Genomic DNA, 144179 nt, shown 5'->3' on the forward strand with positions numbered 1-144179 from the left:
GAGAGGTGGAGTATGCCCGACTGATGCATCAGGAGGTACAGAACTGGATCCAGGATCCAAGGCTCCACTTGTGGATGATGGCAGAGAAACGGGAACCATATCTGATGAGGCCAGTAAGGAGCAGTGAGGATGAGCTTGCAACCCAGTGACTTTGCTTTCTGAAGTACCTTGGGGATCAGAGGAAAAGGTGGAAAGGCATAAAGTAGTCCTGGAGGCCAGTCGTGATCAAGTGCATCCCTGGGTGACTGTCCCTAGTGGGGGGAACTAAGGCGAAATAGCTGCTGCATTTGTTGTTGAGTGGCATGGCAAAAAGATCACAGCATGGCTGGCCCCATTTGTGAGAAATCACATCCACAACTACTTGCTTCAGGGATCATTCATGAGTCTGCTATCACACTGAATTTCCCGGGAATGTGCACTGCAATCAGAAAATGTTGGGAAGACATCGCCCATTGCCATACTCGAAGGGCCTCCCGACACAAGGGGTAAGATCTGGTCCCGCCTTGTTTGTTTATGTACCATACCACTGACATATTGTCTGTCTGAATTGCAATAGTTCTGGTAGGTAGAGAGTCTTGAAGTGCTTGCAACGCCAGAAGCACCGCTCTCATCTCTGGAACACTGATGTGCAAGTGCTACTCTTGTGGCTGCCACATTCCTTGGACAGTCTGTCCTAGATAATGCCACCCCACCCTATCTGGGAGGTGTCTGTGGCCACTGTGGCTACTGGATGGGGGTCTAGAAAGGGTCTGCCCAGTCACCTGGAATGAGACAAGTCACCATACTAAGTCCTTTTTGCAGGATTCTGTGATCGAGATCATATGTGACATTGGTAAATCCTGGAACGACCGTTGAGCGAAAAGAGTTCTGTAGAATTCTCATGTGGAAGCAAGCCATAGGGACTAGAGTAATTGCTACAGCCATTGAGCCCAAGACTTTCAACACCTCTCTTGCCTGAACTCTCCTTTTTCAGGAGGAATGAAATTTGCTGACGAATGGTTGACACCGTGTCTTGAGGCAGCTTTGCTATCATGGCTCTTGTATCTATATCTAAGTCTGCCCCTATAAAGTTAATACACTGACAAGGCAACAAGGCAGACTTTTCGTAGTTTATGGTGATGCCTAGCTAGGAACAAGTTTGAATTGTGTAGTCCCATGCTTTGATCAGTTGATGCTCGGTGGTAGCAGTGAGGAGCCAGTCTAGATATGGAAACACCTGGAATCCTAGACGTCTCAGGTGAGCTGTGAATACTCTGGGGGCTGTGGTGAGACCAAAGGGCAAGCTCTGCACTGATAATGACTAGCTCCCAGCTGGAAGCATAGGAATCTCATGGATTGCCTCTCCAGTTTTATGTGGTAGTACGCATTCTGGAGATCGATGGAGCACATCCAATTGTCCTGACCCAAAAAGGGAAGAATGGACTGCAGTGTTACCATCCGCAACTTCGCTTTTTTTTACTGATTTGTTTAGCTTGCTGAGATCCAAGATGGGTCTCCAGTCCCGTCTTTTTTGGAACTAAAAAGAACCTTGAGTAAGTTCCAGATTCGATTTTGTCTGTGGGGACTTCTTGGATGGCTCTTTTTTCTAGCAACCTTTGTACTTCTAGGTTTGCTTGATCCCAAAGACTGGGTGGAACGTCTGGGATTGACGGTTTTGTTTTTGAGGCGGGTAACTGGTTAAAGGGAATTTTGTAACCCATGGATATTACTGATAGTACCCCTGCATCTTTCGTAATAGTTTGCCAGGCTGTTGGGTACAATGATACTCTGCCCCCAACTGCCTCCAGAGGCGGACAGTTGGGCCTCCCTTCAGGAGTGCTGGAAGGGCCTAGCAGAGAAAGTATCTCTGTCACCCTGCTGTTGCGCGCACCCCCCCTGCCACTAGGCCGGCGTCTTCCGTCACTGTTTCCCCCTCTGCCCCTGGGGGAAAATTCTCCATGTGTGTCAGGCGAAAATCCCTGGGATTTTCAAAACCACATTTTCCCACACTTCTGACCTTTAGGGTAGGGTCTAAATGGAGTGGAAAAACAGACTCCCACGGCAGAGAGAGTCTTTCCATCCTTTTCACACCTGGTGAGAGTCTCTTTTCCCTGAGGCCCAAACAAGGATGAGCCATCAAAAGGGGTATTGGTAAAGGAGGACTTGAAGGATTCTGCAAATTGACAAAGACGCATCCAGGAGTGTATCCGCAAAGCAACTCCGGTACCTGCTGCCCTACTCGCTTCATTTGCCACATAAGAAATGAGCCTCATGGAGGAGTTAACCACTGAAGTCAAGGTTGCAAGCTGGGAAGCCGCCCTGTTCGCAACTCCCTTAGCTGTAGGATATCTCCCAACTCTTTTAGGAGACCCCTCTGAAGTCACGTGAAGTGTGACAAATAATTCAGTGATGTGAGTGTAAAGGACGCTGAAGAGAACATATGCTTCCCATACCTGTCCATCATATTGGACTCCTTGTTCGGCAGATGGACAGATGATGTTTCCACAAGTTCTTTTTAGTGGCTGCTGCTACCAGCATAGCATCAACAGGAACCCCTTTGGAAAGAAAAGACTTGTCTTTGGGGGCAGTTATAAATTTATTTGGTCTTCGCGGAAGCAGTTCCATGGTCTTCCACCTCACTACAGACAAAAGTGGGTCAAAAGCTGGAGACACCCAAGAGGTGGAGGGTCGGGAATCAAATGCGTCCAGGTAGACCGACTTGTCCTCAAAAGGAGCTAGGGACTTCCAGCCACCCCTCTAAGGATTTCCAAAATGTCCAAAAAGGAGGCATCCTCATAGGGGGACCATGTGGACCCTTCCGATTCATCCAAGTCTGTGTCTAAAGTGATGGACTCAGGGGAGTCCAAATCGTTCCCTCTTACATTTTTGTTCTTCTGAGGGACGTCCTCCGAATGTTTAGGGGAGGTTTCAGAAGAGGTGGGGTCACCCAATGGGGCGTCCTGGGGCATAGGTTCCCTACGCTTGGATGGAGGAGGAGGGTCAAAGGCAGGCACAGGCACTGAGGGAGAAGGAGCCAATGGAGCTGAGGGTGGAGCTGTCTCAGGGGACAGCACACTCATCACCTCAAAGGCACCATGGTCCCGAGCTGAAGGAGCATCCGGCTCCAAAGAGCCTGGAGATCTCCTGCAAACAGAGAGACGGGCCCAGAAGCTGATGTGGGAGCCGAGCTCACCTGTGTCATAGCTCTAAGAGGGAGAGCGGGGTTGGGCAAGGGTCCGATGCCACTTCCCCCCTTGGAGCAGACGAGAGAGCTTCGGTGCCCAGATCCCTCGATGGACTGAGGCGTCGAGAAAATTGGAGCGGGAGTCGGAACCAATAAAGGAAAAGTAACCAGAGCCAATGGTTCCACCACCACGACGTCCATGCACTCTGGCTCCAAGCTCAAGACAGTCGAAGGAGGAACCAGTACAGAAGGTGGATGGGCCAAAGGAGCCAATTCCTTATGCAGCGGCTGGGCTCATTAGCAATTTGGCAAGTGCCTCTGACTTGAAAAGTCTATTAACCACTCTCCCCACATCATGGTCCGAAAGCCTGGAGGACTGAGAGGAGGACTGGTGAATGCAGATTGCAACAATGGAGACTGTGGAGCAGAGCTCACCGGCTCCAAAAAGGGAGACCTGGTTCTTTTATGGGCCTGGACTGGCTCCAAAGTTACTGATGGAGTTGCCAGAGACACAGCTTTGTTGGAGCCGACATTGGGAACTGACTGAGCCAAAGATTTGACAGCAGATTTGGGTTGCTCCGAAATCGGAACCATTGAGGATGGTTTAGGAGATTTGTCAGACTCTTTTGCTGGCTGAGGAACCAGAGATGAAGGATCCTGAGGGTTCTTCAAAAGCCAACGCAGAATTAGTTTATTTTTTTTCTCCTGCAGGACTCTAGAACTGAAAGCATGACACAGAGCATGAGTCCTGCAGGTGAACAGCCCCTAAACAGTATACACAATTCGTGTGCCTGTCCATAAGGGACATTTTTTGGCAGCACGAGTCGCACTTCTTAAAGCCAGAGGATTCTGACTCTCTAGACATGCTGGACAACTAGAAAGACACAGACAGCAAAAATAAGGTTGTAATGGCTAGCAATACACAACTACAAATACTACCAACAAACAAGGATAGCTTTTTTTTTTTTTTTTTTTTTTTTTTTTTTTTAGGAAAAAGAAGAAGTGGGACAGCCTCTAAGTAAAATGGCGACTCACCCAATAGGAGAGCCTCTAACTTAAATGGCTACTCCAACAGATACAGATGTGAGGAAAGAAGAAACAAACCCTCTAAATTAAATAGGCTCAAGGGGAAAGCAAGGCCTAAGAAAATGGCGGCCAAAAACAACCAAGAAACAACAGCAGAGTGCAGGCACAAATAAATGCAATTACAGTATAAAATGAGCATTTTAAAAAGGAATGAACGCCAGAAAATGAGTGTTTAGGCTAAAATAGCAACAAGCAACAAGAAAAACCAAAAAATGGTACTTAAACACTCCAAAGTCTCTCCTTTTGTCTCTCTGGCATTGTAGGTCTCTGCAGGACACCTGGGCAGGATCTGCTGAGCTTATACAAATACAAAAACCGCACAAATGCGGTTTTTACATCAGAAAGATTAAAGAGATAGAAATTAGAGCAAAATGGCCAATAAAATAAGAAGTTATGTACTCACCATAACATTCCATGTGAGTTGTTCCATCTCGCCTTCATTCTTCACTGATGGGTTCGGAGACGATCCATCAGCTCCAACACGGCCATTAGCATAGCTCAAGGTTTACCAGTAGCTCGAGACCAAGCCCCTTATCCCATGATGCACTGCTAGAATTACCTCAGATCTTGTTTGCTGCATGTACCATATCCCTGAAAGAGAACTACTCTCCCATGAGCAAAGAAGGATTGAATAAGCAGGATGAGACCAGCCTCTAGATCAACTATCAGCCAGGTGGGGGATGGAGGGAGGGACGTAAGAATGAAGGCGAGATGGAACAACTCACATGGAACGTTATGGTGAGTGCATAACTTCTTACTGTAAAGTTGTTCAATCTCGACGTTCATTCTTCACTGGTGGGTAGTGTCCCTAGCTTCCTCAATCCCGGGTGGCTCATGGGAGTAAATTCTTCAGGACCGCAGACCCAAAAGAAGCCCTGTCCCTGGAGGCCTTATCAACTTTGCAATGAGTGATGCATGTATGAGCTTTAGACTAAGTGGCTGCAGCACAAATGTTATCAAGGGGCAATTTGGCTTGAAATGCAGACGACTTAGAAACTGCTCTGGTAGAATGAGTTTTAATCTTGTGTAGTAAGGGCATATTAGCAGCTGAATAAACAAAAGTGATACAATCAGATAGCCATTTAAAAAGCATTGGTTTAGCCACTGGTCTACCTTTTCTGGCTTCAGAGAAAGACACAGCTGGTCTGATTTTCTAACATCTTTTGTTCTGTCCAAATAATATCAGAGCTGCCTGTGAACGTCAAGTTTGTGCAGCATGTACTCTAATTTATTGGAATGGTTAGGGAATAAGACTGGCAATTCAATGACTTGGTTGATATTGGATTCTGAACAAACTTTGGGTAAAAAAGAGGGGTTTGTCCTAAGAGATACTCTATCAGCATGAAAAATCAAATAAGGAGGGCTGATAGATAAGGCTTGAAGTTCTGACACACTGCGGGCAGAAGTAATAGCCACCAGAAATATGGTTTTCCATGATAAAAATTTAAGATCACAAGATGATGCTGGTTGAAATGGGGGAAGAATTATGCGAGACAGCATAAAGTTTAGATTCCAAGGACAATAAGGAGTTTTCACTGGAGGCCTCATGTGGAAACTTTGAGAAAAGCCTTGGACAACTTGTGGGACATTATGTTTAGCCCATCCAGTGTGAGATGAAAGTTAGATATAGCAGCCAACTGGACCCGAACTGTAGCAGCTGCAGCTCCTTTACTAAAAATCATAGTCAAGAATTCTAAAATGGACGTCAAAGGGGCTTGATAAGGATCAATGTTCTGCTTAGAAGCCCATATGGAAAATCTCTTCCACTTACCAAGATACAGTCTTCTGGTGGATGGCTTATGGGACGACAAGAGGATCTGTCTTGTCTTATCAAAAAGATCATGAAGCCTGGCTATGAGGGGAACTGGAGCAGCCAAGCTGTGAGCTTCAGTGACTGCAATGAAGGATGGAGGTCCCCTAACGGATGTGTCAGGTCTGGAACTGGGTCCAGAATCCATGGATCCTCCAATAGATGATGATGAAGAAATGGGAACTACATCTGCCGAGGCCAATGAGGGGCTATGAGGATGATAGTCCTTCCCAGCAACATTGCTTTCTGTAGACGTCTGGGTATTAGAGGGAATGCATAGAGGAGACCTGGGGGCCAATCATGTACGAGTGCATCTCTCGGGGGTTCTCCCGGAGGGGGAATCAGGGCAAAGTAGCTTCTGCATTTCGTGTTGACGTGACTGGCAAAAAGATTGCAACAAGACTGGCCCCATTCGCAGAAAATCCTGAAAGCAACCTCTTGTTTGAGGGACCACTCATGTGGCAACAAAATTGCCCTGCTCAGTTTGTCTATCACATTGGATCTCCCCAGGATGTGTGTTGCCAACAGAAGGTGCTGGGAGGAGACAGCCCACTGCCAAACTCTGAGGGCTTTTTGGCAAAGGGGGTAAGACTTGGTTCCGCCTTGCTTGTTCAAGTACCAGACTACCGACATGTTGTCTGTCTGAATTGCAGTCGTCCCTAGAGGAAGAGTCCTGAAAGTACTGCAACGCCAGTACTGCTCTCATCTCCAGAACATTGATATGCACGTGTGACTCTTGATCTGTCCATGTGCCTTGGGCAGTCATTCCCTGAAAATGCACCCCCCATCAGGGAAGCGTCCGTGGTCACAGGGGGTAGAACAAAGGGACGTCCTACAGTAACATGAAGAAACGTCAACCACCACTGGAGATCTCTCTTGCAAGAGTTTGTAATCAAAATCATATGACTCACTGGAAGTTCCTGAACCATTGGGTGGACAGCAGCCATTGAAGAATCCGCATATGCATCCTTGCTAATGGTATGGCCAAGATCTCTGCAGCCATCAAACCTAATACTTTTAAGACTCCTGCGGCTGGTGCTCTGTCCTTCGATACTAATGAACTGACATGCTGGTGAAGAAGAAAGACCCTCTCGATTGGTAGTCGTAGAGTGGTGGTTGAGGTGTCTAACTCTGCCCCTATAAAGACAATAAGCTGCGATGGCGACAAGGCAGATTTTTCTGAGTTGATTGTAATGCCTAAGTGATGGCAGAGTGTATGCCCTTGCCTGAATCAGATGATGCCTGGTGGTGGAGGTAAGGAGCCAATTGTCTAAGTACGGAAACACTTGGAATCCTAGATGCCTCAGATGAGCCATGACCACTGCCATACATTTGGTTAACACTCCGGGGGCTGTAGTGAGACCAAAGGCAGGGCTTGAAATTGATGATTGGCTCCCAGCTGGAAATGCAGATGATCTCTGGATGGCCTGGCCATTTTTATGTGGTAGTACGCATCCTTGAGATCTATTGAGCACATCCAATTGTCTCTCCCTAAAAAGGGAAGTATAGACTGTAGCGTGACCATCTGGAACTTCTCTTTCTTTACAAATTGGTTGAGTCTGCTGAGGTCCAAAATAAGTCTCCAGTCCCCTGTTTTCTTTGGAACCAAAAAGAATCTTGAGTAAGTTCCGGATCCTATTTGGTCTGCTGGGACTGGCTGGATGACTCTTTCTAGCAACTTGTGGACCTCTATAGTTGCCTGTTCCCTGTAACTGGGTGGAACATCTGGGATTCTCCTTGGGGGCATGGGTGGGGTGAAGAACGGTATGAAATACCCTCTGGAAATAATACTTTGTACCCAGCTGTCGTTTGTTATGTCTTGCCAGGCATCTGTGTACAAAGATAAATGACCCCCGACTGCCTCCAGAGCAGGACAGTCAGGTCTCCCTTCAGGAGCGCTTATAGGGTTGACCAGAGAAGTGATCTCTGTCACCCCAGTGTTGCAGACCCCCTCTGCCACGACGGTGATGTCTTCCATTGTTATCCCCCTTCTCTGCCCCTAGAGGGGGGTTGACCACGTGTGTCCTGAAAGGCTCCTTGGGCTTTTCGGAACCACATTTTCCCTCCTCGTTGGCCTTTGGGGTAAGGCCGAGTAGGGGTGGAAAAACGGACTCCGACGGCAGACAGAGTCTTTCCCTCCTGCTTACACCTGGTGAGAGTTTCCCTCACTTTGGGCCCAAGGAGAGATGAGCCATCAAAAGGGTTGCTGACAAATGAAGACTTAAAGGGCTCTGTGAAGGAACACAAGCACATCCAGGAATGTCATCTCAGAGCAACTCCTGTACCCCGCTGCCCTACTCAGCTGCATATATGAGATTCATGGATGAGTTCACGATGGAATTTAGGGTAGCAAGCTGGATGGCAACTTTGTTGGAAGCCCCTGCAGCTACAGTACCCTGAAGAGCATCTCCCAACTCCTTAAAGAGATCTCTTTGCAGTCTAGTGAAGTGGGTCAAATAGTTCAGGGATCAGAGTGTAAAAGTCGCTGAACTAAACATGCGTTTCCCATATCGATCCATGATCTTGGACTCTCTGATGGATCGACGAGGAAGTCTCAGACATTTCCTTCTTGGTGGCCGGCACCACCATGGCATCAACAGGGACTCCCTTGGACAAAACGTCTTTATCTACGGGGGCAGAAATGAACTTGTTAGGCCTCCGAAGGACAGGTTCCATGGACTCCGGTGACTCCCACGCCCTTCGAGTGACCAGCTGCATGAGCTCACCGAAGAGCGGAGACACCCAAGAGGTGGAAGGTTGAGACCAGAAAGCTTTCAGGAGAACTGACTCATCCTCAGTAGGGCTTTTGGACTGACAATCACCCCTCTGCCTAAGGATCTCTAGTATCTCCGCAAAGGAGATATCTTCAGAGGGCGATTGTGGGGACCTTTCTGACTCATCCAAGTCAGTGTCAGATGTCAAACACTCCTGTAGGGAGTCCAAGTGTCTCCTCTTACACAATCTCTTCCTGGGGTCCTCCTCAATGGGAGCCTCTGGGGAGGTCTCGGAAGAGCAAAGGGTGCCCTGAGGGGCTACCGGAGGCTCTGGGTCTCTACGCTTGGCCTGGACAATGGAGGCAGAAGTGGACGCAGGCACTTTGGGGGAAGAAGAGGCCAGACCTGGTGTTGAGGATGTCTTTGGGGACAAGGCTCTCCTCATGGCTTCGAAAGCATCACAGCTCCAATGAGAAGGAGTTGACGGACCCGAGGGAACCGCCATCCCCTCCCACATGGAGGCCGTGGGATCCGAGCCGGAGGTAGGAGCCAAGCTCATCCAAGCTGATGCCCTGAGAGGAAGAGTCGGCACCAAGTCAGTGCGACTATCCTCCCTGGACCCGGACAGGAGGTGTCAGCCCCTAGAGTCCCCAGTCGGCGCCGAGGACATCAGAGTACATGGAACCAATGACACCGGAGCAGGTCTCAGCTCCAAAGGCTCCACAATCAGCAGGTCGCCCCCCCTGGCTCCGAAGATCCAGTATGGCTCGGAGAAGGAGCAGTCAAATCTGGGACGGTGGTCTTCAGTTCTGATGTTGGGGTCAGATCCAACAACAATTTGGCAAGGCCTGGTGCCCGTAAGAGCTTCTGCACCAATTGGTCCATATCCAAATCCGAGAGGCTGACAAAAGATCTAGAGGAGTGCACCAAAGGTGCAGATTGGAGGAGTGGAGATACAGGTCTCTCAGAGACCGGCTCCAAAACTGTGGGCCGGCTCCGAGGGCTGTAGAGCCGAAGTCCCGGAATCCTCCACTTTCTTAGACTTTTTCGAGTCTTTAGATGCCTTGGAGTCGGTTGAGAATTTTGAAGATTTGGAGGACTTGCTGGCCCCATCCTGGTCAGTCAAAGCTTCAGCAAAAGGATGCTTCAACAAACCTCGATCCACAAGCTTCCTTTTCCTCTCTAAAAGAACCCTTGAAGAAAAGGAATGGCAAATGCTGCAAGACTCCTGCAAGTGCACCGCACCCAAACAATACAGGCACTGAACGTGCCTATCAGTAAGAGACATCTTTTACCCGCAGTCTGGACATTTTTGAATCCAGACTTTGGGTGCTTGTCTTTTTCCTCAGACATATTAATAAGGAGCTATGCTTAACTATATAAGCAATACACAGACTATACATTCTAATGCAGCCTAGAAGTTATAACTATCCTAAGGCTCAAGATAACACTTCTAAATAACAAACACACTAACAATGGCCCAGGAAAAAGAGGCCAGCTCTACTTAATATGTAACAGCACACTATCTACACTATGAAAAATATAACGCACATTATTTTTATATATATATATATATATATATATATATATATATATATATATATATATATATACACACAGATGCAAAACTATGGAAATAGAAGAAAACACACACACTGAATAACTAGGCCCAACACGAGGCCGCTACTACTACTACTACTACTACTTTTGACTTTTCCCGGTTAGGGGTCGCCACAGTGGATCATCAGTCCGCTCATGATTGGCAGTGTAGTTTTACTGTGTCGAGTTGCCAGCCTGGCGCCCAACCTTCCACAGAAGGCACACCCACATGCACACACTCACACCTAGGGCCAATTTAGAGTGTCCAGTCCACCTACCGCATGCCTTTGGGATGTGGGAGGAAACTGGAGCATCCGGAGAAAACCCACGCGACCATAGGGAGGACATGCAGACTCCACACAGAAGGCACCCCAGCCGAGAATCGAACTGGAGAACCTCTTGCTGTGAGGTGGCAACGCTAACCACTGCACCACCGTGGCCGCCAATTATGCTAAACAATCAAGCACCAAGGGAATAGGTCTAAAGAGAGAAGTACAGGAGCTTAATATACAACTAATCTATCTATAAATGGAAAAGAAGTATTGAGAAAACTTGTGAAAAGCAATTTTTATATCAAAAAAGGCTCAAGCGAACTGGAACCACTGAGATCCGTGTCGCGGCAAACTAGATCTGAGGTAATTCTAGCAGTGCATCATGGCATAAGGGGCTTGGTCTCAAGCTACTGGTAAACCTTGAGCTTTGCTAACGGCCGCAGTGAAGAATGAAAGGCGAGATTGAACAACTTCACATCTACAGTTTCTGGGTAGAAACCACTCCTCCAAGGACAGGTAGGCTGTTCAGAGCTCCCCAGTCTCACTGGTGAACACAGAAACTTCCTTTTTGCCCAAGTAAGGTATGGCCAACAGAAGCTTAAACACAGTCCAGGTATCTGAAACTGGACTTTTCTAGCTTAGTAAGGTGGGAAAGCAGCAAGATGTATTTTATTTTTTCAGGAAGACAGTAGAAACAAGTGGAAAAACACTTCTACAGTGCAGTAATGGCTGTCGCATGAGTGAGAAGCAAGAAACAATTAAAAAAATATAATTTACAACAAAAACGACTTTTTTTTAAAGTGCAGGCACAAATAAATGCGATTACATCATTCTACTCAGCTGGCAAATAAATACACAAATGCATAATGTGTGTGTGTAAATATTACACAGATTGTTTTTCACAAAATGACCACAATCTACATATGATGAAAACACCACCATTCTTACTCACTCAGTTATCCCTGATTTTGTCTTATATTTTTGCACTGTCCTTCATAAAATGTTTGATTTTTTCTAGCAAACTACTAAGGATTACAATCATAGGTTCATAGGTAGGTACTAGGCTATCGGCCCAAGGGCCTACATAAGCCTAGCCAACAAGGTTCCCTGGCTTATGCCACCCAAGAAAGTTATTTTCCTGTGCCACTGTCGAGCAGAGACACAGAAGTGATCCCCGGGATGTATTTCCTATCCACTCATCAAGATTTTTCTTGAAGAGTGCTACTGAAGAACTTTGCTTGACATAGATGGGTAGCCTGTTCCAGAGTATGAGAAGTCTCTGGGACAGGAATCTATCCCTCCAGCATGTCCTGTTTATTGTGGTGACAAGGTTTAGGTCCCTAGAGCGTGTAGCTCGGAGGGATTAGGATTTCTTTAGGTGTAGCATTGTCCAGCAGCTTTGGATTTTACATAGCTTTATATGTTAGGCAGAGATCAGCTCGGAATAGGCGATATGCTACTGAGTAAAGCTGGAGTTTTTTGAGGTGGTCAGTGTAGGGCATTTGTTTGAGGCCAGTAATCCTCTTTGTGAGGTACTTCTGTGGCCTTCCCAGCTGCTGCAGATGTCTTGTGAGGTACATTCCAAAAGGGGAGTTGTACTCTATAATGGGTCTAATGAGTGTCGAGTAGAGGGGAACAATGACCTCTTTTTCCTGGATGAGAACCCTTTTATGATGAGGTGTGCCACGTAGAAGGACTTCCTGACTACTGTGGCGATGTGACTATCAAAGGAGAGACTGCTGTCCACCTGGGTCCCAAGGTTTCTTATCATGCATTTGGTGTTAAGTAGATTGCTGCCTATGTGGTAGTTCATGGGTACAGAGTTTTTACCAATGGGGATGGCACTGCACTTTTTGGCATTGAGCTTGAGGCCATGGCTCTGACACCAGGCATCTGTCTCAGGGAGGCCCTTCTGTAGGATGTCCACATAATTTGGGGACTTGACTATGGCTCCTAGTTTGCAGTCATCTGCGAACTTCATTAGCCAGAGGCCTTCTGTGTTAGACTGCACTTCAGAGAAGTAGATACCAAACAGGAGAGGTCCCAGGATGGAACCCTGTGGTACTCCACTTGTTGCTGCTTTGAGGTCAAATTTGGAGTCTGCAGCTTTTACAGTGTGGGTTCTGTCAGTGAGCCAGTTGGCAACCCATCTTGTGACGTAGGGATTTATACCTAGTTTAGTGAGTTTAGCTATAACTCCAGAATGGGGGATGGTGTCAAAAGCCTTGGCAAGCTCAAGATAGGCTGTGTGAACCACCATACGCTCATCTACGGCTTTGGTGACTGCCTCAAAGAAGTCGATCAGGTTCAGGAGGCATGATCTGCCTTTCACAAACCCGAACTGGGTGGGATCCAGAGTTTGGAGGTTACCAATGTCTTTGTTTATGAGTTCCACGATGATACGTTCCATGGCCTTGCAGACCAGGCTTGTCAGGCTAATAGGTCGATAGTTCCCCGGATCAGTGGTGGCTCCCTCTTTGTGGAGTGGGATAACTGTTAATGTGCGCCATTCAATGGGCACAAGGCCTGATGCGAGGCTATTATTGAACATGGTGCTTAAGTGGGGAGCCAGTTCGTTCTTAAATTCATGTAAAACGCAGCCTGGGATCATTCAATAATGCTAGACATTAACGCTTTGTACTTTTATTTAAGTTTGTTTACCAATACCAGGGTAGTACACTGATCACAACTAGCTTTTTGCAAGCATAGCCTGGGAGAAGAAATTCACTAAATAAATAAAATTAAATAATCAAGCTTTCAAACCTAAATAAATAAATAAATGGATAAGATAAAAATGCTAAATAATTGATTCAGAAAAACTAAGTAATAGTGGAAGGTACAAAGTCCAGCAGACAACTGAAATAATGGCAGAACATTAACAACTGTGGAGAAAAAAAGTGAATTAATTTTACTTGTAAATACAGGAGGTAAGCGGCAGGTGAGAATACTTTTTTCAGAAAATGCATGTGGGTGCAAAATCTGTTCTGTTAATTTTAAGTCAATTAGCAATATTTTAAAACTGTGATTTTGAGCATCTGACTAGTGTTAGTTGACAGGTATACTTCCATAAGAATGTTACCCTGTCTACATACCTCTCAACCTCTTGGAGCAAGCCATAAATAAAAGTGTTACAAAGGTGCAAAAATTGGGAAAAATTTTAAATATTGTTCTTACAAACTTAGGAAGTTGATACAACAACAGGTTTTGCATTAGCATGACTTTTCTGAAGCTATGGAGTCTGAAACTCAAACGTGTCATTTTCTGACTTTAATATTTAATGATTTACTCCTAATTTACCAGAAAACTACAATTTTATGAAAAACAGACCAACAATATGAGGAAAAAACGTACAGTTGAGAGGTATCATAGGAAGTTACTAGGCTAATGGCCCGAGGGGCTTAACCACGTTCTTACCATTATTTCCAAGATCAGCACCTGTTGCCCCTGTCCAAGAGGTACACAGGTGGAGCCTCCGGGGTGAATTTACAGTCACCCATCCAATCATGTCACCCCTGGTACAAGGGTTGCCACCTTTTCAATTGCCCAAAGTGGGCCATTTTTTGTAGAAACGTCAGATTTTGCAGGGCAAAACATACCCACAGCCAGTACAAAGGGAAAGAACGTCACTTTTTTATCTAAATAAAAAGTTATTCTTGTAGCATTATAGTTGCTTATTCTGTTTCTTATAACATTTAGGTGTTTCAGATGCAAAATAAATGTTTTATGCAACTACTAAAGAAAATATAGGATTTTTTTTGTCCTAAAATCTCAGGAAATTTGCCATTTTTTTTTCAATTTATTTGCAGGACACAACTGCCGAAAGTGGGACAGTCCCTCGCAAAGTGGGACATGTGGTATGGTAACCCTACCTGTACTCCGCATTCTACAAACAATACAAACAGTCCCAGTTTCATTTTCTCACATTACGCCACTTAAATCAACTATTAAACCGATCTTAATGAACGGTGCAAACGTCTTCAGCAGCGATTCAAGGCTCTGACGGACTGCCATGACTCATCCCCAACGCCATTATAGCTTAGGAAGCAAAGATGCCACTTGTAAACCCCCTCCCCCACCGCATTTCGGAGGCAGCCTGCTCTCACCCCTCCCACTTTAACACAGTTTTAAACATTAACCCACCCACTCAAGGGATAGAGAATACAGGATAACTAAAAGGCTTGAGCTGGTGTGCGTATAACCCATGTGGTTAGAAGGAGCACTTGCTTTGGATCAAGTGCATCTCGCTTGGAAAACTAAAACCTAAGACAGCAAGTGTGAGCGTGCACTCCGCAGACCGGAGCTCGATGCCTGCAGCCCCGGACGGGTGATCTTGCAGGACGTCCCATCCCACTGACAGTACCTTGGAATTCCTACTAGCAGTCCTCCCACATTCCCGAGTGTGTTAATCTGTCTGCATTACAGCCAGCTCCCACGGAGACTTGCAGGACATTCAACCAAGCAGCACGACTGCAGCGTTCCAGCGTGGTGGATAGCTGTTCAAATCCGGTGCGGACAAGAAGTTTCCTAGGATCTTAAAACGCCCTTTTCTTGAAAGACTACATCAAGAGCATCTGTTTTGACTAAACTACAGCAAGTGAAAAGAGCGATGTTCAGAAAGCAGAAGACGATTTATTTAAGGTCCATGTGGAAAAAAGGTAATTAATTTAGGTCATTGAAGAAAAAAAGCAATGTTTTAACTTTCTTTGCCCTTGTTTCTTTGGTTTGCTTTCCTGAAGTGCACCGACCAGCTGAGTATAAACGATTTATGTAGTAGTGGTGCTTAAATCAATCATCTGTTTATGCAGAGTTTTGCACTGGATGTCCAGGAAAGGGAAATTTAGTGCTATGAAGGAAGAGTTTATTTAAAAAAGTCTGAGAATTAAATTAGAGCCAGATGAGAGATTGTGCGTCTCTCTGTAACTTAATGATTGCTAAATGTCACAACTTCAGCCATGGTGGGCATATACATAGTTTATGGTGCAATCCGGGATATTCTGTGCTAGGCACACATTGCACAGATAGGATTGTAGCATTTAAGTCGCCACCTCTCCCCTACTAACGTCCCCGGGGGGCGTCATTCAAGGTGACAGACTAGTAGTATCTGCATATTACATTTCAGTGGTTCTCGAAGCATATTATGGAAACGGGTGCGTTGGTTTTTAAAACACCTGCTTTAGTCTGTTTGCGCTTGGTAACGTTAGATGGCAAATATTCACGCTAAACATTTCATAAACATAAAATAGCTACGAAGTTGACCGTACTGGGGAACAGATTTTGATAGTCGGCGTTTCCAGTTCCCATTTGCCTTTTTCTTAATTTTTTTATATGGGGTGGGGTGGGGGTTACCGCTTCTCCCTTTCGAAGTACAGAAAACATGCCAGAATAGCCAATATCCTGAGATTTTACAGCAGGAAATATTCTGAAATTCCCATCTAATTGTTGCACAGAAGTTACAATTATGTATCATTCATGTCTTGATACATAATCAGCTAAAAATGTGCAACAGCCAGACTTTGCTTTGGCAGTAAAGTGCAGTACTGCGGGCAATGCTCATAGCTATGGTTTGAACCTCACAATTGGATCATTCAATACAAATGTCCCCCTGTGGCTATTTGAAATGTACCTGCTCCAAGGTGCTCTATTACTTTTATATCCAGATTGAAACAAAAAATGCAGAGCTGGAGAAGGTGGCAGGCACCTTTAAATTACATTTTCTTACCATGTAGCAGAGAGGGGCTGCGCTCAGGTACAGTCATAGGTAGCAAACGAGCACAGGAGTGAAGTCACAGATATGACAGAAGAACAGAGTAGTGTGTGCAGCATATAACGGAAAAGCCAATACAGTGACCCCACTCCTCAAATGCTAACTTTCTGGCATCTGGAATTCCCACACTTCTTTGCTTAAGAAGTTTTGACAAAGGTCAACATAATGGGGGGGGGGGGGGTAAAGGTGCAAAACCAGGGACAAATTTTAAATATTGAAATTAGAATTGCTGGAAATAACATGATGTGCATTACCACACATTTTCTCAAAGATATGGCGTGACACTCAAATGTCAGTCATTTAATGACTTCAAGCAATTATTTGGTAGAAAACCAGTTATGAGTAGCAGACCAATATTATTAGAAAAAAATTTGGACATTCAGCAAATTTCTGGACAGTCGCCAAGTACTGTACTTTAGCATTCCCAAAATAAATAACATTAATATTAATAAAGGCTCTTGCGCCATTAGCCTGATATGTACTGGGTTCCCTAGGCTCATAAGTGATTACTATGCAACAAGCCTAGGCAATAATACTGAGGATATGACAATATTATATCTTAATTTCCCAGATATATGATGTGGATCAAGGTAGTGGATCTTTGGGGTTGGAGCCCTGAGTCATTTTACAGACTGCCTCTGTCCATAAGGGCCATGGGCAGAACCCTGGGAGTGAATTTACAACTCCCCTTCCATTTATCCAGACAAAAAATGGCAGAAGCCATGGTGGTGCGGTGGTAGCGCCGTCACCTCACAATAAGAGGTTCTCCCGTTAGATTCTCGGCTGGAGCGCCTTCTGTGTGGAGTCTACATGGCATCCCCGCAGTTGCAAAGACATGCGTGAATGGGCGTGCCTTTGTTGAAGGTTGGGTGTCGGGCTGGCACCTTGGCACCATAAAAATCATCTGCCAATCATTAGCGGACCGGAGTTCCGCTGTGGTGACCCCTAACCGGGAAAAGCCGAAAGAAAACAACATAATGTTTGCTGCACACTCTTTGCAGTTCATAGATTGCCACCATCCTTGCAGTGCAGGGGACCTTTGAAAAGCCTAGCTCATACTCTCTGTTCGCCCAACACTGACTGCAGTTTTTTTGTTCTATCGCTTCTGGATGAAGTCTTTGTTTCCTGCAAAGGGACACCATGAATCATGTACGTAATTATTCTACACATAACCAGTAAAGCACATTTAGTTCTTATATACTTACATGTTTTATTTTCCAGGGTTATGTATTTTACACTCTTATTTATTTTTATTTTATAATAATATTTTATTTTACAGCACTATATATTTTATAGTGTTGTATACACAATCAAACACAAATTGCATAATGTAATCTGATATCAGTCATTCCAAACAGACAATGACCCGTGTTACTCCCCAGAAAGAGTCCATGCTTGTTAACCACACCCAGGGCTGGGGGTGTTATACTGATGAATATAAATGTTGGCTCATGAAGTTACTGCATCACATCTGTGTTTTAATGTCCATATGACCTTTTTACACCTTTGCCTTGGTAGGCTGTTATCTGAGTAACCAAAAAATAAATACAAACATTATGCCTGCAAAACTGTAGCATGTCAATGTGGAAGGTATTTTTTTTTCTCAAACACCTTTATTGAATTATCACTTGTGACATAGGCAAATTTGCATTCATATAAAAGTAATCAAACTGTATTAATATAAACATTATAGTTCACATATTTACAAAAATTATTCAATTCCTGTCCTTTTTTTTTAAACAGGAAACATCTTTATTTAGCCATCACTTACTACATAGGCAATAATACATTTATATAAAAGAAAACAAATCACACCAACACAATCCTAGTTGCAAACATTTTACATCACAGACCATACTGACACATTCCCAGTTGCAAACATTATGCATCACTTATAATCTACCCAGTCTTTCTCACTCAAACATTGCATAGCTCATTTAAGTTCTGCTGCCTTTTAGTCCTCATTCTTCCCTTGTATGCATTGTTCCCACAATTCACATTTTTTTCCTATGTAGTTTGCTCCTACCCTTTTCTAAAGATATCAATTCCAGTTGCTTTATCTCTATAACTATATTTACTACTTTCAGTATAGTTGGTTTAGATTGTGATTTCCATTTTCTAGTAACTGCTTTTTAGGCAGTCACCGCTATCGGACACATCATGGCCTTACCACATCTAGGCAGTTCCAATTCTGTATCATAGCTCAGAAAAATCCTCTCCCTCGTCAGAACAACCTGCCCACACAGCATTTCTGACAGTGCATCCCACAGGGTGCCCCTAAAGTGTGCCAATCCACCACACTCCCAGAAAACATGTTCCCAATTACCTCTTTCTTCCCCATCACACCTCAAACATTTACTGTCTGCCTGAGAAAAAATTCTCTGGAGTGTACTTGGAGTGTAAAAATATGTATGTAAACATTTCTAGGCAAAAATCCTAAATCATCTAGATTTTGTTGCATATTTGGGAGGCAGACATGCATATATCCTCCCATTGTTTCTTTGTGAATTTTTATCCGGTCTCTCTTCCCAATTCTTTCTTACTTCCTCTGATTGACTCTTGTAGTTATTATGCAATGTTTTATATGCTCTACTAATTATTCATTTTTTAATGGCAGCTTCTGTTCTAGATTCTATTAAAAACTCTACCAGTGCTGGTCTTTCATTTAGGACCCCCCCTATTTATGGTGGGAGGTATTCTTGTAACAATTTGGATGGGGTGGGTTCAGGAATCATTTTCTGACACAATCAGTGTATACAGCAGACAGGATTCCTTTGCCTGTGGTTTTTCTGACCCCTGGTAATGAGAAGTTGGAAATCTGCCAGGACCAAAAACACTTCTTCTTTCGTCTTTTTCCCAGTTATGGGTCGCCACAGTGGATCACCTGTCCGCTCATGATTGGCAGTGGAGTTTTACGGTGTTGAGTTGCCAGCCCGGCGCCCAACCTTCCACAGAAGGCACACACACTCACACCTAGGGCCAATTTAGTGTGTCCAGTCCACCTACAGCATGTCTTGGAGTACCTGGAGGAAACCCACACAACCACAGGGAGGACATGCAGACTCCGCACAGACTGTGCAGTTTTGAACCAGCAATGTGGATATTGTGTTGAAATTTTGGGTCTATATAAGTTTTATAACTTCAAATATCATATGATCGACACCATATGGTCAAAGTTATAAAACTTTGAATATGTATAAAAAATATATATAAAAAAAATTACCCGAGACTTGGGGGCAAGCCCCCCTGCAGCCCCCACACCCCCGCTCTTTAAATATACCAACTCCGAGAACGCACTTCAGTGCAGTAAAGGGAAATCCTCCCTTTATCACATTATAGTGCGGTCTCTGAGTTGGTATATTTAAAGAGTGGGGGTGCAGGGGGGCTTGCCCCCTTCTTACAACCTTAGTTTTTTATTTCCTCGCTTTATTTTTTTATGTATTCGAAGTTTTATAATTTCGACCATATGGTGTAGATCATATGGCATTCGAAGTTATAAAGCTTCGATTATATATTATACACCCGAAAATTTACATCTAGGTCTAACTAGCTCCAGAAATACTTAAAAATGCCGGTTCCATAGCTGTCAACTGTCCAGCTTTTTACAGAATGTCCAGATTGAATTCATTAAATAATGACAGATTTTGAGTTTCATATGTCATGTCCATCAAAAAATGCATGCTAACACAAATCTTATTTTAACAACTTTTTAAGTTTGTAAGTGCAAGATTTAAAATCCATCCCTATTTCTGGGCCTTTGTTCAGCTTTCTTGTGCCAAGAGGTTGAGAGGTATAGATGGAGCCAGAAACAGTTTGGTAATTGTCTAGGATGACCCAGACTTCCTGGCACTGTCTAACTCATTCCCTCCAGGGGAGCTCTGGAAGTTTGCACTGCATCATTTTCCAATGAGCGGAGCTTAAGCTATTCAATAAAACCAAACTATGTCCTCACATTTCAAACAAATGTTCATATCTCTGGAACCACAGTGGTTACTAAACCTTAATTATTTTTGTATCATGGACTTAGATTTGTATGTATTGTTTAATTGTCTAACTGGAGCTTTTCTCCTCAGGTCTCCACTGGAAATGGGTTTCTTGCCCAGCTGGACTAACCCGGTTAACAAATGTCAATAAATAAAGAAATGTAAAATTCTTCAGCACAAACTAATTTTATAGTGGCAAAATTCTCTAGATTCTAGGTCTTAAACTGAATGTTATAAATTACAGTAAATACAGTAGCTATTAGATTTACAATATTTTGTAAACAACTTAGAATATGTTAACCACTCAAGTTACACACACACTGCAATAGTTTGTTCATCCAGTTGAGAGCTTTCATATGAGACTAAGCAGTTCTGTTTGTGCTACTTGGTTGTTGAGGTATTTAGAGAAACATGGCATTTACAATCAATATAAATAAATACAATATGAACAGCAATTATCATTGCAGCTGTGTTTGCCATTGTGCTTATCAGGCCTTAAGATGCACTGCTTTATTACTTTGCATGTAGCATGTTTTTGGAATTATTAATGCAAATATGAGCAAGCAGTATTTGATGCCTAAAGTAAGTTGTAACTGTAGAAACACCTAGAGGCATCACTGTGTAATGAGTTCACCTTTTGGTGTGTTCTCACAATCATAACTTAAGTTTTAAAAGTACTGTGAATTAGTTTTCATATGTTGAACCAGTTGCTCAGGAGAGCAGGTCTTCCTGTACTTGTTGCTGTATGCTGATCTGCAGACTACGTAATGTGCACGAAGTATAACTGGAAGGGAGGGGTGGACTGTTGGAAGTGTGTTTATGAAAATGGAGAAAAGTAAGAGGGGCAGACTGGGTCTTGTGGAACCCATTTAAGTAGGGGAGCAATGGTGAAGAAGGTGGAACCTAATTTCACCATGAAGGTTTGGTTCAGTAGGAAGTTGTGAAACCAGTGCCATGCTTTGCTGCTGGTGCCACAGGCCAGTAAAAGTCATCAGGTAGAATGCTTTAGTTGTTGTCTTTCAGCTTTTCCCGGTTAGGGGTCGCCACAGCGGAACTCCGGTCTGCTAATGATTGGCAGTAGATTTTCACAAATGCCGAGGTGCCAGCTCGACGTTCAACCTTCAGCGAAGGCACGCCCATGTATGCATGTCTTTCAAACGCCCACCCAACCGTGGGGAGGACATGCAGACTCCACACAGAAGGCACTCCCCGCATTCTAGCCGAGAATCGAACGGGAGACCCTCTTGCTGTGAGGCAACAACGCTACCGCTGCACCACCATGGATAGGTAGAATGCTTTAGTAAAGTTCCTAAAAACTGCTCCTAAAATCTGGACATTGACCACTGGTATTAATGTGGCATCTGCTAGGGTCCATAGGGCTGTGGCTGGCCCTGAAACCACTTTGGTTTCTAGGGAGGCATACACAGGCTCAGTAGAATTTGATAGTTGAGTGTGGGCATGTTTTTCTATCAATTTGCCAGTGGCTGGGAGTATGGAGAATGGCCTGAAATCCAAGGAGGGTTTGGGACTGCTTGTTTTTGAAATCTATTGAATTATGGCCTCCTTTTCAGTTCTTAGTGGTGGTAGCATATATAGTTTGACAGTAATAGGTGGGCTAGCTGTCCTTGCAGGCCATTCTAAGCTTAGCCAATTTCCCAGTTAGTCTGTGGTTTTGATATTCATGGAACTATTTGATTTTTGGAAATACAAATGTCCTGGCTGAACCAGAGGTCATCACTGTGTTGCAGGAGCAGGATAACATGCTGTGAGTATGTCTTAATAAACTAAGGATGTAGATTCTGTTAAAGATTCATTTTCTTTAGACTTAGCTGCTTTACAATTACAATACGGGATGAGTATTATCAGAGGTATGATGGACTGAACAAGAATGTCGTGGCAAAGTTGCAAGTGAGGGGAATTTATTAAATCCACTAAGAAAGGCTTTGTGGGTATGTGTGCTGCTGGTAAGGCAGGAGTTATTATGGAGAGTGTTAGTGATTGTATTTCTACCCTGAATATGGTAAATACACAGCAATAAATAAACCTGTTTGCAGAATTTTTATTTTTCATTTAAGTTGTAAGGTTTGTCGATTTTAGGCTGCAGTTATCTTTTGTATCTTATACTTTAGATTTCCTAGGTGTACGGATGTTTCTTTGGATTATGATGACTGTTTGCTTCCACACTTTCTAGGATTCATCTCTGATTTGTAGTAGAACTTAAATATCTTTAATCAGATATTTAATATGGAATGATTTAAGGGGGTCTAGTTATAAATGAGAATTTCTCTAGTGTTCTGGCCAAATGTCCCTAGTCATTGTGAATGCCACCTTAGGCTACAGAACAGGGTAAAATAAAAAAATACAACTATCCCTGTTATGATAACTGCATTATCTGATTTGATCTGGGAGTGTTCAGTAATAAACAAAAGGAGACAGAAATAAATAATATAAAGATGAGAACTTCTAATATTACACATTCGTATAAATCTTGGCTTTGTATCAGTGTATTTCCTTGCAGGCCATTCTGGACAGATGTGGGCTTGGTCTCAGTGACTGACAAGTTACTGTTTGGGGGACATGCATGACTGACAGCCATGCAGATGCAGCATTAATATTCATTGTCCAGTTATACTTTACCAGTTTCCTTAATGTAGTGCGATCTCAGTGTTGGTGTATTAAATTTGCTGGGGGGGGGGGGCAAGGTAAAAAATATTTGCAAGCTGCCTGCTCCCCTACACCTCCCATTAATTAAATGTAGCAACTCCAAGATAGCACTTCCTTGAGGAAAAGGATAAACTACAGATAGACAATGAATATTCATGCCACCATGGGTATGAATATTACTTAAGTTTATCATTGGATGGTGGGCAGGGTTTAGGCGAGACTTGCTACAGCGCATCCTGCAAGATACGACACTAATACAAAGCCTAAATATTGGCTTAAACTTAAAAGACTTGCTTGAAAAATATCAATTGTTCTAAAGCTGTACATATGTTCAGTTAAGTGTCAGTCATTCAGTCTAGATTGTGTTTGGACTTTGCAAATATACAAAAATAAAGTTGGCAAGAGTGTAAGACAGTCAGTAGTACATCTAGTTAATGCACAAAATATAGGTATAACATTAATACATAGTTAGAATATTACAGCTTGAACTGCAAACAGCTTTGCATGGAGAGCTTGCAGGTACCATCAAACGTAATCAATGATGGTTAGTCAATTAAATTATATTTCAGAACTACGGCAAGTTTAAATAGATGCAAAAACATATAATTCAGTTTTGAGCCATTTTCTGTTTAAACTATGTGATAGTAAGTCCTTCTATAACTTGTAAGATTGTATTTTATGTGCATTAGCTACAGTTTATACAAAAATGAAAGCAACTGGTTGATGGCAACAGATTAAGAGAAGTGTTACGAGTGGTCCAGGCTAACACCAAATGAATATAACTAAAGCCAACTATATAATTTTTGTACATACTTTACTAGTTTCTCTTGCTAAGAACATTGTTTTGTGAAATTGCCTGTTCCAGAAATATTTATCTTTTATAGACTATCAAGATGTCTTTAGGTTACTGTAACATTATTCAAATGTTTGAGTTTTATTATTTTTACCTAGCTGCTTGAACTTTAAATTGTTTGTTTAATGACCCCCCCCCCCCCGCCACACACACCATTGCAGCATTTCTCTCTGAGCCTTCACTGAAAAAAAGCAACACCAGACTGACTTTTCAGTAAACAAAAGCAAATATATAATAAATAAATGCTTGTTAAGATTACAGGTGTTTTCTTAGCTAGTGGCATAAAAGCATGAACATTTGTATTAGTATTTTAGGTGTTTTTAAGTTGTTTTCCAAATAGATGTAGATTGCGCTTTTTCTTAATATTTTGTGGAGGTTTCCTCACTGTGCAGTTTCTTGTTTTTATCATCACAACATATCACAATGCACTGGTTAGATCTGTACAAGAAGAATCACACTTGTCTTTATGGATTCCCAAAAGTGCTGCAGAATGTAGTTTTAGTGCCAGGTGAATGTACTGTTACTTTTAAGAAATAGTTACCGGCTGCATGCATGGGTCATGAAAGTCCAGTGAGTACATACGACTTGCACAGTGCCTGCAGAAATTGTGTGGCAATATTCTGGTGTCTCTGTCTTAGCCAAGTTGTTTTTAGTGCTTTAGACTGCAGCTCCTTCCACGTTGTAAAAGGCTAGGAAGAGCCCCCCCCCCCAGCAAGGCTGGGTTATTTCTTTTCTCCCTGTCACACTTCTAAGATCAAATGCCTATTCAGAATGATTAGTGAACAGTTTAGCATGGGACCAAGCTATCATGATGCCTCAAGTAAAGGACAGCTGTAATCGGTGCATAAAAAGAACGGGGGCTGGGTGAGGGGGTACTTAAGTACCCAATCATTTTTGTCATTCCATTTTCACTGCACACAATGTAACCATTAAACTAACCGCCGCTGAACATCTCTAGCTCACTTGCTTCTCCTTTCTATTAATGGAAAACCACTTGTCACAGCCTTCACAGTTTATAGATCCTGGTTTTGTGACCTTGTGTGTCACATCATGTAGTATCCATCATATATGTATCAGTAAAGGGGGCAGTGTTAAGAACTTGGCATATCTGCTGGCTCTACCAGATTTGTGTGTAATCATAAATCATTGCAAAGTTGACAACATAAACAAGGCTTTAAACTAATAACACATTTAGAACTTTTTTAAATGGTATGACACTAAACATTGCACTGGCTGAAACAGATTTGACCATCGTGTGTATTTCCTTATTACACAAGCTATTTGTTATTTATATTTATAACTGCCAAGTGCTGGTTCTCTATGGTTTACAGAGAACACGAGTGTTGTATTACAGAACTGTGGTAGTTCAGGAATGTGGTTTATATTACAAGTAAAATTATTTGTATAAATGAACAGAAAAATAGAAATACCAACAGAGGTGAATGTCATGTTGGTATAATTTGAAACATATGACATGCCAAATACAGTTTGATAGCAGAATGGTATTTTGCACCACCGCCACCATAAATTTACAAAATGTAGTAAGGTCTTAAGAATTGTGTAAATTTCCCACAATCACTGTCCCTCCAGTCTACATGTTGCTGTGCGCATTCCTTCCACTTTAAAGTTATTGAACTGTTCTCCATCTGCTCTGTTATTGATTTGTAGCAATAAAATAAAAAAAAGGCAAACAGCTGTATTCTGGCGTCTGTTGAAGGTGTAAGGAGTTCCAGCAGCAAGAGACACATACTGCAGTCAATCTTGTTCTTTTATTCTGTTTGGTTCCATTGTTTTCCCCACAGATATTCTGCAATAGCTCCTTAGCAATGTTTCTCCTTCTAATGGCTCCATGTTTCAAAGTGACGAATTACAGCAATAATAACTGTACCAATGGGAAGCAGGTCTCACTGGTGTACCATCATGTCCCATGATTTGTTTCTGTTCTTCCTTGGCATGGTTTGATCACCAGGACCTGGCTCCCCCCCCCCCCCGGCATCATTTTAACTCAATAATCTAGAAAGATTTATTTATTTATTTCAGTTTGATTACCGGGGAGGTCCACTGGGCTTTGGGGCCTGTTTTCAGTGGGGGCCCGGGGAGAAAAGCTCCACAAAAATAACAAACAATATTGATTACAAAAGAGTTAGACAAAAATATAACAATAGATGAAACAGGATTTTACAAGCAGCCTACAATAGAAAAGTCTAATGGCAAAATAGTAAAATTAACATTTTTAGTTAGGTTTCAGCACAGAAAGAAAATAATTGAAGTAAAATATTTTAGGTTAGAGAAAGCAGGAGGTAATAACTTGAGCTAGGAATATAGGAGAGAAGAGGAGAAAAAGAAGGCCAGCCTAGAGTGACTTAGCAGTTGATTCATCCAGTAAGAAATGTAAAAGTGGCCTATATAGCTAGTATTTAGGAGAGACTAAAAGAGTTTAGTAGAGAATGGAAGTTAGCCTGGGGAGAAGGAGGAGGATGGTTTGAAAGGAGTAGGTTGAAGAGTGCAGTTGCAAATTCTATTTAGATAGAGGTGGGAATGAAGTAATGTTTTGAAGTTGTTTAGGATGTGGCAGGATCTAACAGAGGTGGTAGGGCATTCCATTTTTTAGCAAGGGTGAAGGATAAAAGCATATGGCCAGCTGGGCGCTTGGGTTTTTGTACAGTGATCAAGTTTTGATGAGAAGATCTAGGGGGGCTATAGGGTAGAAGAATGTTGGAAAGAGCAGGACAGCTAGTTGGATGGAACAGTAGTTTATGGGCTATGGTGAGTTGGAAAAAGGTCAGTTGATTGGGGAGTTTAAGCCAATTTAGAGAGTGGAGGGGAGAGCGGTGATGAGTGATGGACTTGGCATTAGTAGCAAATTTGGATATTTTGTTATAGCATTGTTCCAATTTGGAGGAGAGACAGGATGATAGGTCAGTGAGCAGAGGAGCGCCATAAAGTAGAGAGGGAAGGAGATAGTGGAGGCAAGGGTTAGCCTAGTGGAAGGAGACAAAGTGGTTATTTCTGTACAATAAGCCCAGTTTTGTGTGTGTGGTTTTTTTTATGTTTTGCTGGATATGATGATTGAATTTCAGCTGGTCATCAATTAATATACCGAGAAGTTTGGTGGAGGTTACTATTTCGATAGTGGAGTTGGAAAGGCTGGTAATATGAAAGGAGTTTTTGTCTAGTGGTGAGGATTTGGAGGGTGGGAAGAGGAGGATCTTAGTTTTGTTGGCATTAAGGGAGAGGTGATTTTGGAACATCCAGTTTTCGGTGGTAGAAAATGCAGTTTGGGTTAGGGCTTGGAGTTCAGTTTGATTAGTGGCATGGCAGATGAGGGTGGAATCATCAGCGTATTGAACAAGTGTGGTGTTGGGGATGGCTTTATGGAAGTCATTAATAAAGATATTGAATGGTAATGGGCCAAGAATGGAGCCTTGAGGTACTCCGGTAGGTGAAGGAAGGAAGGTAGATGTAGATAGGCCCCATTTCACAGCTTGGGATCTGTTTGAGAGGTAGCTAGTGAACCAGGAAAGAGCCTTTTGGCTAAGGTTAAGGCTGGAGAGATGGTTTAGGAGGAGGGAGTGGGAGATGGTGTCAAAAGCTTTAGCTAGATCTAGTAGAACAGTTGAGACTACATTACCAGAGTCACGTGCAGAGCTCACAGAATGAAGGAAAGAGAGAAGGGCAGTGGTGGTACTGTGTCCAGGGCGAAAGCCGTGTTGGGTGGGGGAGTAGTTGATGTTCAGTAAGGAAAGGCAGGAGTTGAAGGCTATATACACTTTGAGAATTTTGGAAATAGGGGAGAGGATAGCAATGGGACGAAAATTAGAGACATTACAGTTCTTACCACCTTTGTGAAGTGGATGAATGAAAGCAGAACGTCAGAGTTTGGGTACATAGGATTCAAGCAGAGACCTGTTTATTAGGATGCTGATAGGTATGGCAATGGAGTCAGAAGCTATTTTTATGAAGGAGGAAGGGATGTTATCAGGAGCATTTGAGCAAGGTTTGAGTTTATAGAAAAGTTTCCTTGTTAGGTAGGTAGGAACAGGTTTGAGTTCAAAAATGGGGGGGGGGTGGCAAGGGAGAGTAAGATTAATGTGGGTGGGAGGTTTTTTATTAAAAGTCTTGGTTAGGTCAGTAATGGAAGAAGTGAAGAAGGAATTGAAAAGTGAGGCAATTTCAGGGTCAGATTTGCTGGTATCAGGGCAGGGGTTGTTTTTAGTACCAGGTGTAAGGAGGGAGTTAGTGGAGTTCCAGAATTGTTTTGGATTTCTGGTATGGTTTTCTTGTAATTTGATGTAGTAGGACTTTTTATCTCTAATGACTAGTTTTTTGGCCAGGTTTCTCAGTTGTTTAAACTGAAGGTAAATATCAGGCAGTTTGTGTTTGAGGTAAGCTTTCCAGGATTTGTCTTTTTGGTGCATAATCTTTTTTGTGTCTTTCGAGAGCCAAGGGGTGGGTTTAGATTTAATTCTTTCTCTTCTCATAGGAGCTTGGGAGTTAAGGATATTTAAGAATGTAGAATTAAAATATTCAACGGCTTCGTCTAGTGGCAGTGTTTTTAGGGAGTTCCAATTAGTTAGCCTAAGGGAGCTAGAGAAATCGTCTTGGTTAAAGTTGGTTAGGTTGCATGTTTGAATGAAATGATGAGAGTGAGGAGAAGTGGGAGTGGCCAATGAGTGAGGAGAAGTGGGAGTGGCTCGAATAGAGAAGGCGGGGAGGTGGTCTCCTAAATGGTCAGGAATAACACCAGATGAAGTGATTTTGTTAGGATGGGACACACGTATCCAGTCAAGTATGGTGCCAGGGGGGTTTGTTTTTATTAGGTCTGGTAATGGAGTTAGTAAGTTGAGTGAAGTTGAATAGATTGATGGTAAGGGAGGAATTAGGATTATTGATATTTCCCCAGTCAATGTTTACATCTCCCAGAATAAAGATTTCTAGTTTAATGTTAGAGGATGACCAGGCGAGGATATCTTCCAAAGTATTTACATTATTACCAGGAGGAATATAGAGGGAAATAATGCAGATGCTTTTGTGGATGTTCATTTGTAGTATGCCAATGACTAGTTCTGCATTATTGAAAGATGGGATGGAGTTAGGGTATGGGGTTATAGTGAGGAGGATAGAGTAGATTAAGGCAACTACTCCTCCTCTTTTATTAATGTGGTCAGATCGGAGGGAATGAAATCCAGGAGGAAGGAATTCAGAGTCTTTGATGTGAGGTTTAAGCCAGGTTTCAGAGATGGCTAGTATGTCTGGACAGTTTTGGGTGAGCCAAGCATGAAAGTGTGTGATTTTATTTTTTAAGCTTTGGGCGTTAAAGGTGAGGAATTTGAGATTTTTCTTAATGTGTATATTATTGGAGGAGGGCGGATTTTTTGGAGAGAAATTTGTAGGAGGGTTTGTGGAAGAGAAGGTAGGACCTGGATTGGAGTGAATATCACCAGCTAAATGAAGGAGAGTATAATGGGGGGTAAGTTTATTTGGTTTGTAGTTTGCTAGGTAATAATGGTAGGGATTTACTTTAAATCTATAGGTGTTATAAGATCTTTAAGAAAAAGCTCATGCAGGCAAGTTAAGTTACTAAGATTACAGTGTATGAAACACTGGTAGGCAAGTTAAGTTACTAAGATTACAGTGTATGAAACACTGGTGTGGTAAAGTCAACACCATTAAACATTTACTAACCACAAACCCTGGCAACCCCCTTCCTATACCCTTGGTTCTCTAAATATACTAACTCTGAGATTACTGTAGCTTGGGAGTGTTATCTCCACAAATGATACTACACTATGCAGTAAACTGTGATCTCTTTAAAAGGAGTTTACTAAATCCCAGTGTTAGCAAGCCAACTTCAGTTCAGCCCATGTATTCCCCCTTTTTAGATATACGAATACACAGACATTTGTTGGGTAGATTTTTGATGAGTCCTAGACTGTCAATCACAATCCAGCGAAACCAGACTTAAAATTTTGAGGAGCTTTAATGAGTGGGGGGGGGGGGGTCAAGTCCAACTTCCCCCACTCCTGGAGGTTGATTTCAATGGATTAAGCTCGACAATACTGGACTCGATGGAACCGGTCGACAAAAAACACAATGCACCCAACAATGTATGTGTGTACATATACACACACATACACACCTATATATATATATGGGTCTAGTTTGAGATCATATGGTCAGAGTTTTGAAATGTGGAAAATACAACAAAACAAACTTTTTTGGGGGGGGGCAAGCCCCCCTGCACCCCCACATCCCCTGTCGATTATATATACCAACTCTGAGACCCACTAAAGTGGGAAAAGGGGCAAATTCCCCAATCCCCATTGTACCGTGATCTCACTAAAAACTGTAGTTCTGCACTGGCCAATGTTCAACATTTCAGAATGTCAATCATATGATTGAGACCATATGACTGATGTTCTGAAATATATACCCGCTCACACACACCTATTATATATTCGTTTGTCATTTTAGAAAAGTTGTACTGTTGCTCAAATGTCCTTAATAGCAAATAGTTTCATCACAGAGCTGAAACACTTCACGAATTTAACAGATCTGGATGGTTCTGGAAGAAATCTTCCAGCTAGCAAATGCTTAGAACATTCTGTGCCTGCACTTGTGACAACAAAGTGTCTCTTGTGTATATTCTGGTTCTTGCTGAACTGAAGTCATCTTTTTAATTCATTGTGGAACTGGCTCTGTTACCCTCTCTCGCCTTGTGAACACTACCCGGGGGGCATTTTAGGCAAGAAAATTGTTGGGAATACAGTGTTTATATTTAAAGTAGCAACTGGATAAAGGTGTGTGATATGAGACTAAGTAGGATGCCGGCTTTATCAGTTTCTCCTTCAGACTGTGCAGGAAACCATATACTTGATTTATATGGTGTTACAGATTGAAGGTATCAGCATTTTCAGGCTGTAAACATATAAACGGCCATCTGACTCTTGCAAATTTAAAGGAGCAGTGCACTGAGACCTTGGTGCGCACAGGCTGTGAGGAGAAGTGCACCGAGACCTTGGTGCACACAGGCTGTGAGGAGCAGTGCACTGAGACCTTGGTGCGCACAGGCTGTGAGAAGTGCACTGAGACCTTGCTGCGCACAGGCTGTGAGGAGAAGCGCACTGAGACCTTACTGCGCACAGGCTGTGAGAAGAAGTACACTGAGACCTTGGTGCGCACAGGCTGTGAGGAGAAGTGCACTGAGACCTTGGTGCGCACAGGCTGTGAGGAGAAGTGCACTGAGACCTTGGTGCGCACAGGCTGTGAGGAGCAGCGCACTGAGACCTTGGTGTGCACAGGCTGTGAGGAGAAGTGCACTGAGACCTTGGTGCACACAGGCTGTGAGGAGCAGTGCACTGAGACCTTGCTGCGCACAGACTATGAGGAGCAGCGCACTGAGACCTTGATGTGCACAGGCTGTGAGGAGCAGCGCACTGAGACCTTGGTGCGCACAGGCTGTGAGAAGCAGCGCACTGAGACCTTGGTGCGCACAGACTGTGAGGAGCAGCGCACTGAGACCTTGATGTGCACAGGCTACTCCAGCTCTGGGTAACAGAAACTTAGCAGTTTTAGTCTTGAATTTGATTTTATTATTTAATAGAGGATGGAGGATTTGAAAGGATAATGTTTTGTTTTCCAGTACCGTTTCCTTTAGCTGTAACATTATTTTCTGTGTTTGATTGCTTTTGCGTCAAGGTTTTTGTCCCATAGTCAATCCAAATTGTAACCAAGTATCATTCAAACAGTGAAAGACAAAGTTTGTAGACAAAAGGTGCAGCAGGTACTTAATATACACTGTGATCCACCCCTCCCCTGCCCCTTGTAACAGCCATATTTTTCATTTGCCGGTGGAAGGGTTCCTTCATGGTAGGACTAGAATACAGCAGATTTCTCTTTCCTTCCTTCATGGTTCATAGGTTCATACTAGGCTATCTGCCCTAGGGCATTTATAAGCCTAGCCAGAATGTGTTTGGCTTTCGCCACCCATTTTAAATTTATTTTGCTATGCCCTTTTTCGAGGTTAGTATACTGTGCCTCTGTCTAACAGTGACACAGAAGTGATACCCGGGGTAAACCTACGATCTCCCATCCACTCATCAAGATTCCTCTTGGAGAGAGTCAATGAGGGACTCTGCCTAACCTGGACTGGGATTTTATTCCAGAGTGAAGGGAGCCTAGGATGGGAATATGGCAGCCTTCTCCTTCCTTCATGGTAGGATGGAAATATGGCAGCCTTCTCCTTCCTTCATGGTAGGATGGGAATATGGCAGCCTTCTCCTTCCTTGATGATAGGATGGGAATATAGCAGCTTACTCCTTCATGGTAGGATGGGAATGTGGCAGCATTCTCCTTCCTTCATGATAGGACTGGAATATAGCAACATTCCCCTGTTGCCACACTTGGTAACGGCTGAGATGGAGTGAAGTAGGCAGGCAAGACTTGTGACCCGTGCAAGTTCCTTTTCTCCCTTGACAAATTCCCGAATTCCCTAGTGACATAACTGGATGTGCAGAGTCATTGTCAAGCTTTATTTGTGCAGGTAAAGTTAGCTGTTCAGGTGGAATAAGACATCAGTAGGCTGACCTTTTCAAAGCTTTGGCTTCCTCAGCATGTTGTACTTGTCATTTTCTCAACTTTTAGCCAACCTCGGTCTCTCCAAAACTCTCATCTGATGAGAGTGTGGAGGGGTGTAATAACGCATATTTCTAACATGCCATGATTGGTCGTATACTTTTTAAGTTTATTTAAAACAAATAAATGTTGTTTAAATTCATCTCCCGGCCAGAACAGTGACATAGAGGGATAAAGCCACGACTCATCATCAGCCTCCTTTTTCCCATTTTCTTTATGGGGTCAGGGAATCATGTCAACTGTCCTCATCTCTCACGATTCAATGCCACACTCCTGCCCTCTTCAACACTCATGCCTGACTCTTGCAGATCTTCTTTCACACAAACCATTCACCTCTTTGCTGGACGCCCTTCTTTCCGCTTACCTTCTTCCTGTCTGTCCCAAATATTCTTCATCAGATTGCCTTCTGCTTTTCTGCACGTGTCCAATCCACTGTAATCTGCTCTCTGATTTTTTTTTTTTCTGCAATTGGAGCTACTTTGGCTTCTGCTCTTATGACCTCATTTCTTCATCTGTCCCACGGAGTGCATAGCATCATCCTTCTCAGGCAATTCATTTCCATCACCTCTAGCTTCTTCATCTGTTCCATCTTTACTGCCCAGGTTTCTGTACCATACAGTAGAACTGGTCATACCACACGGTCTTCTACACCTTACATTTCAGCTTCTTTTGCATTCTTCTCTCATAGAGTACACCTGACATACTGTGCCAGATGACTGTAGCCCCTCTGATTCTAGCTTTGACCTCTTCATTCAGACTTTTCTTCTCCTCAAACACCCCTCCCAGATACTTGAAGCTATTTACCTGTTCCACTATCTTCCCTTCTAGCTCAGTTCTCAGTGTCTTCTGATTTCCCTAGTTTGCTGGGATTACCACTGTTTTATTGGTGCTTATTTTCATCCCATGTGCCTTCAATTTTGCATTCCATTCTTCTATAATTTGCTGGAGTTCTTGCTCAGAGTCTGCCTTTAATGCCACATCATCTGCATACAGCAACTTTGTTGATTTGTCCCAACCGAACTGTTAATGTAGTCCATCATCAGTATGAACAGCAGTGGGCTCAGAGCTAAAAGCTGGTGTAAACCCACTCCCACTAGGAACCCCTCTGTGAGAATGAACACTGTGCATACTCTAGTCATTGGGTCCTTGTACATAGCCTGCACTAATTCTACCAATGTTTCTGGGACTTTGAACCACCAAAGTACTACCCAAATCAGCTTTCTTGGGACCTTGTCATATGCTTTCTCCAAGTCTAGGAATGCCCAGTTGGACTCTTTCCTCATCTCTAGCTTCTTCTCAAGTATCTGTCACACTGCAAACATCAGGTCAGTTGTGCTGCATCCTGATCTGAATCTGAACTGCTCAGCTCCCATCTTACATTCTACTACTCTGCTTATCCGTTTATCAATCACCCTCTCTAGAACTTTTATGCAAGGTTATACAAGTTTGATTCTTCTGTGCTGCCCACAGTTGTGGATGTCCCCTTTGTTCTTGTACACTGGCACAAGTATGCTTATTCTCCAGTCATCTGGGATACTCCTTTCTCTCCACACTGCTGTGAGCACCCTCAGGAGCCATTTCTCCCTTATCTCACCCAGCATCTTTATCATATCTGCTGTGACCTAATCTGAGCCTGCTGCTTTCCCCGACTTCATTTTCCTTAGTGCTAATGCAGGGATAAAGCCCTGACTAGGGTGCAGGTAACCTGGGGTCAGTTAGCTGCTTGAATGCCTAAGGCACTGCTGGGGAAGGATGAGCCCATCCTGGGAAGAGTGTGTCCACTTATACGCATCTCATGGTTGATCCCGGGTGGATCATAGGAGATTACTAGGCTATGTACCCAGGGGTCATTTTAACCCAATGTAATACCGTAGAGGCACTAGTCAATACCAAAGATTGCATTTAGTGATGAGTGCCCATGTCCAAGAGGGTTGTGGGTGCTATCCCAAATGATATCCCTTGAATTAATTAAGTTGTTATCAAAGGCAAGGATCAATTCTTGTACCTTGTGCACGGAAGGCGAACACCTTAACCGTTATGTAGAGAACAGCATGGTCCCAAGGAGGAAATGGTGAGGGCATTGGCATCGCCACTCAGAAGAGAGATGATACTCTGACCCTGCCCCTGGATAGTCAACAAATGCATCGGGTACAGAGGGAAAAGGTTATGGTATAACAAAATGTCCCTGGTAGCAATATGACACTGTCCAGCATCTTTGAACTCCTCTGATACGTACCAGCCCATGGGAGGCTAAGACTGATCTGCGTGATAAACAAGGACAGAGGTTGGTGGCAGTTAACGGTCAGCTGTGGAGAAACAAAAAAAGAAGTTATGTACTCATTGTAACATTCCAAGTTGGTAGTCCATCTCACCCTTCATTTTTACATATGGGTTCGGAGCCGATCCTCGGCTCTGACTCGGACGATTTACAAGCTGGAAGACCTCTGGTTGGCTCGTGGCTAAGCAGGTAGCCCATGGTGTGCACCAATACAATCCCCAGATCTTGTTTGCTGCTCACTAGAACAACCATAAAAACAACCTAAAGGGTCTCCAACCAAGGACAACCAAATTATTACTTCCAGATCTTCCAGGATGGGGGCAGGAGGGTAGGTTAGTAAAGATGCAGGGTGAGATGGGCTACCAACATGGAATGTTATGGTGAGTACATAACTTCTTTATGTTAGGTAGTCTGATCTCACCTTCATTTTTACATATGGGGCAGCGTCCCTAGCGCCTTATTCTTGGGCGGCTCATTGGAAAATACTCTTGAGCACCGTGGAGCCAAAGGATGCTCTACCCCTGGATGCCAAATCCAATTTGTAATGTGTAATAAAAGTGTGAGGGGTAGCCCACATAGCTGCTGCACAAATATTATCAAGTGGTACCCTGGCTTGAAAGGCTGCAGAGGTAGACAGCGACCTGGAAGAATGAGCCTTGATTCTGCAGGGTAAAGGTTTGCCCTCCAAGCTACAGACAAAGGCTGTACAACTGGAAATCCAATTAGACAGTGTCACTTTAGAAACTGGTAAGCCCAATCTGGAGTCAGAAAAGGAAATTAATAATTGGTCTGATTTCCTGAAAACCTTAGTCCGCTGTAGATAAAAACATAGTTGTCTGTGAACGTCTAGCTGATGAAAACGGTACTCAGCTGCATTACAGTGGTTAGGGAAGAAAACTGGGAGTTCTATCGATTGGTTTAAGGTAGCTTTAGAACAAATTTTGGGGACAAAGGAAGGATTAGTACGCAGTGACACCCTGTCTTTGTGAAAAATCAAATTTGGTGGCTTAATAGACAAGGCCTGTAGCTCTGATACCCGTCTAGCTGATGGGATAGCTACCAAAAACAAGGTCTTCCAAGACAAAAATTTCAGAGAAGATGAGTGGGAAGGTTCAAAGAGGGAAGATGTCAATTTGGCAACACAAAATTTAAATCCCAAGAAGCCACTGGTTCTTGCAGAGGTGGTCTCAATAGAGTGGTCCCTTTCAAAAAGGTCTTGCATAGCTTATGAGACATTAAATTGGTATCTGGAAAACCTAAGTGAAAATGAGAAATTGCCGCCAATTGGACTCTGATAGTGGCAGTGGCAGATCCTTGCTGAAAAAGCTCAGAAAGAAAATCCAGAATCACAGGGATAGCAGTGTATGGGTCTACATTCATTCTCTGTGCCCAAATAGAAAATCTTTTCCATTTACTGCCTTATAGCCTCCTAGTTGAAGGTTTATGGGAGGAGCATAAGAATATGTGATACTGAGGATGATGCATCATGAAGCCTGACTATGGATGGAACTGGAGCAGCCACGCTGTCAATTTGAGGGTGTGGATTGAGGGGTGTAGTGAACCCGACATGTGAGTCAATAGATCTGGAGCGGAGTCCAGAATCCAAGGATCGTCCAGAAGGAGAGGCTCGAGGAAGGGGAACCAGACCTGACGAGGCCAGTAAGGAGCAATGAGGATCAACTTGCTTCCCAGCCGACTGGCTTTCTGAATCACTTTGGAAATGAGAGGAATTGGAGGAAAGGCATGCAGAAGTCCCATGGGCCAATCGTGAGCCAGAACGTCTCTGTGAGTATCCCCCGGAGGGGGAATGAGGGAAAAATAGCTGCTGCATTTGGTATCGACTGGGCTGGCAAAAAGGTCGCAGCAAGGCTGTCCCCATTTCCGGAAAATCTGATCCATAGTTTCCCGTTTCAGAGACCACTCGTGAGGCATTAGGATTGCCCGGCTGAGCTTGTTGGCTATCACACTGGTCATCCCTGAAATGTGCATTGCAACCAGGAAGCGCTGGGAAGAAATCGCCCATTCCCAAACTCGCATGGCCTCTCGTCAGAGTGGGTAAGATCTGGTACTGCCCTGTTTGTGGATATACCAAACCACCGACATGTTGTCTGATTGTATCGCAATTGTCCCTATAGGAAGAAGGTCTTGAAGTGCTTGCAATGCCAGAAGCACCACCCTCATCTCCAGAACATTGATATGCAGATGAGCCTCGTGTTCTTGCCATATGCCTTGGACAGTCCTGCTGAGATAATGCCCCCCCCACCCAATCTGGGAGGCATCCATGGTCACAGTGGCAACGGGTTCGGCCGGAACACAGGGGGTACCCGTGTTCAGTTGATTGGGAGCCATCCACCAAAGAAGGTCATTTTTGCATGATTCCATCAGGAGGATAGGATGACTCAGTGGGAGATAATGGAAGGACCATTGGGAAGACAGAAGCCACTGGAGAATTCTCATGTGCAACCTGGCTAATGGTACTAATAGCACTGTGGAAGCCATAGCCCGAGGAGCTGTGGAAGCCATAGCCCGAGGAGCTGAAGAACCCACTGTGCTTTGACTTTTCACAATGGAAGAAAATGTTGATCTTGGGAGATTAAGTTCTGTGCCCTTTTGGCAGGGAGATGAGCTGTCATGCTCACTGTGGCTACCTCTGTGCCTATAAAAACCACAGATTGAGAAGGCAATAATGCAGATTTTTTCCAATTTATGGAGATCCCTAACTGAGCACAAAGTTGAATCGTGGCGTCCCTGTTTTGGAGGAGTAGATGCCTGGTGGGGGTGGTCAGGAGCCAGTCGTCCAAATACGGAAACATCTGGAATTCCTGATGTCTCAGGTGAGCTGTCACTACTGCCATGCATTTGGTGAACACCCTGGGGGCTGTGGTGAGACCAAAGGGCAGAATGCGAAACTGATAGTGACTGGCTCCCAGCCGAAAGCATAGATGGCTTCTGGGCACTTTGTCCATTTTCATGTGGTAGTAAGCGTCTTGAAGATCCAGAGAGCACATCCAAAAGTCTAACAACGGGAGTATAGACTGCAGTGTTACCATCCAAAACTTGTCCTTCACTGATTCGTTCAATCTGCTGAGGTCCAATATTGGCCTCCAATCTCCGGTTCGTTTTGGAACTAAAAAGAACCTGGAGTAAGTTCCGGATCCTGTCTGGTCTGCTGGGACGGGCTGGATGGCTCTTTTAAGAGCAACTTGTTGATCTCCACAGTTGCCTGATCCCTGTGATTGGGTGGTACATCTGGGATCCTTTTGGGAACAAACAGTGATATGGAAAAGGGTATGATATAGCCTCTGGTAACAACTCTTTCTACCCACTTCCCACTTGTCTTGGGTGATATTTAGCCAGGCTTCTTGGTACAAAAAAATGCGACCCCCAACCGGCCCCAGAGAAATGCAGTCGGGCTCAACATCAGGAGCGCTGATAAGACCATCCTCAAAAGGAATCACGACCTTGTTGGTACTGCGGACTGCCCCTGCCTCTAGGGCGACATCTGCAGTTTCCTCCTCTGAAGGAGGATTCACCCTGTGTGTCAGGAAAGACCCTCTGGGACTTCTTGAATCACATTTTACCGTGCTTTTGACTCTTTGGGTATGGTCTGGAAGGGACAGTAAAACGCACTCCCATGGCAGAAAGCATCTTTCCTTCTTGCTCACACTGAGCGAGTGTATCCTTCATCTTGGAACCAAACAATGAGGAACCATCAAATGGGGTGTTGGTGAAAGTAGACTTGAACGGTTTCACAAAATTACATAAACGCATCCAGGAGTGACGCCTCAAGGCAACTCCGGAACCCGCTGGTCTACTCACTCCATCCACAGCATACGAGATAAGTCGCATGGAATAGTTAACCACAGAATTTAAAGTGGACAACTGAGTAGAAATCTTGTCAGGAACTCCCTCAGTACACGCACCTTGTATGGAATCTCTCAACTCCTTGAGGAGATCCCTCTGCAACCTCGTGAAGTGTGTGAGATAGTTCAGCGATTGAAGGGTAAAGGCCGCTGAACTAAAAATACGCTTTCCAAATCTGTCCATTTGTCGAGACTCCTTGTTTGCTGGATGAGCAGATGAAGAAGTCTCCGCCAACTCCTTCGTGGCCGCTGCCACCACCATGGCATCTATGGGAGTGCCCTTGGACAAGAACTCTTTACCAGGAGGGGCAGACAAGAACTTGTTCAGTCTCCTGGGGACTGGCTCCACAGTGTCAGGAGTATCCCACACCTTTTGACTAACTCCATCAGTTCATCAAAAGGTGGAGACACCCAAGAGGCAGAAGGTTGAGACCCGAAAGCCTTCAGGTACACAGACTCCTCATCAGAAAGGTTAACAGTGGGCCAGTCGCACCTCTGCCTAAGGATTTCTAAAATGTCCACAAAGGAGACATCAGAGGATGACTTGGGGGACCCTTCCAACTCCTCGAGGTCAGTGTCCGATGTCAAAGACTCATCCTGGGAGTCAACATGTTTCCTCTTACATAACCTCTTCCGGGGAGGCTCCTCGGAAGAGTGGGGGGCCACCAGCTGATGGCTTCTGAGGCTGTGGGTCTCTGCTGTCTCCAGAGAGAGAGTAGGGGCTGAGACTGAAGTGGGTGCTCTCGGGGAAGAGTGCTGGTGCCACTGGTAGGGGCTGGAGAATGAGACAGCATGCTCCTCATCATCTCAAACGCTGACCTCTCCAGCTCCAAAGACCTTCCCTGCTCCGAAGAGATGGGGGTCGGCGCTGGAGCCAGAGCTGTCAGCTCTGAGATAGATGCAGGGTCTGAGCTCACCCTGGCCAAAGCACCGAGAGGAAGGCTCGGAACCGAAGATCAGTGCCGACAGGAGAGCTTCGGCCCCTGGACACGACGGATGGCACAGAGCGTGTCAGAGCTGAACCCGGCTCCAAGGCAGCAACAAAGTGAGCTGGAGCCAGCATTTCCTCCACTGGCACCAAGAACTCCGGCTCTGAAAGGCCAGTATGGCTCAAAGGAGGAATAGCAGACAAGGGCAAAGCTGGGCCAAGTGGCTCCGGAGCCGACTGGGTCGGAGCCAACAATAATTTTGGTAAGGCAGATGACTTCAGGAGTCTCAGCACTACCCTCTCCACATCTTCTTCTGAGAGGCTCTTGGAAGACATAGTAGGAGATCTTGACCTGGGAGGCACTGGAGACTTAATTGTTATGGAAACCGGTAGGGAGCTTACAGACTGGCTCCGAGTAGCAGAGTCAACTGCTGTATCAATAAGTTCAGAGATCGGCTCCGAAACACCTGTAACCAACTCTGACATCATCATGATGCTCTCCTTCGGCTCCGAAGGCTGAGGAATCGAGGAGGCAGATTTGGACGGAAGGCCTTTTTGTGGATGATTTCCCAGACTTAGAGGAAGCCGAAGAACTGGATAGTGCTTCCTCAAAGCATGGTTTCAATAGACCCTCGAGTATGAGTTTGTTCTTTCTCTCCTGTAACACTCCAGGAGAGAAAGCATGGCAGAACAAACACGACTCCTATAAGTGGATGGCCCCTAGGCAGTAGACACAGCTACTGTGGCCATCCATTAAGGACATCTTTTGGGAGCATTTCATGCACTTTTTGAACCCCAAGGATTTATGCTCCTTACTTTCCTTAGACATTATTACACACACAAAACCCAGATAGAAAGAGAGAAAAAGGAGGAGGACTAGGTCCTCTAACTAAAATGGGCCTAGCCCTGAGGAGTTACACGAGGACTAGGTCCTCTAACTTAAACAAGCCCAGCCCAGTGTAGAGAAAACTACGTCTTCTAAAGGAGTTACATGAGGACTAGGTTCTCCAACTTAAACGGGCCTAGCCCGGTGTAGAGAAAGCTTCTAATTTAAACACACCAGAAAGGAAAGCCCACTCACACAAGAAAAACCGTAAATGACACAATAAATTTCTATATTTCTAATAACAGGCAGTATACTAGGGAGGATGCAATCCTAGTAAATTCACAAGCGGATCCCCGCCAAAAACAAACAATCTCAATGTAGCAGAAAATTAACTGCCAACGGTGACCAAAAAAGGTCAGAATAACAATAGACAAGACAACAGGAGCCCCTGTTGACTAAGAGTGGAAAACCGCCAAAAATTAATACTCTACCTAATAATCAAAAAATGCGCAATGGCGCCTAAAACTAACTGGCGCAGAGGATACCAATAACCACTAGTAAACTAAGGTGCACTCAAAAAGGGCAAGCAATACAACTGCCTAATATATTAGCAACACTAAATATACCATAAAAGTTCTAATAAAGCATTGAAATATGATATTGAATATAAAGAATTTGAAAAACTTAGCCAGAGCCAAGAGAAGCACAACTGAACTCGTCGATGATGCAAACGAGATCTGGGGATTGTACTGGTGCACCATGGGATACCTGCTTAGCCACAAGCCAACCAGAAGTCCTCCAGCCTGTAAATCGGCTGAGTCGGAGCCGAGGATCGGCTCCGAACCCATATGTAAAAATGAAGGTGAGATCGGACTACCTAACATCACAAAATTCACTCCACCAGTAAGTTGCCCTTTTCAAGTCTGATTTCATTACTATGCTGCCTGATTTTCAATTCTTATACTTGTATTTTATTATATTTTGTTTGCAGTCTTTGAATGACATGAATATGTCATTTACTTGTACAGGTCAATCTGTGTCTTCTTGTTGAAAGTCTAACATTTGCTATTTGCTTCTTGGGTATTTCATACTGATTGCCTGCCTTATAGGTGTCTAGTACATTTAACTGACATTTGTTAAACAGGTTAGAGAGTTAAGCCAGGTGCCCTTTCAGTCACATCCCAAGACATATGGTAAAGCCAAGGAGTTACACAAGTAAACACAGAAAAAGTATAAAATTTGCAACAGGTTTCAGCATTAAATAGAGTAATACAGAAGGGTTTTTATGTCAGACAAGATGGATGTCATATAGTACAGAATAATTTTGTATGAAGCAATTTAAGGACAGGAAGAAGTGCGACTGTCATGTCTGTAACATTGGGCAGTTGTAGGCAATCACTGAAATACAACAGGGGTCACTGAAGCAACTTTTATAGAAGACTAGGATTATATTGTCTTTGATTCAGAAAACGGGTGTACATTTCACTTTCATCAAGGCGACCTTTCAGTTTTCTTCTGAAGTTTTTCACATTCTAAAGTACTTATGTTCTTTTGGTAGAATATTCCTGTTGTCTGGAATGATCCTAAAGAAAGATTTTTCATCTTTATTTTAACTTCAAGGGGGTCAAATTAATAGTTTTCTTTAAAGAATCCTAATTTGGATTCTATTTTTAGTTTATTTAAAAGAGGGAGGACAGCAAGTACAGTAATTTATTAAGGAGTCCAAATGTTAGCAAACTGAGCACAAATGCAGTTGAGTGCTGTTGTAAATTCTCAACACTAACTAGGCCAGCTGGAGCCCTTGGAAGTCCAGAGACTGGTGTGCCCTTAACCCAAAATTGAGGACCAAGGGGGTGTCCAGTTATTAACACGCGCGCGCACACACAGATACTAGTTACATACTTAAAGAGTCACAACAACAATAACCATGGCTTTTAAAGAATGTCTGTACTGCAGTCTGGTCACTCTTCTTAGTGTGTGCCGGGGCAGGTGCCTCTCCCCTCCATCCTTGCTAGAGTACTGTAAATCTTATTTGGTATCTACTGTAAACTGTGCTGATGATCCCAACAAGAGTTTCATTAGCATGGTGTATGCAGACAAAGTTGTATATGTGAACCTTTGCAAAGTTCCTTGTATGGAAACGAAACAGGAGCACAGCATTGGCGTGTGCTGAGTACAGTGTGGCCTTAAAGACAGTTTCATAACTAACTGCAGAAAGAATGATTATGATTGCATAACTTCAACATTCATAGTACTGGTGTTTACTATTATAAATGATGTAATTTCAGGCTAGCACTTTGAAAGGCCAGGTGGGGCAGGAACCATGATTCATTAAAACCATAGCTAACCTGCCTTGCTTTCTGTTACATTCATCTCCATTGAATGACTACATTTTTAACTAATAAAACAGTTCTATTTAGAATAGTTGCTTAGCAAAAACTTGTTTAATTACTCACTATGCATTTCAATAATGTGCTCATCGGATTATCAGAATTTCAAACATGATTTAAAAATACTACAAAAATTTTAGCTAAGAGTGTTGTGTTTTGTTTTGGCACAGGATTTCATTCCCATGTTGCTCTTACTAAAAAGCAACCCTAATCAGAGATGGCAAGAAAGTTGTAACAGTTTTCACTCCTGCTGGTGTGCAATATGATATACAGCTTTCTTGTACATCACATTCCTTACAGTGCAAAAACCAACACCAGCTACAGGCGCACACACTGTCCTTGTCTGCTACAGTCCTCAGTAGCCAGAGTGGGTATCTAAAAGGGCCTGTCATTCTTCTTTCTAATGTAGTCAAGCAAGGTATTATACTGCCTGTTAAGGCAGGTCTTGATAATTGGATGGGTATACAAATTTACACTGGGGCTATTAATACTCATAAGGGATGTCAAGAGCTTTAACGTATGGCCACCTAAAGGTATGTATGGCTACTCCTCTTATGGACTCTGTGAATACTTGCCTAGTATTATTCCTATGATTAATGGGTAGAAGGCGCTGTCGGTCAAACCTGATCCACATTCACGACAGAGCTACAGAATAGTATCGTCAAGAGTATCGTTACATTCATGATAGAGTTACAGAAGAATATTGTCAGAGTATTATTAAGTTATAAGACAAAGTTAGATTTAGACAGGCTTGAAGGTATTGAAGATCTGTAGTCTCTAATTAGCAGTGTTAGTAAGAAGGACATTTTGCCCCATGTAGACCTCTGTAAATGTTGTGAACATATGGTGTATGTTTTAATAATAATGAAAAATAAATGCTGAACCCAAAGATCTTGGCAAACCTGCATAATGAAATGTTGTAAACGACACAGCAAACTCAAACTGTTAAGTGGTGTAGCCAAATTGTCACAATGAAAACCTAAAACCTGATGAAAAACTTCATTCTACCATTCTGCACTACAGCAGCAACAGAGATCTTTAATGGCAGGTGACGCTGTTGGCAGCCACACCGACTTATCACTTATTAGGCTTGATAAGGAAAGGGGATTACATTGATTTCTTCCATGTGCCAAGATTTCTGACAGTACAAGGGCCCTAAGGACCCCATCTCCTGAAAAACATGACTGCAGCAAGGTAGTGGTCCATCTCTGAGTGAATGACTTGAGATGTGAAACCCTGAGGGACATGCAAACATGCATGTTTAGATAGTAGCCCTAAGTGGAATATTTCCTTCACCTCAGATGATGTCTAGATACTAATATCAGATCATTGGTCTCAATAATTGGTTAAATAGTTGCTACCATTTCAGGAGGATCCAGTATCTTGTCAGGATGAGACAAAATGCTTAACAGTATGACCTATACCTCTCATTACAAGGTTTCCATATACAAACAAATGCCTTTGCTGCCCCCTAACGCCTAGTTTAAGCAGAGTCCAGTTGATGGACATTCTAGTGTAACTAACATATTGGTCACAAAATCAGATGACTAAGGTGGCTTGCAATGCCAGACATCTAAACAATACATTACTTTCCAGAAATTAATGGTGTTAGATTTGTGGTACAGGGATCTTATGGTTGTGATACCCAGGGCATTGTTTATGCCCTAAAGTGTCCCTGCCACATGTTTTACATAAGGGAAAGTAAAAGACCTTTTAAGGTCAGACTTTTAGAGCATGTACAGGATAATATTAATGGTAGACAAAGTTCCATAGCTGAATATTATACAATTCTCATAAAAGTGAAGTAGAAGGTTTGCAAGGAACAATTTTAGAACAAGTTAATGTTGACCAGTATGGTGATGTCTAGATAAAAAACAAATTGCTGTATAAAGAATCTATATACATATTGAAATATAACACCTTGGTTCCTAATGGGGTTAAATTTAGAGTGTAATTGGAGGTTTCTTATTTGATTAGTTAATTATGTAATCAGTCATTTTAGGTAGGGCATTTAAGGCAGATGAGTATTAATATTTTACTCCTTGAAGGCTTTGTTAGCAGAGACATTACAGAAAATAAAATATTCTTCTTTGGATACTTGCTGGTTGTTTTTTTTTCATCCTGGTTTATCTTGGTTGGAGTGGTCATGCTGCACCTAAACAATACATTACTTGACCTTGAGGCACTCCCACGTTTGGAAAGCATCCGTGTCTGTAAAGTCACAGAGGCTGGGTTGAAATGTACTCAGAGCACTCCCTCTGTAGCCGGGTTTTGTGCTTTATATGTCTTCAAACCTGATGGCAGCTGCTGAAGGCTCCATATTTATGATGTCGTCCATAAGGGTGGCCTTACGACCAATCCAGGTAGAGATCATCAGTCTTAAAAGCCTCCTCTACAAAGAAAGGAACATAAGAACTAATTGCAAACTATCATAACAAGAATCTTCTTAGAATTGACCCCTACCAGTCTGGCTCTGTGAAGAATAGGTACTGTCTACTGAATCTGGTAAACGTCTTTGAAAGGGTTCTGGATGCTGTAGACAGTGACCATGCTATTTTGCCACACAGCTTAACTTGACCTGTCCAAGTCCTTTAGAACCATTCTCTGTATTGGCATCATATAGAAACTAAATGCAATGAAATATCAACCTATATGGGGTAAGACAGAAAGTGAACTGGCTGGAAGACAGAACCCATACACTACAAGTTGCAGGAGCTTAATCAGAATATATGAAAGTGAGCAACAGTCTCTCAGGGCTCAGTGCTGGTAAATTTCTGTTTTGGCCTTTATTTCTCAGATTTCCAAGCAAATAGCCAAGATGTCTGGCCAACAACGTCTGCAGATGATTGCAAACTGTGGGGGTTATTGGTAACCCCCCCCCCCCATGTGAACTCTCCCTCAAACTCGTTGTACTAAACATTGGTTCACACTAAAAGCTAAAAAAGTGTAGGGTTATCACTTGTGGAAGACCCCCCCCCCAAATCATACCCTATAGACACTCCCGTCACAAAACAACATAGTAGTCAGAAAACTAGGAACTTGGGTTACTTATTCACTGTCTTTTGACCTTTGACCACCATGTCACAGTGGTCGTCAGTAAATCCTTTTATTCATTACACAATTTCAAAAGAAGTATCTTCAAGGTCTTCAAAGGTAGTCACACCCATTATATTAATTAGTGATCAGACCAATGTTGAGTACAATGCCCCCTTTAGGATGTACTTCACTAAACACCTGAAACAATTAGAAAGACCCCAAAGATTCCTAACCAAAATAGTACAGGCGTCCCTTAGCTGTCAAGAGAAGCTGGAAGGTCTATCCCTTGAGTTAATTTGAGAGTAAAAATATCATTCACAAATAAATTAAAGGTTGTGTTGCTAAATGCTACAAGTTTAATCAGAAACTGCACTCTCTGGAAGCACTCCTCTCCCTGGAGGATGTTAATGTCTATGCAATCACAGAAACTTAGTTCAGGGCCGCAAAGAGTACCCTGACCTTGTAAGGCTATAATGATTCCACACTTGGCTGCAAAATAAAGGTGTGAGAACCAGAGGAGGAGTATCTGTCTTCATCAAAGGTATATACACCTCTAGACAGGTTAGACAGGAAAACGCAATGGAGTTACTCCAGGTTCAACTAACTGTGGGCAAGACCCCCTTCAAGTCATCGTTAGCTGTAGACCTGCTTCAGTGAACCAAGATACCCATGCTGTTTATTTGGACCTACTTGAGCCAATCAAATTACAACCAAACACTCGAGTCATGGGGATTTTAATTATCCCTCCACTGATTGGGAAACATGTACGAGTACCAGCATTCTCGCACAAAGGTTCCTGGACTTTAACACTAATACTCTGGAACAAATAGTATGCAGCCCCACAAGGGGCTCAATTATCATTGACCTGGTTTTCACTAACATGGGTGACTGTTGCACCACCACAAGTACAAGATCCTCACTGATTAAATCTGATCAGAAATCAGTCACAATTGAAGTAGCTATAACACCTGAACCCCTTTTAGATGAAGTCAGGCTACAAAATTTCACCAAAGCTAATTATATCCTCTAAAGGGATGGCATAAATAATTACCAAGCACCTGTTCCCACAGATGGCATTGACACCTATACTAAGGTATACACAAATGCCCTGTACAATCATTTATACAAATGCACTGACACAGCTATACCTGATAGGATCAAAACAAGATCCTTAAGAAAAAAAAAAACAGCCTCTCTGGTGAACATCTAGCATTAAGTTATACAACAAGAGGAAAAAGTTGCTATCTAAGAATAAAAGAAAAATCCCAGCACTGGAGAAAAACCCTCCTCTGCTTGAACAAACAAATAAGACAACTTGTAAAATCCTATAACAGCAACTTAAAAAAAATTAGCAACCATAGCTAAGGATAACCTAAGACATTTTTCAGCTATATCTGTAACCTAAAAGGTAGGACCCAGACATGTGCTGAACTAGCTTGTGGCTGGCAACACACACACTTATCCTGCGAAAATAGCTAACCTATTAGCTGACCGGTTTGGCAAATATTTCACCCATCCCCTCCAAACATTTCACAAAGCATTCCCTCTATATTTCTCCAACCTTGCATCTCCAAAGGCAAGTCATTAATGCTCTCTCCAAGGCCAAAAACACAGCCTCTATGGGACCAGATAACATCCCAGGTTGAGTTTTAAATGGTCTAAAAACATGAGTTAGCAAATCCATTAGGTACTCTCTCTTCTCTTCATCCACAGCCTGAGTATTGGTTATGTCTCTGGTGAATGGAAAACAGCAACCATCATCCCCCTTCATAAAGGGGGTATGGCAACAGACCCTGGGAACTACAGACCCATACACTTAACCAGTCTTATCTGTATGGCCATGGAAAAAGTCATCATGAACCTTATAAATAAAGATATGGGTGATCTCCAAACCCTTGATTAGACACAGTTTGGTTTTGTCAAAGGCAGTTCATCCCTGTTAAACCTGGTGGACTTTTTTAAATATGTCAGCAGAGCCTTAGATGAAGGCAAAACTGTGCATACAGCCTACCTTGACTTAGCCAAGGCCTTTGACATAAACCGGGTATCATTCATAAACTCTCCTAGTTGAATATCAACCCTTATGTTGTCAAGTGGGTAACTAACTGGCTCACTGACAGATCACACTCAGTCAGAGTTGTGGACTTTACCTCAACCAGTAGACCTTTCACCAGTGAGGTTCCACAGGGGTCAGTGCTGAGCTCCTATTGTTTGGAATATACTTCTCAGATCATCAGGCCAAAACAATGGGTCTGTGGCTGACCGAGTTTGCTAACGAATGCAAATTAGGTGCAATCACTGAATCCACAAACAATGTCAATATACTTCAAGTGGGACTTAAACAAGAAGTTATGTACTCACCATAATGTTCGATGTATGTAGTCCATCTCGCCTCACATTCTTACCCGTGGTTTCGGAGCCGAATATCGGCTCCGACTTGGCCAACTTTTTTAGCTCGAAGTCTTCTATTGGCTGGGCTAAGCAAGTATCCCATGGTGCACTGCTCCATATCCCTAGATCTAGTTTGCTGCAATACTCATTCATACCCCATGCATACACAACATCCAGGTAAAAAGAATAAGCTAAAGTAAAGGGAACTCTGTAGACAGAAACCTAACCTCAAGATCCTCCAAGAAGGGGGAAGTTGGGAGGGTAAGTTAGAATGTGAGGCGAGATAGACTACGTACATCGAACGTTATGGTGAGTACATAACTTCTTGATGTTATGTAGTCCTATCTCGCCTACATTCTTACCCGTGGGACAGCGTCCCTAGCGCCTACATCCTGGGTGGCTCATAGGAAAATACTCTAGTACTGTGGACCCAAAGGACGACCTGCCCCTAGATACCACGTCCAATTTGTAATGAGAAACAAATGTGTGAGGAGAAGCCCAAGTAGCTGCAGCACATATATCATCCATTGACAATCTGGCTTGATAGGCTGTAGATGTAGAAACAGCCCGAGTAGAGTGAGCCTTGACCGGAAACGTCAGATCTTTTCCTCCTGCGTGGTAGGCGAAAGAGATGCAACTAGATATCCATCTGGATAGGGTGATTTTAGAGACAGAGGACCCAATTTTGTTTTCCGAAAAGGAGACAAATAGTTGATCAGACTTCCAGATATCTTTTGTTCTGTGCAGATAGAAACGTAACTGTCTGTGTACATCCAATTGATGAAATTTAAATTCTGCCTTGTTTGAAAAATGAGGAATGAATACACGCAACTCAATAGATTGATTAAGATTAGATACGGAAGCCACTTTAGGAAGGAAAGAAGGGTTTGGTCTAAGAGAAACCCTGTCCTTATGGAAGATTAAGTATGGAGGTTTGATGGAAAAGGCTTGAATTTCTGAAACTCGCCTTGCTGAAGGGATTGCTGTTAAGAAGGCTGTTTTCCAGGTCAAGAATTTCAAGTCACAGGTAGCTGCAGGCTCGAAAGGTGGTGAAGTAAGGGCTTGTAGAACAAAATTGAGATCCCAGGGCATGATAGGTTCTGAGACCGGAGGACAGAGTAACAGAGTACCATTTAGGAAACCCTTGCAGAGTCTATGAGCCATGAGATTAGGCTCATTAGCAACATGAAAAGTAGAGATCGCTGCCAATTGAACTTTTATAGTAGCTGATGCAGAACCCTGATGGAAAAACAGACAAAAACTCCAAGACTGAAGCAATTGGAGCTGTGTAAGGATCAATTCCTTGGGTATGCGCCCAAATAGAAAACCTCTTCCATTTGCTAGAATAAATCTTCCTAGTAGATGGCTTATGAGAGGAAGATAAAATGTGAACCACTTCCGGTGAAAAATTATGAAGCCTAACTAACGATGGAAATGGAGTAGCCAGGCTGTCAACTGGAGGGTCATCAGAGAGGGGTGGAACTGTCCCATGTGTGTCAGTAAATCTGGTTGAGGGTCCAGAATCCAAGGAGTGTCCACAATGTATGATTGGAGAAAGGGGAACCAAACTTGACGAGGCCAGTGTGGAGCAATCAGAATCATTCTGCTTCCCAAGGATTGCGCTTTCTGAATCACGTTTGACAGCAAGGGAAAGCATAAAGCAGACCGGAGGGCCAATCGTGAAATAGAGCATCCCTCGGTGACTTCCCCTGTGTGGGGGGGGGGGGTCAGCGTGAAGTAGCTGCTGCATTTGGCATTGAGGGGGCTGGCAAAAAGGTCGCAGCGAGGCTGATACCATCTGCTGAAGATTCATTCTGCAACTAGACGATTCAGGGGCCACTTGTAAGGCATCAGAATAGCTTTGCTTAGCCTGTCCGCAATCACATTTGATTCCCCAGAATGTGCATTGCCACCAGAAACCGTTGGGAAGATACTGCCCACTGCCACACTCGCATGGCCTCTCTGCACAGGGGGTAAGACCTGGTTCCCCCTTGCTTGTTTAGATACCACACTACTGACATGTTGTCTGAGTGTATTCCAATCGTCCCTAGAGGTAGAAAGCTCTGAAGTGTCTGCAATGCAAGTAGCACTGCTCTCATCTCTAGGATGTTGATATGCAGATGTATCTTGTGATCTTGCCACGTGCCTTGGACTGTCCTGCCGAGATAATGCCCCCCACCCCATCTGGGAGGCATCCATGGTCACTGTGGCAACCGGGATGGGTGGAATGAAGGGCCTTCCCATGTCCAAATTGTTGGTGCAAAGCCACCAACTGAGATCCCATTTGCATCTGTCCGTGAGCAAAATGGGGTGAGAAAGTGGAAATGTTTGGAGAGACCATTGAACAAAGAGGAGCCATTGAAGAAGTCTCATGTGCAATATCGCTAGTGGGACCAACGTAATTGTTGCTGCCATGGTCCCCAGGAGTTGAAGAACCCATCTCGCCTTCGCTTTCTTCAGGGGCATCACGGTGTGTATCTGTTGTTGTAAGACTCTGATCCTTTCCTGCGGTAAAAATGCTCACATTCGAGTGGTGTCTAATTCTGCGCCTATAAAGGTGACACGCTGCAAGGGCAACAAAGCAGATTTTTCCCAATTTAGTGTCATGCCCAACTGTTGACAGAGTGATGGTAGCATCCCTGATTTGGACTAGTTGATGCCTGGTGGGGGTGGTAAGGAGCCAGTCGTCCAGATACGGAAACACTTGGAATCCCTGATGTCTCAAGTGAGCAGTTACCACCGCCATACACTTGGTGAACACCCTGGGGGCTGTGGTGAGACCAAAAGGCAGGGCTCGAAACTGGAAATGAATGGCTCCCAGCCGGAAGCATAGGTGACTCCTGGATGCCCTGTCCATTTTGACATGGTAGTAAGCATCCTTGAGGTCGATGGAGCACATCCATACCTCTTCTCCCAACAATGGGAGAATCGATTGTAGTGTGACCATACAGAACTTGGACTTCTGTACATAGTTCTTCGGTTGGCTGAGATCTAATATGGGTCTCGGGTCCCGTTCTTTTCGGCACCAAAACGAATCTTGAGTAAGTCCCTAATCTGATTTGGTCTGAGGGGACATGCTGGATGGCTCCTTTTCTTAGCAGCTTTGAAACCTCTGAGGCTTCTTGATCCCTTTGACTGGGTGAAACATCTGCGATTTTTCTGATTGAAGGGGGGTCTGACGTAAACGGAATGAGATAACCTCTGGAAAGTATTCGTAGTACCCATCGGTCCTGGGTGATGCTTTTCTAGGCTTCTGGATATAACGAAATTCGACCCCTGACTGGCTCTGGATAAGCACAGCCAGGCTACTCCCTCAGGAACGAGAGTAGGGAGAGCCGCGAAAGGAATTGCAGTCTCACGAATTGCGGGGGCCCCCTCTGCCTCTAGGGTGGCGTCTCCCTGAATAACCTCCCCCTCCTCTGCCACTGGAGGGGGACTTGTCTTGTGCGGCAGGAAAAAAACCTCTGATGTTTTGAACCACATCTTCCCACCCTGCTGGGCCTTGGGGTAAGGGAAAAATGGACCCCTATGGCAGACAGGGTCTTTCCTTCTTGCTCACACCTGGTGAGGGTGCCTTTCATTTTGGTTCCGAACAAAGAACCATCAAAGGGGGCATCAGTGAAGGAAGACTTGAAGGCCTCTGGAGTGACAAAGGTGTAGCCAGTCTTGCCATCTAAGGGCGAGCCCTGAGCTTGCTGCCCTACTCGCTCCATCGCCTGCATACGAAATGAGCCGCATGGAGGAGTTCACAATGGAATTGAGGGTAGACACCTGGGCTTTAACCGTCTGGGCCACCGCCTCAGGGACGTTACCTGCAAGAGTATCTCCTAACTCCTTGAGGAGATCTCTCTGGAGCCGAGTGAAATGAGACATAGTTCAGCGACCGTAAGGTAAAGGTGGCTGATAAGAGGGTACACTTCCCGTACCCGTCCATGGTCCAAGACTCCTTGTTAGGAGGATGGACAGAGGAAGAGGTCTCTGCTACTTCCTTCTGAGTGGCCGCCGCCACCACCATGGCATCTACAGGGACTCCTTTGGACAGAAACTCCTTACCCTGGGGAGCAGAAAGAAACTTGTTGGGATGCCTGGGTATGGGCTCTACAGAATCAGGGTTTTCCCACACCCTCCGACAAATCAAATCTAGCAGCTCGAAGGGTGGGGACACCCAGGAGGTGGAGGGCTAAGCACCAAAGGCCTTAAGGAATACAGACTCCTCCTCGGAGGGGGCTTTGGACGGCCAGTCACCTCTGTTTCAGTATCTCCAGGATGTCAGAGAAGGAAACATCATCAGAGGATGACTTGGGGGACCCCTCTGATTCCTCAAGGTCAGTATCAGAGGTGAGAGACTCATCCTGGGAGTCTATGTGCTTTCTCTTGCACGTTTTCTTTCTAGGGGGCTCCTCAGGCACAAACTCTGAAGGGCCCTCAGAAAGTTGGGGACCACTCGTGGGGGTATCCCTAGGCCTTGGTGCTCTGCTGTCCATGGATAGATGGTGATCAGAGGCTCTCACCGGAGTGGTGGGGGACAAAGTGACAGACCTGCCAGATGTAGCTGACGATCTGGCCAGCGCAGTCCGCATGGCCTCGAAGGCATGCCCCCCTCCAAGTCTGAGGACTGGCCAGCCTCGGAGACCATGACGGGAGTCGGAGTTCCCCGAGCTGAGGCACCGGGAGGGAGACTCGGAACTGAAATATGTCCCGAAATGTCCCCCTCGGGCCCGATTGAAGAATCTCGAGGACGGAGCCGACTGGGTCGGAGCCGATGTCGGTACCGATAGGGCTGGAGGGGCCATCGGAACTGGCCTAGGAACATCACATGGAGTGGAACACTCCAGCTCCGAAGATAGAGATGCGCTTGGAGGAGGAATGATCGAAGAAGGGGTCGGGATGGGCGCCGGAGCCGAAAACAATTTCGCCAAAACCAGTGACTGGAGGAGCCTCTGGACCACCCTATCAACATCCACATCTGAAAGGGTCCTGGAGGATTTGGAGGACAGGGAGGGAGATCGAGATCTCCTCTCAGGAGAAACTGGTCTAAGACTGGGCGATCGGCTCCGAAGAGGTTCTAATGTAATTGGAGCCGACGCTGGTTCCATCAACACAGACAGTTCCTGCGGCCCCGAGGACAGTGGAGCCGAGGAGGTCGATGCAAGTTTTGTGATTTTCTCCGGAGGCTCCAATGAAGTTGACGGAGCTGGAGATCTTTTTTTAGACTTGGATGACTTAGACTTAGCACTGGGAGAAGAATCCAAGGCATTTTTGAAAGAGGGTTTCAAGAGTCCCTTTAAGATCAGCTTATTCTTTCTCTCTTGGAGCACTCTGGGACTGAACACATGGCAAAAGCTGCAGGACTCCTGCAGATGAATGGCTCCCAGGCAATAGACACAAATAGAATGCCCATCGGTGATGGACATTTTGTACCCGCATTTAGAGCACTTTTTGAAACCCGAAGGTTTGTGGTCCTTGGAATCCTTGGACATTTCTCAACAACAAACACCAACAACGCAACCCAAGAAACAGTCTAACAAGAAACTCACAGACGCGCAACACCACAAAAAACATGGGAACAAGTTATGAACTGTAACAGTACACACAGTGGGGAACATACTCCGAGACAAACCAGGTCAAAAACCTCTAACTAAAATGGTTAATGACCACAAAATAAGGGAACAGATACCAAACCTCTAACTAAAATGGTTTAGCGCGAACAGACAGGACAAAAGGACTAGGTCCTCTAACTGAAATGGGCCTAGGCAGAGGGAAAAGTTAGCGGGATACCACAAACACAAGCACACTACCAGAAACGTAAAACACTAAAAGACAATAGCTATGAAAATAGCTTTTCATTTATGAAACAATTTTTTCTCAGACAAGAAAAAGGTACTTCGCCACAGCCAAGAGCGAGACCATGTCCGAGCTACACGAGCGGCAAACGAGATCTGGGAATATGGAGCAGTGCACCATGGGATGCCTGCTTAGCCCAGCCAATAGAAGACTTCGAACTAAAAAAGTTGGCTGAGTCGGAGCAGATATTCGGCTCCGAACCCACGAGTAAGAATGTAGGCGAGACAGGACTACATAACATCTACTGATTGGTGCCACAGCCATGGACTCAAACTCTCTGCGAAAAAAAGCATCATCTCCTTCGGTAAAAACGATATCCCTGCAGACCATCATGCAAATAAAACCCTAAGGATCAACTCGGTACTGAGAAAATTGGGAGTGCAAGTAGACTGTAGCCTACACTTTGACCACCATGTATCTACTGTGGTAAGGAAGGCATTCTACATCGCACACCTCATTAGCAAAGACATTGCCTCATGAGCGAAAGAGGTTATAACACCCCTGTACTCGACTCTCATCAGGTCAATAATTGAGTACAATGTATCTACTGTGATAAGGAAGGCATTCTACATCGCGCACCTCATTAGCAAAGGCATTGCCTCATGAGCGAAAGAGGTTATAACACCCCTGTACTCGACTCTCATCAGGTCAATAAGTGAGTACAATGCTGTCTTTGGTTTGTACCTTACCAGGCACCTGCAGCAACTTGGGAGACCTCAGAGATTTCTAACCAAGAAAATTCAGGGTCTCCAACACATCATACATTGACAGACTGAAGTCATTGTCACTGTACTCAGTCGCATACAGACTGCTTAGAGGAGACTTGTGCCTGGCCTACAGAGCAATCTTTGATCCAGATGTAATGGAAATGCTGTACGTCAGCAAGTCAAATGGTACAAGGGTCCTGGGACCTTAACCTGGCCTATGACATAAATAGGACCTGCTGGAGAGACCACTCCTCTGGAATAGGCTACCAGTTCACATCAAACAAAGCCCCTCTATGACCCTGTTTAAGCGTAACCTGGATGATTGGATGGGAAAGCGCAAATTCCTGCCAGGGATTTCACCTATGACCTTCCTAGACATAGGCAGTCATTGCTAACTAAGATCTCAAGTAAAAATAAAAGACAGTGAAGGAACAGGTTAATAACTCAGAGCTTCCTAAACCTCTGCAGCAAACTTCCCCTGCATGTTAAGCAGTGGGAGTTGCTATCCTTATTTAAAAATTTGACTGAGTAGGAATTTACAAATGTACTCTGGGATTAGCTGGTATGGCCTTCCTGGAGAATGGAGATGTGGCCTGAGGGAGGATACTGGCAAGAAGTAAATGGCCATAAGCCTAAATGGACTTGGAATAGCTATGAAATCCATGAATTCTGTAGAGGGCCAAGCTCTACAATCCCTTCCGTGTCCCTTCTTAGTAATTATTCTTATTCATAGGTAGGTACTAGGCTACTGGCCCTAGGGCCTATACAAGCCTAGCCAAAGAGGTACCCTGGCTTCCGCCACCCAAGAAAATTATTTTCCTGTGCCCCTGTCAAGCAAAACCACAGAAGTGATCGCTGGGAATTTCCTATTACCCATCCAATCATCAAGATTTTTCTTTGAAGAGTGCTAATGAGGAGCTCTGTTTGACATAGATAGGTAGTCTGTTCCACAGTATGGGAAGTCTCTGGGACAGGAATCTATCCCTCCAGCATGTTCTGTTTATTGTGGTGGCAAGGTTTAGATCCCTAGAGCGTGTAGCTCAGAGGGATTGGGATTTTTTTTTTTTTTTTTTTAAGTGGAGCATGTCCAACAGCTCTGGGTTTGACATAGCTTTGTATGTTAGGCAGAGATCGCCCCTGAGTAGGCAATATGCGACAAGAGTAAAGCTGGAGTTTTTTGAGTCGGTCTGCATAAGGCATCTCTGAGGCCAGTAATCCTCTTTGTGAGGTATTTTTGCAGACTTTCCAGTTGTTGTAGATGTCTTGTGAGGTACATACCAAAAGGGGCGTTGTACTCTATAATGGGTCTAATGAGTGATGAGTAGAGGGGAACAATGACCTCTTTTTCTGGATGAGAAACCTTTTGTGATGAGGTGTGCCACGTAGAGGGATTTCCTGACCACTATGGCGAAGTGATTATCAAAGGAGAGCCTACTGTCCACCTGTGTCCCAAGGTCTCGTCACACTTTCGGTGTTAAGTAGACTACCGCCTATGCGGTAGTTCATGGGTACAGAGTTTTTACCAAAGGGGATGACAATACACTTTTTGGCATTGAGCTTGAGACCATGGCTTTGACGCCAGGCATCTGTCTCAGAGAGGCCCTTTTGTAGGATGTCCATATCATTAGGAGTTTCGATTATGGCTCCTAGTTTGCAGTCATCTGCAAATTTAGTTAGCCAAAGACCTTCTGTGTTAGCCTGTACTTCAGAGAAGTAGATACCAAACAGGAGAGGACCCAGGACTGAACCCTGTGGTACTCCATTTGTCACTGGTCTGAAGTCTGATATGGAGTCTGCTACTTTCAAAGTGTGGGCTCTGTCAGTAAGCCAGTTGGCGAGATCTAGATAGGCCGTGTGAACCACCTTATCATCATCTATGGCTTTGGTGACTGCTTCAAAGAAGTCTTATCAGGTTTAGGAGACATAATCTGCCTTTTACAAACCCGAACTGTGTGGGGTCCAGAGTTTGGAGATCTCCAATGTCTTTGTTTATGAGTTCCATGATGATACGTTCCATGACCTTGCAAGACCAGGCTCATCGGGCTAATGGGGTGGTAGTTCCCAGGGTCTGTTGTCCCCCCCCCCCTTTGTGGAGTGGGATAACAGTCACGGTGCACCATTCAATGGGCACAAAGCATGAGGTGAGGCTATGATTGAACATGGTACTTAGGTGGGGTGCCAGTTCATTCTGTAGTTCGTGTAAAAGGCAGCCTGGGATGTTGTCTGGTTCCCATGGATGCTGTGTTCTTGGCTTTGGAGAGTGATGTTTTTACCTGTGCAGCCGTGATTACAGGAACTTTGCATTCTTCCGGTATAAAGATGGGCCCTTTAGGGGGTGAGGGGGGGGGGGTAAAGTTAGCACTGAATCTGCCAGGATGTTGGCAATATCAGTTGGTTCTGTATATTTAGTGTGATTGTGCTGTAACTCAGAGCAGATCTGAGTGTTGCCATTGAGATTCTTTGACATAGCTATAGAATGCTTTGCGGTTGACTTTAGAATCAGTGGCGATTTTGTTTTCATAACTAGCTTTGGAGGATTTTTTGAGGGATCTCAGCTTCTTACTGAGGCTGTCCAGGGAGTTCCTCCAATCATGGGATGTTACTCTTTTTTGCAACAGTTTCTTTCTTTTGTTACAGAGTTTATGGCAGAAGCCCACCAGATTGGCTTCCTTTTTTGGAGGATAGCATCTTGGTTCTGTTAGGGATAGCACGATCCATGCACTCGTAAGTGCTTATAAAGTGCATTTGTGTAGGATTCAGCTGTCGTACCTCTGTTGTCCATCTGCATGGGTGTCGTGAAGTTTGCCACTTCTATCTTAAGAAGCGTGAAGTTGGCTTTCCAAGATGACATGGCCTCAGAGTGCACTGCAACAGTTTTTATAGGACTAAGAACACTATACTCAATTCTGAGGTTGTGTGACCTTCGAAAGAATAATTTAATGGATTGGGGTTAAGGGCCGTACCTGTCTGCAAAACAAACACTTGATGCGAGTCCTGTTTTTCACGTCTTCTGCATTTTTTAAACAAAAACCCAAACTGGTCCACCAAGTAGTGAATATACAAGGAAAACTACACTAAGCTGAGAATAAAAACCAAATTAAAGAAGTTGTAGAGTATTTAAAATAGAAAGCAATAAGTTCTATAAATATAATAATTATATCTAACAATCCAGATTCAGCTTCGGGTAGGTTCATGATAGATACAAATTTCTCCATGATGCTTTTCAGTCCATTATTTTTTGTTTTTCCTCTTGAACTTGAGAGACAATTTGTATGCTTTTACTTTGTTATACAGGAACAAATCCTGCTGGAGGATCTTACAGATAAGTGCCCAGAGTTGTAGAGAATTTTACCAAAGCATGTGGTGTTATAAACAACAATGTATTACTTTTACTTGTAAACTCCAATCAAAGATTTAAAGATGATGTGCAATGTGGCAAAATGGAATTTTTGTTTGTTTGCAGGTGTTTGTAAAAAGCACCTTGTACCCCCAACCTAATGTCATCAACACGCTAGATGTGATGACAGAGGTAGAGGGAGCAAGCAAGCAGTGCAAGGAAACATTGTTTTTTCTGTGTGGGAATAACTCTTTGTAATAAAAGAATTTGTTGGTGGTTTATTCCAATTCTGCTCTAGGATCAGCTACACAGCAATGGCTGTGGTGAAGATGACTTTTCGGTAAGTCATACTTTCTGCTGTACATGATGCACTGATACCAAGAGAAAGCAAATGCTACTAGCAATATTAGTATCAAAACTAAGAACAAAAATAGTTGCCTGTCATGAGGGACTTGAATAGCTCTAAGTTTCAAGATGAAAATCTGATTATAGTCCAAGAAATGAAAATCTAAAATAAACGTGGTCAGTAGTTTTTTTTTTTTTTGGTTGAGAGTACAGAATTTAGTTTTAGTTATTTTAAAATTCAGTACCGTTTCTAGTGTCATTTATTTATATTATTTGTCTAATCAGATCAAGGGTAGAATTTCTCATGGGAGAAATCCCAGAGTTGTGGATAACTTGTAAAAAATAAGTATTCGTTGGAAGGCAGCCATGTGTAACTGGTCTGTGTTATGATCTGCATTCTACATCCTTTAGCAACATCACAGTCATACCCAAGAACAAATGCCAAAGGCTGAAACGATTTCAAGTTGTTAGAGGTGTAACTAAGGTGGGGCAAAAAGGGCAGTGTTAGAGGGTGCAGTCAGCAGATCTCATCTTTCTTGGCATCAAACTGGCAAAATGATGGTATTACATTTACACGCGGAACTGAAGTACTGTAGCATTAAATGTGTGGCATAAAACTAGATTTTTTTTTTTTAACTAAACTGCTGTAGCTGCAAACATAGTAAGCAAATTTGCTACAGTTTAAAAGTGAAAATACCTTTCTTTAACTGAAGTACTGAAGCTCTTAGTTTGTCTGATAGACTTTAGTTTGCTATACGTTTGAAAAAGAACTTTTTTTTTTGCTCCTAAAGTTTTTGTAAGAGGTGCCATGTTGGGGGACAGCCATGAGTGCAAAAGTAGCTAGTTACACCTCTGCAAATTGTAATGATTCCCTGTGCATTTAATACAATTTCACTGACCAGGTTACTCCACTGAGGTGAACCATTATCATGGTGGAGAAATCTAGAGAAAATCTTTACCACTCCTTGTGCTGTCAAGCTTTTGTGTGTACCTTGTTGTGGGAGGAAGTATTCCTCAGTGTATTTCTTAAAAATGCTTTGTCACATATTGTGTGTTAATATTTTCGATAAAAACATATAAAATGCTTCTTACAGATATAAGAAGAGGGCAGAAATGAATTTACTCCTGTCTAGTGAATAAAATTACTTCTGTATAACATATGGATTAATATAGCAATAACCCACGCCTGGGTGTGGGTAATGCTGGATTTACCCACGGTTGGTGTGGTTTGGTCACGAGGGCGAAGCCCGAGTGGCCAAACAAAGACATCCGTGGGTAAATCCAACATTACCCACACCCAGGCGTGGGTTATTGCTATTATACAATGACATTATTTAAGAAAAAATATTTTTCTTAAATAATGGCATTGTATAATGCCTCTTTGCTGCCCTTCCGCAGCTGTCTGGTATTCTGCGGCAGTTCTGATGTACTGCGCATGCGTATGCTTACGCTGTACATCAGAGCTGTGGGTGGAAGCAACTGAGAAAACAAGATCTCCGTTGCTTTTTACAAAGTGTCTCGCTATGTTAAAGGAGTTTAACATAGCGAGACAGCTTTAAAAAAAGCAACTGATAATCTTTGTTGCTTTTTTTAAAGCTGTCTCGCTATGTTAAACTCATTTAACATAGCGAGACAGCTTTAAAAAAAGCAACAGAGAAAGGAAGATCTCAGTTGCTTTTTTTTTTAAAGCTGTCTCGCTATGTTAAAGTCCTTTAACATAGCGAGACAGTGTCTAAAAAGCAACAGAGATTTTGCGTTTTCCGTTGCTGTAAAAAAAGACTTGTACTAATGGAAAAAGTCCGGGCGACCAAACTTTAGTATAAGTCTGATTTACAACGTGCATGCTGACCAATCAGCGTGCACGTTTTGGAATATTAATGGGGGGGGGGGTGGTCGTATAATACAGCTCTCACAATGCTCAACCTTACTCTACCATTTGTTTGAGAACATGAAGTTCTGCTCTACTTCAGTCATGGAAGTTAGAAAGGCACCCTTGTTCATAAAGCCAGACTTCAGCAAGATCACCACCACCACCAAAGCAAGTAGCAGCAGTGTGCTCCCCCCAGTTTTATTCCTTAAGCAGACTACAGGTAACCTGCTCTGTTTTTAGATGAAGTCCACTGCGACAAAATGCACCTCGACAGAAAACCAGCAATAGGAAGTGATGTACACCTTTCCCTTGCTCAAGAGATTTTTGACTAACCCAGAGTTAGTCAAAGTGAGAGGAGGTTCACTAGATATAACCGGAGACATCCTGCTAGAGATGAACCAGCATCATACATAAGTTTTGGATTGAAGTGTGCTGTAAATGAAATACAAGGTCCAAAGGAAAGTTTTTTTTTTTCTTTGCACTTTTCCATGTCCTGCTTTTGGAAACATTGGATATCTCTTTTACAGCCCTTTTGGGACAGAAATTGTAGAGTTCTGGATTTCCTTAAAAATCAATCTCTTATCTTTCCTTTGTACAATGTTGCACTTCTTTTTAACATGGAGGTCATCTGGGGAAAATATCCTTGGAGTCCTTTTCCCAGTCAGTAAAAGTGCCAATTATAGAGAGAAATTGTGTCTATATTACATTGTCGAAGTTTAATACTTCAAATCACTAAAGATCGAACTTTAGTGATCGAAGTCTTAAAACTTCGAATGGTTATAAAAATATTTTTAAAACAAAAGGGTGTAAGCAGGGTGGCTGCGCCCCCCCTGCACCCACCACACACCCCACTCTACGTATACCAACTCAGAGATCACATTACAGTGTAGGAAACGGAAATCTTCCGTTTCCGCACTGTATTGCACTGAAATACGATCTCGGAGTTGGTATATTTAAGTAGCTGGGGTGAGGGGGGTTTGCCCCCCTGCTTACAGCCTTTAAGTTTTACTTTTTTGTTTTAAAAATATTTTTATAGTAATTCGAAGTTTTAAGACTTAGATCACTAAAGTTCGATCTTTAGTGATTCGAAATATTAAAACTTCGACAATCTAATATAGACCCAGAGAAATCTCAGCTCCTGCATTATCCTGATCATGTGTTCTCTTAACTAGGCATACTAACTGAAAGGTGTTAAAAATGCGTGATTAAAGAATTCCACTGCACTTTTATCACATATCAAACAGTGTTGTACTGTCATTGAATTCACAGACACCACAAATGCTTTCAAGTGTACTGATTTTTGCCTGTTTTCCCTCTCTCTTCACGTCCCACTTCCATTGCAGTTTGCATCTGCTAACACATTCAGCTGTAATGGGTCAGACAGTCTAAAATGGTTCATTAACACACTGCTAACACATTTTCAGCTACTGAGTGCCACTGTAAAACATTGACCAGACAAGTAATTTATCATCTGTTGAATTTCACCTCTGGGAGTTATGTATTCTTTCACAATGACATAATGAGGGCCCTTCACACAAATGTCTTTTAGAATACCTTTTTCTTATCCTGAGTGATTCTATGCCCCCCCCCCCCAGCACTGCTGTTCAGGAAAACCAACATTTCATTTTTAAATTATATCTTTTTAAGCTAATGTATTTAGTAGGAATTCAATGTTCCTTCCATTTTCTGTTATTCTTTTCCACCTTATTTGCTGTTCCCAAAAACAAACCTGTGCAAGTACCTTTGCATGCGGAGTTTGGGGACATGAGTTCTCATGACCTGGGATCTGCAGACACTTGAATTGTTATACTGTGAAGTACCAAATATACATTACTCTGCTACACACATGACATTGTACCTACGTCCTGTATGAGGATCATCCATGTGATGATGTAACCAGAGTCTATAAGATGCACAAGGCAGTGTACCTATGTCCTGTGTGATAATCACCCCTATGGTAATGTCTCCTGAGACTTTAAGGCACAAGAGATTATGTACCCATGTCCTGCATGAGGATCATCCATGCGATGATGTAACCAGAGTCTCTAAGATGCACACGGCAGTGTACCTATGTCCTGTGTGATGCTCATCCCTATGGTAATGTCACTGGAGACTAAGGCACAAGAGATAATGTACCCATATCCTCTATGAGGATCAGCCATGTGATAATGTAACCAGAGTCTCTAAGACACAGACAGTGTACCTATGTCCCATGTGATGATCATCCTTATGGTAATGTCACTGGAGACTTTAAGGCACAAGAGATGATGTACCCATGTCCTTCTGTGGGATACTGTAACCAGAGTCTCTAAGACACAGATCTGACAATGTACCTATGTCCTGTGTGATGTTCATCCCTATGGTAATGTTACCAGAGACTCTAAGGCACAAGAGATTATGTGTGATAATGTAACCAGAGTCTCTAAGAGACACATGACAGTCTGTGTCCTGTGTGATGACCATCCCTATGGTAATGTCACCGGAGAGTCTAAGGCAGCCTTTGTGCTTCATCTTGACTCTCTGCCCTGCCATTAACTCATCCTAAAATACGCAATCAGCTCTCAGTTAAACTGCTGTGCAATTAAGTAATACAAAACAAGTGGAAGTCACTTCTCTAAAAGATTACCGTGATTAATTGTGTTTTGTTTATTAACACAATTAATCAAAAGTAAAAGGTCTAAAGCCTTGGGAGGTCAAAGTCTCAAAATAGTAACACTCCTGAGGTTGGAAAAGATACAATGAAACTCTTTTCCAGGAGCAACCCCCATCCCTGTTATCTAAATATACTCATTCAGAGGTTACAGAAAGTCAGAAAATGTAAAAGGTGGAAACAAAATGAAAACTCACCTGCTCCAAGTCCACAGCAAAGTGAATGAATTTACCTCTGCAGCCCAGATCAAATAAAATGCTGACAACAGGAAATTTGCAATATTTCTTTTTTGACGAGCATTACACTCCCTGTTTCGTGGTCTAACTGCAGTACACGTTTCATAGAATTGTAGTCCATGGCAGCAAACAAATGGCTGTCTGTGGACTGGTTCTTGGAGAATTCCTGCCCTCACACAAAATAAGGTAATGCTGTGATAAAAGTAAGGAATACATTATCCCCAATGCTCATTGGTCTAATAGATATGCAACCCTTTGCAGTGAGTGTTTGATTTTTGTTTTTTGCTGAGCATGAAGCCTGTGGTCATTGTTTCTGGATGCTTTGCTGCCTGAATTTAAATGTTTGCAACATTCTTATGCCAGCAGCTGTCCTTCTGCATAAGAAAGAGGTTTAACTAAATATTATTTCTACAGATAAAATACTTCCCAGATTTTCATTACAAAACATAGTAGACCTGGAAAGGATAACCACAATGTATGTGTTAATAGATTTCTTCATGTTACCTAAAATTAGACTGTTTATAAGCACCCTTTTATTTCATTATGTAGTAGTATTTGGCAGTAATGCCTCCACAGTTTACAGGGTTTACACATTACACTGCTAAAAACGTCTTTGCATAGACAGTTTTACATGGCCACTTTTTGGTCCATCTCCCCTTCTGAAACATTCCTGATAAGAACACACTTACTCCTGCATTTCACAACATTTCAGAGTGAAATTCATCCTTCTTCAAGTTTGTCCATTTAAAACTGAAAACATGTCCTGCTTCATCCATAAAATTACTGGATTAAAAATATTAATTTTAATCGTCTGTTCCATTTTGAAACTACTTCACTATTTAATGGGCATCTTCCCCTATTTGTACTAATTCTAGGCTGTTGGAACCTTTTTACAAGGTGTTTCAGGGCCTACAGGCCTGAACTGATGGAAGAGATTGCATTATTTAAAGCCCTGTGTGAAGCAAGATTAGACCACCTCTCTAATGAGTACAGTCTTACCACCCTCCCTTCCAGGCACTGAACCTGTTCTGTTTACCAGACTAAATACCCCTCCACATAGTGAATCAAGTCTGACTACTAACAAACGTTAATTAGAAGTCTGTGGTTTTTCCAAATCAGAGGGGTGCAGATAAGAAGGTGGGGCCAAGTTGATGTAATGCTTTTGCGATGGCTGTAGAGCTTTTTTGTATAATTAACATTTTTTGTGGATTTGTATAATGATGATCAGTATTTTGCAGTAAACAAAATTCGTGCTCAGATATAGCAAAATGTCATGCTCAAGTAAGAAAACGGACAGATTTTAAGCATACTCATATTTGCCTATATATAGATAAGTGCAAGTGTGGGGGCATGTTTTTCAGTTATTTGTATTTTACTAGTAAATTTCTATGCACGTCTGTTGGCTTGTACAGTTTGGATGTGTTTTTTGTTAAACATGAAGATCATATAGCTGGATATTGGCGATTCATTCATTTTGTTTGACCAGGAATGTTTAGCTAGGTAATCACCCCTTTTCGGCAGAGGCTTGGAGAGAAAAGCTCTACAGTTAAAGTTTACAGACAGGTAATATAAACATCATAAATACCCAAGAAAACAATATTTACAATACTGATATATGGGGTGTGCATATAGAATGCACGTACAATCACTGTAACAAGAGACCCACCAAATGTGTGCCCCAGGAAAGTGAACATTGCTAAATGTAGTTTGTATCCTGGAATTCGTGCAGGGTAAACCAGATCTGTCATAGATTAAGCATGCTTACATCATTAAAAGACTACATTAAAACAAAGTCAATATAAAGGTCATTATTGTGTTACCCCCCCCCCCCCTCCAAAAAAAACTGCACTGGAACTTCACCTCTTCCCCCTGATTCTTGGTGAAAAAAGAATTTTACAACTGAGTTTTACTAATATGTGGAACTGCAGTTATTTTATTTCTTATAATCCCACTGATTTCAGACATGCTCTGGGTGGATCTATTCCTGCTACATCTTCATATCCTGAGAATCTTATCTGAGAGCCATTGAATAAATATGTTAGACCCTGAGGTATTTTAGAGTAGTCTCTGTATTCCAACGGCTGGTGTAATATTAATAGCAGGGTTGTGCAACTCCAACCTACATCTGCTGATACAAGGGAATAAATGCCCCAGCAAAAATGTCTTAATGGAGTAACAGTAGTTTTGGAACTCGCTGTTATTTACTTGAAATAAAGTTTACATTTTGAAGTGATGACTGCCAGCATCAGAACTACAAAACTACATTTCCTTCTGCTTTAAAAGTACACTTTTCGCAAATTGTAGACATTTGGAATTGTACTTAAGACATAAAATGGGCAGTTTATGCACCACCTGTAGTCTAAGCGTTGATATTTACAAAACATAAGTAGTTGATTCTATATTGATAGGTGTTTATCGCATTGGGCTGCTGCAGTCTAATAGCTGCATTAGAAACTGTACTAAGCTGGGGATGGGACACAGACTAGTTGAGGATGCCTGCTAATTTAAAAGTCTGTGTTTACTAAAGGTTAAAAATGGCAGTGAGGTAGGAATGGGCTGCAGAATGGTGCCATTTAGTACTGGACTTCTTCAGATTGTCAGCATTGAACATACTTATTTTTCTGTACTAGGCATGCAGTCCTGCAGACCAGTGAATAGCCTAGCCCAATTACCCAGGTGCCCCAGAGTAATGCTTGGTTTAGAGACAGTCTCACAATAGTCAAATGGAAGATGAGGGAATCAAACCCTAGGCCACAGGAAGCAGCTCATTAATAGCTCATAGCCATAATCCTCTGTGCTAACTGCCAGGCATTAAAGTCTTCAACTGTGAAAGCCCAGATGAATGCAAGAATGTGGTTTTAATAATCACTGGAGAACTTGGTTGATGTAAATGATTTTCTCAGCATTGCACATAATAGACATGTACTAAAGCCTTGCTCTTTATGCTGTATCTTGTTTGGTGTGTCTGTTACTTTATATGCTACCATATGTGGTCATATGAGTCAGAAATGTTCAGTGGGTGTCAGTGGTTGGGCACAGTTTTGCAGCTGACTCAGAGTCTGTTTTGAGAACACAAAAGATTGACGTGTCAGAAATTCAAATCAAGTTGCTAGACTACCATTTTTTTTTTTTTTACCAGTTTATGAATTGCTGCTTCAGCCATTTGTAAACCACAACACTTTGGCTGGTGTTACATACTTTGTAGATGACTGCACTTGTTGCACAGGCTTTCCTTCACAATTGCAGACCCTTGACTCAGACCTCACAAAGCATCAAAATTTTAATGTTGCTACATTGTAATCTAACCTCAGAAGTATCTATTGCTCTGTGTTAATGCCACCACAGTCTGCCTTTTCTTCACACTGAAGTCCTACCATTTGAATGGATTTTCAGTGTGTATGTATCTTTGGACTCGCGCCTGCTGATTTTTTAAACATAACGTAGTATAAAATATCTTAGAATTGTCACTGCTCTACTTTTATTGTTTTCACTTTATATGTCATGGTTTGTGAATATACAGATGCTGTCATTCATACTATTACATTGTTGGTCTTTTATGGCCTACCTGCATTCTACTGTTCTTGTAGGAATCCAATTGTGTGCCTTTTCTGTTTCCTTTTCTCTCTTCTGGCAGGTAACTACAAGACGAGTTAAAGCGGTTAATGACCTTTATTGGGGTTCCAGGTTCTACTGTTCTTGTAGGAATCCGATTGTGTGCCTTTTCTGTTTCCTTTTCTCTCTTCTGGCAGGTAACTACAAGACGAGTTAAAGCTGTTAATGACCTTTATTGGGGTTCTCTTCTGGCAGGTAACTACAAGACAAGGTAAAGCTGTTAATGACCTTTATTGGGGTTCCAGGTTCTACTGTTCTTGTAGGAATCCGATTGTGTGCCTTTTCCGTTTCCTTTTCTCTCTTCTGGCAGGTAACTACAAGACAAGGTAAAGCTGTTAATGACCTTTATTGGGGTTCTATCTTCTGGCAGGTACCTACAAGACCAGGTAAAGCTGTCAATGACCTTTATTGGGGTTCCAGGATTTGATTCCATCAGTTTCTTCTTGCAAACTGTGTAATTCACTTAACCAGACAGTGCCCCCCATCATACCTGTAAGGGGGGGTGGTGCCTACTGTTTAACAAATAACTTAAAATGTATTTTATTTAACATTCGTTACTCATGCAGATGGGCTGGCCCAAGAATCCTTTTTAGCCACACCATGAGCGAAATAGGTGAATACAATGTACAAGCATACAAAAAGCCTGTCAGGAAAAGCAAACACAAAGTAAAGCATTACACATGATCTCAGCAGTAGGGTAATACACATTTCAAAGGCAACAGAACTCAGCCAACAACAGTTAAAAACAAGTGCAGCAAAATAGCAACTGGCAGAAAATGGACACAGGTAAACAGACTCATGGTAAAAAGATACATTCAGACTGGCAGCAAAGAAGGTCCGATTATGGTAGGCCTGAACCACCTTTTTGCCCTATGCTATTCAAGGAGCATTTGGTTGACATTCAGTGTACCTTTTAAAAGCACCAAGTAGTCTTTGGTAGACCAGCCAGGCATTCAGGCTTCCACATGAGGGAATCCCATCTTTTATGAATATTGCAGCAGTGAATGTGAGGACATCTTTCTGTATGTACTGTTGGCAGTCTACCAGTTCCACAACACTTTATATTTCTCAATTTGCGTACTTTGTATATAAAGAAATACACTGTTTAAACAAGAAAGAAAATCTTTCATCATTTTACAAAGCTTGCAAAAGCAAACTGTGACAGAGTATCTCTAGGTGAAAATGTGTTTGTCATTGGCTAGCAGTTCCTGTTAAACAACTAGAGAACATGGATATAACAGGGGCACATGCTTGTGCTGAGGAGCAATTACAGCATTTCTTCAGAGATGAATCAGGTAGAACATTCCAGCAGCATAGCATAGATAATTCCCCCTAAGAGATGGTATCTGTACTTCATTCTTGCTCACGTTCTTTTTCAAACAATGTTTTTATCTGTAACGTCCAGATTCACACAGTATCATTCGTCTGCATCAGCACTTGAAATGCAGCTTCTTGATTAAGGCTCTTATTACCTGTATAAATTCTTGTACATTGTTTGCGAGTTTTATGGCGTGATGGTACACTTGAAATAAAAGACAGTGACACTAATAAACCAGGTCTTCCAGAGGAAGTATTTTTAAGATCTGATAAGATTAAAGCAGTGGAAAGTTAGCGGTGCTGTAAAAATAAGGGAATCATACATTATCTTATCATGACTGAAGCTATGCATAGCATTTCCTTTTCCTTGTCATTAAAGATTCATACAAAGCTGACAGTAAAGGTGATCACTGGGAAGCTCTGCTATGTCACTCCATAGTAGTGGGTATTAATACTGTTTCCCATTAAACAGATTTCCTCCATACAGACCAGGTGAAAATTTGTGATTACCCCTTAAGTCTATTTTTAAAGGTTGCCAAGCACATACTCCCTTCAGTATGTAAAGAGAGCAAATACACTGGGTTAGGTACCAGTATAACAGATGCTTTTGTTAATGTGCCTCTGTAAGTTTAGGTTTGTAGAGTGGGTATTTGTAGAGTGGATATCTGCTTTATTACTTTAGTAAGAGTGTAGGGTCATTCATAGCACAAAAAGCAAAACAAAGACCCCCCCCCCCTTTTAGAAGCCTTTATGAAACTAAACAGGGTGATAGAACCTTCCAGTAACTAACAGTACAGAGATTATTTGGTGAGTAAATGCTGAGCTTTGGAATGCAGAAGGACTTAGCATGACGTGGAAACGTTAGCCAAGAAGGTTTCCACATTGCACTAATCCTTTTGAATTCATGCTGCTGTGTTGCTGAGGTTTTCTCATTGCACAGGCCTCAGTGTGGAGATCAGTCTCTTGGGCAAAACTGCCTGCTACTTTAGCTGTCTGGGGAAATGGCCAAACCTAATTAGCTCTGTGGTCTGTGCTGGAAATGTACACAACTCACGATTTGCTTGGTTGATTCATTCAGAGAATTGCTTGGCAGAATTAAGTTTTACTCTAGAAGGAAAAATTGCCCACTGTAAAGGTAAGTTCAGGGAAGATGTGTGCATGTGTGTATATATGTAGGGCATGAATGAGGTTGTGTATAATTGTGTCCGTCTGCCTCGGTGGTCGCTTTAGGGGAATTATGAAGGTAATCAAGAGCACATGCATGTGTGTTTTGGATTGTGCATGCAAGTGTTTCAGGGAGTGTGTTCAAGTGTTGAAGGGGTTGATGGGTGTGCAAATGTATGGAAATGTCTGGGGTGGGGGGGGAGAGAAAGCGAGAGTGTGTGTGTGTGTGTGCGTGTGTGTAGTTGGGTGTCTTTGCTAACACTATGCATGGGCCAAGTAGGGAGAACACTAGTGAAATCAGGTCTGACAGAGCTAGTGTTTAATGCAGCACCATGGAAGTCTTGCTCATTGTGCTACTACCTGTCTGTGAATCACATTTTCTCGCCATCATGATAACTGATCAATCCACCCTAGGGTATTAGCATGAGTGGGAGGATTTTATTGAACTGTGTAGTGAGGTACATGCTGAAGAGTGCATTATATTCAGTGACAGACCCAGTAAAGGATGAATAAAGTAACAGTATTTTTAATTTCCTTAGACCTTGCAGAGGTACCTGGAAGGTTAAGTTTACAAGGTAGAAGGTTCTTCTAACTTCAAAGGAGCTTGGTAGTCAAAGATTTCATTATCAGAGGTATCCAAGTCCTGATGGCCAAATTTGATTTTAAGTGAAATGTTATATACATGGTTTGCAGTGGTGGTGATAAATTTATCAAGGAAGTAATACTTCATTTCTTTGTGTTGATGCCAAGTCCATAATTAACACACCAACTATTTGTCTTATCCAAATCTTACTGGAGAATTTGAGTAAGTTAATAGGTTTGATAACAGCCAAGTCTGCAATAATCATCAAATCTTAACCATGATCCCTTGAGATTAGCTTACATGTCAGAAAAGTATATGCCAAAGACGAGGGATTCAGGGCAGATCCCTATGGACACCACTTATGGCATTTTACTGGCTAGAAGAAATTACCCCATCCTTAATGGTATGCAGTTTATCAAACAGCCAGTTAACAGTCAAGTAAGATGTTGAGCTGGGAGAGTTTGTCAATAATCCTCTTTTGGGGGTTAAGAGTCAAAAGCCATTGCAAGGTTTAAGTAGGCAGCATTGACTATACACCTTTTAAAACTGTTCCCAGTAAGTCTTTTTTAAAGAACTCACACAAGTTTTGTTTTATGAAACCAAACTAATGCATCTGTGGTACTCCTTTGCACTGTACTCCACATCAGTAATGTTGAATGTCATTTAAACTCTGCGTGCTACTGAAATGCAGAGTGTTATGCATCTCCCCTATAAAAGGTGTAGTGGAATCACTCCGTTAAAAATTCAATGAAGTTTCATTTATTGATGCCATAAACTTTTCTGTAAACTGGACAGTACTGCTGGATCCTTTTTCAAGCTTACTAACCTTAAATCAAATGTAAACCACAAAATCTTTGCATAGCAGCAAAAAGCTCCCACATTAACCACTGTGTACTAAAGGCTATTTTAGGCTGAAATGTGTTATGATTACAGTAGGTTTGTGAAACCACGCAGACATTTCAGTCGTTGAAAACAGACAGACATTTGAGTTGTTGAAAACCATGCAGACGTTTCAGTTGTTGCCACTGATCTTGGATGTAAAGACTCTTTAAACCATACTAAAGTATAGCTCTCAACTGAATCTGGGACAAATCCCAATGGAATCAAGGAAAAATCCAGAAGTAATCAAGGTCAATCAGGGACACTTTTAAAAATATTTTTACTATTAACTTCAGATGTTGACAGAATAAAAGAATGTGAATTAATATACACTTTTTGAAGTAAAATAAGTCAAACTCTAATTGCTGTCATTTAAGTATAGTTCACCACCTTTTTTCCAAAATTCACCAGTTTTAGGTGGGATTAGGGATGCCTCTGAAAATTAAGGGTAGTTGAGAGGTAAGCCCAGAAAAATAAATCTGGTCAGAACACTGGAGTTGAAAACCTGATATCATCAGGTTCTGGCCTTGCTTGGTGATGGAGAGGGGCAAGATACTGGTCTGGTGAAAGACTACTTTCTAGAAGCCAGCCAAGTGAGATTTAGCAATTTTTAGTTTCAAGCAAGATGAATGGTGGTATGAAAAGGCATCCTGTTATGTGATGAGGGGAGTTATTCCTGGTGTAGAAATTAGTCTGTTGTATTCGTACCATCCAGCCTCTGCCATGCATTATTGTTTTTATGGCACTGATGGTAAGGGCATATGTTTTTGACACCGAGGTGTATGGTGCTGTTAGAATGTTCCCCTTACAATCATATATGGTGCAACTTAGTGGCATGTGACTGCATTTTAGTGTAGTACATCATATGATGCAGCATGTCATTATGGGTCTGTCACAGGACCATTTATTTAAATGTAAAATAGTGTAAAGCAATGAAATGTCTTCCAAGCTCTGCATACAAGTTATTCTAGTAACTTTTTAAGTACATAAGACCAATATTTAAAATCTGTTCCTATTTTTGGACCTTTGTCCCCCCATTATTTTAGGCTTTGTCTAGATTTCATGTACTAAGAGGTTGAGAGGGATGGACAAGACATAGGAAACATGACCAAAGAGGAAAATGCCTGCGTTTGTAGTTTTTGGTGGTGTGCAGTGCATGTGTGTATATGTGGGGTTTGGATTTGGATCTAGTGACTGGCATAAGCCACCTTTGCCTCTATCCTTTTCCATTTGCACAGCCCAGCCACCAGCTGGACTTAAGTGAATGTTTCTTTCATAGGCTGGCTCATTCATACCAAGGTAGCTGGCAGAAAGCGTCTCCTTTTTCAGCATAAGGGTGTTTAATTTGCTGTTACTGAGCAGCTTCCAGTGAAAGTTACTTTTAGTTTTCACTCTGGAGGACTGCTCCACATGAGACAGCATACACAAATTCCACTGTCATCCTTGTTGTATTCCACCTCTGCAGTGACATGCCCTTGATTGACAGAGGTTCTGTCTATGAAGTACTTGCTGACCTAGGTAAATATGACCAGTCAAAATACTTTTAATATTAGTCTCACCCTGTTTACTTGGGAGTACTATTTTAATAGGCCAGTATTGCTATAAGAAAACATTTTCAAAAGCCCCAAAAAGGTTTCCATTTAGTTTTACCAGCCTTGCAATTAGTATAGTGAATATACACATACATTCTTGTGGTTACCACCAATAGCCATCTATTTACTACTTTACTGCGAGTGCTCTGTCACGGCAAGTACTCCTCACTCACAGACTATTGTCTGCAGAACTTGCCACCTGTACGTCAGCTGCTGTATTGTTTACAGGTTGTAAATACTATATGCCACAGGTCTCAAAATTCAATGACCGTAAGGGATGCATGAGAAGCAGTACACTCGTTCCTGTAATCACGGCTGCACAGGTAAAAAACACACTCTCCAAAGCCAAGAACACAGCATGCATGGGACCTGACAATATCCCAGGCTGCGTTCTACACTAACTACAGAACGAAATGGCTCCCCACCTAAGTACCATATTCAGTCATAGCCTCACCTCAGGCTTTGTGCCCACTGAATGGTGCATCGCAACAGTTATCCTACTCCACACAAAAGGGGAGCCACGATGGACCCTGGGAACTACTGCCCCATTAGCCTGACGAGCCTGGTCTGCAAGGCCATGGAACTCATAAACAAAGACATTCGTAATCTCCAAACTCTGGACCCTACCCAGTTCAGGTTTGTAAAAGGCAGATCATGTCTCCTAAACCTGATTGACATCTTTGAAGCAGTCACCAAAGCCATAGATGAGAGTAAGGTGGTTCACACAGCTTATCTAGATCTCACCAAGACTTTCGACACCATCCTCCACTCGAATTATAGATAAGATCACTAAGCTAGGTATAAATCCCTATGTCACAAGATGGGTTGCCAACTGTCTTACGGACAGAACCCACACTGTGAAAGTAGCAGACTCCAAATCCGACTTCAGACCAGTGACAAGTGGAGTACCACAGGGTTCAGTCCTGGGTCCTCTCCTGTTTGGTATATATTTCGCTGACGTACAAGCCAACACAGGTGGTCTTTGGCTAACAAAGTTTGCAGATGACTGCAAACTAGGAGCCATAATCGAAACTCCTAACGTTGCGGACATACTACAAAAAGGCCTCACTGAGACAGATGCCTGGTGTCAAAGCCATGGTCTCAAGCTCAATTCAAAAAGTGTATTGTCATCCCCTTTGGTAAAAACTCTGTACCCATGAACTACCACATAAGTGGTAGTCTACTTAACACTGAAAGTGTGATAAGAGACCTTGGGACACAGGTGGACAGTAGTCTCTCCTTTGATAATCACATTGCCGCAGTGGTCAGGAAATCCTTCTATGTGGCTCACCTCATCACAAAAGGTTTCTCATCCAGAAAAAGAGGTCATTGTTCCCCTCTACTCATCACTTATTAAAACCCATTACAGAGTACAACGCCCCTTTTGTATGTACCTCACAAGACATCTACAACAACTGGAAAGGCCACAGAAATACCTCACAAAGAGGATTACTGGCCTCAAATAGATGCCCTACGCAGACCTTCTCAAAAAACTCCAGCTTTACTCCATCACATATCGCCTACTCAGAGGCTCTCTCTGCCTAACATACAAAGCTATGTCAAACCCAGAGCTGTTGGACATGCTCCACTTAAAGAAATCCCAATCCCTCTGAGCTACATGCTCTAGGAACCTAAACCTTGTCACCACAATAAACGGGAACATGCTGGAGGGATAGATTCCTGTCCCAGAGACTTCCCATACTCTGGAACAGACTACCCATCTATGTCAAACAGAGCTCCTCATTAGCACTCTAAGAAAAATCTTGATGATTGAATGGGAAATAGGAAATTCACCCCAGGGATCACTTCTGTGGCTCTGCTCGACAGGGGCAAGGGAAAATAATTTTCTTGGGTGGCAAAAGCCAGGGTACCTTTCTGGCTAGGCTTATATAGGCCCTAGGGCTAATAGCCTAGTACTTACCTCAACTTACTCAGTTGAGGGCTATGTGAGAAGTCCAAGATCACTATGAATCAGAATATTCCCTTACCTCCAAGATATGGCATTCTTGGAATTTAGTATATGCAAGCAGCAGGGGGTGAGAAGTGTACAAGGCTTTTTTTTTTTTTTTTTTGTAATTTATGTTTTAATTCTGGGACTCACAAAAGTATTGCAGTAGGGAATAGTAATAGTTTTTCTCAACCAAAATGATGCTGAGTTGGGGGCTACCTGAGGGCCCCGAGTTTGACAGCCGTACCATATGGCATCCTGCACTGTGTTGCTGTTGTAATCTGTGCCTTCCTTGGGTGGAGCTTCTGATGCCTACCTTCAGATGCTTGCAGTCTTATTCGTCTGCAATAGCCGTGTTGAATGACATCAATGATGACTGCCGGTAGTGGCACGTTGTCCTTGAGATGCAAACAGTAACATGGGCGAACACATTCTTCATGTCAGCAGTTACGGATGTCCACAACGCTAACATTTTCATTTTCTATGTTTCTTTTAAACTGCATTTTACAGCTTATTTAATAGTAGTTTAACTCATTCCACTTGAAATGTGGAGACTTCCATTCTGTTACTTACACAGCTGAACGTACACCATGAACTCTTGTCTTGGATATACTAGAAGGATGCTGCCACTATTTGCAAACCTACACAAAAGCATTTTAGTGTCAGCTGTGACATGGGTGGGGTAACAATTTTTAAACAAATTCCATATATTAATCAAAATTAAAGTATAATTAGGTTATATATCATGCTTTTTAATGGTGGGGGATGCTTAAACTTTTTTAAGTTGTTTTATTAAAATAAATGCGCTGGTTTATGTGGCATAATTAAAGTGAAAAGGAGCCATCTGAGAGCAGTATAACACCCGTGACTGACTGTAGTGACTAGGGTTACTGTATTATGCATCTCTGTCACCACCAACCGCTGGACTAAGATGTAAGGAACCAAGTCAAGATTTATAGGCAGAGGACAAGGGTGTTGATAACGGCTTTTTTATACAGTGTGGGAGTAACAGTGAATGACCAAAACTTTTAGGAGTGAGAAGGCCCAAGCTAGTTGACATACAGTTAGTATTGCCACCTTTTCAAATACCCTAAATGGAACAGTTTTTTTGTAGAAATATGAGATTTTGAAAGATAAACCACAGCCACAGTTAGTGCAAAGGACAGAACTACACTTTTTTGACAAAATAAAAGATTGTATTAGAGTTGCTTATGTTATTACATATAACATTTAGATGTTTCGCTTACAGTTATTTTATACAACTGTTGAATATTTTTTGTCTTAAAATCCGAAGGCATTTTCCATTTTTCAGTGGGGGGGGTTTGCAGGACACAACTGCATAAACAGGGACTGTACTGTGTGCAAAGAGGACGGGTGGTAACACTACATACAATGTTATATCTGAAATCAGTGATATCCCACACCAAGGAAAACTAATAACTGCACCAGTAGAAAGCTTGGCAGTTCTGAAGAGCAGTGTCAGTATAGCAAGCAGAGTGACAACACGTGCTGGGATGTTGGTGAGGGGAACAAATGTTGGCTTTGGAGCCGAAGACATGATTAGATGGGGACGAGCTAAAAATGCCCACCCTTTTCTTTAACTTTTCTTGTAGCTTAGTTCTGATGTAAATTTTTAGGAGCTAATGCAAAGTGATCTCTCCTTTTTTTTTTTTTTTTTGGGAAATATAGTTCAAATGGCCCAACATATCAGGAGTGAGCTACAGAACAGGCTTTTATTGATCACAAATAAAAAGAAAGGCAGAATGACATAGTGCTTAACATAGTGACTTGTGAGTAAGCCACCTGCTTAAACTGTTTTACATTATCAAAACTAATTCAAGTATCTTACATAACTGAACAAAACATTATCCCAGGTCAAAATTTCTGGAGTGCTTCTGGAAAAAAAAATGCTGTATACAGTGAGGTGTGTAAATAAAAGCCAGCGTGGAGGGAAAAAAAAACAATTCAGAAAGAGAAGAGGTTGTATCACCAAATCTGAAACATTACAATTGATGAAGCAAGTTTAATTAGCCAAGCTTTTGAGTTTCAGGTTAGAACACTGTCAGGAGATTGAAGGCGGAGCTATAGGTAAAATTCCATTGTGGGAAGGACTTGTGGGTGTGTCTCAACAGTCATCAGTTTCTTTTAAAGACACGTCTGGCAGAAAGAATGCAAGGTATGACAACCTGTGCGTTTGCTTGAGCAACAGAGAGAGTGAGCGCGTGCATGAAGGAACCTTTTTCTCTGATTCACTCTTTTCCCTTTTATTTCTTATGTTGCAGCTGAACAGGGACACTACTCCAGTTGGGACAGTTGCGTTGTGCTCACCAAAATGAATTTGTACAGACCATTCGGAGATAAGTCGTCTTATTTGAAGGAGTATAATTCCTCGCCAGATCTTTTGGATGGAAGTGTAAGCAATGCTGTCCTGAATTCGTGGAGTGCCAGTGCAGAGGAAGTAGGCACTGTTGAATTTCAAGAGCAACAGCAGTTCTTCAAGAAACGAGAAATGATGAAATCGGATTCTGTGGATTCTGGTGTAGAACTTACCAGTGGTGAAAACTCTCCTTCTACTCCCATGGGTTCTGAACACAGTTTCTCCATGGAAAGCAGTAGTACTGCACAAGCCAAGAGTGGTGGTGAATTTCAGCAAAGACTATCGCTCACACTGCATGATACCTCTATTACACCACGGTGTTGTTCCAGTACAGACCTCCACAGCCTTTCAGATGATGCATCCCCATCAAGAAAACCCAGACACAGAAGCATGTCTGTGAATCAAAGAGTCGAACAAATGCTTCTAAGAACTAAGAGCTATCACCAGCATTCTAAATCTTTCAGCCATCTCCACTCACTCCACGAATCGCAGGATGAAGATGAGAGTGAATTCTCCCTTAGTTCTGATGAAGCAGTCTCCTCCACTGTGCAGTCCACATTTCCTGATGGTCCTCAGAATTTGGTAAACTTCAGTAGAAAGCTTGGTGACCGGAAGGAAAAAATTCCACTAAAAAGAGAGAATGCCATCAGCCTTCTAGATGTATCTTTGGACTGCATCACTTTGGAAAGTGAGGTAGGTGTGTGTATCTTTTAAATAGGGCAAGAAAAGTGAAGTTTAATGCTGCTAATATAAAGCAGGCGAACTGAGGCTGTGGTGGTTCTGGGCATATTTGAAAGAATTATCTTTAAAATCTACTCAGTGCTGGCCACAGAGCTATTAGCACTTGCTTTGTTTTATACCATGGTCATCTGAATTACTGTTCACCTGTTCTGCTCACTTTGTTTTACACCTGTGAGGACGGCACTGATGCCTTTCCCCATGTACAGTGTACACTGTTTTCAGACCAGTGCACTACCACAGACTTGATAATGCACCTGAATGACATCCCTCTTTGCTTGGAACAAGTCTTTAGCTGCATATCAAACATTGCACTTTAAGTGGGCCATGCAGATGTGTGGCATTTCTGCTAAATCCTGGTGTGGAAAGTAACACTACTATCTATATGTCTATTTTTGTGATTGTTTTTTAAGCTCTACTCATAATATTGATGTTATGAAACAATTCATACTAGTAACAGATTGGTGTTCCCTCCCTTCTTCCCCCAATTAACTTTGCATTTATATATTGTATTGTTGGTATTAACTCGATAATTACAATAGTTTTAAATTGTTTTTTAAAGTGCAACCTGGGATATTACAGAGGCTATGACAAAAGCAACGGCTGTTAATAAGAGTGAACTAAAAGGAGGGAATATGGATTTTTGCATGCAAAAAAATAAAGATTAAGTAGTGGAACTTTTATAGAGAGTCAGGAAGGCAAATGTCAAATGCTGTAGATACCTTACTTTATTTTACTCTCTGCTTTATAAACTAGGTAAGCTGCATTTTAAGCAATCGCTTGTTTTCAGGGACAGTCAGAGTACTGTGTGGTTAAATGATTTGAATTTCCATGGAGTTTATAGCTGAAGACTGTGGAAGTCAAACTATGGCCAAATAAATGTAGTTGGTTTCCAAATCATTAGTACAACCCATTGAACTTCATTGCCAGTTTGCATTTTCCAGCTAAAGGAAATTGCTGTTTGTTCATTGCACATCTTTACTCTTTCATTACCCCCAAAGTAAGAGTGCTGATCCACATGGACCTTGTTCATACTCAGGTAAGAGTGCTGATCCACATGGACCTTGTTCAGACTCAGGCAAGGTAGTATTAAGTGACTTGCTGAAAGTCACATTGTAGGCAAATGGAGCCCGAAGGATTTAAACCCTGCACTACAGGAAACAGCTCATGCCCTTAATCTTGTGCACTAACTGCCAGGCTTTATGCTGTCATTTGTTGTAAACTGACAAGAATGAGCCGGTTATGATGTCCGTAGCCCTTCCTACCCTGGTTTCATGTTCCATACCATATGACCCTGAATAAAATTCCCAACATGGGTAGCTTGCACTTTTCTTTTCTTACATTTAGATTGTATTATTTCAGTTCTTGGGTTATAACACCGTGGTTAGCATTTTATATTTTGGTTCTGTGGCTTCAATTTTTATACACTAAAATTGCACTTAGCATATTATATTCTAATTATGTGATTTAAGTTTTTTTTTTTTTTCTGGTACATAACTGCACAACTTTGTTAACCAAAACAGTAATATCTCTGAGGCAAATGCTCCTTTTGAGGGGAGGTGTAGGGAAGAACTCTGCATTGCAAACCACGGAATGATTTTTCATAGCAGCCAATAAATCTACGAAGCATATCTTTATGAGGTGAGAGGAAACTAGTTATCATGGAGAATCCATATTACCATTGGGAGAACGTGCAAACAATATGCAAAGGTCAGAAGTAAATCCCGGGTGCCAGAAATGAAAACTAACAGCACTAATCACTGCATTATTCCTCCCTGGTGTTTAAATCCTTTCACTTTTTCACATTTGCTTTTTGTGACTCTCATCATCAACCACCCGTTTGGTCCTGTTGCCTCTCCTCACAATCCACAGCACAATTAAGAGAAGGCCAGGCCATCCTAGTGTGGTGGATTCTTGATGGAAAGGGAGGCCTTCTCCCCTCCTTTTGTCCTACCGTTTAATTGTGACCCACTTGTGAAATGCAGTTCTGTCAATATGGATTGCAAGGGAACCTCCTCAATCTTTGCCTGTCTAAGCTAGAACCCACAGCCTACACAAGGAATCGTAGCCAGGCAGGAAGCTTACATTGCCTCCAGCATGACTAAGCCAGCATTTAAGCACCCATTCCCAGTACCAGCTGGCTGCCCCTGCTCTTCCAGACCCCACTCTTCAAGCCTGGCCCAAAGTCAGGGGTGGCATCCACGTGTTGCTTTGTTCTATGTCTGAAGTAGGTTGTGGCCCTGACAAGGACACTGGTCCTTCCTGGTTTTGTGATTTGCATAAGACTAACATCCAAGTCTGGTCTATGGCAGTCTGCTGCAGTAGTTAAAAGTAAGAAGCTATTAATAGGCTCAGTTCAATTCCTCTGCTTAACTGTGTAGAAACCAAATTGATTCCTTCTGTCTGTACCTTGCAATCAGTGTGATATTGGTAAGTCACTTAAACTATAATCTAAAATGGGACAGTTTTGTGTTGGGGAGTTACATAATTAAAAGAAGGTAGAAAAGACAAACAGTGCTGCTCCCTAAAATGTTCTGAATTTTACAGACATTGTATTTTAATGACATGAATGTGCTTGAATTTTTTCTTCCAGTCTCAAGTATATTTTCTTTTTAAATTCCAGGTAAGAAATCCCTACATATTCTCAGGTCAACCTATAAAAAGAACAGGTCAGCAACACTCCCCCCACCCTCAAACAAATACCTTTTCTGACATGTACTCTTTTTTTCAGCACTTCTAAATATAATTTACTGACAGTGTTTGCTAAAGGCTGCACAATGACTATTTGGGTGTGTAGTGGTTGAACTTGTGAACTTTCACTTGCACAGACACAGTAAGGAAGCTAATCTAGATTAAAGGTGCCTAGTTAATAGTGTGTGTGTGCTGGAGGGTTAAAATACTTTTCAGTATTGCCATATACACTTGGGATAGCTACACGGTATGCCACAAAATATCTGCAGCTTTTTAGCTAGCCTCACTGTTAGAAACCTAGTTTTGGTGCAGATTGCAGGACTCTAGAAATAGATCCTGTAGTGAATTAACTCTTTCCCTACCCCCAGTTAATCACCAAACTGTTTATTACAGACTTCAGTTTAATGCAGAATAACACAATCTCACTCCCTCCCCAGATACAGTCACTGACCTCAGTTTCCCTAAATCTGGAGTTTCTCTCTGCATGTGTTCTAGTCCTGTTAATTGCACCTTCCAATGAAGTGAGAATCCTCCATTCTTCGCATCACACTCATGTGCAGGGCAAAGAACTAAGATGACAAAACCCCAGGAATCTGACCCCAGGGCAAAAGAATCTGAAGAAACTGGTTTGACTTGAGGGCCAGGGAACTTATTTATATGTAGATTCCTTGATGGTGATCATAAAATAATACATCCCATCCCATATGCCTTCCACTCTCCCTGTGTCGTTTTTGTTACATAGGCAGCTCTTAAGTCCTATTAACTTAAGGTATACTGCCTATTACAGAAAAGTCTCCTAGGGCAAATACTGTTTATGAAATAGTGCATCAGACAGGCTAACATAATACACGATTCCACACACATTGAAACTGTACTTGGCGTTCATTTCCCAACTTTACCAAAATGAGTTGCCCTTTTCAGTATAGCTAGCTTGACTGTTGAAAAGGTGTTTTCATTTTGCAAAGAAATTACATTTTAAGATTTCTAGTAGTTTAAAAAAAGGACAGGAGTAAGTGTCCTTTAATGTACATGACATATGTGGTAGATTTTTTTTTCATTAAAAATGGTGCAGGTAAGCCCCTCCCCCAAGAAAAAAAAACATTAAAGTCTGGCATTCCATATATTAAGGTGTTTTCTGCTAACCAAACCATAGGTTCATGGGTAGGTACTAGACTATCGGCCCAAGGGCCTACGTAAGCCTAGCCAACAAGGTTCCCTGGCTTACGCCACCCAAGAAAGTATTTTCCTGTGCCACTGTCGAGCAGACACACAGAAGTGATACCTGGGGTGTATTTCCTATTTCCCATCCACTCATCAAGATTTTGCTTTAAGAGTGCTAATGAAGAACTTTGCTTGACATAGATGGGTAGCCTGTTCCAGAGTATGGGAAGTCTCTGGGACAAGAATCTATCCCTCCAGCATGTCCTGTTTATTGTGGTGACAAGGTTTAGGTCCCTAGAGCATGTAGCTCGGAGGGATTGGGATTTCTTTAGGTGTAGCATGTCCAACAGCTCTGGGTTTGACATAGCTTTGTATGTTAGGCAGAGATCACCTCGGAGTAGGCGATATCCTACGGAGTAAAGCTGGAGTTTTTTGAGGAGGTCAGTGTAGGGCATTTGTTTGAGGCCAGTAATTCTCTTTGTGAGGTACTTCTGTGGCATTTCCAGCTGCTGAAGATGTCTTGTGAGGTACATTCCAAATGGAGCGTTGTACTCTATAATGGGTCTAATGAGTGTCGAGTAGGGGGAACAATGACCTCTTTTTTCCTGAATGAGAACCCTTTTATGATGAGGTGTGCCACGTAGAAGGACTTCCCGACTACTGTGGCGATGTGACTATTAAAGGAGACACTATTGTCCACCTGGGTCCCAAGGTCTCATCACACATTCGGTGTTAAGTAGATTGCTGCCTATGTTCATTGTACAGAGTTTTTACCAAAGGAGATGACACTGCACTTTTTGGCATTGAGCTTGAGGCCATGGCTCTGACACCAGGCATCTGTCTCAGCGAGGCCCTTCTGTAGGATGTCCACATCATTTGGGGACTTGACTATGGCTCCTAGTTTGCAGTCATCTGCGGACTTCGTTAGCCAGGTCTTCTGTGTTAGACTGTACTTCAGAGAAGTAGATACCAAACAGGAGAGGTCCCAGGACGGAACCCTGTAGTACTCCGCTTGTCACTGCTTTGAGGTCAGACTTGGAGTCTGCAACTTTTACAGTGTGGGTTCTGTCAGTCAGCCAGTTGACAACCCATCTTGTGACGTAGGGATTTATACATAGTTTAGCCATAATTCCAGAATGGGGGATGGTGTTGAAAGCCTTGGCGAGGTCAAGATAGGCTGTGTGAGCCATCTTACCCTCATCTATGGCTTTGGTGACTGCCTCAAAGAAGTCTATCAGGTTCAAGAGGCATGATCTGCCTTTCACAAACCTGAAATGGGTGGGATCCAGAGTTTGGAGGTTACCAATTTCTTTGTTTATGAGTTCCATGATGTTACATTCCATGGCCTTGCAGACCAGGCTCGTCATGCTAATAGGTCAATAGTTCCCAGGATCAGTGGTGGCTTCCCCTTTGTGGAGTGGGATAACTGTTGCTGTGCGCCATTCAGTGGCCACAAAGCCTCATGCGAGGCTATTACTGAACATGGTGTTTAAGTGAGGAGCCAGATCATTCTGAAGTTTGTGTAAATCGCAGCCTGGGTGCAGCTTTTACCTGCGTAGTTGTGATTACAGGGACTCTGCATTCTTCCTGTATCGATATGGGACCTTTAGGGGGTGAGGGGCGGTAAAGTTAGCACTGAACCTATCTGCCAGGATGTTGGCAATATCAGTTGGTTCTGTAATTTTCGTGCCGTTGTGCTGTAACTCAGAGCAGATCTGGGTGTTGCCATTGAGATTCTTGACATAGGTATAGAATGCTTTGTGGTTGTCCTTAGAATTAGTGGCGATTTTGTTTTCGTAGCTAGCTTTAAGATTAATTATTTTGGAGATACTGTAGAGATTATTACTGAAATGGTATGCCCCATTTAAAAGTGGATGGGCTTTCTGAAAATAAGGCTTGTCAGGAATTCCTTTTCCATGTAACAATGCTTGCAAGTTTTTAAAAAAAGTGGTTTTGTAGGGGGCAAGTCCTTTCAGCACATCTGCAATGTGGGGACTCCCACATGATGTACTTACCTGAGACTCTACCACCTCAGCGATGGGTGCAAGAGGTTTGCAGTACTAGAGTGTGCCCCATCTCTGAGATGGCACCTCAGAGGTAGAATATATAAGCAACGTACATGTTACTCCCCCTGTAAGTGCTTATATACACTTTTGCAACTGTGTAGCGAGTGCCATAAATGTGAACAATAGAGTAAAATCCTTGGGTTTGTGGAGGTTCACAGCAGGGATCAAGCTGCTCTAAGCAAGCACCCATTTATACCTGTGGTTCTGATAAGTGCATCCAAGAGCATCTAGGCAAAAACAGAAAAAGTGACACGCAGAAAACTTTATTTTCTGTATTTGTGATGAATAACTGAAATTAGTACACATCTAAAAATATAAGCAAATGTGTCAGAAGTGTAGTCTTAAAGACGGGGGGGGGGGGGCGGCATTTGACTATGCCAAAAAATTCAACAGCCATCTTTCATTTATGATTTACTCTAAATTGCTGCTTATGTCATTTCATGAAAAAACGTGGAACAGTAGAATGCAAAAGGACAGATATGGGTAGCAAATGCAAAACTACATTTCATTTACTATTAAATTTGCATAATTGTACACAGGAGTCAGTCATTCAGTCAAGACTTTATTCTCTTTACGTTTCACCAAAGTGTATCCTTTTGCCATTCCTCTGAGTGTCCTTTGCAGTGGTCATTGCTCACAATTTGAAGCCCAAGGGAGGAAAAGGCAATACCAAAGGCACACAATGTTGACATTGCCAAGTGCACAAAGGGAGCAGTTTTCATTTTAATGCACCCCTGCCCAACCAATACATTGTTACTATACAGTGCAACACTCGGGTCACAAACCGTAAGGGAAGGGGGAGTCCTCACTGCTTCAGTGACATTTCTGTTACAATGCAGCCTGGTTCCTGGCTTTGTGTTCTATGTTCAAGGCTTTACTGATTCAGTGTACCAAAATGAAACATTCCTTTTACTGCACTGACTTGGAACTGATGCATGTAGATTCCCAGCATTTTGTAGTGCCTGAGGCACTTGTCAGTTGATCTACACTCTGGGACTGTTGCTAGCTGCAAACTCTTATGCTTTCAAGTAACTTGACTAATTTTGCTGCTTTTGTAAGGGAAATTTCACAGGTTTTCAGAAAGAATGCGTGAATGCAGGTGGGTATTCCAGCTACAGGAAGGTAAAAACATTAGTTGCGTAATTTATCTTTTGTTGACCCAGTTAATTCTACCAGACGCATTTTCCTTGCTGTAAACATTGCAAACAAAATTTGTGATGAATGGGTTAAGTTGGAGGATTTTGTGTGTAAATACACTGTTATGGTTTAAAGCATGGACAATAAAAGTGCTTTCTACTTTTGACTTTGTTTAAAGATAAATTGCAAACCTATATTGCTTTTTAAGACTCAATGTTATATATTTTTATTTGTAACATTATTTCTTTGCTTGCTGGCCTGAACTGCAGTCTGACTCCTACAGAGAACATGTCTGCATGTGCACACATTGATCAATTCCCAGCAATGCAAGAGGTTTGTGCTACTTATTTGTGACTGTGTTTTGCAAAAGCCACGTGCTCACTTGCCTAGCAGTATTCTTGTGAGAAATGTTTCAGAAACTCTGCATAATTACTGCCCTGTCATGTCCCTGAAGATGGCACATTTTTTGAAGCCAAACTATCTATGTTCCTGTAAGGCCAGATTTGCTAATAGCTCAGGTGTCTGACCTGTAAGTTAAGCAGACACAACATATAAGCAGAAATTTGAGAATGGTTATGTCCATGTTTGAATGCTGCTAAATTTATAGTATTACCTTTTAAAATAAAAAGACTTTATCCTTGAATTGAAATTGTACTTGCACAAACTACAGCTACCTGTGTTAATCAGTGCCACAGCTTTCAAAAGTAGCTCTCAACCGTTTAAACAGGGACTCGAGGCAGGAGTGTGAACACTAACTAGGCTGCTTTCCTGATGGCACATTCAAGGAAGCCAGTCTCACATTAGTTCAGCCCCAGCATGGTACTGTAGTAATCAGACTGTGGAAAGCAGAGTGTTCATTGCTAGAAGGAGAGCAGCTATAAATCAGAGCACTCCACGAAAAGCAGAGCAGTTGGGGTGTGCGCAGTGCTGTCAGGGGACATCAAAACAGTGGGGGCTGCAGGACGCAAACTAAATGGACAAGGGTTACTGGAGTCGGGGCAGACGTGCACATAAACAGATGCAGTCACACATACACAAAGATGTAGACACAAACATAGATGCATGCAAGTTTTCACCCACAGATGCACATATGGAGGCATATGCACAAACAGCACACAGTCATGCACACACAAACATGAATGTGTGTGCAGACAAACACAGAAATGCTTGCAGGTGCGCACACACACACACAGATGCACATGTATGTATGCAGCCACAGACACACACACCTGCACATATAACTAAGTTGAAGAATGTGCTTAACACCCCAACCCTATTCCACCAAAAAAGTCTTCCAACTTCAACACTGAAAAATGAACGGTTCAAGACATTTAAGAAGCACTTGAAGCAAGCAGGTAAGCAGACACACCCACTAACATATTTTTGTCTATTACACACACACACACACACACACACACACACACACACACACACACACACACACACACACACCTACTTGCTAACAGATTTGCAAGCAATTATTTTAACTATTCCCCAGACAGTATTTTGGAGGTAACAGAATTATACAAAATAGGAAAGAAAGAAAATTACATATCATTTTACAGGCTTGGCCAGTAGTGGCAACTAAAAAGAAGAGAAAAAATATTTAACAGTTTTCTTTTTATAATCCGACATGCATAAGTGCATGTGTCTGAGGCCATCCACAGCAAGTAAAGTGCACTACACCTTTTATTCTCAAACTGCTTAATGCACCAGCCAATGGAATGCAACCTGAGCAAATGGAAAATGGCAGCTCACTGCTTTGTTTGACAGGGAGCCCAACTAGTCCCCATTGATCTGCTCTTTGTTCCAACCCCCCCCCCCAAAAAAAAACAAAAGTGCAGGAGGGCGGGCAATAAATCTGTAATGATCATTCTCATTATATAGGAGTATGCCTAAATACTAGCCTGTTTAAAAAAGACCAGTTTATGCCAACACACACATTATGTGTTTGTATATGAATATGTGTGTATATATATATATATATATATATATATATATATATATATATATATATATATATATATATATATATATATATATATATATATATATATATATATATATATATATTTCCTTTAAACAGAAATGGAGCTGTACATATGGAATAAGCACTTCCAAGTCCCCAAGTAGGAACCACAATTTTGTAGAAATTAAAATGAGCAAAAAATAAAAAATAAACCACATTTAAGTCACCTTTTTATTGAAATGGGTTACAGCCCAATCGCCTAGCATCAAGCGCTGCCTGTGTTGAAGGTACTGCACTTCTGAGTCAGTGGTGAAGGAGCACTGAAGGAAAAGGAAGGGAAGCATGAGCTCACCCTGTGCGGCATTGTGGGAGTTAACATCTTTAAAGGAGCACTGAAGGAAAAGGAGGGGAAGCATGAGCTCACCCTGTGCGGCATTGTGGGAGTTAACATCTTTAAAGGAGCACTGAAGGAAAAGGAAGGGAAGCATGAGCTCACCCTGTGCGGCATTGTGGGAGTTAACATCTTTAAAGGAGCACTGAAGGAAAAGGAAGGGAAGCATGAGCTCACCCTGTGCGGCATTGTGGGAGTTAACATCTTTAAAGGAGCACTGAAGGAAAAGGAAGGGAAGCATGAGCTCACCCTGTGCGGCATTGTGGGAGTTAACATCTTTAAAGGAGCACTGAAGGAAAAGGAGGGGAAGCATGAGCTCACCCTGCGGCATTGTGGGAGTTAACATCTTTAAAGGAGCACTGAAGGAAAAGGAAGGGAAGCATGAGCTCACCCTGTGCGGCATTGTGGGAGTTAACATCTTTAAAGGAGCACTGAAGGAAAAGGAAGGGAAGCATGAGCTCACCCTGTGCGGCATTGTGGGAGTTAACATCTTTAAAGGAGCACTGAAGGAAAGGAAGGGAAGCATGAGCTCACCCTGTGCATTGTGGGAGTTAACATCTTTAAAGGAGCACTGAAGGAAAAGGAAGGAAGCATGAGCTCACCCTGCGGCATTGTGGGAGTTAACATCTTTAAAGGAGCACTGAAGGAAAAGGAAGGAAGCATGAGCTCACCCTGTGCGGCATTGTGGGAGTTAACATCTTTAAAGGAGCACTGAAGGAAAAGGAAGGGAAGCATGAGCTCACCCTGTGCGGCATTGTGGGAGTTAACATCTTTAAAGGAGCACTGAAGGAAAAGGAAGGGAAGCATGAGCTCACCCTGTGCGGCATTGTGGGAGTTAACATCTTTAAAGGAGCACTGAAGGAAAAGGAAGGGAAGCATGAGCTCACCCTGTGCGGCATTGTGGGAGTTAACATCTTTAAAGGAGCACTGAAGGAAAAGGAAGGGAAGCATGAGCTCACCCTGTGTGGCATTGTGGGAGTTAATTTTGTTTTGCAGCTAAAGATGTTATGTCAGAATCACTGCCCCTGCCATACCACTAAGGAAAAAAGAAATTACATAAATTGAATATCCGATGAGAATTCATGAATAAGTGTGTGTGTGTGTGTGTGTGTGTGTGTGTGTGTGTGTGTGTATAAAATATGTATGATGCATATGTTGACATTTTTCCCCTTCTTTTTGCCCATGGTTATCCTTCATGTACATTTAGAATTGTGCACTCCCTGTACGACTACCACAGGTAGAATGGAAGACCAGTAGAAAATGATAAAAAAGGAGTTTAAACTGGTGGGTGGGATGAGGTCACAGAAGAGAATTCTAGGGTGCAAAGGATAAATCAGCTTCTACCTGGGACAAGTCCGAGACGACTCCACTTTCAACTGATGGTGCTGTTGAAAATGGGACTTTATTAACCACTGTATGAAAATGTAAAAAGAGAGACCGCTTATTAACATGTTACCCAGCATAAAACACTAATCAGAAATTAAGAACTGCAGGTAAAGCAGAGCTGAATCTGTTTACAGATGCACAAAATTACAATCACTAGTATCCAAAACATTTACATAAAGTAGAGAAGGCAGCAGTCTAAACTGCCTCTCAAATACCTCCTCTCTAAGACAGGTCTGTGTCATAAAACCGAAAATGCAAACTCTCGAACGCTCACATGAGCAAATAATCAAAAACTCAAAATTGGTATTGTGGGGCAGCTGTGCCCCCCACACCCCTCGCTAAATATATGTTCCTACTCCAAGATCGCAGTACAGTGAGGAAAGGGCAAATATTCCCATCTTCACTGTACCGCGATCCCAAAATAACACACTCTAGTTTCTGATTAGTCACTCATGTGAGCGTTCGAGTTTTTGTGGTTTTGTCTTTCCTGAAGTAGACCCTCTAACACAGTCCCTTAATTTATGAGCAGAAGTTTCAAGGTTTTGTTATTGTCCGACTAGATTTTATAGTTGCCCCCTAGGTCTTGATGTTCATTTGTTTATTTTGTTCCAATGCTGCTTTTGTGTTTACTACCACAGTGCTCACTTCTTTGCTTACAGAATGCTTAAGATGAGTATATGTATACTTACAGATCTGTCCTATTTAGCTATGTACTGGTTGTATCTGTTGCCTCTGGCCTGGAGCAGCACTCCTGCTCACTTAAGAAATCAATTCCATTAAAATCAATATAGGGCCCAGTGTTGAATGGTACATGGTACTCCTTCACAAAAGTGTTTGACACATCAGTCTGGACTACTCTAAACAGCGTTAACCATATTCCATTTCTCTGTTACAGGAAGAACCATCATCACATGAACCACTGCACTTTGGCCCAGGCCAGGGCCTGCGATACCTGGAACAAGTGTGCCAGATGCTGGAAAAGATTGCTCACCTTCGGCAAAGGAATCTCCAGCTACAGAGACTTAACGATACTGTGGACAGGCAGCTGAGGAGTAAAGAAATTGAAGAGGTAAGAATAAACGTGTGTAACTGAAGAGTACTAGTTCTTAAAACGGTGAAAGGCTGTATGAGAGCATAATAAAATGCACAGACATCTTCTTAGTTTGACATCTGGATACTGGACACACCATTTAATGCCTCCATGTGTAATGATTTGTCGTTTTTGTTGTTGCTTTCCATCCACAACTCCTTTTTCCCCACTTTGCACATGGGTTTGTGTGTCAAATCAACACTGCTATTCTAGAGCCAACGTTCACATCTCGGGTGGCTAGCCCTGCAGTGATTGTTCTTCCATACTACACACTCTCCCTCCTGAGTCCAGTTTAGTGTCCAGTCCATCTCCTGCACATCTTTTGAATGTGGGATAAAAACAGAGCACCCGGAGAAACTGAAGCGAATACAGAGAGGACATGCAGACTCCACACAGAAGGCACCGCAGCGGAAAACTGAACCCGAGAACCTCTTGCCATGAGTAAACAGCACTACCCACTCTGACATCCCTTTCCTTCCTTAAGCATAGCGGCTCTTATTTTTTTTAACCTTTTATATCTTTCCAAGACTATGGTTTTTGTCATGGTGTCATGTCCAGCTTCTTGGACAAGGTCATTACTGTCTTGAGGTGGGATTTATAGAGACTGCACAGAATTTATAAATCCTGGTAAGTAATAAATAGGTCTACTGCAGTGTTTCAGTTTGAAGTTCATAAAGCTAACACAACCAATAAGTTACTGGGCATAGAACAGGTAGCTGGACAGCAGCACATATGCAAGTGAGCTACATATAGTGAAGTACTGCTCCTCAGCTTTCCAGCTGCTGTAGAATATATACTAAAGATTTCTTGTGGAAGTACATTATAGCACCGTTAAAGAGGATTAGTAAAGGTAGAGATCACTCTTCTACTGACTAACTTCAGTGGTCAATTTTATCAGTGGTTCAGTGGACATAACATCACAAATGCTAGGATTCTGGTATAATGCTACAAATTCTGAAACTCCAATTTTGCCAATTTTCTTCTGATTTTTCTCAAATATTGATCTCTTCAAGCATATGCATATATATATATATATATATATATATCTACACACTAAATAACTGGAAAAACAATGCTTAGATTCCTAAGTATATGTATTTTAATATCTAAAGATCTTCTGGTCCAACTGTGAAAGCTAAAGGCCACTGCTATGATTTTTTGATGCGAGAGGAAAGCAGTGGTAGTTTTTGATACAAAAGCAGACCCCCTCAGTATGCAGCAAATGATGACGTTGACATTATGTCATCGATAAAATGCTGCTGCTGGTTCACGAAAGAACCAGCACAGTCAGGGATGGCTTATACTCTATAATCAGAACAGGCCAACTGCGGCTGGAATTAAACACCAATAAAATGCTCACAAGAACTACAAAAAGGAATAGTTAGTAAACAATTAAGTCTGCCTACTGTTAAATGTTAGAAAAGCTACAATGGTTAACACTGCATACAGATTATTACCTGCAGTTGTTTGATTTATGTCACACACCTGGAAATGTTTGGTGTAGCACACCCACTTACAGTAGACTGTGCTTCCTGCATTTAATAAAGGATTTGTTGCTCTAAGGATTTTACTTTTAATTCTAGGAGCACAGTACATGCACACAGACATGGTATGTCCAATGTTTAACCAGTTTATTTTCCTATTCCCAATTTCTATGCAAATGTGTCTAAATGTGGACATGCAATCCATACATGTAATGTAAACCCCCCCCCCCCAGTACAAAGAAGTTATTTTTAATGCAGTGTATTGTACTGTCAGAACCATGCTGTTCTCCCCACAAGAGCTAAATGTGCTTGTTCAGTTTGAGAAGCACAGTATACACTGTGCCTCCTTACCAAACTGTGCTGCTCCCAAAATATGCGAATTATGTTTGCACAATAACTGGTAAGCACTAAATGTGCATTTTAATGCAGGACACATGCAGTGTTACACCTTTGGTGTACTTGGCACATTCAGTCCAAAGGTTACTATATTATAGTGTACACCTTTGGGATGCATTACCTTCCCTAGAATCCCACAAAGCCATTACTTTTTATTCTGCCCTAGAGCCATGTGCTAGTACTTTCAATGCCATTACTGGAGCCAAGTACCTCCATTGTAGAGCATAAACATGGCACACACTGAAAGATATGATATTCTGTATAGGAATCATGCAGTCAAAATATGCTGTGTATTTAAACATCCAGTGTGCTGTAGAATATGAAGTTGTACACCTGTGCTGTGTCCATTTTTCTCTTGTTCCCTTACCGCCTTTTTATTAGTTGGCTTTGATGAATACGCACACACACACACACTGCTTCATAGCAGTCTTCGCAGGAAATTCTCTCAAGTTGGCTCCTTTCATTTCTTCATGCTTACCCCCCCATGACATACTGCTTTGTACAACGTAGATTAAGCGTATGCACAGAGAGTACAGCGAGATGCATGGTCATAAGCACTGTGCCTTTGGTTTCACAATCATTAGGGACTTGAAGTACAGCAGTGAATCAAATTCTTACAGTGCATACATAAAGCACTTCAAGTGTGCGATCCTTCCCTCAGCCACTGTGTTGCCAATGTCAGAGCTCCATTTCACACACAGTTAAACTTGCACCTCTGCTGCAGTCTATCCTGTCTTTCACACTTGCTCTTGCTGTTAATCCTTCCAAGGTACTTTTCACAGATGATAATATCCTCCGTCCTGCATTTTTCATTGTCTTTATGTTTCATAGAAAAGAGCTGCACAGTTTGATGTAGAGGAGGAAAAGTATACTTAGACATTAAATTCTGTGTCGCAGTTAAGCAGAGGCTTTCTTATTTTGTGTAGACTATTTGGACAGGTGATAATACATACAGCTTCTGAATGTGATGCACGGGGTGGTGGGATGACTGAAGGGGCTATACAGGAGAATGCTTGCAGTCTGGAATAAGTTTACTAGCTGCAGTCTATACCTCAGAGGAAGTATTAAAGCAAACCAAACCTTTTCACTCAGTCATTCTTTGATTACTCAGTCCAAATCTGTGGGGTGTCAGAACATACAGAGTACATCTTTGGTACTCTCAAAATACTGAATACCATCCCTTTTGCTGACAGCAAGCTCTGACATGCCTCCTTGTTTTAAAGAGCACATATTTGAAAGGAAAATAGATAAGTTTTCTTTAGTACCCAGTTTTCACAGACCAACCTAGACAGTGTAGCTGCATGATTTTCAGAAGACAGATTATAGAGCAGTGTTTCTTAGAACAGATTAGTGGTATGCATTTCAAAAGAACAAACACCTGTTTCGAGGCAGTTACCACTTTTGACCATCAGGTTTTTTTCACAATTAGTTTCACAAGCATTTGTTATGCAGTCTCTTTTTTTCTTACTCTTCAGGAAGAGCGTACAGATGTTTCAAATCCCTAATTACTTTTGGGTAAACATCAATTCTCTTGGCGCCTAACTTCACAAATAGATTCAGACACAGCATTAATGCAATTCTTACACAGGCATAGGCAATTATTGTTTAGATTATTATTCAGGAAGGATCATGACTAAATCTTTTTCTTTTTTTTTCTACTTTTGTAGAAAACCCATAGCTTTGATTTCTAAAAACAGTAAGCTGGCACTAAGCAAATAAATCTAAAAGGTGTTAAAGGTCAGTTTTACTATTCTTATTAAACCTTAATGTGTACTATTAGTTTTATTATTAAAGGTCTGTTTAGAGTAAACCAAGCATCCTCTGGGAGTTGCCTTTCTTTTTTTTTTTTCAATAATCATTTTTTATTATTTTTCACAACCATATTACAAATTCACACATTATATACAATATATGAGGAACAGACTAAACATACGAGGCAAAAATCTGGGCATTCCATAACAATCTGGGCATTTGAGAGGCATGGTAAGGCAAGAATGACATAAGGAACTGTGTTGCACTGTCTTCCTGACAACGCTCACTAAACACTTTATGGCTTTGAAAGCCATCAAAACACTAAACACTTTTTTCCCTTGTAACTAGTAGTAAACTCTTCATGAACTGCAAAGAATTATGATTGGGTCTCCGATCACAATCCTTATTTATATCTTCTCAACATGGATGCCAAAATTCAATTCTTGAGCAAATTTCTTGGCACATGTGTTGAGACACAATAAACAAGGTATTATTAGCAGCCCGTTCATAATCTGTACTGTGCCTCCCTCGTTAAATCTGACCTTCATTATTTCTTTCATCTTGCATACTCTTACAAACCAGATCCAAGGACAACCAGCATCACAGAAACAAATATCCATTATTGGGGGTGGAAGTACTACCTGTTTCAAGCACATTCCGGGTGTGCCCAAAGCAGGTGACTTTCGAAGCATTATACTCTCTTCCTCTAAACTAAAACACACAATAACTGTAGTACACACAGTCTGTAAGGCTCCTTATTGTTTTCTTTCTTCTGTTTTTATAAAGTTTATGTAATAGTCTAGGGAATCCAAATAAGACATCTCTGTGTCACACTGGTTTCTCTGCTGTACTGCTGGGGTTCAAAATAAAAAATGCGATTGTACAAACTGTTTTTTTAATGTGAGAAACTTATTTTAACCAACCTGCTTATTTGCTGCTGTAGTCTTTCACCTGTAAAACATCTAAGTTGAGTGCGACTGGTAAGGAAAAGCTGAGGGGTAGGAACAGTGGAGAGTGGAGGAGAAAAAAATATGAGTAGTATTTAATTATTAGAAGGTTTAGAGATGGGAGGATATTTTTAAGTCGGGTAGGAACAGAGGCATGACTATAGAGTTTCTAAGTGTTTTTTAGCAGATGCTTTGAATTGTTTAGGTTGAGTTAGTAACCTAATTTGAAGAGGAAGTTTGTTCCATGCAATGGTAACTATACAGTGGTGGCGCTGCGGTAGCGTTGTCGCCTCACAGTAAGACATTGTCCCGTTCGATTCTCAGCTGGAGCGTCTTCTGTGTAGAGACCATGCGTGAATGGGCGTACCTTCATTGAAGGTTGTGCGCCAGGGCCGGCAACTCGGCACATAAAAATCTACTGCTAATCATTAGCAGACTGGAGTTCCGCTGTGGCGGCCCCTAACCAGGAAAAGCCGAAAGATACAAGTCTCTCACTTGTACAGCAATGATTTCCTGAATTCCTGCAGTTTTTTTTGGTCCTGCTTTCTTTTTTTTTGTGCTCATTTGTATGGAAACATTTTGGGTGACATTCCTACAGTGATCTTGTCTTAACAAAAATCCTGTTGTTCATACGTTCATTTCTATGGTACTGATTTTCTACACATTTTACATGTACCATGAAGTTATTGTATTCTTTTCTCGCACCTTGCTCACTGGAGTGTGTTGAAAAGGGTCAGAGATCCCTAAAGACTGTACCAGTAATATCAGATGATGATACTCAGGAACTTTGTTGCTCAGTATGACTTACGTTTTTTTTTTTTTTTTTTTTTTTAATGCAGGAGTTGGTTCTAGAACGCTGTTCATGTGGAGCTGCGGAACAGATTCTCAAGCCAGAAAAAGAGTTCAAGCTTCAAAGTCACATGGATCTGACCAATAAAGCACAGTATCTGTCTTTGCCAAATCATTGTAGGACGAGGTCGGTGTCTGATGCAGGTGTGTTTCTTGGGTCCATGAAAGGGAGCTCTCCGATACATAACAAAGGTGAGATGATTTCTGATGTTGGCTGAGGCTGTAACACGCCATTTTACAGAACTGTGTTTAAAAGTTTTGAAATGTATGCTACAATCTGGCAGTTTGATTCTATTACTAAGAGTGAAGACCATAAGTGATGAAGCAAAGACAAAGTAATTGTCCTTTTTGATTTGAGCACTCAAAGATATGCTTACATAAGAATGCGTTAGGCCTAGTTAGATCCCAAATGACATGTTTATTTTATGATGGTGAACCTCTGGGAAGTGAGACAAGTAAGAGTTGTCATTGTTTTGTGGTGGTAAAGCTCCGAGTAATAAACAGCAAACAGTTTACTAGTTATCTAGAATGAATGTTGCCAAAGCTGCCTACCAAGTGACTCACAGTGGGCGTATGAGAGTTTCTTAGGCTAAGTTTGAACACTGCAGCATGTTGGCGACTATGCTGATAGCTGTCTGCAGAATGGGAGCATTTCAACATTATATTTTGTGTTGAAGGGCTTGAGATACAGCTTCCCTGAATGCATGCAGCATGTAAAGATGCATGTAAAAGAAAACTGTAATCAGCCCTGTACAATAATGAAATATTTGATTGTCTTACTCTTGGGCAATGCTGGAAATAAACATTAACAAATACAATCCATATATTTCAGAAATAAAAGAAAATATTTTGAAAAATAAAAAAGTTATTTAACTGAGATGGCAGAATGGTACACGGGGCACCATTTCAACCACTAACAGGGTCATAGACAAAGTAAATTTGCTAGTAAAATCAAAACCACACCCATGGCAATGGGCTGTAAACATTACAGTTTGACAGTAGTTATCAAATCCACAGGCATGGGATATACCAGGAAATGTTTGAATTACATGGGCATGAAGAGTACTGCTTAAAGCTGAGGAAAGTAGGAAGGATCCTAATTTCAGCACAAAGGAGCTCCAGATAAAATAAGTTCCCTCAGTAGTTTACAAAATAAACCTTGGCTATTAAGGATGAGAGAGCCATTTTGCTGAGACTTAACGGGGAGTTTATGCACAGTAGTTTGTAGATCGGTGTACAGAAGAGAACACCCTTTCAGTAACTAATACATTTTTCTGAAAGTAACTTTATTAGGTACTGATTACATAATCCTGGGTGATGTTCACTGGTCTTGGGTGCCCTTTTCCAACATAACAGCAAGATATGAATCTGCACCAGTAGGAATGGTTGGGCATTACAAGCTCTGTTTGTAGATATTTGTTAGAATGAAAGAACAAACCATATATTCATAAATGATTATTTTGGCAGTACAGCTGTGCCTTGGTAAATACTTTGTATATACAAAGTTCAAATGCTTGACATATGATAAGCTAAGTGCCCCCATTTCCTTTTTTGTGTAAAAACAGTTCTGAAAACAACTTCCTTCAGTGAATATATTTATTTATTTTTATTTATTTTACATTTGTTGACCGGGCTAGTCTAACTGGATATATGTCCATTTTCAGTAGAGGCCCAGGGAGAAAAGCTCCAAGGAAAAAACTTACAATTTAATAGAGAATAACATCAAAACAGTTTTATACAGCAATGATTGTACCATAAAAGCAGTATAATTTTAGCATAACATGTTAGCTAAAGAAATTCTTAAAATAATATTAAAAATAGAAGAAATAAAAGGGTTTTTTTTTTTGTTTTGTTTTTTTCAGTTCTAACCTACTTTTAAGTTGGTTAAAGTATACTGCATTTACATTTACAGTTTACATTTGTTGACTGGGCTAGTCTAACTGGATGCAAGTCCATTTCCAGTAGAGGCCCGGGGAGAAAAATTCCATGTATTTGTACAGAGTAAATAGATGCAAAGAGAGTAGAAGTTGTACAGTGTTGTCAAAGAAATCAAAGAAAATATAAGATAATACAAAAGTTTTAACTAATACTGTATAATAGTAATCCAGTTCTTTAAGGTACAGAGATGACTTTTACATATATACATAAGATTTGTGTACTATAGGATATATTGTTAATTTGTAATAGGTAGTAGATGAAGGAAGGGTGAGAAGAGTAAGTGGGGGGGCAGAAGGGTGAGAAGAGTAAGTGGGGGGGGGCAGAATTAGTCAGGGTTAGTACAGGAGCATAGCCAGTGATTATTGAGATATGGTTTTAGTTGTTTAAAAAGAAAGAGAGAGGTCTGAGCTGTGATATCGGAAGGAAGTTGATTCCATAGTTTTCCTGCAGAGTTGGAGAATAAGGAGTCACCTGCTGAGTTGTTGGATTTAGTAGTATTAATCAGCAGTTTGTTTGAGGAACGTAGATTTTTGAGATTGTTATAAGGTGTGATGAGGCTAGAGAGTATAGGAGTGTTGCTAGGTTGATACAGGGTCTTATGAGCTATTGTGAGCTGGTGAAATTGAAGCTGGTTAAGGAATTTTAGCCAGTTTAATTGTTTAAGATTAAGGCAGTGATGTGTTCTGAAAGGAGAGCCTGTAGCAAATCTAGCAATATTATTATAGGAAGTTGTTAGTTTCTTGAGGTTGTTTTTTGAGATATTAGTATAAATGGGAGCGGCGTAGAGCAGAGTGGATAAAAGGTGAGTTCTAGCTATAGCAGACCTAGCTTCTGGAGTAAGAAAGGGTTTGATTCTGTAAAGGGATCCCAGTTTCTTATTAATTAATTTTATTGTAGTGTTTATGTGTATATCAAAGTTTAGATTGTTGTCAATTGTTATTCCTAGCAGTTTAGTGGTAGGGTCAGGTGAGATAAGGGTACCATTATCAGAAGTGAGGTTGAAATGTAAAGAGATGGACTTTTTGGTTGGGCTGAAAAGTAGCAATTTAGTTTTTTTTGGGATTGAGAAGGAGGCAGCGGTGGGAGAACCATTGTTCTACAGTGCTGAAGGCTTTTTGGGTAAGGGACTGAAGTTCAGTTGGTGAGGCAGCTGAGCAAATTAAGGTAGAGTCATCTGCATACTGAATGCAGTTGGAGTATGGAATAGCAGATTGCAGGTTGTTAATGGAGATAGAAAATAAGAGTGGGCCTAAAATAGAGCCTTGTGGAACACCGAGGGAGATTGGGAGGTGATTAGATAGTTCATTGTGCCAGAGTACAGCCTGCTGACGGTTATTAAGGTAGGATGTAAACCAGTCCAAAGATAGAGAATCAAGTGAAAGAGACTTGTGTAAGCAGGAGAAGTTGGTGGTTAAACATGTCAAAAGCTTTGGATAGGTCAATGAAGACAGCTGATGAAAGACAGTTGTTGTTACGGTTGTTATTTATGTAGTTTGAGAATGATAGCAGGGCAGTGGTGGTACTGTGGAAAGGTCTGAAGCCATGTTGGCAGTTAGCAAGTAGGTTATTTTGGAGGAGGTGGTTGAGAATTTGTTTGTGGATGCATTTCTCCATAATTTTGGCTATAGGGGATAATAAAGCTATGGGACGATAGTTGGAGAAGTCGTCGGAGTTTCCCCCCTTTGTGTAGTGGGATGATATGAGAGATTTTCCAGATTAATGGGACATCTCCTTAGTTTATAGATCTATTTATTAGAATGGAAATAGGGTAGGCAATGGCCTTAGCTCCTTTTTGTAAGAATTCTGCTGGTAGTTTGTCTGCTGATGGGGAGGAAGGTTTTAACTTTTGGAGAAGGGAAAAGATATATGAGGTAGACACAGGTTGGGGGTGGAATTGAGGGGGTAGAATAGCAGAAGAAGTGGGTAGGTTGGATATATCAGGTGATAGGTGGCTGGCTAGAGTTTGGATGGTATCTGTGAAGAAAGAATTAAAGGAATTAGCAGTTTGTATTGGATTATTGGGGTTAGAACCCTGAGGATTGGGTGTGATCAATTGACCTGGGTAGAGAAGATTATTAATACTAGTCCAGAATTTTTTTGGTTGTCAGAGAGGTTTGCTGTAGTTGGAGATAATAATTCTTTTTGTCTAGCAGGATGGCTGTTTTTGTGCTGTCTCTATGTTGTCTAAAGGTTTGATGGTCTATTGGAGTTCTTAGTAGTACGCCATTTTGTCCAGTGTTTATTTCTAACTAGGATTTTTTTGTTTAGTATTGTTAGTAAGCCAAGGGGCTGGTTTGGCTTTGATTCTAATAGAACGAGTTGGAGCATGATGATCCAGGATGGCTAAGAATGTAGAATTAAAGTATTCCACTGCATTGTTTAGAGGGAGAGTTTTTAATGGGGTCCAATTACATTGCTTGAGTTCTGCTTGGAAAAGTTGTGGGTTAAAATGCTTTTTTTGAGGGTATTGTTCGGAAGGTGTTAGGGAATATTATGCAGGTTTTATGTCTGATAATATATGTTAGAGTGTGGTCACTGAGGTCATCTGGAAGGATACCTGTTGTGTAGGTTTGCTGAGAAGTGTTGGTAAGTATCCAATCTAAGGTGGTTGCTTTGTTATTGATTTTATTGGTTCTGGTGGGGGATTCTATAAGTTGAGAAAAGCCATAAAGGTTAATGTGGGTGGTGGGGTTGGTATTTGTACAGGAATTCCAATCAATGTTGAAGTGCCCAAGAATTATGGTTTCTTGAGGGATGTTACTAGAAAGCCAGCTGAAAATATACTCTACAGTATTACTATTGTTCCCTGGGGGAAGATAGACAGAGATAATGTTTATGGCTTTAACTTGTATTAAGCTGAAGTTTTGAGAAAATTATTTCTGCACTAGTGTTTGTGGGTAAAGTAAGATTAAGTGTACTGACTTGAAGCTCATTTTTATAGAGGATTGCTACTCCTCCCCCCTTTTTGGAAGTACGGTCAAGTCTGATGATGATATAGCCAGGAGGGGTGATTTCGTTGTCTTTAATGGTGGGTTTTAGCCATGTTTCTGATAAACATAGAATATCAAATGGATGGGCCTGTAAGAGGGCATGAAGTTGAGCAATTTTGTTACAAATACTGCGTATGTTTAGATGTGCAATTAAGAGCGAGTTGGTAGGTTTGATAGGTGAAGAGGTTATCAAATTGTCTTGGTAGTGATTTGTAGTGGTGGGGGGATTGTTAGGGCCAGGGTTTGGGTGGATGTCACCATCTAATAGAGATTGAAGGGGTGTTAAAGATTTAGGTTGTTGTGGCTTGCAGTAGAAATAAAATACTTTTCTAGCTTTTAGGTTAGAGTATTTAATATGTGCAAGTCGATGATATTTGGCTAATAGGTAGCTGGGTCTGAAAATGATATTTAGGAGGTAGTAAGGAGAAAATTCTGTAGTAGATGAGGTGTCTTTGGATGGTAATGGTAGGGTATTGTTAAGAGAATATTCATAAGAGGTAATGAGATAAGTGGTGGATAGAGGTGGTAATAAGAAAATCCACATTAAAATATGAATGTTGTGGGGAATTATAGAGATAGACATTCTTAGGATGGTGAGTTGAATAGAGAAAATTGAGGGTAAGAGATAGAAGGACTGTTGAGAATTAGTAATAGAATAGGAGAGAGGAGAAGGGGTGATTAGAGATGGTTTGATTGAGTGGGTTAAGAGAGAAATGGGTTGGGCATAATAACTATATGGTTAGTATGATAGGTGCAGAGTTTGGAGGGGTGTGGTCTGTGGGAGGCTAAATGTAGGAGCACTGGGGGCGGGTGGGAATAGGGGGCAGGGTAGGGAAGCGGAGTGAGCCCGAAGGGCAAATGGAGCGGGATGAGACAAGAGAGAGTTCTATCAAGGAAGACCATCAGTGAAGTCCGAGAAGTGTAGCAGGTAAGTTTGGAAGAATGGGAGTTCGAAAGGGAGAGAGTGAGAGGAAAAAATGAAGCTGGTAGGAAGAGATTAAGGCTTGGTAGAGAGTAGCAGGAAAAAGGATACGTGGAACAAGGAGAGAAGGTAAAAGGTCAGAGAAAAAGCTGGGGACAATGACCTAGGGGTAGGATTAGTAAGAGTATAGCAAAATGCAATACAATAGCTTATAGAGTGATGCCACCTAGTGGCCAGTAAGTTAATTGCAAGAGCTAGGGCTTCTATAGGTGATGGCAGGCTAAGTAAAAGATGGAAATGGACCAGATAGAAAAAGATAGGAAAGGAGTTACAAGAAGGAATACTTCAAGGAGATTGATTAGGTTGGGGGGGGTTGGCTGCTGGCTACCTTGACTAGGAAGCTTTGACTAACCTAGCAGTAGCTTGTACATTATTCAAGTTATGTATAACACTTAGTTATAATGATACATACTTTCACTGGCTTATAGGAGGGAAGAAATCTCTCAGGGAGCCAGTAGCTACTTCTTTAGTTAGAGTTCATTTCTGTGGCGTCCAGCAGATTAAATCACTTGTTGGGTGTGGGGGCAAACCGAAGCACACAGCTGGTAATAAGAGAAAGAGAGGAAAAAAAGGGGGCGAGGCATGCAACACATACAGCAGGCAAATCAGGTAAAGGCTGTTCTAAGTTATCCAGCATGCAATGTAACATACAAAGATTAATTCTAGATGGTGTAATAAAGCTCATAGGCACTCTAATTCAATATCACAGTCTAAGAGTATTATTGTTGGTGTATCAAAGCTCTTATGCACTCTAGGCAACAATCACATTCATCTAATTAGAATAAACACAGAGCTGCAATTGCTAATTTAAATAGGAAAACACCATAAGCAAACAATCAATTAAATTACACTGTGTGATTAAGTATATATATATATATATATATATATATATATATATATATCAAATATCAGTAAACTGTGCTGAGATATGTTGACTAAACAAAAAGAAAAAAAATAGGTGGTTAGTTTATTAGCTAAACAGGGTAGTTATGGAAAGAAAGACATTCCTCTCTATTCCTGCAAGGGCTATATTACTGTATAGGTTAAATGTTCAATAGCGCCATATGAAAAGGTCCCTGGTGTAAGTCGCTATGTAAGCTAAGCTCATACAGCACATATGTATGCATATATGCAGTTAAAAATAATGGAGTTTAGAGAAGTATTACCTAAGAGAGTTCTTCCGAACCAGGAAACTCAACATTTGAAATGTAAAAGCATGCTGACCTCTCACTGGTCTTGTCACCTGTGCAGGAGGGTGGGGCTGCCAGGATCAATAACTGGGGAGAGGAAACAGCACTTCACCATCTTTCTCTTTGATCACTGGGTGAAGATGTTATTTTGGTGCTTCTCTGCCACTTAGCAAATACCAACAGCTACTACTGAAAGACCAAGTTTGTGTGTGTGTAATGCAATTAGTCAGCCACTACGTTAAGTATTACAATCAAATTTTTAGTGGGGGGGGGGTGAAACTGCAGGTAGCTTGTAGGGAAAGATGCATTTCTGTTTTTTTTTTTTTTTTTTTTTTTTTTTTTCAGAAAATGCAGTAACGGAGTGACCACATAGCTGAATATAAATATTAGGACAGTGCATGGACTGCATCCTCTGCACAATTATTTTCCTCTTCATAATAAATACAGTTTTATATTTTTACTTTTTGATCAGATACCACAGCTGACCATTTTGGGTTATCTGACTTACAGCCATGCATGCACCATTGTACACTGATGTTCAGAGTGCCAGATGTTTCTACACAACCAGTGAAAAAGCCACTCACGACTTCTGTGGTTCAAGTACAGCTGGGTAGGTGTCTGCAGCTAAATGGTGTGGCATAACAAATGTCTCACCATTTTGATGGGTAGGTAGTTGGGCACTCATGGATACAGTTGTCTGAAGGCCAGCCCTTTGTCTGCAGCTGCTATGCTCACATTTTTGCGACACACTTAAAGGCCAATATTACCCAGTGCTGGAAATGTACATTCCAATTTTAATTACATGTTTTTTCGTAAAATGCTGGAGCAAACAAGTTGCGATTTCAAGGCCTGTATTCCAGATTTGTGTGATCAGTATAATTTTCTTCTTGAGATGATTTATACCTGAAATTTGACTTGTAGAAACAAAATTATCACCCAAGAGGATGACCGTGCACTATGTCAGTATCCAGGATCTCCAGGATCAGCTTGATGGAGAAGCACCCCCAAGTCGAGAAGGACAAGCCAGTGTTAAAAAGGTAAGAACTGAAAAGGCTTCCTAATCTATTCTCAGAATTTTGTTGAAAGGAGCCCTAAAGTGTTTCCTGGGTAAATGGAAGACCCTGTCATATTTTTGCATCATCTGTTTAAACCCAAGTGCTCCTCGTTGTTGTTGTACCACCCCTCCATGTTCTACACTGGGGAGGGGATCCTGACCCTATGTCTCAGGCCGAGAGACGGTTTAACATAGTGGTTAAAAAACACCAACTCGGCAATGTGCTTTTTCTACCATCTGCCCTGTTTGTATACTGTGCAATGCAAGTTACCCACTTCTGAAGTGTTTTTGTCACTTCTGAAAGAAGTTTTTGAATGTAAAAAAAAATGTATAGCAGTGAAATGTTGAGAGGCAACTGTAAAGCACAACTCGTTCACCATTACACACAGTAAACCCACTACTGAATGAAGAGGTCACTGTAAATTCTGTGCATTCATGCATTCAGCTTATTTTCTGTAAATCTGCAGTTCTCTTTCTCTCTATGCATTTTAAATATTTGTTTAATCAAAGTACTTGTAAATCTGCATTTCAGTGTTTCTTTGCTGTCTGCATTGTAAATAGTTTGCTTTTCTAACTAGTGGGATATTTCAGAATATTTGATATATTAAACTGTTGTTTTTATGGGCCTGGCTAATAAATGACAGCTGAAGAGGTCAGTACTACAAATGAGGTAAATGCACCCATCTTGTTGAAATGGGAGCAAAAACAGCAGTTCCCCAAAGATGAAGGCAGTGAAAGGACTGCTGAGATTTATGGTGATTCCCCACATCACTGCTATAACCTTTCAGAAGGCTGTGCCCTTCTGTTCTTGTATGTTAATTATAGGAAGAAAAAAAAACATTAAGAACATAATAAGTGATTTTTTTTTTCTGTCACCCAGAAACACTGTCAGGTTAAGTCACTTATTCAGTCACACAGTAGGCACATGGAGGATGAAGGAATCAAACCCACGGATACAGAATTTGCCAACTGTTAAACTACAATGTGATCTTTGATGCTCAGTTTCCTGGAAAGCACCTTTTTGTTTACGTGACCTGCTTTTCTTTGGTTTGTATTAAACACCCTGTGTGCTGCAAACACCTCAACCCGTGTCTTTCTTTGTGCTTTTCTTTGGTTTGTATTAAACACCCTGTGTGCTGCAAACACCTTCAACCCATGTCTTTCTTTGTGCTTTTCTTTGGTTTGTATTAAACACCCTGTGTGCTGCAAACACCTCAACCCGTGTCTTTCTTTGTGCTTTTCTTTGGTTTGTATTAAACACCCTGTGTGCTGCAAACACCTCAACCCGTGTCTTTCTTTGTGCTTTTCTATGGTTTGTATTAAACACCCTGTGTGCTGCAAACACCGTCAACCCATGTCTTTCTTTGTGCTTTTCTATGGTTTGTATTAAACACCCTGTGTGCTGCAAACACCTCAACCCGTGTCTTTCTTTGTGCTTTTCTTTGGTTTGTATTAAACACCCTGTGTGCTGCAAACACCTCAACCCGTGTCTTTCTTTGTGCTTTTCTATGGTTTGTATTAAACACCCTGTGTGCTGCAAACACCTCAACCCGTGTCTTTCTTTGTGCTTTTCTATGGTTTGTATTAAACACCCTGTGTGCTGCAAACACCTCAACCCGTGTCTTTCTTTGTGCTTTCTCCAAGTGTAAAAGGGCTAATATACACCTGCTAGTGCTGTGCTTTAGTCATTTAAAAAGGGCAGGTTAAAAGAAAATTCAGCATACATTTCCCAGAAGTAGCATATGGCTAGTGATCAAAAAGCTCAAGCCACAATAAATTAAAGTACAACAGAAAGCTGACTTGGTGCCCTCATCAAGTCAACTAAAGCCAATTTTGAAAAGAAAGTTGCCAAGGATAACCATAAGGCCTTCTATGGTTACATCAAAAACCTAAATGGCAACGCTCAGGTCTGTTCTGAGCTAGTACAAAATGGAACAAAATACACTGACCCCACTGACATTGCCAACATCTTGGTTGACAGGTTCAGTGCAAATTCCCCCCACCACCACCACCTACAGGGCCTATTACTATTCCAAGGGATTGTGTAACCCCAATTATTACTGATACGTTGGTTAATAAGGCTCTATCTAAAGCTAAAAACACTGCCTCCATGGGACCAGATGGTATCCCAGGCTGTGTCATACACGAGCTCCAAAATGAATTAACCCCACATCTGAATACCCTGTTCAGTGTCAGCCTCTCGACAGGATATGTGCCCATAGAATGGCGCACAGCAACTATGGTTCCGCTGCACAAGGTTGGGCCCACAACCGACCCTGGGAACTACCGACCAATAAGCCTGACCAGTCTGATCTGTAAGGCAATGGAGAAAATCATTATGGAACTCCTAAATGGAGAGACTGGGACCCTCCAAACACTTGACCCCACACAGTTCGGCGTCGTCAAGGGCAGATCATGCCTCCTGAACCTGGTGGACTTCTTTGAGACAGTTACTCAGGCTACAGATAAAGGAAAGGAGGTACACACGGCTTACCTTGACCTTGCTAAAGCATTTGACACCATTCCCCATTCGGCAATTATTGATAAACTCACCAACCTGGGCATAAACCCTTGCGTCACAAGATGGATCGCAAACTGGCTCTCAGATAAATCCCACAAAGTAAGAGTAGCGGGATCTATGTCTGAATCCAGACCAGTAACGAGCAGTGTGCCTCAGGGCTCTGTACTGGGGCCCCTCCTGTTTGGCATATACTTCTCAGAAGTACAGGCAAGCACTGAAGGGCTGTGGCTGACCAAGTTTCGGGATGACTGCAAACTGGGTGCTATAATAGTCTCTCTGGCCGACATGGATATCCTCCAGAAGGGCCTAAATGAGACTGATGCATGGTGTCAAAGCCATGGTCTCAAGCTAAATGCTAAAAATGCGTAGTAATCCCCTTTGGTAAAAACAGAGTACCCGCGAACTACCACATAGGAGGTAACCCCCTGAAATCTGAAGAAGTAATAAGGGATCTAGGGACCAAAGCAGATAGTCAGCTTTCCTTTGATAACCATGTTGCCAAGGTGGTTAGAAAATCCTTCTATGTGACCCATCTGATCACGAAAGGGTTCGTGTATCAAGATCTAAGGATGTAGTGGAGCCCCCTCTACTCTTCCTTCATCAGACCCATTATTGAGTACAATGCACCAATTGGAATGTACCTGGCTAGGCATCTCCAGCAGCGGGAGAGACCACAGAGGTACCTCACTAAGAGGATTACTGGCCTCAAACAGTTGCCCTATGCAGCACAATTGAAAAAACTAAGGCTTTTCTCTGTTGCATACCGCCTTCTCAGAGGCGATCTCTGTCTAACATACAAAGCCATGTCCAACCCAGAACTGTTGAACATGCTCCATCTTAGCAAAACCAAATCTACTCGAGCTACACGCTCTAGGGATATAAACCTCAGCACAACAATGAATAGAACATGCTGGAGGGATAGATACCTTTCGCAAAGACTTCCCTTGCTATGGAACAAGGTCCCGATTTACATAAGACAGAGCCCCTCACTATCACTCTTCAAGAGGAACTTTGACGAGTGGATGGGTAACAAAGCTCACACCAGGGATCATACCAACAGCTCTACTAGACAGGGGCCAAGGGTACTAGCTGCTAGATCAAGGGCCTAGGGAACTAACCAAAGGGGCAGTGAATACCGCACAACGTGGCTGGGCTAATATATGCCTTCAGGCAGATAGCCCAGTACCTACCTATGTGTAACACTTGTCCCATTTTTCATTTTCTGTGAAACATTTCACTCTCGATTCAGTCTTGTCTAGTGAACTGACAATGAATCCCAGAATCCTTTGCAGTTAGTGAGTTGTGGATTCCTTTGCAGCTAATTCCCAGTGGTAGTTGTAGTATTACCAAGATAATCAGTCTGCTGGTCCCATTGTCCATCCTGGTGCAAGATCCTTCATAAAGCATTTTGTTGCCTACGTTAACTGGGTAAACAGATCTGTATGCATATTTTTAACCTGCACTTTTCCCCCATTGAAAAATGGTAATTTTATCTTAGAGAATATTGTTTCTGTATGTGTGCATATTGTTTAGTGGAAAATTACCCTGTTATTAGTAGATCCTTTCTAAATAGCTGTTAACACTTTCTCTTGCATCCGTTCTTCCAGGACGGATGTGTAGATGATTTGATTGGTTCTTTGTGCAAATATGTTTGTAAAACAGATAAAATGATAATGGGGAATTTGTGTAATTGTAAATTGTGGCCAAATGTCTTTGCTGTTCATGTAGATGTGGCATATATAGAAGGTCAGCTTGCGTTTATAGCAGATGGAGCACAAATCACAGAAGCATGTGTCCTCTTATGCAGCCATAGTATTTGCTCTCTTTTTTCCCAGCAAAGGACGTTGACATGGTCTGTTGCCTAGGATGATAACAGTCACTGTAACTGAATAGTGAAGACTGAGCTAGAACACTAAGAAAACAGTGCTAACTATATGCAGGCAGTGCCATAGGCTCTAATGCCAGGGCAGTTGTAAATTATATGGTTTACTATTTCACTGCTGTGCAGCTTTGAGTTGTAGCAGTCCGTGAACACTGGCACATTTTAACTTGTGTTCCTAGATAGATTGGTGTATGATCTACAACTTACTCTCCCTCATTTTAAATGTATGAGCTTATTAATGCAACTTAATTATCATTACGTTATGGCAGTGTCACATCAAACTATGTGACGATTCTTTCAGAGACAAGATTGCACATATCAGCATTCTGCAGCAGCATACGCTAAGTGAGATACTGTAGCATCTGCTCCACTGCATCACAGAGCTGCTCTACTGCACTCTGCAGCTGCCTTTTGAAATGTGAGCCTGAGACCATCTGAGGCAAAGCAGTCATATGCAAAATATTGTTTTGGAACAATAAGCAAATTGTAATCGAGTTTGTCTTTGCATGCTGAGTAATTAATACCTTCGGCAATGGAAGTGGGGATGCTTTGTCTACAGATTATGTTTTCAACTACTGTCCTAGAAAGTGGTGTCTGCATATACGGCAAAACTGTAAAGGTAGAAAACGACTATAGTATTACACTGGAAAATAACATTTATGTGGCAGAATTTTCTTGTACAGATCTCAAAAGGGATGATGGACGAGGCATTACATGGTTTAGTATGGTATAACAAATTCATGTCTACACAGTATCAGCCCCAAGTGAGGGAACTGATGTTGTTCTGCATTAATAAATTCAGCTGCTGAATCAAATCATCTCATGTTTAATACTTAAATTGGTAAAACTTTTAAGACACAGTCTCCTTCAACATAACTAGGTAGGTTTCATCTGGTAAGTGACTTATACAAAGTCCTTGATTGTACTGACATGGCTCTGATGGAATCAGATGCTGAACCTACACAACATTAATAGCTCATTTATTTTATAACTCAAGCATATTTAATTTTATTTTTCTTTCATTGCTATGCAGCATTTCACAGATGCTAACGGCAGCACTAGTTAAGAAACTGAAGGTAAATGAACTTGCAGACTCCAAAGTATAGGTTTTCCAATGGTTTTACAGTTCATGCACTCTCAAACTAGAATGCAAATCCCACAGTTATAAAAGGCAGAGCTTAAATAAAATCACTGACAAATTACTGCTGTTGCCTTAAATTCTAAGATTAAAGTGTAGTTTTCTTTGTTTTTCACTTCAGGCAAACCAGACACAATGGAGAAAGGTGAAACAGATTCTCAGCAGGCTAAGGCGAAAGACACCAAATTCTTCAAATGCACAGAACAGGTCAGTGTCTCTGCTGTGTTGTGTTTCCTTGTACAAAGCTAAATCCACTTAAATCTGAGGTACATTTATTAAATATTTTAAACTGCTGAGCCAGGGTTTGTCTGAAGTCTTAAGCCATATTTTCAGTTTTGGGCTGAAACCGGTAATGGCAGGGTGTATGCTGAACAATTCTTAGGATGTGTATGATCCCGTTTCTCTTCTTTTGGATGCTGGGTAATGAGTAGGTTGCAGGAGCTAAAACAGAGCGTATTACAGTAAATGTTTAGAAAATACAGAGATCAGCTAAGGCACACGATAAATGCATTCAGAAGACTGAACTTAAAGCAATATATGGAGACAAACATGGCAGAACTAAAATTATCCTAGAGCAGTGAGGTAAGAAAACACAATTAAGGTGAAGTAGAAAAGAGATGCATAGGATGCCGACACTTTCGGCAAAACATGAAGTTATGAAAGGAGAGCAGCAGTGATAATTATTTCCAAGTGTAAGCAATGAATGCAATTGTCTTGACTGAGTATTATTTTTTTTGCGGGGATGCCTCCCTACATGGTACAGTAAAATATCTTCTCAGCATGGGTTCTAACATGGTACAGTACAGACGTAATGACAGCAAATTGTATAATATGTGTTACACAGGAGAGGGAGCCTTTATCGGAAGCACCTTGTCAATGGTTCATTTAGGGCATTTAGGCTAAATGGGGAATTAGAAAAGTAACAAAGCAGCACAAGAGGAGTAGGGGACTCCTGAGCAAGCCTCTTTGTTTGGTCTTTCTAGGTTTGAGGGCATCTGCTCTGTAAAAGAACATCTGTAGGGACTCCCCAGCCCTACTGCCTACTTCTGAGGCCTCTGCTGTTGCTGCTTCTGAGGTCATTGTGCCTTTGGCTCCTGTGTGTCCTCCCGCTCCAAAGCTGTAGTTTCAACATCAGAACTATAGAATATCTCCCAGTCAGTAGAGTACAAACACAGTCTAGTACTCATGGAAAGGAAGAGGTAATATCCTTACCTTATCAGTGAGATGATACCAGTGTCCCCTGGCTGTGTCATCCCCCAAAGGCTTTCAAGTTTTCAGTGGTTGCTCACCCCAGATGCACTTGAGCGAAGAATGCCTGCCATGTCAAAGCAGCTGCCTGCTGGTGGGTCTTGTCAGTTCCCCTCCTAGGACAGGATCACAGCCCCCTTCAGAAAATGACTAAGGATTGGGGCCGGACTACATATTGCAGCTTTCTTCCTCCTTGATTTTGAAGAGCAGACGCTGTCACAGTAGGATCTTCTCCAGAGGACATTTAATTTGGGTTGCACTTTGTCCATTAAAACAGAGCACATCCAGTGACAATCTCAAGAGGCATCAGCCTCTTAGAACGTGTACTCGAGTCTTCTTGGACTGGATTCCCTAAAACCTGTGGCTTCAACTGCAGTTCAGGAAGCTCTTCTGGATGCCTTTGAGGTGACAGCCTTTGAGCAGGACTGCCATCCCCCCGCTTCCAAAAGGCGTAGTATATTTTGCAGATTTCTTATACGAGAATCCTGTTATGGACCCAGATATGGAACCCCTGGATTCTAAGGGAGATTAAAATTGCTTCAGGGTGAAACACACTTCCCAGTGACATGGAAAGCAGAATTTTGAACCAGTGTGAGAAGAACATAAACACTTCAATAACTTTAGCCTTCAGAGTCCAGAGCTAATAGACCCACATTTGCCCATCAGAAAAAGATTCTTAAACAACCCCTGCAAGCTTGTGGGAGAGTGAAGGTTGAAACTTTGAAGACAAACTGTGAAACCCAGGTACAGACTGCTATGCAGGTGGGCAGGCATAGAATTAAACATGGGTACTATATGCTAACGATTCAGCATCTAGAGCTGGTACTACACAGATCCTGAAAGCTTCTTTTGACCCTAATCTCATGCAGTATTTAAGAAATCAGAGAGTAAAGAGAAAACGTGGAATTTGCTTCCTTCACCTATTCCCAAGTACAACTGAAGCTACCCAAGTAAGCAGGTGAAAGGATTAAAGCCTGAGAGTAAGGAGGACAAGAGGAATTGGCAGAAAGAATATGAGGCATAATCTGGGGCCTTCCATGGCCACCTCCCAGCAGGGAGCAGCTGTGGCTACTCTACTGTACTATTCTGAATTCCTAATTCCTCCCTTACCGTCACCATTAAAAAAAAAAAAAAAAAAAAAAAAAACAACCCTAGACTTCATCCTTTAGCAACAAACCAAAAGGCGAGGAAGCTGATCGGACATAAGACAGGTGGGTGCTGGAAATTGGAGATTGCAGGCTGCAATTCTTGACCATTCTAAAAATGCAGGGTATCCCATCTATCCCAATAGATAAGTAGTCTGTGGGACCGCTCATCTCTCATTCAAGATATGATCATTCACGGGACCATAAAACATGGTATCCAGAGGAGAAAAGGCCAAGGATTGTTTCTGGTGCTAAAAAAAAAATGTCCATAGATTCTAATTCTGTGTATATCAAAACTCAACAAGTTAATAAAAGATCCTGAATTCATAATGCTAACTCTGTTTGGCCCTTTGGTCACTCTTGACTCCTCAAGCTCTCATGGCATTTCTGGACCTCAAGGATGCCTAACTTCACGTACAGATCCATAAAGTTTCATAGGTTGGTACTAGGCCATCATCCCTAGGGCCTATACAAGCCTAGCCATAGCAATTCCCTGGATATTTCTTCCCACAATATTTACTTCCCTGGACCCTGTCTAGCAGGGTGACTAAAGTGATCCCCGGGGTGAATTTCCTCTCTCATCCAATTGTCAAGGTTTCTTTTGAAGAGGGCCAAGGAGGTATTCTGCTTGACATATATGGGCAGTCTGTTCCAGAGTATGGGGAGTCTCTAGGTCGGGAACCTATCCCTCCAGCATGTTTTGTTCATTGTGATGACCAGGTTTAGATCCCTGGAGCGTGTGGCTCTGAGGGATTGGGATTTCTTTAAGTGGAGCATGTCCAACAGCTCAGGGTTTGACATGGCCTTGTATGTTAAGCAGAGATCGCCTCTTGAGTAGACGATATGCCACAGAGTATAGCTGGAGTTTTTATAGACTGTCAGCATAGGGCATCTGCTTTAGGCCTGTGGTTCTTTTAGTGAGGTATTTCTGCGGCCTTTCCAGCTGTTGCAGATGTCTTGTGAGGTAAATACCACACAGGGTGTTTTCTTCAACTCTAAGGTCATAAAGTGAATTTTCATTTGTATGCAAGATTATTTTTTCATTAAAACTGTTGGCACATGGTAATTTTAACTTGACCCATGCTGTGAAGCACGTTACACTAGTTAATAGGCACAGCAAGCAAAGCCTGCCGGTTGGGGGCATAGGAAGCTTTCCTCCACTTAACTTCTTTGATAGAATGGATTCTCTGAATCAGTATTTGCTGAGCAGCAAGTCTATTATAACACTATTATTCATATAAGTGAGATGGCACCAGCTAGCTTAAGGACAGGTATTTTCCCACACTCAGCCCTGAAATGCATAAGCTTAGAAAGTGCCCCAATTATCAAAGTAGCAGAAAGCACATATAAGGGTTTATTAATTTGAAAACTCCACCACCCAAGTCGTCCTCAGACCTTCAGTCTTATTCTACTCTCGGTTGACCTGTTTATTCCTCCTGGCTAAGAACCCAGTTATTTCATTCATTTTTGGGGGTGAAAACACTGGGAGTGGCACTGCCATCCACAAAGGAGACTGAGGTGCTTTCTTTTAAAGACCTACCACCCCTGTGCAAGCTGGTCTGCATCCAAGGTATTGGGGTGCAGCCTTTGCCTCTGTGTAATGTGATTAAATGGCTGCATCCCAACCTGTAGACAGGGGACCATAAGTATGATACCTCATCTCCACCAGGGATTCAACCATGGAAAGTGTACCCTAAGCACACACCCCTCTCACTCAGAAACAGAGACTCATCACTCCTCTCCTCTCCCACATCTGCTCCAGTAGGTTGCAGAGCTACTAGCCAAACTTGGGTAATCTTGTTTGTAGTCAGGATTGTATTCCTCTGCACCAACAATGCTGGTCATTTCTTTGGAAACTTCATTTCAGTCCTGGTCCCTAACCTCATTTGCAGCTGCTGTATACAAACAGTATCCAGGGACTTTTGCAAAATTTTCCAACATAGATGAATAACGAGTGCTGTGATATCTCAGTTACTAAAGTAGATCAGGAATGTGCCATCCCCCCGGGAAAGAGGGCATAAGACAGAATTGGTAATAGATTGTCATTGGGAAACTGTATATTGTTTGTCTGCTCATTTATTAAATATTAAAGATTAACATTGAGATTGTACTGTATTGCTTTCAGCAGTTCACTGACCTCATGCTCTTTCAAAGTGAAATTTTAATGTTTTCTGCACTTTGTTTACAGTTTGGAGGCTTTCGAGGGAAATGACATAAATAAAAGTCTACCATCTGGTTTTAATACAAAACAGAAGTCTACAGATATGTCAGTACAGTGACATGCAAAACGCAAGGAGGCCTCGAATGTTGCCAGTTTTGAAGAGTGGTTTAATGTTCTAAATCTGTAGGCATCTGAACTGCTCAAGGAATGGACTTTTCAGGATTGCTTATGGACTTGGTATGCTCTAACATTACATGTTATGGTTATGCATCAACATCTTCCAGACTGCTTTTCTGAGCCGATATAAGCAAGTGCCACCCGCCACGTTGAACTACTTAGGTGGTGGTGTGAATAACAACAAAGTCTGAAGTTGTAATCCTGAACTTGTAAGGCAGATATTAGAAAACTGCCACTCTGCAGCAAACGCTTCTGAGAAAGCTGCTTTGGCAGCCTTCATGTTCTATACTGCCTGATGTATGTGCTGCTCTCTTGTGCTATGCTGATGTTTTAGTGAATGACTGCAGGAAGAGAGCCATAAAATAAGTTGTGTTTGTGTTAATTTAATTTGCAGCTAATTCAAGGTAGCTTGTTTGGCCTGCAACAGCTCAGGTTTCAGAACAGTCCTCTGTTTCTGCTTTTTTGTAACTGTGAATGTTGATTTATGAGGGCTGTATTTCGCACAACTTCTGTATGGCTGTGAAGAGATAGGAGCCTACTTATCCTTACCCCGTAACTTACTTTTTTTTTTTTGGTAAGCTAGCGCTTTATTTACCTAGTGTAGGCAAGAACGACTATCTACATTCTGTTCTTTTGGACTTTGTACAGAACTTTGTTTCTTCATAAATGCGCACATGATTTTTTAGCAAGCATAAGTACATCTGTGGTAATGCATTTTCCGCCTTTCATTCCAGCTTACATTCACAAGTCAGGCACAAGTGTTTTGCATTATCCAGTGCACTTTTTTGTACCAGCCGCAGAATCACCGCATCCATCATAATGGAACCTATAATGTCATGGTAGTAGAGTATTCTCTCACCCCCCTCCCATTGTGTACAAAAGATGATTTTTCAGTAGTTGATGACAGGCTTTGAATACTGCCATGTACTCAGTTACCTTCCAGAAGTAAACCAGTCTATATAAAGATAGGCCAAATTGCCAAATACCAGACTTCTAAAAATGGAATGGTAAAACACATCAGTGGACCAAAATGTAGAAATATTACTGCACAACTGAAAGGCTTAACTAGTAGCAGAATATTAGAATGGGGTGCTACAATGGTCTGCTTCTGGCTGCAGTCTGCGGATATAAATCTGACTTCTGCTGTCATTTCTGTTAATGCATGGCTTCTTGATAACCAGATTTGCCCAGCAGTGCAAGTTTATTAATGTCACCTGTAAATAGGCTGCTTCATATGACTTTTGGTCAGAAGAAAAACCGCTTGCAGATAACTCTGACCTGAAGAAAAGCCTAACCCCATGTTTAAGACAGAATTTGGCATCGGGTTTCCTCTCTTTACATTTCAGGGAGGGGTGCTATGATTATTTTATATTTCATTTTATTAAATGGGTACTTCAGAGAGTCTGTTCACAGTTCTGTTAGTCATGCTGTAATAGATTTATTTTGTAACCAACATTTCTGCATGGTGTTTTTTTTTTGTTTTGTTTTTTTTTTTTTTAACGAATCCACCCCCCAAAGTCATTTCATCCCCATGCTGAAGGGAAGATGAACACTTGACACCAGGTGGGATGTGCAGCTGTTGTAATGGTGCATTGACGGTTGCGGATTTATCTAGGTTTGGCTGTTTCTTTGGATGTCCGAGCCGATCCTTGCAAAGCAGCACTTTTAAGAAGCCTTTCAGATTTACCAGCTGGACATCGCACTTTGCAGTGGCGTAGACTTGCATTGTACAGCAGTATGTCTGCAGAAGGAACTAGAGTGCTTGACAAAAAACACATTTTACCAGTTCATGAACAAGTTCCAATGTAGCTTAGCCTCTGTCTCTTATACTGTTTAAGCAGGAAGATGATGGTAACTGGTTGAACATTACACAATCCTTATGCATTCTGAGGGGAGCAAACTGAGGAACAAGGCCTATAGCTGCCTACATGAAGGCCAGTCTCTGTACCCACATAAGAACTACGCATGATGCATAGCTTTGGAGTACCTTATTACACCTGTAAAATGGGCAAAAGCAAATGGAGGAATTAATTTCCACCCATGCACTAACGTTGAAGTAATGCGCACATAGTGGCAGGGATGTTGAAACTGATTGCCTGTTTCATACGGAGTTTACTGTATGAATTTATTAAGTCAGTATTTGATATGAATTTTTGCATGTTCATGTGTTGAGAAAAAAAGTTACATTATTATGTCAATGACCTATTCAGGAGTAAATTTTTAATTAAGAATTCTAGCTTTCATCCAGTTATTCTCCCCAGTTTACATATGAGTCTGTGACCTTGAAAAGCAGTTTCTAATTAACTACAGTGCTGTAGCTTGACAATGGACAAGTGGTGAACAAATGTTCAACTATTTAGACAACTCCATAGTATTGTGCAAAAACTCCCAAAGGAACAGCATACAGCGTTTGTATTTTGAAGCAAAATATTTATGGATGAAGCAGGTTGAAATATTACTAGACTCTATAGTGCTCCCAAGAACTTTTCTTTGACCGTTAACTTGGTTCAGCACGATTAACAGTCCGTTCTTGCACTAGCAAGAAAATTTAGAATTTTTAGTGCAAATAAAATGTGACGAGGGATACATTTCTTTTTATCTCTGATTATTCAGAATCTTTTTTTCAGTATTTATGTATTTTTATATGAAAACTTTATATATGTATATTACGTATTTAGTAAATATCTGTATGCATTATGTATATATAAATATATAGTATATTTTATGTTTGAAAAAGTAATTTATAGAATTTTTCAAGTTTTTATTTGAGGAGTGCATGTTCTGCGGTACAACCTTCCAAACAAGATTTTCCTCTGCTTCACAGAACAGCAGAACTATTGAAATGCTCAGATTACTGCAGTTTCTCCTGTTTGTTGTGATAATAAAATAAGACGACTTTTTAAAGATGCTGTCGGTTTGCTTTTGTAGTCGTGTGGTACCTTCAAATGTATTCTGCATTCCATTACTGTGACTTCTGCAAGGATCTGTGTGACCAGTACTTATACAAACATTGCATTGTTATTGTTTGTGTGGCTGGCATATTTTCTTCCCTTTTTTTTTTGTGTTGGGGGTGCTGATGTATTGCCCAACACAGACCTTCTATATTTTTCACAGATGTACAGCATACCTGAAAAGCAGACTTTCAGGCTTGTCAGAGGGCTGGATCCCTAGGTGTGGTCACTACAGGGGTGTGCACAGTCTGTGGCAGATGACTATACTGCGTAGTAAGACCATGTCATGTGTGTCCGACTAATGGCAGGATTTTAACTCAGCATGAGCATATTCCAATTTAAAAAAAAAAGTAACATAATGCATGCATTCACATATAAAATGGTAAAAGTTTTGGCTTTTACTGAACATATCGAATAAGGGGTGGTACAGTTTTACAGTCACAGGATACAATGGAGGAATGCTAGCATTATAACATAATATCACATATACTGTCCATTTCCAAATACTTCAGCACCAGTGGTCAACAGCAAATAGCCCTGATTATTACAAAAAGGTGTTATAAATCTATAATGGTATTACGAAGCCCTATGATGCCCAAGTATACTGTACAGTTTTGTTACATGTGATGTGCTGGTGATGATTAAGGCTAGTTCAATATTTAACTCATGGAAAATGCTGTCAGTCTCAGCCTCAGCAGCATCTGTCTGTGATCACTTCCTCACCACTTGGTCCTTTATCAGTTACTCTTGTCTGGGTCGTGTACCTGAGTACTGTAGACAGTACACTGAACCAATGCATTCCTGAATAGCTACGGCCTCCATGACTGGAATATACCCAACAATGAGTCTAGTGGATTCTTGGAAACTGCATGTTGATGTCATTCTTTGAAGTACCAGACAATTGTCATCAATTTAGGCAAGAAGCTAGAGCTCAAAAGCATTTCTTAGGACAATTATCAGCTGTTTTAAAAAAATCACAGCTGGGCTATTATTACTAAACATTGTGGATGCATCTTGCCCCCTTTGTTCCTGGGAGTGATGGTCAGTAAAGTAAGTTTTGCATAGCAGAACATGGTTAGGCTACATTAAAGTCACAATGCCAGTTATTCTGCACAGTAGAGAGAGTGACGCTGCTGTTTATTCTGCACAGTATAAAACAAGCATTGCCATTGAATTTGGTGCTGACAATACTGAAAATAAATTATGTAAAGTAATGCGTTTGTACACAGCTGCCACAGTGCCATGGGAAATAGCTGTTCCACACCAAACAGCACAATTTCTAGGTTCATAGGCAAGTCCATATTTACCTATGAACCTCATGTCTACTAGCTGCCCTTGTGAGCCATTTTAAGCCTAGCCAACTTCTCTCAAAGGTGGGAATCAAATGCTGTATCTTGTGTCTGTAATCATTATGCCATCCCCCCAGTTCTGCAGTACGTCTGGTACTCTTTCTTTAATTATACATAGCAGCAATCTCCACCTTCACCCCTGCTTAAAACTTTTCTCCAAAAGGGTTGCTGTCTTCCCAGTCATTTACTCTGATTTTGCACTTGATATGTGTGTGCCCTTTTTCTTTTACCCACAGTTGCACGAGCTGAGTTATATCTGCACTTTTCCACTAGGACTAGACTTCTTTCAGTAGTGTTTCATCAATTGCACACTTAAGAGTTGGACTGGACTTCTACAAACACCACCCTCAGCAGAATGTACTGGGCAAACACCACCCTCAGCAGAGTGCACTGGGCAAGCGGGGAGTAGAATTTGATGCAGCTTTCTTCTATATCACACATACATGCACATAAACCTGTGGACAATTTACAAGTCATCAATCTGTCTAGCATGTCTTTGGAAGGTGGGAAGAAAATGGAGTATCTGGAGAAAACACACAATCACATGAAAGGCATGCAGTCTCAACACAAAAGGTACCTCAGCCGAGAAAGTACAGTTGTGTACACTTACCATAAATGTAGATGTTCGAGTATATTCACTGTTGCAGTCCTAACCAATGGGTTATCCGGCACCCGGTAGCACTCGATCGGCCAGAATACCAAAGGTATGTAAATATGATGTCTGCTGTCGTCGGTTGTAAAGGGCATCCGATACAAAAGGAGGCAGCCAACGTCACTTCCTCAGTCTTTATTGCCATAACAGTCAGAAGCCCCAGAAAACAAGGCTTAAATCAAAAGCAATTTTGGCAAATACCAAATTTAGTCTGTACCTTAGGAAAAGAGGACAGGAGAGGACCAAAAAGGGGGAAGGAGGGAGGGAAATCAGGACTGCAACAGTGAATACACTTGAACATCTACATTTATGGTAAGTGTACACAACTGTACTATGTTCATCGTGTTTCACTGTTGGAGTCCTAACCAATGGGTTGATTACCAAAGCCCAGAGAAAAGAGGAGGAACCAACAGAATCAAGGATTGGCGATAATGCCCTGCAGAACAGCAGTGGCAAACCCTGCCCTGGCTCTGGAAAACAAAGGCAAATTATAATGCTTTGTGAAAGTGTGAACAGAAGACCATGTGGCAGCCTCCAAAATGTCTTTAGTAGGGACACCCCTTAAAAAAGGGTGCAGAAGTGGAAGCTGCTCTAGTTGAGTGGGTCCTAACCCCTTGAGGAGGAACCTTGCCATGAAAGGAGTAACAAAGTGATGCAATGTGCAATCCATTTAGAAATGGTTTGCTTAGAAATAGCCTTGCCCTGGGCTCCTGAGGCAAAACTGACCAATAACTGTGCTGATTTCCGAAGGTCTTTAGTCCTGTCCAGGTAAAACCTGAGCTGTCTGTGCACATCAAGAGAATGTAGGATCCCTTCACCTCTATTTCGAGGATTAGGAAAGAAGGTAGGAAGGTGCATGGACTGATTAAGAGTCAGGCTAGAAACCACCTTAGGCATAAAGGAGGGGTTGGTTCTTAGAGAGACCCTATCTGCATGGACAATAAGAAAAGGATCCACGGCCATCAAAGCTTGCAGCTCTGAAACCCTCCTTGGTGAAGTTATAGCCAAGAAGAAGGCAGTCTTCCAAGAGAGAAGCTTTAAATCTGCATTGGCAGCTGGCTCAAAAGGAGGAAGAGTGAGTTTCTCAAAGACAAAATTAAGATCCCAGGCTGGAGTAGGTGCCCTTCTGGAAGTTTTTAGGTTGCAAGCACCTCTAAGAAACATTTTCATCAGGGGATGAAAGAAAATTGGTTGTTTAAAAAAACAATGAGCAGAAATGGCTCAAGCATGGATTTTGATAAAGGAAAAAGACCACCCTGAAGCAACTCATCCAGGTATTCCAGGATCAGAGAAAGGGTAGGCTGAGAAGAAGATTCCCTTTAGCTTGCATCCAATGAGAGAATCTTTCCCATTTGCCAGCATAGGACTTCCTAGTGCTAGGCCTCCTGGCCTCCCTCAGCATGTTAACCACCTGCTGGGAAAGGGAAGAAAAGGGATGAGTCATACAATGAGCCATGCTGCCAAATGTAGAGACTGAAGATGAGGATGTAGAATGTTTCCCCCTTCCTGAACCAAAAGATCTGGCTTCAGAAAAAGATGCCAAGGAGGAAGTTCGGAGAGACTGCGAAACAGTGGATACCAATGCTGTCTGGGCCAGTCAGGAGTTATGAGAATAGTCCTTGGTCTTTCGTCCCCAATCTTTAATTATATTCTGGGAAGAGGAGGAAAAGAAGAGAAGGCATAAACTGACAGCAGCGTCCAAGGGAAGGACAGAGCATCCGCTCTCCAAGCTTTGCTGTGATGCTGTCTGGTGCAAAAAAGAGGTAGAAGATGGTTGTCTGGGGAAGAGAAAAGATCCACCTGTGGTGTGCCCCAACGCTGAATGATGCTGTAAAAGACTGCTCTGTTCAACTGCCACTCCTGAGTATCCAGGGTTTGTCTGCTCAACTGGTCTGCCAAAACATTGAGCCTTCCTGGAAGAAATTGAGCTAGAAGATACACGCCCAGGGATGCTGCTATGGACCAATGATTCATGCTGTGCCTACACAGGGGGTAAGAATGAGCCCCTCCCTGCTTGTTGATGTACCATATGACTGTGGTGTTGTCTGTCCCGACGAGCAGGGTCCCTGGAGAAAGAAGATACTTGAAAGCTAGTAAGGCCTGCTGAACTGGCGTCCTTTACAACCGAAGACAGCCAACGTCATATTTACTTACCTTTGGTATTCTGAGCCGGATAACCCATTGGTTAGAATTGCAAAAGTGAAACATTATGAACATCTGAAACTCTTGCTGTAAGGTGAATACTACTTCACCAAGCCACCCTCACAAGTATTACCTGGACATTTCTTTCTCCACTTCACAACTGTAACCAACACATGTGTAGCCTTCTGTTGCTTCATACTACCTATGGTCAAGGAAAAGGCACCCCCTCAACCGTTTCTAACAGTGTCACATGACTGTGATCATTAAAAGCCAAGCTCCCCCAGACAGTGTAAAGTACAGTTGTGTACACCTACCATAAATGTAGATGTTCGAGTGTCTTCACTGTTGCAGTCATGACTGTAGGGTTCTCCCCTGCCGGCAGACAGCCCTCGGTCGGCCAGAATCCCAAAGTCTGGGTCTGGCTTCGGTTGTTCAACTCTGCTCCCTAACGTCAGAGCGCCAGGAGTATAAAGCTGACAACCGACGCCATCTTCTCCAGTTTTTCTTGCCCCAGATGTCAGGAGTCCCAAAATGAAAATGGTCCCAAAACCTTTGCAAATACACCTCAGAAGAATGGTGAAAAAAGGAACCACACAAAAGTAAAAATAAGAGGGACAGGAGGGAGGGAGGGAAACCCAGACTGCAACGGTGAAGACACTCGAACATCTACATTTATGGTAGGTGTACACAACTGTACTATGTTCATCGTGTTTCACTGTTGCAGTCATGACTGTAGGGTAGAATCCCAAAGCTGAAAGAAAGGGAGGTGGTCATAAAGAAGAAGGGGCGGCAAAAAGGCCCTGCAAGACTGCAGAGGCAAAGCCTTCCCTAGACTTAGAGTAGTGAGGCAAATTGTAGTGCTTAGAGAAAGTATGCACTGAACTCCAAGTTGCAGCTTCCAATATGTCCTTGGTAGGAACTCCCCTGAGGAAGGCTGCAGAAGTGGCAGCAACTCTGGTGGAATGAGTCCGTATGGTCCCTGGGATTTGCTTTCCATGGTGTGAATAACAAAATCTGATTCCATGAGCAATCCATTTAGAAATGGTTTGTTTAGAAATGGCTTTACCTTGGGAACTTGAAGCATAAGAAACAAACAATTGTTCAGATTTTCTAATGTCCTTGGTTCTGTTCAGGTAAAAACGTAGCTGTCGATGTACATCTAAGGAATGTAAGATCCTTTCCCCTTTATTTTGAGAAGTGGGGAAAAAGGTTGGCAAATGGATAGTTTGATTTAAAGCCACTTTGGAAACCACCTTAGGCATAAAGGTCGGATTAGTCCTCAAAGATACCCTGTCTTGATGAAAAATAATATAAGGTTCCACCGCCATAAGAGCTTGTAACTCTGAAACTCTCCTGGCAGAGGTTAGTGCCAACAGGATAGCTGTCTTCCAAGATAAAAACTTGATGTCAGCAGAAGCGGCAGGCTCAAAAGGAGGCAAGGTTAGTTTTTCCAAAACATAATTGAGATCCCAAGCAGGAATAGGAGGAGATCTAGGAGGTCTTAACTTCTTAGCTCCTCTGAGGAACTGTCTCATGAGCTGGTGGGAAAAGATGGGAGGGGTCTGTATTATAATGAGCAGAAATAGCTGAAGCATGGATCTTAATGGAAGAGAAAGAGACACCCTTATGTAAGAGATCCGTCAAGTAAAGTAGAATTAAAGTAATGTTAGGAAGAAGAGGATCAGAATCCTGAGCCTGCATCCAGGAACAAAATCTTTTCCATTTTCCCGCATAAGATTTCCTAGTGCTAGGACGTCTAGCTTCCAAAATGACATCCATAACCTGCTTGGGTATTAAAGAAGAAATCAAAGGCCCAGGAATAACCAGGCCGCCAGGCTGAGAGTTCTGACATGAGAGTGTAGAACCTGACCCTGATGTTGGGGCAGAAGGTTCGGAGACTGAGGTAAAATCCAAGGGGGCTCCAGGCATAGGTTTATTAGAGTTGGATACCAAAACTGCCGAGGCCAATTCGGAGCCAACAAGATTATCATCTTGGGTTTGTCCTGTTTTATCTTCAATAAAACTCGTGGAAGAAGAGGTAGAGGCAGAAAGGCATATCCCGAGAGGTTCCTCCAACTGAATGACAGGGCATCCACTTTCCAAGCCTCTCTGTGGAATGTCCTGGTGCAAAAAAATCTGCAGCTGATGATTTAGATGGGATGCAAAGAGATCTATGTGAGGACATCCCCATACTGCTGTTATCTTGAATATTTTGGTATCCAGCATCCACTCGTGTGGATCCGAAAGGTTTCTGCTCAAACTGTCTGCCAGTAAGTTTTTCCTGGTAGAAACTGAGCTTGAAGATCCAGATTGCAAGTTAGAGCTGTGTTCCATAAATCCATGGCTAGTCTGCAAAGGGGGTAGGAACGAGATCCCCTTGCTTGTTTATGTACCACATAACTGTGGTGTTGTCTGTTCGTATTAGTAGTTGTCCTGGCTGTATGAGATTCCTGAAGGTCAATAGGGCTTTCTGAATGGCTAACATCTCCTTTAAGTTGATATGCAGGTGCTTCTGATCCTTTGTCCAAAGGCCCTGCAGACAATTGCCCTGAAAATGGGCTCCCCAAGCATAATCCGAGGCGTCCGTGGTTAGAATCTGAGAGGCAGGAGGTAGACTGAAGGGCTTCCCTTTGTTTAGAGCACATGCTCTGGACCACCGAAGAAATTCCTTTTGAAGGCAAGGAAGGACAGGAATCAGTATGTCCAAACTGTGGTAATGCTGAGACCATACACTTTTTAGGTACCACTGTATTTTCCTCATGTGTAGTCTTGCATATGGTACGAGAAGGATGCAGGAGGCCATGTAAACCAAAGCCTGCAGGAATTTCCTTGCAGATAGATGAGTTAGAGTTGCCAAGGCTTTGAAAGTTGACGCCAGCTGTAATTGTTTTTCGGATGTCAGAAAAGCCATCTGGGTTGTAGTGTTTAGAAGAGCACCCAGAAAAGTTCTCTTGTGATGGTGTCAAATTTGACTTTTTTATGTTTACAGAGAATCCCAGGAATTTGAGGAGGCTTTGTACAAAATGTAGATGCTGGAGTAAGACCTCCTTGCTGTCTGCCTGAATTAGACAGTCGTCCAGATAAGGGTATATTTGAATTCCCTTGAGTCTGCAGTAAGCTACTACTGGAGCCAGGCATTTGGTGAAGACCCTGGGCGCAGTAGATAATCCAAAGGGCAGCGCAGAGAATTGAAATGACTCAGTCATTGTCCATGCTGGTGTGAATGACCTGAGACGTACCTCCCTGGACTACATGAAGAGAGACATAGAGGAGCTCTCTGAGCATGTAGCCCAGGCAGGTATGACCCTGACCTTGAGTAGCATCTTGCCCTCACCAAGAATGATGCCACAATATGAAGACAAGATGATCAATTTCAACAACTGGCTTAAGTATTGGTGTCATTCAAAGGGGATCCAATGCCTGTCAGCGTGGGATGATATGCACGACAAGCCACGATGCTTTGCAAGGGACGGCTTGCACCTGTCACCCCTGGGCTTTCGGATATTGGCAAAGGCTCTTGCTACCCCCATAGTGCCTTTTTTAGGCAAGGCTCAAAAGACAAACCCACCTCCATAGGTATCACAAGGGATAAGAAACTAAGAGTAATGCTACTCAATGCTAGAAGTCTAAACCTCAAGATGCACGCCTCAAACTCTCCTTAGCATGGAGAACATCGATATCTGTGCAGTAACAGAAACCTGGTTCAGGACTCCCGAGAGCACCCCAGCACTACCAGGTTATACCTCATACCATGCTTTTCGGCCCCAAAACTCGGACCGAACCGCAAAAGGAGGGGGAGTATCGATATTCATCAAAGATACCCACACCTCCAGGTTGGTGGCAAAGCACGAAGCATCAGAGACTATCCATGTGCAACTAACAGTGGGTAAAACTGCCTTCCAGTTTATAGCCTGCTACAGACCACCCTCCCAAACCCAGGAACCCCACTCGGCCTTCCTGAGAACACTGGAAAATATGAAGGTCTCTCCGAACACCATTATATTGGGTGACTTCAACTACCCAAACATAGATTGGGAACATTACTCTAGCTCCAACACCCTTGCCCAAAGGTTTCTAGAATTCATAAACTCAAATGCTATGGAACAACTTGTTACCACTCCCACAAGAGGGGAAAACATACTGGACCTGATCATCACCAACATGGGGACTCTATGCTCCAGACCATAAGTGTATCCCTCACTGGTAAGATCAGACCATAAACTGATCTCACTGGATATTCACATCCCGACCCCACCCCCTGCCCAGAAAACCACAGTGAAAAACTTCTCTAAAGCAAATTTCACACTCCTCAAAACCGAGGTGGAATCCTTCAAAGCTCCCGGGCCTGTGGAAAATACGGCCCAGACCGCAGAATCCTTTATAAATGCATTCTATGAACACCTTCAGGAATGCATGGATCATGCAATCCCAAATAAAACCAATACCCAATCCTCCAAAGGCAGACGACCTGTCTGGTGGACCCCAGCCATAAACAAACTATACAATAGAAGGAGGAAGCTACTACATGATAGAGCAAAATCACAAAAAGGGAAGGCATCTCTGATCAGTATTAACAAAAAACTAAGGGCACTCATGAAATCGTCAAAGGCCAGCTTCGAGAGAAAAATTGCACAGGACACTAAAGATAATCACAAGGCTTTCTTTAGTTATGTTAGGAACCTGGGTGGGAATTCACAGATATGCTCAGAATTAGTCCAAAATGACAAAAAATACACTGATCCCACAGACATTGCCAAGATCCTAGCTGACAGGTTCAGCGCAAACTTCTCCCCCCCCACCAAAAGGGCAAATATCTATCCCAGCAGAGTGCTGCCCCCCCGACATATCAGATGCTCAGGTGGGAGCCGCCCTCTCCAAAGCAAAAAACACAGCATCAATGGGACCAGATGGTGTCCCAGGCTGCGTCCTACATGAACTCCAAGAAGAGCTAAACCCAAACATAAAACTACTGTTCAATCTCAGCCTTACTACAGGATATGTACCCAAAGAGTGGCGTACAGCAACAGTGGTCCCTCTCCACAAAGGTGGTGCCTCAACGGACCCTGGAAACTATCGCCCCATAAGCCTGACTAGCTTGGTCTGCAAAGCTATGGAAAGGATCATTATGGACCTCATAAATAAAGATATTGGGGACCTACAGACACTGGATCCTACCCAGTTTGGCTTTGTTAAGGGCAGATCCTGCCTCTTAAACCTGGTTGACTTCTTTGAAACAGTCACCAAGGCCATTGTGAAGGGAAGGTGGTCCACACAGCCTATCTGGACCTTGCAAAAGCCTTGGATACAATACCCCACTCGGGCATTATAGATAAGCTCACCAGCTTAAATATAAACCCCTATGTCACTAGATGGGTTGCAAACTGGCTCAAGGACAGAACCCACATGGTTAGAATTGCTGGAGTCATGTCAGACTCCAAACCAGTTACAAGTGGCGTCCCACAAGGCTCAGTCCTGGGACCTCTCTTGTTTGGTATATATTTCTCGGAGGTACAGGCCAACACGGAAGGACTGTGGCTGACCAAGTTCGCAGATGACTGCAAACTGGGTGCCATAATCGACTCTCCAGCCGACACAAGCATCCTCCAAAAGGGCCTCATAGAAACAGACAACTGGTGCCAGAGCCATGGCCTCAAGCTAAATGCCAAAAGTGTATAGTCATCCCCTTTGGCAAAAACAAAGTGCCCACAAATTACCATATAGGTGGTAATCCATTAAGTACAGAAGAAGTCATTAGGGACCTGGGGACCCAAGTTGATAGCAATCTCTCATTTGACAACCACGTGGCCAAAGTGGTTAGAAAAACATTTTATATAGCCCACCTAATCATGAAGGGATTCACATCTAGATTAGGGAAGGTCATCGTGCCTCTTTACTCATCCCTCATCAGGCCCATAATCGAGTACAATGCCCCTTTTGGGACGTACCTTACCAAACACCTGCAGCAACTGGAAAGACCCCAAAAGTACCTCACCAAGAGGATCAAAGGGCTCAAACAGATGCCATATGCTGCCCGGTTAAAGAAACTCCAGCTCTACTCAGTGGCATACTGACTGCTCAGAGGTGACCTGTGCCTGAGGTATAAGGCCATGTCCAACCCGGAATTAAGGGACATGCTGCACCTCAAAAAATCCAAATCCCATCAAGCTACACGCTCGAGAGACTTGAACCTCAGCACTGAAATAAATAGGACATGCTGGAGGGACAGATTCATAACCCAGAGGCTCCCTTCACTATGGAATAAAATCCCAGTCCAGGTTAGGCAGAGTCCCTCATTGACTCTCTTCAAGAGGAATCTTGATGAGTGGATGGGAGATCATAGGTTTACCCCGGGTATCACTTCTGTGTCACTGTTAGACAGAGGCACAGTATACTAACCTTCGAAAAAGGGCATAGCAAAATTAATTTAAAATGGGTGGCGAAAGCCAAACATACTCTGGCTAGGCTTATAAATGCCCTAGGGCAGATAGCCTAGTATGAACCTATGAACCTATGAAAGTGCCTCGATCCGGCCTTGAACCCGAGGTATTTTCTGCGATCCTGCCTGATGGGAATGTGTAAATATGCCTCCTTTAAATCCAAAGTCACCATCCATGCATCTTTGGACAGCACTGGAAGTAACTGCTGTAGAGTAAGCATCTTGAATTTTGGAATCTCTAGAAAGGTGTTCAAGACCGACAGATCCAGAATGGGTCTCCATGAATTTTGCTTTCTTGGGACTAGAAAGAGCCTTGAGTAAAACCCTTTTCCCATCTCTGAAAGAGGTACCAGTTCTATGGCATTCATAGCCAAAAGAGCTTCCACCTGGTATAAGGCCTCCATCCACTGATGTTTTGGAAGGTCTGGCCATCCGTTTGGCCTTGGCAAAGTATGAAAATGGAATTTGTAACCTCTTAAAATCACATCCAAAACCCATTTGTCCTGGGTTATTTAAGTCCAATTTTGGTAAAAAAGAGAGAGTTTTCCTCCGAGAGGGGCTTCCAGGCAAGACGTTCCTGCAGCCCTACCGAGGGAGTCATTGAGTTTGTTTCCTTTGAGACTGTGGTCTGTCCTCTCCTCCCCTAGGGGTAGAAGCAGTCCACTGCCTTGGTCTATAAGCAGCCTGTGTTTGAGGCCTCCCTCTGGAGCGTCTATATCTACCCCTTTGAGGCCTGTCTGAAGAGGGAAAGGACCAGTTTTTTGATGGCCAATTCCTGCTAAATCTAGGAGGCTGTACTTGTAAGAAAATCTTTAACTGTTTGCATGGATTTCACCTTATCCTCCATCTTTTTAATCACCTCTTCAGCTTTAGATCCAAACAAAACATTATGCTGAACAGGAGCATCCAATAATTTAGCCTTTACTTGTTCAGGTAAATTCTGTTCCTTTAGCCATGCATGTCTTCTAATGACTGTGCCAGAGGCCACAGCACTACAAGAAGCCTCCAAGGCATCAAATCCACAGTGTAAAATATGCTTCCCAACTTGTTCAGTGGCATGCAATAAGTCATGTAATTCCTTATCCTCTGCACAGGCAGAAATGGAAGTAAATTTTTGTTTTAAGACAGATAACAGAAATTGCTGATATTTAAGCATATGAAACTGACAGTTTAAAGCCCTAATAGACAAAGTAGCAGAAGTGTACAACTTCTTGCCCCATCTTTCCAAGGCTCGAAAATCCTTTTCAGTTAGGAATAGGATTTTTGGCAGTAGCGGCCTTAACACCCTTAGGACCCTGAGAAATGATTTCAGGGTCAGCAGTAGGATTCTTGTATAAAAACTGATGGGAATCAGGAACCCTGTAGTACCTATCAGGCTTGACAGGAGCAGGAGGAAAAGAATCGGGGGTTAAATTAGCCTCCTAAAAGTTATCATCCACAATATCCAAAACAGGAGGAATAGCCAGGGGTCTCTGTTGGGGTAGAAGAAGAAAATCCCTAAGTCTTTTCTTGGATTCTGAATACTCCTGTCCCTCCCAGTGGAAATGTTCCCTCATTTCATGCAGAGTTTCCCCAAAAGAAAAATCCTCAGGAGGAGAAGCTGAAGGAATGGATTCTTCCGCATCAGAATCCTCATAAGGAGGGAAAGAATATTCCTGATCAGAAGAAGAAACTGAGGAAACAGAAGCCTGATCAGAGGAATTATAATAAACATCCTGCCTTGGCCTTTTGTCTGGAGGGTCATGAGAACCCCTAACCATTGTGAGTAAATCCTCCGCCATCTTGAGTAACTGTTTCTGTGACTTGGGAGCTGGTTCAGAAGAGGCCTGTGCTGAAGTCTTTGATTTAGAAGGAGTCTTTGCCTTTGTCTTTGCCTTTACTTGAAGCTGAGTAGGCCTGAAAACCCCTTCGGAAGCCGGTACCTGCACAGCGGCTCCGGACCCATCCGAAGGAGCATTGTCCGAAGGTCCTGCAACAGATATATTTAAAGGCCTAGTTGGCTCCTCATGAGAGTCCGTTTCGGCCGTCGGTTCTGAAATGGCCGACGACAGGGGCTGCAAAAGCGCCTCACTGACGATGGCCGAACCTGAAGCTGGCTCCACATGTGCGCTATCATCAGATTTGGACCTCGGAGGGCTGTCTTTATCCTTGCGACGCTTGTGAACTCCGGTAGATGGAACAGTGTCCGACGACATTTTGTAGTTAAAGCGCCTACAATGAAAAGCAAAATCGTACCTTCGCTTGATTGTACGCTGATTGAATCTAGCACAAAACCGACAACTAGCTACGTCGTGGTCAGGGCCTAAGCAAGGAATACAGTAAGAATGAAAATCCTTATGAGGTATTTGCTTCCCACATGAAATACAATTATTAACTTTTTCAGACATCGGAGTGGAGCAAGAAAAAAGTTTCCCCAACGGGGTACTTAGATTTGAGTGGAGAAAAAAGTCTTCGGACCGAAGTAAGTAGAAATATTCGTCAGGAGTCTACCAACCGGCACTTGCGAACTGCTATCACCGCACGGCAAGAAAAGACTGGGGAAGATGGCGTCGGTTGTCAGCTTTATACTCCTGGCGCTCTGACGTCAGGGAGCAGAGTTGAACAACCGACGCCAGACCCAGACTTTGGGATTCTGGCCGACCGAGGGCTGCCTGCCGGCAGGGGAGAACCCTACAGTCACGACTGCAACAGTGAAACACGATGAACATCTGTGCAACATGACTGTGATCACTAAAAGCCAAGCCTCCCCAGGCAGTGTCTAAACGTGCCACATGATTGTGATCACAAAACCAAGCCCCCAGACAGTGTCTAACCATGCCACGTGAATGTGATCATTAAATGCCAAGCAGTAATGTGGAGCCTCTTAGCTGTCCTATGACATCCTATGTACTCTGTTACCCCATCAATGTAAGTATGAAGTGCTGGCAAAAGCATCAGCCATATGACACCCCGCATTAATTGCCCACTAGTCAGTTTTATACTACCTTTGTTTTTCCAAACATTAGTCACTTGGATTAATAACTGTAAACACAATATACTTGTGTCAAACTTAGGGAGATTGTGTATGCAGAAAAAACACAACCTACCTGTAATTTTAATTTTTACTTCTATGGCAATTACAAGGCAGTGAATTCCAAAAAAAAAAAAAAAAATGTATAAAACAGCAGATAGACAAGATCACATTGTAGGCAGCTTTTTATTTTCAAATAACTTTTTATTGTATTTTTAAATAGGAAAGACAACAATGTATACTCAGGAAGTTAGAGATGACATATGTAAATACATACAAACAAAAACAAATGATGACATCCATATCAAGTCAACACAACAAAACAACAATTCGACAATTAAAACTAGGTACAATACCTACAAGGATGCTATGATTATACAAGGTTGATTAGTAATGAAATGAAACGTTGTACAAATAAGGCATACAATCATGAGACTTTATGAACAAACCCGGAAAACTGAGTTGTGGACTGTTTATAACATCTGGTTGAACCACTACAAATATATGCTTCCACACTTGATTTTATTAAACATTTAAAATCTGGTCGAGCAACAGATTCCAGTGTCTCTCGTAGTATAGTCTTATTGGTGTTTCTTATGATTTTTTTGTACAGCGATGTAATTAAAAGCCATATTTCTGAAACCGCTCCAGCTGATTTTGGTTCTATCCATCCAGTTTTTAGTTATATACAACTTAGAGGACAGAGCAAAATCAGAATGTGTAACTCTAGTTTAAACATGTTTAGGTCTGAGATGTGGAGAATTGCTAGCCCCCCAAGCAGGGTCAATTTCTAGTAACCCATTTTCTCTAGAAGCACTTTAAGAGAGTTCCAAAGTTCATGGGTATGTTTGCAGAACCACATGTATGAGGTCCACATGTGGAGAACAACAACATGAGCAAGAAGGGGAGGTATTAGGGTCAAATTTATTAAGGGTGGAGGGTGTATAGTATTATTATTGATCATTAATTTTGTGTACCAGAATTCTTTAAAGGGAGAAAGTTCCATAGTAATTTTGAACGCTTTAAGTTTTTGATCCTCAGTGAATGTGACACCTTGTTGATCCCAATAATTGGAAAACAGGCATACTGAGATGTCTAATACGATTTATCAGATTATACGAATTTGAAAGTATTTTCTCCTTACTAGATAAAGTTGATATCACTTCAATCAGTATGTTAATATCCTGTTCAACAATAGGTATATCTTTAGAGTGGATATGATTTCCCTTAGTTGACGCAAGATTATGGTATATTTATTATTTACTTTCAGTGTTAGTTGTAGATCTTGAAGGTTTTTGTCCGTATGTTTAAGAATATCCCATATAGAGCAATCCTTTATGAGGGGGTAATCTATAAGATTAATCAGTTTATTGTTAATTTTGATATTTGGATTGAGATGAATTGGTTGAAGGAGGGGAAATACTTTATCCAATTTTATACATTTCATCAGCTCCTGAGTTATTTTAATTTTATGTTTCAGGATTTTGTTTAGATTAATATTCTTCAGGCCAACTTGATTTATGAAAGGAAGGGCTGTAGGCAGCTTTTTATTTAATGTGGAAGCGTAGCTAAAAACTTCCAAATGTAACATAAAAAATAGTAAAACCTAAAAGTGAGTACTTTTGTCTTTGTTGCAAACTTTAGATCTTAATTCAATTAAAAAGATTTCATGGATTTTTCTTTAAACTAGATTTTTTTCATTACCATTTGAAAAGATGTAGAAACCCAAAATTATAAGCTCCACCTTACGCACAGAGTGTTTAGCCAAGTAAACCAATCACTATATACAAACTGATAACTTTTTTATTCAAAAGCTCCAAGCAGGATTATTGATGATTGCAAAGATTCAACCAACAGCAGCAATTCCTGCTGAAAAAAACTAAACCAACAGCTATCTAAGGGTGTAGTTTAGTGGAGAACATTGATAGCTGTGCCATCATCTGCTTGATGCACCTATTAGGGATCTTTGGACCAGCAGTACATCACAAAAATCAGTCCTACAATCATGTACAGCCAAGATGTTGTACTCTCTTTTGATTTTGTTCTCATAAGGCCAGAAAACATAAAATTACATACAATAAATAAACTGCATCTACCAAAGTAAATGAAAGAGGTAACTGGCCATGACACTGTGGTTGCTGGCATACAGGTGAATTTTTGGAAAAAGTTTTTGTGCTATTTCCACTTTATAAAGAAAAGGCTTTGCACAATGTGTCCCTGTGTATGCATCGTTTAACTTTATTGGTGGTATCCAACATGTATGCAGACATTCAATCTGTCCATTAAACTTAGCATGGATGATGCTAGCATTTCTTTTCTGGTAAGAGACTGGTATTGCTGGAGAAGTTATCCTCCAGTCACAGGCATGTTATGCCCAGGTTCAACAAGTTGTATCATCACAGATGTGTGTATTACTAATGTTTTAGGCCTTTTGTTTTTTTCACTGGGAACAGGAGATAGCTTTTCCCTCTTTACACTGTAATCACCAACCCAGTCACAGGATGAGCCTCTAGCCTGTTGTAACTCTAAGGGCTGCACACGGTCTGTGCCATTAGCCACTGCTACATGCATAACTTATCCATCCATCAGGGATGCTGTTGCAGCAAAAAAATCACCCCCTTACCATTCCAACTGATCTAGCCTAGACCTCCCCCTTACCATTCCAACTGATCTAGCCTAGACCCCCCCCACATTCATTTTAGTCAGCCCTCAGACACCCCTCTGTATGTAGAAAACAATACCCTACCCTCATCTGTCAGCTGATTATTAACAACATGAGGCCTAATGTCTTCAGTTCTGGTCACAAAATATGCTTAAAGCTACATATGTCCCATTACTCATCAGACAGCAAGTATTTCAGATCCTTTCTGAACGTTCTTCATAAAGAAGTCTTGAGATCTATAAAGAATTAACTACAGAGCTAGAACAAAATTTCAAGCACCAGCCATAGTCCCTGCAAAAGCCCATTTGCCTAGTGTAACTGCCATTGTTAGATGTTTAGTGTTCATTCTTTCGGTGAATTTAAGTCATGATCTGGGTGATGAAACAAAAATCATTAAGATATTTCAAAAGAACCTGATGAAACTGTTTTAAGAAAAAGGAAGAATGTTAAAAATGTAATTATTTTGAACTGTAGATAAAAGTGCATACGTTTGAAATACTGAGAACAACATTCAGTGAAATATTCTGTAAACAGCTACAATAACTAACTTGGACAAAAGCAGCAGGCTGATCAGATAAGCATAGTTAAATACCACTGTGTCAGCTGGTTTCACAGACTCTTGTAAGCTGAAAATAAATTGTTCTTCTGAACTTGTCTCAAATATAGCAACTGTCAACACACTAATGAAGTACACAAATATGAAAACAGTGGGAGACCAAGGTCCACATTGCACGTGTCATGTCACTGGAGACAATTCTGCAGGAGAGCAAGGTTAATTTTTCTTAGAATGCACAGCACTTTTTAATTATGTTGGATCCACACATCCTAAGATCTGAAGTCTCTGTCAAGTGTATACTTCACTACGTCCCTGGGGGATGCATGCAAAAGTGATCCCTCTGTATATTCTCAGACTCATGATCCTTTGTAAACAAAAAAAAAAACAAAGAGCAAAAAGCACAAGTGATGCTGCAAACAATTTATGTAGATACGCAAAACAATACTTTAATGGTATAATTAATTAATATGTATGAACAGTAAACCATCTAACAGAAATGGGAACTGGTTTTCAGTGGCGCTATTTCACAGAAAGCTTTGTCAATAATGCCACATGCAACTGGTTATAGCATTAAATGAAGCAGCCAACCAAAGATACTTATTAAACATTTCTATGAAAAAGTACCTTTTCATATTCCCTTTATCTTTTAATTTCTAGACTTAACCTCTCATTTTCCATTTAGTGCCCTACAAAACCACATCATACATGTTCCATCTTTTTTGTGAAATGAAACAAGGTTGAACTGCATAACCTGTCTTATATTTCATAACCACATTTCTCTACACCATGCAACTTACCTGTGTGTGTGTGTGTGTGTGTGTATATACACAGGTGCATGGATGTACTGATAATGACAAACACCAAAAGACCAATGTTTACAAAGTTGACTTTGCAAATGTAGACACAGCATACCTCTCAACCTCAGAGCAAGAAATCTGGACAAAGCCCTAAATAAAAGTGGGACAAAGGCCCAAAAAGTAGGGAGAATTTTTAAATGTTGCTCTTACAAACTTAGAAAGTTGATAGAATAACAGGTTTTACATTAGCATGAATTTTTTGAATTGTATGAAGTCTGAAACTCAAACGTCTGCCTTTACTTTTTTTTTTTTTTTTAACTTCAGTCTTTAATGATTTACCACTAATTTGCCAGAAAATCAGAATTTTATGAAAAATGGACCACAAAGTATGAGGCAAAATTCTGGACACACTGTGAAAATCTGCACAGTTGAAAGGTATGAGACAGTACTACACATGCGCTGATAGACAAAACCGAAAATACTTAAAAAAAAAAAAAAAAAAAAAATTGCCTTTGCAGTGGGAGAAGTCCCCCCTGCCCCCAGCCCCTGTTAATTATATAAATTATCTCACAGATTGTACAAGGGAAAGGGCATATTTCCCTACCACAAGAATTCTACTATCTAGCACACCTATCGATCATCTGTTTAATCAAACCAATTTTTTCGGCTAAACAAATGTCAACCAAAGAAATTCAGTCCACCTCTTTCTTTTTCCCTCCCTCCCCTCTCTCTCTATATATATATATATATATATATATATATATATATATATATATATATATATATATCCTTGCGTATCTACACAAAAAGTATACAGTGTATATTAATATAGAGAAGGTAGATAAAAATGGAAGGTGCAATGAAAAATGAAAGACAGTCCACCACAAAAGAAATCAGAACCTTAAAGTTTCCATGATCCAATTTTATTCAAAACAGCAGTGCAAAGACAATAAATATATAATCCTAGCATGTGATTTTTTTTTTTTGTTGCTGGCCTTTCACTTTGTACCTGATGCACCAGATTTTGCATTATGATCCCCCCACCCACACCCGGAGTCCTATTTTTGAACTTTTTAAACCAAATCTTCCAGTTGCATTATCTGCCCTTGAACTATTACCAGCAGTAGAACCAAGTATTTTAAAGTGATACAGTATAGTTGCTGCATTTTACAGCATATCTCCGCCATCCTGAGATCTCACTTTATGACTGATGTTCCCTTGTTTGTAGTACTAGCCATCGTGTTCTCTGCACAGATACTGATCCAGTTTTCCATGACTTTTGTGAGCTCTGCCATGAATACAGCAAACACAGCTAGACCCAGGGCTAACCCCTTGCTGGACACTACTTGCCAAATCACGAGCATATGACAGCTGCGCCTGATTTTGAAGAATAAGGGTGATGTGCAGAGCGGTAGTAACTACAGAGGGATTAAATTGATCAGTCACAGCATGAAGTTATGGGAAAGAGTAGTGGAAGCTAGGTTAAGAAGGGAGGTGATGATTAGTGATCAGCAGTATGGTTTCATGCCAGGAAAGAGCACTACAGATGCAATGTTTGCTCTGAAAGTGTTGATGGAGAAGTACAGAGAAGGTCAGAAAGAGTTGCATTGTGTCTTTGTGGACTTAGAGAAAGCATATGACAGAGTGCCTAGAGAGGAATTGAGGTATTGTATTAGGAAGTCGGGAGTGTCAGAGAAGTATGTATGTACAAGTGGTACAAAATATATACGAGGGTAGTGTGACAGCGGTGAGGTCTGCGGTAGGAGTGACAGATGCGTTTAAGGTGGAGGTGGAATTACATCAAGGATCAGCTCTGAGCCCTTTCTTATTTGCAATGGTGATGGACAGGTTGACAGAAGAGATCAGACAGGAGTCCCCGTGGACTATGATGTTTGCAGATGACATTGTGATCTGTAGTGAGAGTAGGGAACAGGTGGAAGAGACCCTGGAGAGGTGGAGATATGCTCTAGAGAGAAGAGGAATGAAGGTCAGCAGAACCAAGACAGAATATATGTGTGTGAATGAGAGGGAGGATAGAGGAATGGTGAGGATGCAGGGAGTAGAGGTGGCGAAGGTGGATTGGTTTAAATACTTGGGATCAACAGTTCAGAGTAATGGTGAGTGCGGAAGAGAGGTGAAGTACAGAGTACAAGCAGGATGGAGTGGGTGGAGAAGAGTGTCAGGAGTGATTTGTGACAGACTAGTACCAGTAAGAGTGAAAGGGAAGGTGTACATGAGGGTAGTGAGACCAGTTATGTTATATGGGTTGGAAACAGTGGCATTGACAAAAAGGCAGGAGTCAGAGCTTGAAGATGTTAAGATTTGCACTGTGTGTGACCAGGATGGACAGGATTAGGAATAAGTATATTAGAGGGTCAGCTCAGGTTGGAAGGTTTGGAGACAAAGCCAGAGAGGCAAGATTACATTGGTATGGACATGTGCTGAGGAGGGATGCAGAGTATATTGGGAAAAAGATGCTAAGGATGAAGCTGCCAGGTAACAGGAAGAGAGGAAGGCCTAAGATAAGGTTTATGGATGTGGTGAGAGAGGACATGTAGGTGGCTGGTGTGACAGAGCAAGATGCAGTGGAGAGGAAGAAATGGAAACAGATGATCCGCTGTGGCGACCCCTAATGGGAGCAGCAGAAAGAAGAAGAAGATGACAGCTGATCCAGCGATCACATTACGTAACCACTTTTCTAACCACGGTTACTCCTCATGTCTGCAAATAGTCTGGGGGATGGGGCTCAGCCATAGAGTATGATGAATACCAGACTGACTACATCCATGTGTCTACTTACTTAGTGACCCAGGGAACTGGATCAGGCTAGCCTGACAGGCTGTCCCTGCAGCTGTTGTAAATCCATTATGGAAATTCTTGGAAAGTCCATTGTATTGCTGTAATGTTTTAAGGCTTACTTTCAGTACCACCTGCACCATTGTGCTCAGCATTGAAGTCAAGCTAACCTGTCTAAGATGTTCATCGTGCATACAGCTGCAGTCATTACACTTGGGTTATCCTGCCGTCAGGCAGGTCCTCGGTCGGCCGAATTCCAAAGTCTAGGTCCGGCGTCTGTTGTCGTCGCTTCTTCCCTGACGTCAGCGCGGCAGGGGTATAAAAGAGGCAGCCAACGCCATTTTCTTCAGTCTTTCTTGCCGCGTGGTGCCCGAAGCAGAAGCAGTTCGCAAGTGCCGGTCGGCCAGCTCCTGAGATTTACGAAAAGTATTTCAGCCGAAGTCTTCTTTAAAGCTAAGTACCCCATTGGGGAAACTTTTCTTGCCTCAGACCGATGTCAGACAAAGTTAATAATTGCATTTCTTGTGGGATCAAATACCGCATAAGGATTTTCAGTCTTACTGTATACCTTGCTTAGGGCCAGACCACGATGTGTCGGCCTGCCGTTTTTGTGCTAGGTTTAACAAACGCACTATTAAGCACCGGATGGAGTTCGCCCTTCATTATTTTGGCAAAAAATGTAATTATATCATGTCGTCGGATACACTGACGCCAGTTTTAGGCAAAAAACGCAAGGATAAAGACAGACATCCGAGGCCTGCACCGAGTACTGAGACCACGCTAAGGCCGACTACCAGTTCTCCGGTTCTCAGTGAGGTGCCTAAGCAGCCCCTGACTACCGATGAAATTATTTTACTGGCGACTTCAGTACCCGAGGTTGCAGGTTCCTCGGTCTCCATTCCCACTGCAGATACCGACGCCACTCTTGGCGCAGAAACGGAAAGTTTGGCGAGGCCTGCCATTTCTGAAGGCGTTTTCAGGCCTACCACCTTCTCTATTAAATCATTCACTAAATCTAAAGCTCCAATGAAAATTAAAAAGCAGGGTCCTCAGACCTCCTCTCAAGGCCCCATGCCTAAAAAACAGATGCTTAAAATGGCTGAGGATTTGATTACACTCATCAGGGGTTCTTAGCCCCCCTCAGACAAAAGACCCAGGCTGGAGGAAGATCACCCTTCCTCGGACCAAGCTTCTATTAACTCAGACCTTTCTGAGGACAAGGATTACGCCTATTCCCCATTTGAAGACTCTGATGCTGAGGAGTCTATTTCCTCGGTCCCCCCCCCCCCAAGGACTACTCTTTTGGGGAAACCCTACATACATTGAGAGAGCAATTCCACTGGGAAGGCCAAGATTACTCAGATTCCAAGAAAAGGCTCAGGGAATTTCTGCTGCTTCCCCAGCATAGGCCCCTGGCTATTCCTCCTGTCTTAGATATTTTGGATGATGTGTACGCAGAAGCCAGTCTTAATCCAGACTCTTTACCTCCTGCCCCTGTTCAACCAGACAGATATTACCGGGTTCCTGATTCTCACCAGTTCCTTTATAAAAGCCCTTCTGCTAACCCAGAAACTGTTTCCCAGGGTCCCAAGGGGATTAAGGCCTCTACTGCTAAAAACCCTTTACCTTCAGAGAGAGATTCCAGAGCATTAGAAAGGTGGGGGAAAAAGGTGTATACATCAACCACTTTAACCATGAGGGCTTTAAAACTGTCAATTTCATATGTTAAAGTACCAGCAGTTCTTGCTATCTCAGCTGAAAAGCAAAAGGACACAAACAGAACAACCAGATTTGAAAGAATTGCAGGATTTGTTACATGGAGCAGAACAAGTGGGGAAACATACCTTACAGTGTGGTTTTGATGCTTTAGAGGCCTCTTGTAGAGCTGCTGTCACGGGGTCTGTCATACGTAGATATGCTTGGCTCAAAGAGCAAATCTTACCAGATCATGTCAAAGCAAAGTTATTAGATGCACCACTACAAAAAGATGTATTGTTCGGTGTTAAAGCTGAGGAGGTGCCAAAGAAAATGGAGGAAAAAGCAAAATCTATGCAAACAGTTAATGATTTCTTGCAGGTGCAGCCTCCACGGTTCAGCAGAAACTGGCCTTCAAAAAATTGGGCCTTTCCAGCCACGGACAAACCCCAGAGGGGTAGATACAGATGCCCTAGGGGTAGAGGCCAACCTTAAGGATCTTACAGAGCCAGGCAGTGGCAAGCACCAGCCCCAAGAGGTGGAGAGGATAGGCCACAGTCATTTAGAAAACAGACGCAATGACTTTCCCCTATGCCTGCCAAACAAAACTTTAATGGCAGCACCTCTGGGCAGAAAACTGGCCTTATTTTCAAAAAAACTGGCACATTGTTACAAAGGACAAATGGATTCTGGATATTATAGACAGAGGCTACAGGTTCCACTTTCACACACTTCCAAAAATGAGAGGCATGCCAAACCTGCCACAAAATCAATGGGCAGAGGCACAAAAACAAATTTCCGCTCTCATGGATATGAAAGCAATTCAAGAGGTACCTGCAAAAGAACAAGGTCAAGGTTTTTATTCAAGACTATTTCTGGTACCAAGGAAGGACAAAGATTGGAGACCCATCTTAGACCCATCTATTCTAAACACATATCTAGAGGTACCAAAATTCAAGATGCTCACATTACAGCAGCTTCTTCCCATGCTGGGCAAGGAGTCTTGGCTGGTAATGTTGGACCTGAAGGAGGCATACCTGCATGTCCCTATCAGACAAGATTGCAGAAGATACCTCAGATTTCTTGCAGGTTCAACCCATTATCAATTCTCTGCATTGCCCTTTGGCTTATCTACTGCGCCCAGAGTGCTCACGAAATGCCTGGCATCAGTAATTGCTTTCTGCGGACAACGTGAAATACAAATCTACCCATATCTGGACGACTGCCTGATCTAAGCGGACAGCAAGGACATTCTATTGCAGCATCTGGCATTTGTAATAAAACTGTTAAACTGCCTGGGGTACACAGTGAACAAAAAGAAATCAAAACTAATACCCTCTCAACAGATAATTTTCCTGGGTGCCAGCTTAAATACAAAGGCCCAGATGGCTTACCTCATGCCAGACAAACAAGGGCAACTGTCTCAATACTTCAACAAAATGGCCACTTTAACCAGGCTAACTGCAAGGAAAATCCTGCAGGCTATGGGGTTCATGGCATCTTGCATCCTACTAATACCCTTCGCAAAGCTGCATATGAGGAAACTACAATGGTACCTCAAAAACTTATGGTTTCAACACAGCTTGGAAACAATTTTACCACTCATTCCATGCCTTCAAAAGGAATTTTTGTGGTGGGCTCAAGCATGCCAAAGAAACACGGGTCTCCCTTTCTGTATACCACAAGCAAGTCAAATCATCACAACAAACGCCTCAGACTACGCCTGGGGAGCACACATGGCAGATCAGTGCATCCAGGGAAAATGGTCCCAAAAACAGATGCACCTACACATCAACCAAAAGGAGATGCTAGCTGTGCAAAATGCTATTATGACCTTCAAGGACCTACTGCATCCAGGCCAGCTATTAAGGACAGACAACACCACAGTCATGTGGTACATAAACAAACAGGGAGGGGCGCATTCATACCCCCCCTGTGCAGGTAAGCTATGACCTTGTGGAATACAGCATTGGAATTACAACTTCAACTACAGGCACAATTCCTGCCAGGGAAGGAAAACACACTGACAGACAACTTAAGCAGAAATATGACAGACCCACATCAATGGAAGTTGCATCCTCAAGTCTTCTCAAAGATAACTCAAGCATGGGGACAGCCAGACATAGACCTATTTGCTACCCACAGAAATCACCAGTTGGAAAAATTCTGCTCAAGGGCCTATCATCCACAGGCCTGGAAAGTGGACACACTCTCTTTCAATTGGACAGCATTGACAGTCTATGCCTTCCCGCCTCTACCTCTATTGACCAAAGTTCTATTAAAAACCAGAGCAGAGAGGCCACAAATGTTTCTCATTGCTCCAGACTGGCCACGACAGCACTGGTATCCTCTCCTAAAGAGCCTGTCACACTCACCACCATGGATCCTACCTCAAGTTCCTCTTCTGTTGTCCCAGCACAACTACAAGACCCTTCACAGCCAGCTCAGAACTCTAAATCTAGCTGCATGGAAAATACCTTAATTTGCCAACGGACTCTCCTCTCCAAGGAGGTACAGGATGTCATCTTGGAGGCCAGGAGACCCTCTACTAGAAAAACCTACTCCGCCAAATGGAAACGATTTTGTTCCTGGAATCAAGCAAAGGGCCAGAATCCTTGGGTAATAAATATACCTCAGATTTTACAGTACCTTGCTGAGTTGTTAAACAGTGGCCTTTCCTCCTCCTCTTCCATCAAGATCCACGCTTCAGCCATTTCAGCACAATACAATACGGATCCTCCTTTATTCTCACATCCTCTATTAAGGTAGTTCCTCAGAGGGGCAAAAAACATAAAACCCCCATGGAAACCTCCAGCTCCAGCTTGGGACCTCAACTTCATATTGGAGAAGCTGACACTGCCTCCTTTTGAACCGGCTTCCTCAGCAGAACTACAATACTTGTGGAAAACAGCCTTGCTTTTGGCTATTACCTCAGTACGCAGGGTTTCGGAGCTACAGGCCCTCATGGCTGTGCAACCATTCATCATTTTCCATCAGGACAGGGTTTCCTTACGAACCAACCCTACCTTCATGCCAAAGGTAATATCCAGTGTGGCTTTGAATCAAACTATTCATTTACCTACCTTTTATCCAAATCCACAGAACAAAGGGGAGAGGCTACTACACTCCTTGGATATTCACAGGCAACTTCGTTATTACTTGGACAGAACAAAGTCATTCAGGAAATCTGAGCAACTCTGTGTCCTATGCTACAGGTGCTCAGGGAAAGGCCATTTCCAAACAGACTATTTCAAAATGGATAGCCCTCTGCATACGCTTTTGTTATTCATTTCATGGAAAATCAGTGCCTGGATACATCAGATCCCACTCCACCAGGGCTAAAGCTACCTCAACAGCTTTCCTCACGGGGGTCCCTACCAAGGACATTTTGGAAGCAGCTATTTGGAGTTCAGTGCACACTTTCACCAAGCACTACCACCTGCCACTATACTCAAAATCTAGAGCGGGCTTTGCCACAGCAGTCCTGCAGGGCATTCTAGCTCTTCCAAATTCCGCTTAGTACCAGCCACCCTTACTTAGCTTTGGGATTCTACCCAAGTGTGATGACTGCAGCTGTATGCACGATGAACATAGTACAGTTTTGTACCTACCATAAATGTAGATGTTAGAGTGCACATACAGCTGCAGTCCAGGTTACCCTCCCTTCATCCCCTCTTAGAACAGGGCTTATGACAAACGCCCTTAACATACAACCTTTCTGAGGTATTCCTTTATGGTGTATTTGCTTGCAACTACTGTTTTGATTTATCTACTTATGTATGTTTGCATAACATCATGTATTGCCTTCCTTTCTGGGGGCATCTGACATCTGGGACAAGAAAAACGGAAGAAAATGGCGTCGGCTGCCTCTTTTTTACCCCTGCCGCACTGACGTCAGGGAAGAAGCGACGACAACTGACACCGGACCTAGACTTTGGAATTCGGCCGACCGAGGACCCGCCTGACGGCAGGATAACCCAAGTGTGATGACTGCAGCTGTATGTGCACTCTAACATCTACATTTATGGTAGGTACAAAACTGTACTTTCATGGGCTACTTTTAGGGTATCCCTTACAGGAAGGTAAAGATTACTGCCTGCCTCTAACTCATACCACCACCCCTTCTCTGTGGGAAATGTTAACTAACCCTGCGAGAACTCTTAACAAAAGCCCTGCAGTCATGCATAAAACCTTTACTGAGATCCCATCTGATCCCACTGTAATCTCTTCTGTGCTTTTTCTTCCTTTTCCATTATTACCTACTCGGCGATATATTTTTCCCTGTTCTATCTTTCCCATACTTAACCCTATTTTTGTAAACAGTCATACAAAATGTTAACATCTGCACTTGTTGCTTAGCATTATATTTTTTCCCCATGCCAAGCTAGTCGTCTGCAGTCCTCTACCCATATTTTCCATTTCTTCTACATATAAAAAGGCAGCTCTTTTCCTTGTTTTAACACCCACTCATAACCTTTGCTCACTTAGCTTGCTTGTCTGCTTCTGTCCATCGTACATCCTTCCTAATGACTACTTGTTATTCCTAAAGTCTGTGTAGATCTTTTTCTTTGTGGCAGTCATCCCCATTTCATCTTGACATTTTTCAGCCTTTCTTGCATTCCTCCTCAGATATATCCACTCTTAGTTTTTCACACTTCCTTCATTCCCTTTCCTGTCACATCTCTGGCACCCTTTTATCATCCCTCATTCTGTCACACTCCATTTCCATACAAACACATACCCTAGTCCTTTTGAGGCCCTCCTTGCTCATTCTCCATAGCGACTGTGCATCACAAGGCTCTGTGGTCACTATTAGGTAATGAAACTCTGACACAGACCTTTTGTGTCAGCCTCCGGAGAGCAAGTCTAAGCAGAAAAGTGAATGAAAATCATTAGTGAAAATTTGCCTTCTGTGTGTTCTGAGTATAAGTCTGGTGTGAGTTTGCCTTCCATGTGTTCCAGGTGTCAGTCTGGTGAGAATTTGTCTTCCAAGTGCTCCGGGTATCATTCTGATGCATAGCCTAATCTGATTACCAGTTTTTACAGTTCTTTTTGTACTGTTTGTCCCCACTGCCTGATGACCATCAAATGTTCTAAATTAATCCACCCATTAATTCCCTTCATTAGGCAAGAGGTGACTAACAGGGATACTCATCTATACAGCCATTGAGGCGATTCCAAGCATTTTTGGATCTTCTCCCTGTCTCATTTCCTTGCAGTTATTGGACAACTCACCTAGGAGAGCGTGTACATCAAGCAGCCCCTGCCTCTCCCTCCCCACACCACTGCATTTCTTTTTCAGGCTGCCACAAAGCAGATCACACCTTTGAGTTGAAACCCCACCCTTCACTTCCTGGGAGAGATGCCACTTCACCCCCACCTTCCTTGCCTAGTCTCTTCCGTTCTAGAGCTGAAAGTCAAACTCTGGCTGCAGCCAGAGCACTAGCCCTCTTGTCCATTGAGTCTCACATTCTTCACTTCTTTTTTTTTTTCTACTTGAAGCTATCATCAGTCATTCCTTCAGTTGCTTCCATGCGATTCCTGAAATATTTTTATTCTTTGATATTTTCATTGTATTCTATAGAATATTTTTTTCGCTATTTGGACTGTTGAAATTCTGAAATAAAAACTTAAGAGGTCTATGACACCTTCAGTAAAGCTGACAAGTGCACACATGGAAGGCAAAGTCATCTACCCCGGGAGCTGCCACACTGGTAATATGCCCCTAAACATGGCAGGCAAAATCATCTATGCTCAGGGACTACCACACTGATAAAATGCTCCTAAGAGTTGCCCCACTTGAAAGAGATTTGGGAACTTATGAGGTCAGTGAGCTAACTTTCAACCAACATGTGTCCACTGTAGTAAGAAAGTCCTTATATATTATGCAGTTAATAAACAAAATGGATTGCATCTGGATCTAGAGATGTCACTG

General features: G+C 42.2%; 1 protein-coding gene across 1 annotated transcript; it reads left to right on the forward strand.

Moving 5' to 3' along the window:
• The first annotated feature begins 14798 nt into the window (after positions 1-14798).
• Positions 14799-116105, forward strand: LOC122811238. Its single transcript, XM_044082944.1, has 7 exons — positions 14799-15299; positions 76621-77408; positions 89150-89323; positions 94763-94964; positions 102794-102909; positions 108589-108674; positions 113049-116105. The coding sequence occupies exons 1-7, from the start codon at positions 15251-15253 to the stop codon at positions 113137-113139; spliced, it is 1506 nt and encodes a 501-aa protein (XP_043938879.1). The 5' UTR covers positions 14799-15250; the 3' UTR covers positions 113140-116105.
• The last annotated feature ends 28074 nt before the right edge of the window (positions 116106-144179 follow it).

This window comes from Protopterus annectens, chromosome 9.part0 (assembly GCF_019279795.1).
Source record: "Protopterus annectens isolate FY-2018-M chromosome 9.part0, PAN1.0, whole genome shotgun sequence".
NCBI classification, from domain to species: domain Eukaryota; kingdom Metazoa; phylum Chordata; order Ceratodontiformes; family Protopteridae; genus Protopterus; species Protopterus annectens.

Coding starts and splice junctions, on each gene's coding strand:
- LOC122811238 (XM_044082944.1), top strand. CDS start 15,251: ATGTTCAGAAAGCAGAAGACGATTTATTTAAGGTCCATGTGGAAAAAA. Junction 94,965..102,793: donor CTCTCCGATACATAACAAAG/GTGAGATGATTT, acceptor TTTGACTTGTAG/AAACAAAATTATCACCCAAG. Junction 108,675..113,048: donor TCTTCAAATGCACAGAACAG/GTCAGTGTCTCT, acceptor CTTTGTTTACAG/TTTGGAGGCTTTCGAGGGAA.